Source organism: Carassius carassius, chromosome 22 (assembly GCF_963082965.1).
Source record: "Carassius carassius chromosome 22, fCarCar2.1, whole genome shotgun sequence".
Classification (NCBI taxonomy): Eukaryota; Metazoa; Chordata; class Actinopteri; order Cypriniformes; family Cyprinidae; genus Carassius; species Carassius carassius.
The window spans coordinates 27,917,929-28,062,107 of record NC_081776.1 but is presented as its reverse complement, the minus strand read 5'-3'; the positions used below and the strand labels follow the sequence as shown (position 1 = coordinate 28,062,107).

At 39.7% G+C, this 144,179-nt stretch overlaps 1 protein-coding gene across 1 annotated transcript; it reads right to left on the bottom strand.

Moving 5' to 3' along the window:
* Positions 1-37,023: 37,023 nt before the first annotated feature.
* Positions 37,024-121,371, bottom strand: LOC132099191 (NACHT, LRR and PYD domains-containing protein 12-like). Its single transcript, XM_059505642.1, has 9 exons — positions 121,265-121,371; positions 78,087-78,284; positions 73,497-75,353; positions 52,970-53,143; positions 51,175-51,348; positions 47,670-47,843; positions 40,641-40,814; positions 38,019-38,065; positions 37,024-37,937 (listed from the first exon to the last, which is right to left on the bottom strand). The coding sequence occupies exons 2-9, from the start codon at positions 78,239-78,241 to the stop codon at positions 37,369-37,371; spliced, it is 3,324 nt and encodes a 1,107-aa protein (XP_059361625.1). The 5' UTR covers positions 78,242-78,284; positions 121,265-121,371; the 3' UTR covers positions 37,024-37,368.
* Positions 121,372-144,179: the final 22,808 nt, after the last annotated feature.

Sequence of the window (144,179 nt, the reverse complement as noted above, 5' to 3'; positions counted from 1 at the left end):
TATCACCATTAATAATAACCTTAATAAGTAGCATGATTAACATATAGTGCTTTCTTAAATATATTTCCAGTAACGACAACAAATATAATATTACAACTTACATTATTTTCTCAGATATGGACAAGGGAAAGAAGAGAAGAGCCATCACTGACTTTTTTGAAGGGGAAGCCTGTTTATTATTATTATTTTAATTTCAAGATTCTTCTGGATTTTTATTTTAATGTCTGCTCTTTAAAAGTAACTTGGTGTGTCCCAGGCTTAAGACACTTAATCAGACAAAAATATGTAAGGAAAACACTTTGAAACATCAGATTGGTATTTAATATTTATTTCTTGTAGCATACAGCCTAAGAGGAGCCTCATCAGTAAAATGCTTAACCAGGACACTCAAACAGCACAGCACTTACATTTATCACCCAGGCTACAAGAAAAACTAACAGACCTACCCCAATCCAGGACAAACCCCAATACAGACAGACCAGCCCCAATCAGAGCAGACCAGACAGACCAGCTCCAATCCAGGACAACATTAGTCAGCACATCCACAACAAACTGTGCACATCCAGCCCAGTCCATGAGCACAGCTTTGTCCCTGCTTACTAGTACAGACAGGGTTATACACTTCAGCAAGCAACAGCTTGAGGCATGGACACAGCAGTACTACCCTTGGCTATACTTAAATGGAAATAAAGTAGGATGCACATTCTGCAATTATGCCAAGCGCCTTTTTGGAGTCCAAAAATGAGTAGAGGTGGCAGAGGAGTGGGCTTCTGGAGAGTTCACAGCAAAAGATGTCAGGGCCATGAGAAAGAAAATCTACAGAGACACCTTGTCTCTGACTAAAAACCGACTCTTGTCACATATCTGATCACTCTTGCATTAATATAATAACACACATTGCCAATAAAATGACAACAATTAAAAGTGCTGGTTCTTGGATCTGTCTTACAGTAGATGAAAGCACTGCATTTGGGAGAAACTACCTCATCATATACCTCAGAGTATATGTGACAGGAGGTGAGACAGAAAACATTTTTTTGGTTTTGATTGAGCTGGAGGAAGGAACAACTGCTGATGCCGTATACAAAGCTCTCAAAAAGAGTCTCCTGGAAGCTGACCTGGCTGATGCATACCTCAAGTCACATCTGATTTGCATAACAACAGATGGGCCATCTCTGATAACTGGAAGACAGAGTGGTCTTATCACAAGGCTGAAAAAAAGACTATCCTTTGCTGGAGAGTATCCACGGTCTTGCTCACAGGCTTGAGTTATCAGCAAGTGATGCACTAAATTCAGTCATAGGTTGCAATCACTTTGATATATTTATTTCAAAGCTGTATACACTGTACGATCGATCCCCAAAGAATGCCAGACAACTTTCAGAGGCAGCTTCTCAAGTTAACATCTGCCTACTTAAGATTGGTCAAATTTTTACCATCCGCTGGGTAGCAAGTAGTTTTGTGACTTTCAAGCTGTTTGGAGAGACTTCCCTGCTCTGGTTTTATAAATGAAAAAAGGAGCTGAAGATGGATCTCGCCCTGATATAGAAAGAAAAAAATTCAGTGGCCTTCTGAATGGCCTCACATGCACTAGTTTTGTTAATGACCTGGCAACCATTAAAGATGTGCTACGTGAACTTCAGAGTCTATCCCTAAAACTTCAGGTAGGTACAGTGTTTTTCTTCAGATTTAGTGTGAACAAGACCATTACATTGAGGAATCTATCTATCTATCTATCTATCTATCTATCTATCTATCTATCTATCAAAATACTTTGAACTTTTTCAAGCCAACTTCAAAGTTTTTCTAGTTTAGATTAGTATTTTTTAATTTTTTAGAACAGAAGCACTTCTCTTATGGAGGCCACACAAGAAATAAAGATGACAATTGAGGTGTTGAAGGCTTTCAAGATCACCCCAGGGAAGTCAATGGAGAAAGCAGAGGAAGCTGTTAAAGTAGGAGAATTCAAACAAGTGCCCTTGCGTTCAAGCAAGGAAAATGTAAATAGATTGCAATTCATCTAAGCCATCTTCGACAGTCTCTCTTCACGAATGCCTGACACAAATCTTACAAAGATTATAACACCACTGGATCCCCTCAGCTGGCCAAAATCCAGAGAGTCTCTTATTCTCTTTGGGGAGAAAGAGATCCACGACCTGGCAAAGATGCTTGAAGTACCAAGTAGGGAGGCAGTTGAGGACTTCAGAAATTGGAAGCTCAACAATGATCAGAATGGGAAGGTCCTCAAAAAGTTTTCGACTGCTAGCAAAACATACCTGGCAAGTAGGGCTGGGACAACGCGTCGAGGTCATCGATGACGTCGACGCAAAAAATACGTCGACGCAAAATATGCGCATCGATTCGTCGACCTGTTTTTATTTCTCTAAAAAACATTTGCAAAACGTTTACCTTATGTGCGCTTAATATACGCGATGGCCGGATCAACATTCTGTCCAACGTTATATAACCAATCCAGGGGTTTTTCTGCATTGATCTTTTTTTTTGGCGGCTGTCAAAGCCTTATTTGATCGGTGAGCGAATGACTGCTGCGCCTGACAGGGCGCGTACGAGCGAGAGCCCCGGCTGTGCGCGCGCACTCATAGTCTTTAAACAACACGAGCGCTTCTTGCTCTCTCTCTCCTTTGTGCATATTAATCAAAATCATTAAACACGATAGAAAAAGGGCGAAACACCCAAGTTTCACGCGCGCTCGCACACTCACAGTCTTCAAATTACACGAGCGCTGTCTTTCTCTCTCCCTCTCCCTCTCCCTTGTGCATATTAACCATAGACTATATAAAAATAGATATTAACCAAAATCATTAGACACGATAGAAAAAGGGCGGAACGCCAAAGTTTCACATGGAGCATTCAGAGATTTTTTTTTCTCCATGACAGGCTGCTGGCTCCCACTATTTTTATTTTTTATTTTTTGGAAAAGCACTCTCTGTATAGCTTAAAGCCCTAAAGTTTACATTGGTTACTGTATTCTTTCAATTGCTCTAAACAAGTATTTTGGGTGAACTTTTTTATTGAATGCTAGACATCAAGTTGTTATTATTTTCATCTGAAAGAAGAACTTTTTTCAGTAAGCTAGGCCCTATGTGTTCAGTAAGCTTGTTTCAGTAAGCTATGTGTTTTCAAGGCTTCAAGGTTTTATTGAATGCTATCTCTATACAAGTGCAAAGTAATGCATTCTTAGTCAGTCTTTTATTTTGTAATTTTAAGAGCAATAAACATATATTGCAATGTTAAGGAATTCATGTTTTTTTTCATTCAGATATGTAAATCAACATGTATAAATTGTTAGTAGTCAATTAATGGGGAGATAATCGAAATCGAATCGGTCTGGAAAAATTAATCGTTAGATTAATCGATGCATCGAAAAAAATAATCGCTAGATTAATCGTTTAAAAAAAAATCGTTTATCCCAGCCCTACTGGCAAGTTCTTCTGAATGTGAAAGAGGCTTCTCTCTCCTCAATGCCACTGCCACAGATGCAAGGAATCGCCTTCAAGTCAGGAGCCTCTCTGCAGTACTTTCATTGACAATGGCCCCCCTCTCAAGATGTTTGACGCTTACCCGTATATTCAGTCTTGGCTTAGGGAGAAACATTGTCTGTCAACTGCCAGTAAAACAGGGAGATAAGACAAATCTGCTGAGAAAAATCAGGCCACTGTGGGTTGTTCTAAACAACAGTGAATGAAGCAATGCTGGCACTTTCTTTTAAAGTAATGCTGTGCTTACCATTGTTTTTGTTTGTGATTACATCTTGTTGTTACAGATTTTTATTTAATTTTACATATAATAAATGCTCAGCTGCAAAATCGTGTTCTGAAACACACAAAGTAAATGAAATTCACAAGTAAATGAAAATATATAATTCTATGAAATTAATAGATTCAAATGTATATTAATAGGTCGTTTTTGTTTGTGGGGGGGGGGGGTGGGGTTCAAGAGCTCAAGACACAATTCGAACACTGTGTACATGTATTTCAGGATGTGGTGCATCCCTGAGAACAATAACTTTGCATCTGAAATAAATTGTTTCAGAAATATAGCTATTGGGGAAAAAAGTTGGTCTGGTGGCACAACTTGCACCTGGTAAGTTGCGCCTTTGGGGAGAATATATTGGGGTAAATTGTGCCAGTGAGCTTCTGGCCTGACGGTGGAAACACAGCGCTCATTTGGCCTCTGTGCTACAGGTCCGAGTCCATTTAAAGCACTGGCTCGCACTGGCCTGACAGTGGAAAAGCGGCTATTGTCTTCAAGATCAATAGAAAGCTACAGGCAGGTGTTTGATTAGGGTTGGAGCTGAACTCTGCAGGACAGTGGCCCTCCATGACTGAAGTTGACTAGTTCTGGTTTAGGTAATTAATGGTGAAACTGTCATGACCAACTTGTTGTATCTTCATATTCTCATTTAAATGCACATTCAGTTCTTTACCTTCTATGTTTTACAAATTTTACAAAGGTTGCATAAAGCACCTTAAGTTTTTACCTTAAGTATGAGCCTTAAGCAGTGATTTACCCTTACCCTCAAGTATTTCATGACAGCGACCCATGTTTTGTCTTGAAGAAAATTGACTGTCGCCATGGTCACGTTATTTGTTAATCCAGATAGTGGTATAAGTTTTCACAGAAAACAATATAACATGGATAAGGAAAACAAACAAGGAAACCAAATATGAAAGAGAATGACCAGATGAGAGGGAAACTCAAATCAATAATTCACTCAAAACAGACAATTCTGAAATAATAGTTTACTCACCCTCATGTCAATTCAAACCCATAAGACTTTTATTCATTTCTGGTAAACGATTAAATATCTCTAATCATCTTTGTCAATGAAGAGGTTTTCAGTATGTGAGAGAAAGGGTGTGAATAAATATATATTTAATGGCAAAGAGACAAGATAGTGTATGCATGACATTTTATTCGTAACCAAAATGATGTGAATATTAAAGCGCTAAACTCTCGATCAGTGTGTGTTTCATTCATACTCGAAGCCGGGGGGCGCTCTCACACTGAACATCGAAACTGGACTCATAGAAGTAGCCTATCTTATAAGCTAAATAAAAAGCAGAAACATAAACACAATAAACAAAAGATTGTACCAATATATGGTTAATGTGTTTATTCAAGTCATCTCCAGGTAATATGTATGAGAATACAATAATAAAATATTATGGAATATAAATTTACTCTCGAGTTTGACGCACTGACATTTGAGGTAATTATGAGCCATATGTAAGTTAATCATTGTTTATATGTGAATAATTGCATAAATTAAAATCTGTTTAACATATAATGCAGCCGATCATGACTTGTAATAGACTTGTGTAACACTTAAGGTGACATTTTACAACCTTTATGTTATCCTTAGAAAAATGACAGTTAAGGGGCTTTAGGCAACACTTATTAGGTTTTAAGGGATCCTTAAGAGAAATTCTAAGGTTTTATGACGTTTCAACTAAAGAAACCCTTAAGTGACACTTAAGGGTAATTTTCAGCAACACCCTGAAGTTTAAGGGAATCTTAAGGGCAAACTTAAAGGAAAATTACACTTAAGGTGTTTTATGCATTCCTTGTTTTTTTTTTTTTGGTGCGGAACTGAAGCTCTGGCAAGCAAATGATGCAAATGAAAAAGACGGTTCCCTTTTGGATGTTACAAAAGAGCTTAAAACTGAAATCCTGAACAATCTTGCAGAATCCATACCCATCACAGGAACAAATTGAAAGGGTTTCAGAAGCCGTTTAACATTGCTGCCTTATGTCCGCATTAATTCATTCTTTTGACAGTTGAGACACCATCCTGTTAAATGGGCTTATAGCACAATATGGCTGTGCATCAGCGCTGTTAAAATGGCTGAAAAGCTAAATTTGATATGTATATATATATATATATATATATTTTTTTTTTTTGTAAATATTAGCAAAATTCGAATGATATTCGAATTCTAAAGACAATTCTTAATGTTAGAGGAAAAAACTTACTGTATTATCTGCTATGCCCACAAGAGGGCGCAATTATAAACCAAATCAAGTATTGCATTTTTTATTAAAATGAAATTACATTAACTTTTTCAAACAATTGATCTTAAAATATAATTTCCTTAATGTACATGAAATGTATGTAATAACTCAGATAATACCTTCTCCTGTACTTGTTTTCGGTGTTCCTCTGACAAATGGTTTAGACGGTGGAATCGTGGGTCGTGGGTAGCTTGCTGTTAGTAACACTGCCACTTCCCTCAATATGAATGAATAGAGCACGTTGATTAATCTCATAAGAATTCCCACTTCCCTCAGTATGAATGAATAGAGCGCGTTGATTAATCTCGAAAGAAATCCCACTTCCCTCAGTATGAATGAATAGAGCGCGTTGATTAATCTCGTAAGAATTCCCACTTCCCTCAGTATGAATGAATAGAGCGTGTTGATAAATCTCATAAGAATTCCCACTTCCCTCAATATGAATGAATAGAGCGTGTTGATTAATCTCATAAGAATTCCCACTTCCCTCAATATGAATGAATAGAGCGTGTTGATTAATCTCATAAGAATTCCCACTTCCCTCAATATGAATGAATAGAGCGTGTTGATTAATCTCATAAGAATTCCCACTTCCCTCAATATGAATGAATAGAGCGTGTTGATTAATCTCATAAGAATTCCCACTTCCCTCAATATGAATGAATAGAGCGTGTTGATTAATCTCATAAGAATTCCCACTTCCCTCAATATGAATGAATAGAGCGTGTTGATAAATCTCGTAAGAATTGCCACTTCCCTCAATATGAATGAACAGAGCGTGTTGATTAATCTCGTAAGAATTGCCACTTCCCTCAATATGAATGAACAGAGCGTGTTGATTAATCTCGAAAGAAATCCCACTTCCCTCAATATGAATGAATAGAGCGTGTTGATTAATCTCATAAGAATTCCCACTTCCCTCAGTATGAATAAATAGAGCGCGTTGATAAATCTCATAAGAATTCCCACTTCCCTCAGTATGAATGAATAGAGCGTGTTGATTAATCTCATAAGAAATCCCACTTCCCTCAATATGAATGAATAGAGCGTGTTGATTAATCTCGTAAGAATTGCCACTTCCCTCAGTATGAATGAATAGAGTGCGTTGATTAATCTCATAAGAATTCCCACTTCCCTCAATATGAATGAATAGAGTGCGTTGATTAATCTCGTAAGAATTGCCACTTCCCTCAGTATGAATGAATAGAGCGCGTTGATTAATCTCGTAAGAATTGCCACTTCCCTCAGTATGAATAAATAGAGCGTGTTGATTAATCTCGTAAGAATTCCCACTTCCCTCAATATGAATGAATAGAGCGCGTTGATTAATCTCATAGACCTCTCGTTGCCAGGAGTCAATCACGATGGTTGTCACTGCATGGAGTTGTACCTCAAATCAATCGACACCAAGACAGTCAAGCTTGTCTCTCCACTGCATCTTTCATGGTCCCGGCCCACAAAGGAATGCATGGCAATCATTTTGTTTATTCAGTGGATCTACCAATCATATTGTACTGCTGGCTCATTAGTAACATTGAACACACCTGTAAAAGAGACTTGCAGATACACATGCACATCTGGTAGACATTAACCCACCCTCACAGGTTGTCCAGCAGTCAATGTTCTTTTCCTGTTACATACACACACACTAACACTGCCCTAACACAATCCTAAATTTGAGCACTTTCACTGTACCAGTCATATTTTTTATGAACCATTAGACTTGGTGTATCAGGGCTGTGCAGTGCAACGTGTTGCACGTGCTATGAAAAAACTGGTCTGTGCACATGAATACATTAGCCACTGTAGCACGTGTGCGATGCAGTTTTGCATGTTCATAACACAGCCAGATGACTAAAATGTCTCCACTGTCTGTTTTTGAAGAGATACTTTAGTATTGTGCTACATTCTATCAGATGCAGTTCTGGTGCCTCTGTCTCAATATACTTCACAATGTGACATGCATTCATGTGTACTTCACAAGTTTATCAAATGTTAACTCTGCAGTAGAGTCTTGTTTTGCAGTATGCTAGTTCTGGACTCCATTCACTTGATCTGAATAGAATATATAAATATTAATTTAAATGCATATGGAAGAGTCAAATGTTTGAGACTTCTCGATGTTAAATACTATGGAGCAATGAATTGAAATTCTATCATGTTGTTAATCTTTAGATTGTTGCTGAATTTAGCCGCCAGTTGTCTGGTTACCGTATGAGGTCCTTCTATGGGGGCCTAGATGAACTCCCCCGAGGTTTGTGGAGCTGTACAAAAACATGGACCATGTCAGTGCACTGCTGAATAAAATCCTTCAATGGCTAGCGTAACAATAACAATAACATAACAATAACAATCCAACCTCACTCCTTACCTATCCAAAAACAGCAGAAAAGGGTAATGGCTGAATAGCATGTGGTTCACAAACAAACACTGAAACGTTGGGGTTCAAGTCATAAAACTCTCCAAGCACATGTGGCTAACAGAACTCTGTTAACGACTTAAGATCTAACAGGATTTTCACTACTGCTTCACACACAGGAGCCAGCATGTCCAGTCAAAGAGAGATAGAAACAAACACACACACACACACACACACAAGCCCTTTCACACTGCCATCCCGGCAAATACACGGGTAAAGTGGCAATTGTTCCTGGGTCGCTAGATTTTGCACTTTCACACTGCTAGTGATGACCCGGGATATGTGCGTGCTTTCACACACAACCCGTGAAGATCCCGTAACGGCACGTGACATCAGGGCGTGATGTGTAATGTGCGAGTCGAAAACGTTAGACACGTTATACTTTCACTGAAGCAAGCGAACGATCTCGGTGTCAGCGCGGAAAATGAGGAACTAACTGATCTCTGCTTCATTACAGTTAGCACATATTTTTTTGCCGCAAACGTTGATCTTCCTTCAAAACAGCCAGTAAAAGAGTTGCGTGATAACGTGCGTCATCACTTCGACACGGCATTAGATCTGGCTTTTGTTCACACAGCGCTCGGAATCAATCTCGGGATGTGTTTGCTTTCATACAGAAGGCGACCCGACAATGTTCTGGCAATTTGCCGGGTCCGACGTGCAGTGTGAAAGGGGCTACAGATATATACATTACTTTTATTTTATTTTACTTTTTAACGTTTTTTCTTTTTTTTTAGATGGGGTTTATTATGTAAAGTCTATATGTAATTAGTTTATTTGTTAATCATACATTTTTAGTTTAAAGAGCAGAAACAACAGACCCCAGTGGTGTATACAAACAACTGCATTTACGCCTGTCTGAACTTGTGCCTATAAAGTTACCATCACCACATTACTAGAAAGAAAATATTAATTATTATTTGTTACAATGAAACATCGACTTGATTTCACACAGTTTCTTTAAACTATTTAGAATAATGCCGCCATTTAGCATTGTAATTTACACTCACAGTTTGTGGTGATGTTGTCTGAGGACGTGTGTCATTGTCTTCTACAAATGTCTCCAGTTCATATCTGTGTAGAAAACATGTCAAATCATATATTTTCAGAGGAAAATGTTCCTTTAAATGTGTGACATTGATTTGTGAGCCCAGATGGCTTACAAAATGGTAACCGCAAGAATCAATTTTATTGCAATATTTCTATTGACTAATTACTCTTCAGTTTCTGACACTGAAGCAGATGAGTCTTTACTTACTTTATCTTCAGTGAGGTCCACTACTGTGCTGCAAGTCCTAAATCAATAATTAAACTAAATTTACATTTTATCTAAATAAATTTGTTGCTTTGGCAAAAAAACTAAGCATTCTGCATCCGTTTCTTAATTTTGATAAAACATACCTTGAACAATTGTTGATATGTTCTTCCAGTTTGTGAACATCCACATGTTTCAGGCACGACCTGCACATCTCAACAGCTACCTCCTCCTCCTCCACCATCACAGGTCAAAGTTTTTAAACTGTATTCACATTTTACAGTATGAAGTGCAATTACACAAGAACTTCTGTAACAAACCTTAACTTCAGGCTCTTCTGGTTCTAGATACTGTAAAAAGCTTGCTGCACTGGCACAATATTAGCCAAAGCTTTGTTGAGACTTCTCTCACTTTGAAGAAATTTCACAATGTAGCCAGAATTTGGCTCTGGCATCTGAGTCAATGCCCGGCTCTTTCTACATCTTATTATTTTAAAGCCTCCTGTGTCAGCGAAGGATAAGCACTGAACAGTTGTTCACTTAACTTGGTGTATGAAGAGCTGTTATTATTGGGGAAAGTGATTTTCTGTTTTCCCAGCCTAACACTTAACAACACACTACGCTCTTCTGTTAAAGGTGCCATTTCAGCCTTGAGGTCAGCTAGACAAAGAAAAATGATAAGACCAGGGTGTTTCATACACTCTGAAGGACTGAGTAGAGCGCCTTGCTGCTGGCTGTCGATAAAGCTGGAAAAGTCTTGAAAGATTAGTCTGCACAAAATCTGTTCTGGAGGTTGATGGCTGAGGGAAATTAATGGAATTTCATCATTGATGAGATTCATTTGTTCTCACTGCCAGATATAGACCTTATTTGGCCTGTGTTCTCTTCACATGTGTTATGTTCAGTCGTTGCTGCAGTGTCAGGGTTTGAGTGTCTGGGTGTCTGGTTATTCAGTAAAAGCTGAACAGCCTCCTGGTTAAGCCAGGAAGCTTGCAGATTTGTGTCACTTGTGCTGAAAAAAGAAAAACAAGAAAAAAGTTGTGACATTACATTAGTAAATCAGATTAAATTAAACCTACATGACATATACAGATTTTTTATAAATATAATAAAAAGATTATTGTGATCAGATGAACAGCAATTCACAACAGACTATGCATGTACAAAAACAGACTGCCACAGAAGCACATTTTCACATGAATTTCTTCATGTGCTCAAGTTATTAATAGTTTCTAGTTTCTATAATTAATTGGCTAGCTATTGTCCAAACGCTAACAGTACCAACTGTTGCCAGCAAGATCATACTGTGCAAAAAAAAAAAATATATATATATATATACAGCAACTAGTGATTCATGGGGAAAAAAAGTAACAAATGGAAATGAAATGATTCATCTGGTAATTGTGCAGCCAAAGTGATAATTTATGTTATGTTGTGTTTATGTAAATATTTAATATTTATATTGAGTCATGAGTTGAGTATGGCAGATTAAGTTACATAAACTACTTGAGCAAATTGAGTGATCATAATTTGTGAAACATAACCCGTCAAATTGCCCTGGATTTGACATCATTATACCCCCATCAGTTATCGTTCACCTTTAATATAATATAAATATAACTTAAATATATTTACTTTGATCTCAAAGAGATGCAATTTTCCAATACTAACCAGCAGCAGAATCGCAGAACCATCTCAAAACAGCGCCAGTCCATCAGTCTGAGACCAGAAGTGGGTGGAGTAGAAAGACCAGGAAAAAGACCAGGTCTTTCTTTATGAGTGTTTGGACAAAAATAGTCTGGGAATTAATTGCATATTTATGGAGATTTTTTTATTTTTTTAACTTGTCATGTACTGCTGTTGGTCAATTTATTGTCTTTGGTTTGATTTTGTGAAAGCAAAGCACAGTTAATATAATGACTTTGCTACTTAAGGAGAAAAGTTCATTTTATTAAAATTACATATGTAACACTAATGAGTGGATGGTATTCAACCATCTGTTCCATATTAATGAATCCTGACTCTAACACATTCTGCATTCAAAGACCAGAACTTGAGTAAAAAAAACAAGGACTTTCGTTTTACAACATCTTCCAACATCACTCACCACTTGGGTAACGCAATGTCGACAGCATCCTATGGCAGGGTGACAGTTATTACACCTTAAAGACAGTCCAGAAATACTCGCTTGAGTCTCAAAGGAAAGACAAACACCCGCCTTTTTCACTCCCGGCATGACGACAAATACACACACACACACAAACTTTTCTTTACACTCTTTATGTAAGTCCTTACTAAGATGTGTTTGATAGGTTGACTAGCCAGTTATGCGATAGTTATGATTTTCTGAGTTGTAACTTGGAAATGTTTTTGGAATTAATGTTCTCAAATAGAGTCATGAGTTTGTAACCCTACACCTGACCAGGTCATAAAACTTCATGACCCAACTGGGAGCAACAGGAAAGCCCGGCTCGCTGCAATTCTTGTAAGAAAAGAGAAAAGTACCTTTTAAAAATGTATTCTAAATATATTTACTGTATTGCCTTTTTGTGCTTTGATGTCTTCCCATATCAAATTGGAGTATCTGCAATTTTATCGTGTGTTAATCAAACTTTAAATGTGTGTAATTCTGCATATGAATGTAACTTCATGTTTCTAAATGAAAGTGAAAGTGACGTGACATTCAGCCAAGTATGGTGACCCATCCAAAGTGCACACACACAGAGCAGTGATAACACACACACACACACTGTGAACACACACCCGGAGCAGTGGGCAGCCATTTATGCTGCGGCGCCCAGGGAGCAGTTGGGGGTTCGGTGCCTTGCTCAAGGACACCTAAGTCGTGGTATTGACGGTGGAGAGAGAACTGTACATGCACTCCCCCCACCTACAATTCCTGCCGGCCCGAGACTCGAACTCACAACCTTTCGATTGAGAGTCCGACTCTCTAACCATTAGCCCACGACTTCCCCATAGACTTCCCCATTAGGCCACGAATTCCCCCATATTCTATAATTTATACTTGTCATTCTTGTTATCTGTTTAACCGTAATATATATATATTAATCAAATTCCTGATTATTAAAATTCCCTATATATCATTTGAGATAACTTTAATCTACTACCCAGTGTGGCTACACATAAATCGCTTTTGTGTTTTGTTTTTGGGTTTGATAAAACTGAATTTGCTTGTTTCATGCAATTCAGTATAGAACTGTGTAATGTGTATTATGTACTATGAAAAAGGCTCATTCTGAAATGCTTGAGTAAAAAAAAAAAAAAAAAATTATGAGCATTATAACACAATAAAAAAATTCTTACACAAAAATGATAAACTTTACTAGGTGAAGTTATTGCACCATCAAAGTATTTGAAAAGAAACATGAGGAGAGTCAATTGCTGTGTGAGGAAAGGGAGTCACTGGCTGAGGAGAGTCAGTGGTCTGCTGCATTAGGAAAGTGAGTCGCCGCCTTGTGAGTTGAGTGTATATAGAGATGCACCACTGGCCTATCAGTGGTAAACTCAGTGTATAGTGAATTCCTGCGACAAGTCAGCAGCCATATTTTTGGATCCTCTGGCCCGCCATAGTTGTCCAGAAGACAATCATTGACATCCTTCACAGGGAGGGTAAGCAACAAACATTCATTGCCAAAGAAGCTGGCAGTTCACAGAGGGCAGTATCCAAGTAATTTAACAGAAAGTTGAGTGAAAGGAAAAATTGTGGAAGAAAAAGCTGCACAACCAACTGAGAGAACTGCAGCCTTATGAGGATTGTCAAGCAAAATCGATTCAAGAATTTGAGTGAACTTCTCAAGGAGTGGACTGAAGCTGAGGTCAAGGCATCAAGAGCCACCACACACAGAAGGGTCAAGGAATTTGGCTACAGTTGTTATATTCCTCCTGTTAAGCCACTTTTGAACCACAGACGTCAGAGAACGAGAAGAAGAACTGGACTGTTGTCCAGTGGTCCAAAGTCCTCTTTTCAGATGAGAGCAAGATTTATATTTAATTTGTAAACCAAGGTCCTAGAGTCTGGAGGAAGGTTGGAGAAGCTCATAGCCCAAGTTGCCAAGTCCAGTGTTAAGTTTTTACAGTCTGTGACTATTTGGGGTGCAATGTCATCTGCCGGTGTTGGTCCATTGTGTTTTTTGAAAACCAAAGTCTTGACCCGTTTACCAAGAAATGTTGGAGCACTTCATGCTTCCTTCTGCTGAGCAGCTTTTTGAAGATGCTGATTTCATTTTCCAGCAGGATTTGGCACCTGCCCACACTGCCAAAAGCACCAAAAGTTGGTTAAATGACCATGGTGTTGGTGTGCTTGACTGGCCAGCAAACTCACCAGACCTGAACCCCAGAGAGAATCTATGGGTTATTGTTAAGAGGAAGATGAGAAACAAGAGACCAAACAATGCAGATGAGCTGAAGGTCACTGTCAAAGAAACCTGGGCTTCCAGACCACCTCAGCAGTAACACAAACTGATCATCTCCACGCCACGCTGAACTGAGGCAGTAATTAAAGCAAAAGGAGCCCCTACCAAGTATTGAGTACATGTACAGTAAATTAACTTTTCCACACAATTCTAATTTATAGAGATGCACCTGCATTATATATTGGATGTAATCATTATCTCTAAAAGTGACTGCACCTAATTTAGCTACTAGATGCTGTAGATGTTAATCCAGGAAAATTAATGAAAGAAAATCACTCACTCTCAGTCAAGAGATACCAGATACAATTCATATATATATATATATATATATAATAATTTTTTATTACTAGTAGGTGCAGGACATTATAATTCATTAATGTAAGTATATAAAGTGAAAAGTTACATATTATACCCAAAAATTATTAATACAGTGGACTACTAATGAAATTGATAAAAACAACAAAAATAATAATAAAAATAAAATAAAATTGGCTCTTTGTATTGTGCTATTTTTTTTTAAATGGGTGGGGAGGGGTATGCTGTTGGTCTGTTGAGGAGCTATATGTGACCGAGTGAATAAGGATTCAGGGGTGGGGCGTGTATATTTCACTCTATAAATAGCGCCAAGGTTCGTAGATGGCGTAACTTCGTGACGCTTTGACCTTCTCCATCTCCTTCCGGCATTTGTTAAAATGTAACAAGACGTTTAGTTTATTTACATTGTTGATTCTGTGTTAAACCCAGGGAGGAAATCCTCAATGCAAGATCGTGTGGGCGATTTAATGTGGTTAGTGCGAGTGTTGGATGCCATGTTTAAACTATAGCAACGAGCTGTTTCACCCAGTCTATATTTCACTTTTGGATGACGGCAGAGGTATGTGTGTGTGTGTGTGTGTTAGATTGTTAGGTTTGTCTCATTGTTAACATATTATGTGTAATATTGGATTATCTAACAATTCTGTAGTTGAATGTTTGTGATGTATGGCATTTGCGTTATAAGTGGTTTATTTGGATTTGTATTTTAGATACTGATATGGTTTGTTTGGTATTTATGTTTGTTTTGTTTTTATTTGGCAGATCTTTCTTTGTGGAGTCCTATACATATGGACCTCTGACATCCAGGCCCTGCTGTTTTGTTTATGATTTATTTTTGTTATATAAATCTTAAGTTTATGGCTATATATTGATTGTTTTGTTTGCTTGTTTTGACTTGTTAATATCTTTTTGATAATTTATTTTATTATTTGAATTTGGTTTAGACCAACCGCTGGGGTTTATGTGATGTGTAAAAAGTTTTAATTCATATCTTTTGTGTCTTAGGAGCCAGTCTGTGTGGGAGTTCTTCCCTCCGGGGTCATGGCCCTTTCCTTCACTGCATGTGGCGTGAGATTTCCTGCACTGCATGTGTATTGATTTGGGAGTGTGGATTGGTTTGTATTAATCACTACACTTTTCTTTAAATGTGGTATTGTTAATCTTCTTGAAAACTGTGCATTGCTAGTGATTATTTTAGTTTGCTAAGCTGTTTGGTTTTGATTTCTGTTGCTTTGGGTCCACCTTTGTTGCTCACTCCATTGGCTCTTCTTTATGGACTTTTGTCCCTCTGGTTCAACAGGTCCCTCATTATTCAGACTCTGCTCTGGTCTGAGATCCCCCTCACTCCACAACAGACTTCCAGGCCTACCGCTATGTCTGCACCGTCCAATAATTCAGCTTCACCAGGGACCTTCATCCCTCAGCTGCACCATCATCTTCATTCCCACCATCTTCACCTTGTCCCACACATCTTCCGTCTCCGCTTGGTCGTCTAGTCCACTGGTATCACACTGGTTCTCCAACCCTCTGGCTCCATCAAGGAAACCCACTCTGTCATTCTTACTGAAAAACATCTTTAAAATGACTTTATTTGCGCATATTTAGTATTTATAATTGCTGTTTTGCATATATTAGAAATTTGCATACTATTTATTTAACATCCTATAAAATTTTGTTTTACTGTGTTCTAGGACTATGAAGACAATACACATCATGTGTCACCTTCTAGTTAAAACAACAGACTCTGCCTGCACTCTTCAATCATCTGGCTCCTGTAGTCCATCCCTCCAGCTTCACCATGTTTGTCACTCCCACCAGCTCTACCTCAATCTGTAGATCTTCTACATCCGCCTTGGCCCTCCAGTAAAGTGGTATCACCTTGGTTCTCCAGCCTTCCTGACTTCTTCTTGGTCTTCCGTATGATCTGAACTGGTCTGTACCACTTCCACCATGAGCCTCTATTCCTGCACCTCCATCAAGGCATCCCACTATGCCATTTCTGCCATGGCAAGCTTAATTGTTTTTGCATTAGTCTTTCCTCCACTGCACATCCATGGGCTCTTCCACTAGTTGTGTGGTGTCTTCCTCGGTCTTCTCCACCTTAGTCTCTTCTCCCCACCATCATACTGCTGTTGTGATATTGTATTTATGAAAGAAGAGCTGCTTTTTGTAATTGTCATGTTCTGTTTCTGTTCTAGAACTCGTATTTTGATTTAAAAAAAATAAATATAAATAGTTTCTGAGTTCATACTTATGTTTAAACCTATGTTATGTTTTTCTGAGGTGCCTATGTTTCTAGTGTGTTCTCATTTGTTTCATTGGTTGCCTATTATGCACACCTGTGTCTGGTGAATGCGTTGTAATGTTATGCATTTTTACTCATTTGGATTGATAATACAAATGTATGGATTTTCAGTATTAAATTGACTTAAATACAGAAATTCTACTTATTGTCAATACATACAAATAATTCTGTCATTATATTTATTATAATTTATGAAATGGTTGGTTCTCTTACGAGAGCTCTCTCGTACTGTGTCTTAGCTAAGACGCTACGGGAAAAGTCTCTTTTCACGAAATACTGAAGCAAAAAATTATCCTTAATTTTGTATTTTTGTAAAGCGCATTTGCAGCAGTACACAGCCATAGGTGAGACGGCTCGTTCACCTTTGGGTCCACCTTTGGACCCAAAGGTGGACCCAAAGGTGGACCCAAAGTTCTTGCCACTTCCCGCCGAAACGGGTGTGGCCCAACCTATAAAAGGAGCTCGAGAAGGCTGACTCACCTGATTTATTTCATCGCCGAAGCGAACCAGTGAATCGTACGCACGGCAGAGAACGCAGTACTTGTTCGCTCTTCTAGAGAGAACCGAGGTTACGTTTAGTAACCGAGTACGTTCTCTTACGAGAGCTCTCTCGTACTGCGTCTTAGCTAAGACGCTACGGGAACCCAATGTAAAACGCCGTGCACGCAGGGATCACACACCAATAAACCTGAAGCAACGCCCAGGATTTACAGTGCACAGTCACCTGAGGGACTCCCAGAGAGTCCAGGACAGAAAGGGGGAAAGCCCTCCGTCCCATATCTAGCAGCATCTGTAGATGCGGCAATATGACATCACACAACCGAGGCAAGGCCTGACCAATGTGGCAATGCGGGTCTTACGCAATACTGCCCATATAACAGTCGGCAGCGCATAGCGCTCGTGAACTCAGAATTCCCCTCAGGGCCCTGATTCGACTATACCGACAGCAGCCTTGCTTGTAAGGCGGGAACCTCCAGGTTATAGAACCTGATAAATGTAGACGGCGAGGCCCAACCTGCCGCCATACATATATCCTGCAAGGAGATCCCAGTAGACCACGCCCACGACGAGGCGATGTCTCTTGTGGAGTGTGCTCTGACGCCCAATGGGCACTGAAGGCCCCTGGAAGCGTAAGCTAACGCTATGGCGTCAACTATCCATCTGGATAGAGTCTGTTCTCGAAACAGCCATTCCCTTGGAACGTCCACCGAACTACATCAGAACACATCACATGATACATAAGACCACTCTGTTATACTTTGGCTTCTATTTCAACAGTTTGATGTTATTCGCCCAAAGACTGAAATTATGAGCAAGAACATTTGGGACATTTTATTTAAATCTCCTTTTTTTGGTCTGACAAAGAAATGTATGACATAGGACAAGGGTGAGTAAATTATAATTGAAATGTGAACTATACCTTTAAAGAAAAGCATTTAACTCACTGTAAAAGTAAATATTTTGTTGTAAAAAGAAGTCAGTCTTACTGGAAAACAGGTTGCGATTCCTGACTTCCATGTTGATCTCATTGGGCTGAGGCAGGGCTCTGTCTATCAAAATGAATACGCATAAATGGGACAGCACATGAATAAATGACAGTACAAGCATACAAAAAAAATCATATCTGATCTGTAGTTCATGCTACCCATGTGTCTCTAGTGAGGGCACAATTCACTTTGAATGATGAACAATTTAACTCATGAAGTATAGAGAGTTTGAGTATATTGAAAAGTTATTTACAAATATATACAAATGAATATATATGAAAATATATCAATTTTATTTATATCAAAAAAATATATCAATTTGATCAATATGACATGAAACAAACACACACACACACACACACACACACATATATATATATATATATATATATATATATATATATATATATATAACGTTGTGTGAATGTGTGTGGAAAAATCAAGGCATGCACAGCATATTCATATCATTATTAAATAATATTATTTTATGAAATACATAACGTTACAGCAAATGAAGTAAAACACTTACTTTCAGAGTTTTCCTTGTTAAACTCAACTTCCTCATCTGCTCCGCTTAGAGTGAAAGAATCTAACGTTATCTCTCTGAGGAAAGTGTAGGAGCGCACAACATATTAATGTCGCTATAAATCATTATGATGTTATACAATACATATTTTAAATGAGGTAAAATCCTTACTTCTGGTCTCTCTCTTCTCTAAGTAACCCGAGAAGTGAGTAACCCGCGTCTGCACTGCATAGCAGTTCAAATCTGTGAGGAACGGTTAGGCTCATTTAGGCGCGCACAGCATTTAAATATCATAAGTAAAATCATCTTATAAAATACATGTAAGTTAAACTAGGTAAAACACTTACTTATGGTGTTTTCGTTTGATAAAACCAAATTCACCGTCTTCTCCCCATCGTGTGAGTGAAAGAAAATATCTCTCTTGAGAAAAAGTTTTGAAATAAACGGCACATAAATACAGGTCCTTCTCAAAAAAATAGCATATTGTGATAAAAGTTCATTATTTTCCATAATGTAATGATAAAAATTAAACTTTCATATATTTTAGATTCATTGCACACCAACTGAAATATTTCAGGTCTTTTATTGTTTTAATACTGATGATTTTGGCATACAGCTCATGAAAACCCAAAATTCCTATCTCAAAAAATTAGCATATCATGAAAAGGTTCTCTAAACGAGCTATTAACCTAATCATCTGAATCAACTAATTAACTCTAAACACCTGCAAAAGATTCTTGAGGCTTTTAAAAACTCCCAGCCTGGTTCATTACTCAAAACCGCAATCATGGGTAAGACTGCCGACCTGACTGCTGACCAGAAGGCCATCATTGACACCCTCAAGCGAGAGGGTAAGAAACAGAAAGAAATTTCTGAACGAACAGGCTGTTCCCAGAGTCAAGGCACCTCAGTGGGAAGTCTGTGGGAAGGAAAAATGTGTGGCAAAAAACGCTGCACAATGAGAAGAGGTGACCGGACCCTGAGGAAGATTGTGGAGAAGGACCGATTCCAGACCTTGGGGGACCTGCGGAAGCAGTGGATGGAGTCTGGAGTAGAAACATCCAGAGTCACCATGCACAGGCGTGTGCAGGAAATGGGCTACAGGTGCCGCATTCCCCAGGTCAAGCCACTTTTGAACCAGAAACAGCGGCACTGGACTGTTGCTCAGTGGTCCAAAGTACTTTTTTCGGATGAAAGCAAATTTTGCATGTCATTCGGAAATCAAGGTGCCAGAGTCTGGAGGAAGACTGGGGAGAAGGAAATGCCAAAATGCCTGAAGTCCAGTGTCAAGTACCCACAGTCAGTGATGGTCTGGGGTGCCATGTCAGCTGCTGGTGTTGGTCCACTGTGTTTTATCAAGGGCAGGGTCAATGCAGCTAGTTATCAGGAGATTTGGAGCACTTCATGCTTCCATCTGCTGAAAAGCTTTATGGAGATGAAGATTTCATTTTTCAGCACGACCTGGCACCTGCTCACAGTGCCAAAACAACCGGTTAATGGTTAACTGACCATGGTATTACTGTGCTCAATTGGCCTGCCAACTCTCCTGACCTGAACCCCATAGAGAATCTGTGGGATATTGTGAAGAGAAAGTTGAGAGACGCAAGACCCAACACTCTGGATGAGCTTAAGGCCGCTATCGAAGCATCCTGGGCCTCCATAACACCTCAGCAGTGCCACAGGCTGATTGTCACAGTGTCTGGGTTGTGTTCCCTGGGTTTCCACTAGGTGTCCTCAGTTCCCACGGTGTTTATCATATTATCATTTCCTGTCTCCTTATTTGGTCACCTTCCTCCTTGTTTAGTTAATTGATTGTTCCCCACCTGTCTCCTGTTTCCCCATTATCCTTTTGTGTATTTATACCTGGTCTGTCTGAGTCTTAGTCACGGAGTCCTTGTTGTATGTGAGATACAGTTCATGTCTATTGTTTTTCCGTAGTCTTGATCTTGCCTTGTGTTTTGTCTGTTCCTTGTCTATTGGATATTCTGGTTTTGACCCTGCCTGGACTGTTTACCCCTTTGGATTACCCCTTAATAAATATCATACCCACACTTGGATCTCTCCATGTTTCTTGTATCACCACACGTGACAGAAGGACTCCGTCAAAGCGAAGATCCAGCGGTATGTCTGCTTATGTCTCCTCCCCAGCCACAGAGCGGGAGAGGAACGGATTTAAGGGAAGAGGAAGCGCACGTCCGCCACGGAGGCGCCACTGCCCATGATTGCCGCGAGTCCAGCGCCACGGTGCAAAATGGCCGCCAGCTCAGACAGCTTCGCTACGCTGTCCAAGATCCTAGAGATTCCCAAGACGGTTAACGTCATGGCTGCTGAGCCAGCGCCTCAGCATAAGATGGCCGCCAGCCCAGCGCCACAGCACGAGATGGCTGCCAGCCCAGAGCCACAGCACAAGATGGCTGCCAGCCCAGAGCCACAGCACAAGATGGCCACCAGCCCAGCGCCACAGCACAAGATGGCCGCCAGCTTGGAGCCACAGCACAAGATGGCCGACTCAACGCCTGAGTCTCCAGACAAGGTTTCACCGACTCGCCATCATAGAGGGCGGAGGAGGAGAAGACAGGCGTCTACCGTTCCTCAAAGCCCAGAGGACGTTCCCAAGGCGGTGCCCGATGCTGTTCCGGAGGCCGAGGCGGTGCCCGATGCTGTTCCGGAGGCCGAGGCGGTGCCTGATGCCGAGGCGGTGCCCGATGCTGTTCCGGAGGCCGAGGCGGTGCCCGATGCTGTTCCGGAGGCCGAGGCGGTGCCCGGTGCTGTTCCGGAGGCCGAGGCGGTACCCGATGCTGTTCCGGAGGCCGAGGCGGTGCCCGATGCTGTTCCGGAGGCCGAGGCGGTGCCCGATGCTGTGCGGTGCCCGATGCTGTTCCGGAGGCCGAGGCGGTACCCGATGCTGTTCCGGAGGCCGAGGCGGTGCCCGATGCTGTTCCGGAGGCCGAGGCGGTGCCCGTTCCCGATGCGGTGCCCGAGGCCGCTCCCGATGTGGTGCCCGAGACCGGTCTAGAGTCAGGGCTAGTTCCTGTTGACCTTCCAGAGTCGAGTCAGGTTCCAGTTGACCCTCCAGAGTCGAGTCAGATGTTTGTGGACCCTCCAGAGTCAGGGTTAGTTACCATTGACCCTCTAGAGTTAGGGCTAGCTCCTGTTGATCATCCAGAATCGAGTCAATTTCCTGTTGACCTTCCAGAGTCGAGTCAGGTGACTGTTGAATTTTCAGAGTTGAGTGAGGTTCCGGTTGACCTTCCAGAGGCTAGTCAGGTGCTTGTGGACCCTCCAGATTCAGGGTTAGTCACCGTTGACCTTCCAGAGTCAGGGCTAATCACCGATGACCATCCAGAGTCAGGGCCAGTCACTGATGACCTTCCAGAGCCATGGCTAGGTACCATGGACTTTCCAGAGACAAGGCTAGTCATCGTGGACCTTTCAGAGTCAGGTCAAGTCACTGGGTGGCCTTCTGCTCCGCCCTGTTGGACTCCGGCATCGACCACAGGGGCGTGGTGGTCATCTGCTCCACCCTGGGGGGCTTCCGCTCTGACCACACGGACATGGTGGTCTTCTGCTCCGCCCTGGGGGGCGCTTGCCCTGACTACACGGTTGTGGTGGTCTTCCGCTCCGCCCTCGGGGACTCTGGCGTCGACCACGAGGACGTGGTGGTCCTCTGCTCCGCCCTGGGGGGCTTCCGCTCTGACCACGCGGACGTGGTGGTCCTCTGCTCCGCCCTGGGGGGCTTCCGCTCTGACCACATGGACATGGTGGTCTTCTGCTCCGCCCTGGGGGGCGCTTGCCCTGACTACACGGTTGTGGTGGTCTTCCGCTCCGCCCTGGAGGACTCTGGCCTTGACCACAAGGGTGTGGTGGTCTTCTGCTCCGCCCTGGGGGGCTTCATGTTGTTTTTTCCTTTTGTTTTTGTGTTAATGTCTGTCCCTGTTCCTTTCTGTTAGTCTTTTCCGTAGTCTTGATCTTGCCTTGTGTTTTATCTGTTCCTTGTCTATTGGATATTCTGGTTTTGACCCTGCCTGGACTGTTTACCCCTTTGGATTACCCCTTAATAAATATCATACCCGCACTTGGATCTCTCCGTGTTTCTTGTATCACCACACGTGACACTGATTGCCTCCATGCCACGCCGCATTGAAGCAGTCATTTCTGCAAAAGGATTCCCGACCAAGTATTGAGTGCATAACTGAACATAATTATTTGAAGGTTGACTTTTTTTGTATTAAAACACTTTTCTTTTATTGGTCGGATGAAATATGCTAATTTTTTGAGATAGGAATTTTGGGTTTTCATGAGCTGTATGCCAAAATCATCAGTATTAAAACAATAAAAGACCTGAAATATTTCAGTTGGTGTGCAATGAATCTAAAATATACGAAAGTTTAATTTTTATCATTACATTATGGTGTATGGAAACCCCTCCTTGAACTGCCACCTTAACGTGGTGGAGGGGTTTGAGTACCCGAATGACCCTAGGAGCTATGTTGTCCGGGGCTATATGCCCCTGGTAGGGTCTCCCAAGGCAAACAGGTCCTAGGCGACGGGTCAGACTAAGAGCAGTTCAAAACCCCTTATGAGAAGGAACAATCAAAGGACCGTGACGTCGCCCGGTATGGCGCAGCCGGGGCCCCACCCTGGAGCCAGGCCCGGGGTTGGGGCTCGTATGCGAGCGCCTGGTGGCCGGGCCTCCCCCCACGGGGTCCGGCCGGGCTCAGCCCGAAGGAGCGACGTGGGGCCGCCTTCCCGTGGGCTCACCACCTACAGGAGGGACCGTAAGGGGCCGGTGCTTAGACAATCGGGTGGCAGTCGAAGGCGGGGGCCTCGACAGCCCGATCCCTGGACACGGAAACTAGCTCTAGGGACGTGGAACGTCACCTCACTGGCGGGGAAGGAGCCCGAGATTGTGCGTGAGGTAGAGAGGTTCCGACTAGCGATAGTCGGACTCACCTCTACGCACAGCTTGGGCTCTGGTACCACGCTCCTCGAGAGAGGATGGACTCTTCACCACTCTGGAGTTGCCCAAGGTGAGAGGCGGCGGGCTGGTGTGGGTTTGCTTATAGCCCCCCAGCTCAGCTGCCATGTGTTGGAGTTTACCCCGGTGAACGAGAGGGTCGCTTCCCTGCGCCTTCGGGTCGGGGATAGGTCTCTCACTGTCGTTTGTGCCTACGGGCCGAACGTCAATGCAGAGTACCCAGCCTTCTTGGAGTCTCTGGGAGGGGTGCTGGAAAGTGCTTCGACTGGGGACTCCGTCGTTTTACTGGGGGACTTCAACGCCCACGTGGGCAACGACAGTGACACCTGGAGGGGCGTGATTGGGAGGAACGGCCCCCCTGATCTGAACCCGAGCGGTGTTCAGTTATTGGACTTCTGTGCTAGTTACAGCTTGTCCATAACGAACACCATGTTCAAGCATAAGGGTGTCCATCAGTACACGTGGCACCAGGACACCCTAGGCCGTAGGTCGATGATTGACTTTGTGGTCGTTTCATCCGACCTCCGGCCGTATGTCTTGGACACTCGGGTGAAGAGAGGGGCGGAGCTGTCAACCGATCACCACCTGGTGGTGAGTTGGATCCGATGGCGGGGGAGGAAGCTGGACAGACTCGGCAGACCCAAACGTACTGTGAGGGTCTGCTGGGAACGTTTGGCCGAGTCTCCTGTCAGAGAGATCTTCAACTCCCACCTCCGGCAGAGCTTCGACCGGATCCCGAGGGAGGCTGGAGATATTGAGTCCGAGTGGACCATGTTCTCCACCTCCATTGTCGAAGCGGCCGCTCGGAGCTGTGGCCGTAAGGTTTCCGGTGCCTGTCGAGGCGGCAATCCCCGAACCCGGTGGTGGACACCGGAAGTAAGGGATGCCGTCAAGCTGAAGAAGGAGTCCTATCGGGCCTGGTTGGCTTGTGGGACTCCAGAGGCAGCTGACAGGTACCGGCAGGCCAAGCGGACTACAGCCCGGGTGGTTGTGGAGGCAAAAACTCGGGCCTGGGAGGAGTTCGGTGAGGCCATGGAGAAGGACTATCGGTCAGCCTCGAAGAGATTCTGGCAAACCGTCCGGCGCCTCAGGAGAGGGAAGCAGTGCCCTACCAACGCTGTTTACAGTAGAGGTGGGGAGCTGTTGACCTCAACTGGGGATGTCGTTGGACGGTGGAAGGAATACTTCGAGGATCTCCTCAATCCCGCTGTCACGTCTTCCATTGAGGAAGCAGAGGCTGAGGGCTCAGATGTGGACTCGTCCATAACCCAAGCTGAAGTCACCGAGGTAGTCAAGAAACTCCTCGGTGGCAAGGCACCGGGGGTGGATGAGATCCGCCCTGAGTACCTCAAGTCTCTGGATGTTGTGGGGCTGTCTTGGCTGACACGCCTCTGCAGCATCGCGTGGCAGTCGGGGACGGTGCCTCTGGGATGGCAGACCGGGGTGGTGGTCCATCTTTTTAAGAAGGGGGACCGGAGGGTGTGTTCCAACTACAGGGGGATCACACTTCTCAGCCTCCCTGGGAAAGTCTATGCCAGGGTACTGGAGAGGAGAATCCGGCCGATAGTAGAACCTCGGATTCAGGAGGAACAGTGTGGTTTTCGTCCAGGCCGTGGAACACTGGACCAGCTCTATACCCTCTACAGGGTGCTGGAGGGTTCATGGGAGTATGCCCAACCAGTCCACATGTGCTTTGTGGATTTGGAGAAGGCATTCGACTGTGTCCCTCGCGGCGGCCTGTGGAGGGTTCTCCGGGAGTATGGGGTCCGGGGCCCTTTGATAAGGGCTATCCGGTCCCTGTACGAACGGAGCAGGAGCTTGGTTCGTATTGCCAGCTGTAAGTCAGACTTGTTCCCGGTGCGTGTTGGACTCCGGCAGGGCTGCCCTTTGTCGCCGGTTCTGTTCATGATTTTTATGGACAGAATTTCTAGGCGCAGCCAGGGGCCGGAGGGGGTCAGGTTTGGTGACAACACGATTTCGTCTCTGCTCTTTGCGGATGATGTTGTCGTGTTGGCCTCATCAGGCCAGGACCTTCAGCATGCACTGGGACGGTTTGCAGCCGAGTGTGAAGCGGCTGGGATGAGAATCAGCACCTCCAAATCCGAGGCCATGGTCCTCAGTCGGAAAAGGGTGGCTTGCCCACTTCAGGTTGGTGGAGAGTTCCTGCCTCAAGTGGAGGAGTTTAAGTATCTTGGGGTCTTGTTCACGAGTGAGGGAAGGATGGAACGGGAGATTGACAGACGGATCGGTGCAGCTTCTGCAGTAATGCGGTCGATGTACCGGTCTGTCGTGGTGAAGAAAGAGCTGAGCCGCAAGGCGAAGCTCTCGATTTACCGGTCAATCTACGTTCCTACTCTCACCTATGGTCATGAGCTTTGGGTCATGACCGAAAGGACAAGATCCCGGATACAGGCGGCCGAAATGTGCTTTCTCCGCAGGGTGGCTGGGCGATCCCTTAGAGATAGGGTGAGAAGCTCAGTCACCCGGGAGGAGCTCAGAGTAGAGCCGCTGCTCCTCCACATCGAGAGGGGTCAGCTGAGGTGGCTCGGGCATCTGTTCCGGATGCCTCCTGGACGCCTTCCCGGGAAGGTGTTCCGGGCACATCCCACTGGGAGGAGACCCCGGGGGAGACCTAGGACACGCTGGAGAGACTATGTCTCCCGGCTGGCCTGGGAACGCCTCGGTGTCCCCCCAGAAGAGCTGGAGGAAGTGTCTAGGGAGAGGGAAGTCTGGGGTTCTCTGCTTAGACTGCTGCCCCCGCGACCCGGCCCCGGATAAGCGGTAGAAGATGGATGGATGGATGGACATTATGGAAAATAATTAACTTTTATCACAATATGGAAAATTTGAGAAGGACCTGTATAGCCATAATTCAATATAATGTTATTAAACACATATTTTAAAAGAGATAAAAAGACTTTAACGTAACTTAAAGCAAATAACTACAACTATGGTGACAAAATTGTTTTACATAGAATCTGTCAAATGCTGAAAATTTAAAAACTTTAAATAAAATAAACCTGATTCTTCAAGTAGAAACGATTAAATATATTGCTGTCGATCTGAAATTAATATAACATTTTATTATTTTCAAGAAAATATACATTTTCTATACAATACTATAACATTATATATTTTTATATTAATAACATAAGATAAGCATTATCACTTGAACAAGAATGGTGGTTTTATTAAATATAAGCTGTTTGATTGAATGATTCAATGACTTGCTCGTTAAAAAATTCTACTACCAACTGGCAGTTTATATGAAAGGACAGTATAGTATAATATATATTTTTTACAACTTTATTTGGCATTGATGCATACTGAAAAAAAAAAATTAGCAAAATTAGGAGTTAAACAAACATTGTAAGTAGAATCAGACCAACTGCAACAATCAAAGTCAAAAGATGATTTTAGGCAAAATGGCAGAAAATTATAAATAGTCACTACTAATGATTTATGGTATATCACTTTTGACCAATAGGTGTTGCTGTTCTGAAATTAATGTGATGTGGTTAGAGTACGGTGACCTTGACATAAACAATTTGGTGTCAATATGTATTGCAGACATAAAGCTGGAAAAGTCATTTTGGCATCATGCCTCAACTTTGCTGCTGTGCTATACGAAAACGGTTTTGCATATCGACACAAAATCCATAACTATTAGTTGGCTCAGTCGGGAGATGATGATTCGATTTTGGTGAAAATCAGACAAACGGTCTAAGAGGAGTTCGAAAAAGTAGGTTTAGAATCAAAATCAAGATGGCGGACAGGAAGTTCGGCCAAAAAAGGAAAAGTTGGTATCTATGTTCTCGCCTTGACCCAAGGAATCTATTAAGACCAGCGTCATTTCAATAGCCAGATTTATTCAAAAGTTATTAGCCTTTTTGGAAATTTTCGAATTATTTTGAGTACCTTCAGGGGATGGTGTTGTTGGCACATTCTGAGTTTCGTAATATTACACCAATGCATTTGTTTAGTGTAGCATTTTATTTCACAAAACTGTATTGAAGTCAATGGGAATTTTATGTTTTGTTTTATTATTGCGCCGCCAAGAGGCTGTCACTCTTTTTTTTTATGTTTCCTCAGAGTGAGCCCATACATATGTGTGTCAATTTTGGTGAAATTATCTCAATTCACTTCAGAGTTATAGACATTTGCATGAAAAAACACATAAAAAATGACTGACACATGACTTTGATTGAATTTTACTACCCCTTACTATCAATATTTTCGCATTTGGGCATTGACATATAGCTATCGACCTATGTTTACGAACTTCTGATGGTGGTTTCGTCTCGATCAGACAAGCGGTTTGGAAGATATAGCCAAATAGTTTTTAAGCTCTAAATCACAACGCTACACAAACCGTAAGGCAAAACCTAGCATGTTTGGTATCGTAGGAGTCTGTAAGGTTACAGGAGTCCAATTAGATGAGTCTCGTGAAAATAAGTCGACCACACCCAAAGTTATAAGCATTTAAAAAAAGAAGATCACCACTAGGTGGCGCTGTTTCAAAACTTCTCACGCTCCTTCAGGACATTGTGCTGATGACCCATACCATGTTTCGTAACAATCTGTTGATACATTCAAAATGGCGGCCATATTTCTATGACGGAAAATGACATCATAGGATGCAATCAAATCGTCATGAGCTCAGGAATCAGAAGAAAAAAGAAGTTTGTTGATTGGCCTTACGGTTAAAAAGTTATTAATAAAATATAAGTGAAATATTAGACAGTTGGTGGCGCTAGAGGGAATGACTTAGACACACCAGAATTGGTGTACTTAATGTTGGCACTGTTCTCTATCAGAATGTCAAACCATAACAACTTTCCCGCAATCGGTTCTATGGGCTGCCATAGACTCCTAGTCGGAAAAAGGAAGTATAATAATAAATATAGCTGCAAGCAGCAATTACGGGACCAAGCACTCCAACGGCAAATTTAGGAGGTAAGCATGGCATGGAGGACCACATCAAATGCAACAGTGAGCAGCAATTTAAGTATGATTGTATTTGAAATGGCTGAAAAATAATAAATACAACCACTAGTAAGAAGATTAAATGGCCAATCACGTTTGACCAACACAGTTCTGTGTGAGATGACAATAACACACAAAAAGTTTTGTTTCAATATGCTAAAGCATTGCAGAGATATTGCCTGAAGTGTCATTTTGGCATGATCCCTCAATTTCGTCGCGGCGGTATGCAAAAATGGTTTTGTGTATCGATACAAACTCCATAACATTTTGTCAGCACAGTCTAAAGATCATCTGATTCAATTTTGGTGAAAATCAGAATAACGGTTGATGAGGAGTTCGAAAAAGTAGGTTTTCAACATATATCAAAATGGTGGACAGGAAGTTCGGCTTACTTTGGCATATTTGGTATCTATGTTGTCGGCATAAGCCAGGGAATATTTTGAGACCAGTTTCATTGCAATAGGCTAATGCGTTAAAAAGTTATTAGCATTTTTATATGTGTAATTATTCATGAATAATTAATGGTTTATTACTCTTGACCAATAGGTGGCGCTGTTACCAAATTTATGTGGCATGGTCAGTGTGATGTGCCGATGACACATACAAAGTTTGGTGCAAATATGTCAAAGCTTTGCAGAGATACAGCCTCAAATGCATTTTGGCACCCTTCCAGCAAATTCGTTGATGCGCTAAATAAAAACCGTTTCGTGTATCGACACGAAATCCATTAAATTTTTTTCCAGCATTGTCTGAAGATGATCCACGTCAAATTTGGTGAAAATCGGACTTACGGTCTAGGAGGAGTTTGGAAAAGTAGGTTTTCAACATTAATCAAAATGGCGGACAGGAAGTATGGACAATTTTTGCATAATTGGTATCGATACTCTAGTCATGTCCCACAGAATATAGGGAGACCATTTTCATTTCAATAATCTAATTTATTCAAAAGTTATTAGCATTTTTGTGATATTTCATTATAACTCTTGACCACAAGGTGGCGCTGCCACCAAACTTTTTGAGTACCTTCAGGGCATGAAGACGAATATTTTGTAATTATTTTCATAAAGATACGATGCTGCGTTCAAAAAATACAGCATTTCAAAGCATAATTCAAAATGGCCGACGCCTAAAATGGCTGACATGTGAATATCAGCTATCATTCGGATATCATTCGACTCGATATGTCTTGCTGAATCTAAAGAGACCAGTTTTGTAATTTTTGGCCAAACCATTCAGAAGTTATAAGCCAAAATATGCATTTTTCATATCTCCTGACCACTAGGTAGCGCTGCGTCAAAACAGTGCAGGTAGTCTCAGGTCATGGTTATTATAACACACACCAAGTTTGGTCTCAATATGCCAAACCGTTGCCGAGATATAGCCTCATGTGCACTGAGCCAATTTTCGTGAAAATCGGACTAACCGTCTAGGACGAGTTCGAAAAAGTAGGTTTTTCGAAAAATTTAAAATAGCGAAAAAACTAAACCTTGCGATTTTTGGGGTTCTTTCGACTTGGCTTGAGCCAAGGATTCAGAGGAAAAAAGAAATTTCATTTTCTGGCTTACGGTTCAAAAGTTATTAGCATAAAAATATTGAAAGTTTGGACAAGTGGTGGCGCTAGAGAGTTGGAGTTAGAGACTTCAAATTTGCTATAGTTAATGTTGGGACTGTCCTCTATCAGTGTGCCAAATTATACAACTTTCCTGCAATCGGTTCTATGGGCTGCCATAGACTTGCGGCGGAAGAAGAAGAAGAAGAATAAAAAAAAAGAAAAAAGAAGATAAAAAAAGAATAATAAAAAAAGAAGAATAACGCCATCGATTACAATAGGTGCCTACGCACCTTCGGTGCTTGGCCCCTAATAAGAACGGGAACAAATACAATAGGTGCCTACGCACCTTCGGTGCTTGGCCCCTAATAATAAGAACGCCAACAAAAACAATAGGTGCCTCGCACCTTCGGTGCTTGGCCCCTAATAAAAATTGGAAGTAGGTGGAGTAAGAATATATATATTGTATATAGAGCAAATAAGACAGTTACAACTATATAGTTTCACTTGTACCTGGACAAGACCATTTGGGGAATTTCTATTTGAAAATAGAAAACTCACTGAAATCTTTTGAAACCAATTACTATACGTAAGTCCAACAGAAGATCTAAATTGATAATGATAAAAATGACATCCAATGGGACAAACAATTGAACCGCAAAGAGTAAGAATGAGACAGAAGCCGGAGGATTTCTGATTCCCTAAAATCTCTGGTACTGGATTCCAGGTTAGTGTTTATATTTTATGGATGCTTTTACAAGGAATTAATAGAAATTTCTGGTGGCTGTATTTTTTTATCAGTTTTACAAATTGTAAGAATAGTGTTAATAGGAAGAATAAGCAAGATGATTTATGTTTGTGCTCTGATGATCTTATCAATAGGATGGCAAAAATTGCTAGGATATCAGGGAACATTTGCTTTAACTGTAACAAGTATATTAAAACTTGGTATTGATGTTACGTCTGTTATGATACATGAAGATGAGTTTGTCTTCTGGGTAGGGGTGTAACGGTACGTGTATTCGTACCGGACCGTTTCGGTACAGGGCTTTCGGTACGGTGCACGTGTGTACCGAATGACGGAATGCAATATTTTGTGCGCAGAACATAAGTACATTTTCGTGTTTACAAACAAACATATTAAGTGGCGAAAGTCTCCGCGTTCAGCTCAAATCCCGCCCTTCAGCTGATTCTAAGGCCGGCGAGTTGACACACTGGATGCGTGGCGCAAGCGTCTCAGCTGCGTGGCGTGTCCATTTTTAATTCGGCTCCCATGTTAACAGGTTAGAGCTTGCAGACTGCCTGCGTGAGACGCGCATCTCCGCGTGGAAAACGCATGCATGCTAGAAATAGAACCGACGCCTATTTTTCACGCGACGCGCAAGCGTGTTGGAAGCATTTCCAGGCAAAATAGAATAGGAAAATATGTTTATATGTCATTTTGTACACAAATACATATTAATTCATGACACTTTGATGATTGTAAGTCTATAGGTTAACATAAATTCAGATATAAATGTGATTTAAAAAATAAATTAATAATTATCGATTTTGCACCTGTCAAACATAGTCTATTTTGCCGTCAATACTGTTGACGGTGTCCTTTATCAGTAGGCTTTATATTTATGCTCAACATGAAGTATAGATATTGTTGTCATGAAGACAAGAGCCTGGTCTGTCAGCGGTCTCCCTTTCACCTACAGCAGCAGGCACAGTTCTGGTGAAGCAGGCCTACAAGCTGGGATTGGTAATGCTGCACTGTAATCATAGTTATTTATTTATATTTTTCATTATATTTTATTATATGATATTGGTTTGAGACTGAGAGTATTTTATTTAATGGATAACTTTGCAGCAGTATTTTATTTCTTATTATTTTTTTATTTTATATATATTTTATTAAAAAGTATTTTTTAAAAAAAGTGTATAGTAATAAACAACCTGCAGTTTAATGTTTGCATTTCTTTTCCTTACTGTATCGAAAATGAACCGAACCGTGACTTTAAAACCGAGGTACATACCGAACTGTGATTTTTGCATACCGTTACACCCCTACTTCTGGGGTGAAATATGTATTATCATAACAAGCGCAATGTACTTAATTGGATTGTTGATATTTAAATATGGTAGAGAAGCAATGTTATGGACAGTTATAGGATTTTTGACATCGAGTGTGTTTATGTTAGGATTTTTTCTGAAAAATTATGATATTGTATTATTGGGAATAATGATTGTGATGAACAGGTGGGACAAAATGAAAAAGGCCTTGAAAAAGTGTAAAACATGTTTAAAGCAAACTATAACATTAAACTCAGAATAACTAACTACCTCTAAAAGAAAAAAAAAAATAGAAAAACAAATTTGAAAAAAAAAAAAACCTTTTTGAAAGATTACAAATTAATTACATGACTATGGGGAATTGAGAGTACAGAGCAGTTTGTGTATTAGTGTTTTGATTGGCATGAATCTCTTCCAGGGCTCGGCAGTGATGATCAAGGAAGCCAGTGGCCCACTGGTTGGAATGAGTTTCGGACGGTTCCTAGAGCTGGCGAAAAGCTGGCCGAGAACTGTAGGGAAACTTTGAATCCTGAGGGCTTTTGTGGAAAGAGACTGAATTGACAAGTGCCTAATGCACGAACTGCCTAGAAATCAAGATCCATATTCTAAGTGGGAAATGAGAGAATTGGTAGAAGTAACACTGATCAGAAATAGGAGCAATGTTTTTGATGTGTTTATTGTGAAAAAATATAGAAGTGAGAAAGTAGGGACTATCTTGGTGAAATGAATTAAAGATAGAATCCCAAAGGAAAATAATTAAACAAGAGGGATATTGTTGATAGTGCGACCCCAAGAGGGGATGTTTGATAGCTTCCCAATTTAGGAATTGGGTCCCCCAATCACAATATTCCCAATCGTGTCTCACTGGGTAACTGTGATAATGAACCAGGAAAATTAAAGATTGATTTTGATGATCTACTGGTTGAAGGCCTCCAAACTGACTGGAGCAAGAAGGTCAAATGACAAAAGAAGAAAGACAAACATCGAGAGAAGCAGAAGGGGAGATCAACTGATGGAGCAGCAGGGAATTGTTTTTAGGATAAGAAGAATAATTCAACAGATACGAAAACGAGAAGACATGAACAAGAATATGATGAGGATGATGAGAGAAATGATTGAGTTGGTTAATTTTAATTTGGAGTTGCAGTCTCTTGCAAATGATATCAGAGCCATGAGATTGCAAACCTCTGTTACAAAACCAGAAAAGCCTTAAAAGGGAACAGTGAGATATACAATTTGTTAGACAGAAACCTTAAAAGGCAGTAATAAGAAATGTATGATGTTAACATTTGCTCAACAGTTGAAACTGTCACGTATACTTGCTTTTTGCTAATAGAAGGATGATTGTGCAAGGAAGTGCATCTTGCAACAACGTTGCAAGATGGACCTTCTTTCTAAAAAGTTGTATCAAAGAAGAGAGGGGTTGCCAAAAAAGGAAATGTCATATTCCTACATCCATAGCAACCTGATTGTGTGTGCGTGCATGCGGATGTTTTTTTTCTTTAGAAAAAGGCATCCGGAAGAAAGGACGTATTGTTTTTGAGACTATATAATGTTATGGTCTGGACACATCCCCTGCCCCATCTCAGGGTTAAGACTTACGCTTTTACTTTTTGTTTTTATTTTGCTTAATTTTGTAGTTATTGTTTAAAATAAAGCGAAACCATGTACAATGGTGATGCGTTTAAATCTTTTAAACAAGTCTCTGAGTAATATATTATGAGTAAAGTTATTATTTTACTTTGTTCCTGATGCTGTATTACGAAGCTCTGCAGAGGCAAAGACTCAACTGAGCTGATCTGGTTCTGGTGGGAGGAAGTGCAGAACTCTCTATTGCCACAGAGAAGACATCAAAGGGAAGAACAATGGTTTAAATTACCTTTACTGGTTGGAAACAAAGACGAGAGTATAGAGAGTATATGTATATTTCCTTAGATAAAAATTACACAACAATATATATATATATACATATATATATACATATATAACGTTCGTATATTAGGGGTAGCATAGATTAATCAATTATTCGACTTTAATGCTCTGCCATTTTGCTTTAAGCTTGAGGTCGACTACTAAACGGTCCTATAGAGGGCGCAACAGGATAATAAATCTTTAAAGGACTTCCACATTTATGCACCATTTCCAAACAGTTAAAATGACAAATAAATGTATACTCCGAAAGGTATACAAGACATGTGTGATTATATTACTGGATGCTCGAAATTGAACGGGGGAGAATGCACATTACACATTACACAAGCTTATTACACATGTAAGTTAATTATTGCTCTAATCTAATGCGCTGATGCACTGTAATGCACACACATAGGCTATAGACAGTAGCTTGTACGTCATTTGCAGATCACATGCTCGCGCATATAATCATTCAGCGCAGAAATGTACTGTCAACACTGTTCTGTGATTTCTCAAAAAAATAGCTTAGAAACATATATTTGTTAATAACTAAATCCCACAGTGTCACTACTAATACAGAGATGCTGCCATGTAGAAATAATGCATTCATATAAAGGTAATCTTTACTGTGCTACTTTATCTGTATCTGATTTAGAACAAGCAGAAATCTGTGAGAAATAAAATGAACCAAGGCAAAAGAACTGATAAAAAAATTAGCTGTTATGGGAGCAATAGCCATACACGCATAGCTGTGCACAAGGTTGTTTGTTCATTAATGACGTCATCAGCGACTAGTCGACTTCGGCTCAACTTTCATCACATAAATGTCAACTTTAAAAAATCAGAAGTCGTTCAACCCCTAATGTATATGTATGTATGTAGGCCTATGTATATGTGAATATGTATGTAGCCTATTTGTGTGTGTGTGTCGTTTGTTCTGTTTATTGAAGGCTATCCATCCATCCATCCATCCATCCATCTTCTTCTGCTTATCCGGGGCTGGGTCCCGGGGGCAGAAGTCTAAGCAGAGATGCCCAGACTTCGTCCTCCCTAGACACTTCTTTCAGCTCTTCTGAAGGGGACACCGAGGCGTTCCCAGGCCAGCCGAGAGACGTAGTCCCTCCAGCGTGTCCTCAGTCTTCCCCGGGGCCTCCCCCTGGTGGGACATGCCCGGACGCCTCCCCAGGAAGGGGAGCAGATGCTCAAGCCACCTCAGCTGGCTCCTCTCGATGTGAAGGAGCAGCGGCAGAGCTCCTTACACTATCTCTAAGGGAGCGCCCAGCCACCCTATGGAGAAAGCTCATTTAGGCTTCCTGTATAAAGGATCTTGTCCTTTTGGTCATGATCCACATGATCCATGACCATAGGTGAGATTAGGAGTGTAGATTCACCGGTAAATAAAGAGCTTAGCCTTGCAGCCACCTCCTTCTTTACCACGACAGATAGGTACATCGACTAGATCACTGCAGAAGCTGCACCTATCCGCCTGTCAGTCTCCTGCTCCATCCTTTCCTCACTTGTGAACAAGATCCCAAAATACTTTAACTCCTCCACCAACCTTAAGGGTACAAGCCACCCTTTTCCAGCTGAGAACCATGGCCTAGGACTTTGAGGTGCTGATTCATTCATTGATTTATTGAATGCAATTTTAATTATAGTTCATATACTTATTTACAGGTGAAAGAATATGACATCTGGATGCATTTTGCTTAAAAGTGAACTCCTTTAATAAAAATGTGTTTTTCTCATTTGTTTTGTCCAAAATTTTTATCTTCTCAAGTCTTATCTTCAACACATGAAAATAGAATACAATAGTTTTTTTTTGTTTAAAGCAGAGGCTCAGTTCTGTATTTTTATATAAAATATGTTCATATATTCATAGCAGAAAATATTCTGAGGGCCATCAAATTTAGTTGAAAATCATCAAAATGCTGTCAGTGGCAGGTAACTTAAAAAAAATGAATTAGTTAATACAACAGATGTGTCAAATGTTCTTCCACAAAATTAATGTGATGACCACATAATAAGAATAAAACAGAGATGAAAATTTACATATAAAGTCCACTGTGAATATCATTATCAAAGTTCGCACAGATCATTTCTGCCTTGGTGAGACACAATAAGTTGTATTAATCACGTAGAGTTAATGATCAGTGGGTAAACTCATGTCATGACAATGAATTTACAGTAGCTAGCTACTCTGCAGATGTCACATAAAATGTGCGATTGGATTGGTGAATAAATAAAAAACAAAGCTGTAAAATAATGACAAAAGCACTGCTATATAAATATATAGGCTAATCTGTTTGTTTTGCATGTCTCTCTGTGAATGAGTGGCGTTGTCATGTACTACATACACAAGTATGCTCCAGCTTTGCTTAAAGTGCCAGGTTTAACAGAGTCTGCTGTCTCACTATCTGAGGACGTGAACACAAACACTGAGAGCCTCACTGAGAGAACAATTAATTATCTTTTCTTCATTTTATTTGAGAAAACCACTGTCAAAAACAAATACATTGACACTCAAAGCTCTCCAATACCACCCATCCAAATAAAAGTATGCTTTTTAACTCGAAGAAATTGACAGAAATTACAACTGTACTATAATGTAGCCTACTTCTAAAAGAATAACAATAATACTTTACATAAACATTAGGGAATATAATTTTTACCCTCATTTTAATTTAGTAAATCTCTGTTGTGCAGCCCTTTGCGAAAACATAAAATAAAGGTTTTAAAACAAATTAAATTGTTTTTGTATGCATTTTCATTACCACCATTTTTGATAGTATATTTGTATTGAACCATAAAAGTACAGAATCCAGAAAAATTAAGTCAAACCAGAATATGAATTTGTATGAATTATTAATGATAAATATAAATTATTAAACTAATAAATAATCAATGGTAAAAAAAAAATGTTTTTGATTAATGTAATCAAACAGCAAATAATATTTTTAAAACAGCTGATTTCTTGAAATATTAAAAAAATATAGTTCTTGGAAGATTAATCACCAAAGATGATCAGGTTTACAAATTTACTTGGGTACATATGCAGGTGTGTGTGTGTGTGTGTGTGTGTGTGTCAAAGATATACTAATATATATTTCAGTCAGGTGTGAGCAACATCTCATTTTTGTTCACAGGTTTTTTAATCTCACACAGAGACACGGAGGAACCATAAACCCCAAACCCAGCAAAGACAGACTCTGTGAATGTGGAGGTGAATGTGTATAAGTGTGTCAGTGTCTGTGGGTCAGAGATGCAGTAGAAAGACAGAGTGCTGGCCAATACATCCACATACACTCCTACTTTCTTAGAGAAGCCTGAAGAGATAAAGATATCAGTTCTCTTATTATTGTGAAAGACAGCAAATCGGTTATCAGAGCACTCCAGACTCCAGGACTTCTCACTAGATTCAAACCGACAGTCAAATCTTCCTTTTCTGCATATTCCTTTGTGTGTCACTGATATAACTCCACATCCACTCCATTCAGCCTCCCAGTAACAGCGGTTAGACAGACTCTCTCGACACAAAACCTGAAGACACTCATCAAATCTGTCTGGATGATCAGGATATGACTGATACTCTTCCACAAGTGTCGCCTTTCTGTTATTCTCAGACAGAATGAGACGAGTGTTTACGGTGTTTGGATCCAGTGTGAGAAAGCAGGCATCTGAACACAAGAAGAATTACATTTTTAATACAACAACAAATCTCTAAAGGGGTGTGTGGGGGTGTATGTGTGTAGACATACATTTGTGTAGACCTGCTGCAATCCGAAACTCTCCTCCATGATCCACACTATAAAAAAAAAAATTGTTTCACATTTTGCACATTTAACATTATTATGAGTAAAATATAAACAAAGAAATAAAAACAACAAAATTTTCTCTCATGCACAGTTACACACATTCATGACTAAGTGTTAATCATAGTACAATTTCACCCTACAAAATCCACCAGACTTTAATTTTTTTTTTTTGGTTAAAGCTGCCTGATAAATTTTTATGTGATGTTAAAATTAAAAAAGAGAAATTCACTTAAATCTTGAAGTCTGTTGTAACAAATAGAAACAGTACAAACAGTAAGCTTACACTGAATTCTACTGAATAAGAAAATAATTTGTCAAAAATGTGACTACAAGAAGAGCTTACAAAACTTTAACAAACTAGACAATAATTATTTTATAATTTTATTTACAATTATTCTATTACTTATAGCTTGAAAGTACCTAAAACAACTGATGTTAATTTGATGCATTTAGGAATCTTTTTTTTATTTTTATTATTATTATCATGCTATTGTGGGATTACAAATTTGTACTATGTTAAATCTAGTTTCTAATATTATAGTATGTACATTGGGTTCTACATTTTTATGTTAAGGTTATGACATTCTGAGATGATCAAGTCAAGGAGCCCAGGTTTCTGAGACATTAATATTTTGTCTTCATGCATTTCCTGACTATACAGCAAGGTCCCAAGATAAAGGTGCCTGCTAAACTCAAGGCACAGCTGTCCCTTTTGTCTATGATAATGTGAAGGTATGGGTGATACTATCGGGCACCTCTTCATTTGAATGACACTATTATGCTGATAAGATCAAAGCTGGGAGTTTTCCAGTGTTGGGCTGATCCCTGTATTGCATTTGCATGCTTTGTTTAGATTGTCTCCACCTCTATTTATCCCTCCCACTTGAAATTTATATAAACTATAATGTATTAATGACTAGTTAGATATTTATTGACTACAGTGCCACGCAGAGCGTTCTCAATAAAGAACTCTGCTGAAAATTACCCAAGAGTCTCCTGGTCTTCGCTTTTGAGTTTCCAACACTATGTACAGGACTATTTATTATTACAACTTGTTTGTCCAATTATGTCAGAAAGCCCCTAGCATACAACTGGAGATTCAGCTGGCTTTTTATCAAGGAAGTCAGCAGTTACATTTCATCTGTCAACATGCCACTTTATGGGTAAGCCTCGCTAAGGATGAGCTGTTTTGTTGTATCTGGCTGACTGGAGTCTCTTTACCCGCAAGGTTTTAAACTGCTGTGTTGGCATGTGCTTTCTGTAATCAAGCGTGTTGTGAGATTAATGGAGCCACTTTGCCTGCTAGGGTGAACGCTAGGATAACGGTGACTTCACCTAGCAGTGGTACAGGGAATAATGAAGGCTTTGGAGGTTACACCGTTTCAACCACTTGTCAGCCGTTATCTGAAGGAGGCTCATAGACTGTGTCCATCTCGAGCTCGGATAATTACATTATGGGATCTGGGTATTGTCTTGAAAGCTTTGACTGCATTTTTCTGTCTGTTTCTTCAGTTAGAGGGTGAGTGAAATTCATGCCTTCTCTGTGCACCCTGCGCGTTTAAGATTATTTAATTTTTTCTCTTCTTTCAAACCCATAATTTCTGCCAAAAGTTCTGCCCCATTCCTATGTTTCCTGGCCCTTGGTGCCAGAACCTTTCCATCCAGTTCCTCACATATCAGCGGAATCAGCCAGACTCCATCTAATCTGTCCAGTCAGGGAACTGAGAAGATACACTTCTTAAACACAAGAGTTAAGGCATACCGGTCAGCTGTTTGTCTCTTATGGGCAACTCTGTGCAAAGTCATGCAGTGTCCAAGCAGAGGCTGGCAAATTGGGTAGTCTGATAGAGCTAGCCTATCACAGCGCAGGGATGCCTCCCCCAAATGGAGTGGTATTCCACTCTACAAGAGGAGTGAAATAGTTTATAGGGGCCTCTCTGGAGGAAGTTTGTGTGGCAGCTGGTTGGTTATCATCTATGGCATTTATCATATTCTATCATCTGAATGTTGCTACGACAGTCTCGTTGCAAACTGTCCTGCAAACACCAGAAAAGACATGATCTGATGAACCCACTGATTTAACTTTAAATGACAGGAAAATGAATAAATGTTAGCTTGAATTGGTTTCTTTTATTGCTCCACTTGGGTTTTTCTCCCCTCCTGAGCTTATCTGGTACACAGTTGACCCATACTGTGGCGTGTTGACAGATGAAATAGAACGAGTGGTTACGTAGTTAACCTAGTTTTGTGAATGAAGTCAACATGCCACACAACGTAGTCACTCGAGGAGCACTTGTCACTAGTCGACTAAAGAGAAAGCGTTGGCTACTTCGCAGATGTATTTATAGACTGTGATTGCAAGTGGGGCGTGGTTAATTTAATATACTCCTGACAGCTTATAAATAGCGAGACTTACCCATACTGTGGTGTGCCGGCCTTTTTCACAGAACTAGGTTGCCTACGTAACCCCTCGGTTTACAAGGTGCACATGACAAACCATTTATCTCTCTCTCTCTATCACACACAAACACACAACATTGTAATGATGACTCCTGCTCAACATACTTGAGTGCATTCAATGAGCAGTTTGGATCCTCCAGTCTTTCAAAGAGTTGCTTGACTCCTGAAACTCCTAGGTGATTGTAGCTCAGATCCAGCTCCTTTAGGTGTGAGGGGTTTGAAGTCAGAGCTGAAGACACATAACGACAGCCTTCCTCTGTCACCATACAGCCAGACAATCTACAAACACACACAGCAACAGTTCAGATTACATTACTTTGTGAATCAATAAGTATCACAGAGTGATACAGTAGTTTATATTTGCAGCTGTTATTTTCTGCAGCGTCAATCACAGAAGATAATATGTTGTCAGAATACATCAGAGAAAATAATCCATTTTATTTTCAAAAGTTCACAAGAACATTAATGTCCTGTTTTCATCTAGATGCATTAACCTCTTAGCCTGCAGCCCGACGCGGGCATCCTCAACTCCCCTCAACTCGCACATGTCAATGTTTGTGAATAGATTAAATGAAACGGGACAAATTCAATCTTGACAAACAATATATCATTATAAAGATCTAAGCCTCCAGCGTCGACAACAGATCGCTGTTTTTCAATGGAAAGCTTATAAAGAAAGTATTTGCTACAGTACACATCAGCAGTACACATCAAAACATGAAGAATGAAAACGCAGTGCATACCAGATTCGTCGTAATAACGAGTCATAAACACATCCACAGCTGTAAATCCCGGTTTAATTAGAAAGGTAAGGGTCCACTGAACGACATCTCATGGAGCACGTTTAGTCCAATGAAGCAATATCATTGTAATATGGATCATAATTCCTTTGTTTACATTTCAGTTCTTCAGGGACAGAACTGTTTGTATCCGTAATGGAATAACTCACACTCAAAAACTGCATCTTGGTAGTAAAAAGCGGCATGGTTTTGTAGCGTACAGTGTCACAAACAGAATGAGATGATCCACAAATAAAAAGTGAAAGACAGGTGGAGATTGTTTATATGAATTCTGGCGCTCTCTCGTGACGGCTCGTGATGTTCGCTCTGAGGCACCTTTCATCTGATGCGGGCCGCATTTGAATTTGTGACGGGCCGCGGGTTGAGAACCACTGCTCTAAAATGTCCCGTGAACCAATGTTCTGTATGTGTTTTATGTCCTTATTCAAGTGATTCAAATTTTTCTGTTTTTCACTAACCACGCATAAACATTTTCTCAAAAACACAACCATGTACATATATGCTGCTCACATATTATTATAGCCCAGTTTGTGCTGATTACAGTGATATTAGAATTTAATTGGACAACATTAAATATATGTAAAAATTAAAATTTTGATTATTCATTATTCAGCTATAGGCAAGGCCAGGCAAGTTTAATTATATAGCAAATTTCGTACACAATGGTAAATCAAAGTGCTTTACATAAAAAAAAGTAAAATAATGAAGAAAAATAATAACAAGAATAAAACAAGCAATTTTAAAACTATTAAAATTCGTAAAAATGTACTTATTTAAAATGAATTTAAAACAGTTAGAAAATGATTTTACATAAAAAAAACAGTGAAAATATAGTGTAATCAATTCGGACATTGCACAGTGTTCATTCAATAAATGCACAGCTAAACAGATGAGTTTTAAGTCTAGATTTAAATGTGACTAGTGTGTTGGCACATCTGATCTCTTCTGGAAGCTGATTCCAACTGCGGGTGGCATAGTGACTAAAGGCGGACTCCCCTTGCTTTGTGTGAACCCTTGGTATTTCTAACTGACTCGATCCTAATGATCTGAGTGGTCTGTTAGACTTATATTCAGTGATCATATCTGAAATATATTTCGGTCCTAGGTCACTTAGTGACTTATATACGAGTAAAAGTACTTTAAAATCAATCCTAAATGTAACTGGAAGCCAGTGTAAGGACCTGAGGACTGGTGTGATATGCTCAGATTTTCTGGTTCTAGTCAGAATCCTGGCAGCAGCGTTCTGGAAGAGCTGCAGCTGTCTAATTGTCTTTTTGGGAAGGCCGGTGAGGAGCCCATTACAATAGTCCACCCTGCTGGTGATGAAGGCATGAACAAGTTTCTCCAAATCTTGGCTGGAAACAAAACATCTAATTCTTGCAATGTTTTTTAAATGATAGTATGCTGATTTAGTTACTGCTTTGACATGACTACTGAAACTAAGGTCTGTCTCCAGAATCACACCAAGATTCCTAACTTGATTTTTAGTTGTTTGACCCCTAGAGTCAAGGTATGCATTCACCTTGAAAACTTAATCTTTGTTTCCAAATTCAATGACTTCAGTTTTTTCCTTGTTTGACTGAAGAAAGTTCTGGCACATCCAACTATTAATTTCATCAATGCATTGGCAGAGGGAGTCAATGGGGCTGTAGTCATTTGGAGATAAGGCTAGGTAGATTTAGGTATCATCAGCATAGCTTTCTTTCTCATTATTTGACTTATTGGGAGCATATACAGGCTAAACAGGAGCGGTGCAAGAATTGACCCTTGTGGGACTCCGCATGTCATGGATGTCCACTTAAGACTCTCCTAGACTCACATAATGGCCTCTCCCTTCTAAGTATGACCTGAACCATTTGAGTACCATCCCAGAAAGCCCGACCCAGTTTTCTAGTCTCTCTAGTAGAATGTTATGATTGACAGTGTCAAACGCAGCACTGAGATCTAGCAATACCAGCACCGATATTTTGCCAGAGTCACAATTTAAGCTAATATAATTTATTATCTTAATGAGTGCTGTCTCTGTGCTGTGATGTGGTCGAAAACCAGATTGAAAAATGTCCAGGTATCCATTTGAGTTTAAGTATTTGTTCAGCTGATTAAAAACTACCTTTATTATAATTTTGCCTATAAAAGAAGATTAGATATTGGTCTAAAATTGCTCAAAATGGTGTTATCAAGATTGCTCTTTTTCAGGAGGGGCTTAACAATTGCAGTTTTCAGGGAGTTTGGAAATGTCCCAGAAAGAAGTGAGGCATTCACCACTTCTAAGAGATCTGTTTCTAAGCAGTTAAGCACACTTTTGAAAAAAGATGTGGGAAGTGTGTCAAGATAGCAGGTTGATAATTTTAGGTGCTGCACTATGTCTTTCAGAATTTTGCTATCAATTGCTTCAAAAATAGACATAGTATCTTTTTGATATTGTGGCCTAATCTGTCTGACCTCTGCATTACTTGAGGATGTGCTAATCGCCTTCCTGATATTGATGCTCTTCTCAGAAAAGACGGATGCAAACTCATTGCATTTGCTCTCTGAGAGCATTTCACTGGGAATCTGATTTGGGGGGGGTTTGTCAGTCTCTCAACAGAGGCAAAAAGAGTATGAGTGTTATTTAAGTTACTGTTTATAAGGTTTGAGAAGAAATTCTGTCTAGCTGTGGCTAGTTTCACATTAAAAGCATGAAAGCTGGCTTTATAGATGCTATAGTGAATTTCAAGTTTTGTCTTCCGCCACATCCACTCTGCTTTTTTGCATTGTCTTTTCATAGTCTGAACTGCTGTTGATCTTCTCCAAACTGTTTTCTGTCTGTTTTCTTACTGACTATTATTGGAGCAATATCATCAATAACATTTTTAACTTTTGAGTTGAAGGAATCAAGGAGAATATCAACAGAGTCTGCAGAAATGCTTGGTGTTAAAGATATAGCCTCCATAAATAGTACACTTGTGTTCTCGTTTATGCATCTCCTTCTGACAGAGACAGATCTAGATTCAGTTGTAGCAGAGATCTAAATATCAAAGAAAATACAGAAGTGATCAGATAGTGCTACGTCCTTAATAACAGTGGATGAAATGTTTAGACCCCTACTGATGATTAAGTCTAGAGTGTGTCCACCTTTGTGTGTGGGTCCATGCACATGCTGAGTCAAGTCAAAAGTGTTTAGGACCGTTATCATTTCTTTTGTAGTTTTGTTTTTTGAATTGTTTTTCTATTGCAGGGGGATTTTAATATTCACATAAACAGTCAAACTCTGAGAAAATCATTGATAACATTTCTGTGACCTCTTCAACAAAGGCTGGAGAGTATTTTGGAGGCCTGTAAATAATAATGAACAGAATGTGTGGAGCACATTTCAGCACAATCCCTAGATATTCAAAAGACAGGTACTGACCAAATGACACTTGCTTGCGTTGATAGACATCTTTAAATAGAGAAGCTACACCTCCACCTCTCCTAACAGTCCTGCAGACACTCATGTAAGTGAAGTTAGGAGGGGCTGCTTCATTGAGGACTGTTGCATTGCAGCTGTCTTCTGGCCCTGTTTCGTTTAGCAACATAAAATCCAGATTGTTTGTGGTTATAAAGTCATTGATTAGAAGTTATTTATTTTTAAAGTGATAGAATGTTTAAAGAGTCTAACTTGATGGCTGTGCTTTGTGTCTTTACATCAATCTTAGTTTGATGCATAATAGGCCGCAGATTAGATGAGTTTGTTCTTCGGCTTGAGATGGCCTTATACTTTCTATCACATGATAAAACTGAAATAGAGACTATAGTTTTATGTATTTCTTAAATAATACTTCTTGTACTACTCCAGAGCCTCTACAGCAACAAATGCATTTGATTGTGCTAATGTAGCATTTCTCAATCCATTTTTGATGTCTCCCCTTTCTGATACACCCATTTGAGAACCAGGGTTGAGAAACAGTGTGCTAACTCACTGAAAACACTTGAACTTGAACTTGAACTTGCTTCTCTTGTTTCTGTGCTTCTGTATAAAGCACCTGAGAGGTTAACATTGGCCAGAATGTACACAAGTTTGAAAGTTAACTTAAAATTATATTCATACCAGTAAAATAGACGGCACAATGATCAATTACTGAGAAGAGACATGGTGAGATCAGCTTTGGAAATAGCTCAAAAACAAGTTTGTCAACTCTAGATCTGATTTTCAAAGATCCATAATTATTAATGGAGAAATGTTTAGGTATGGAGACATTGTAAACGGAAGGTGCATGTATAATAGATTATATATATATATATATATATATATATATATATATATATATATATATATATATATATATATATACATACAGTATTGTTCAAAATAATAGCAGTACAATGTGACTAACCAGAATAATCCAGATTTTTAGTACCGTATTTTTCGGACTATAAATTGCACCTGAGTATAAGTCGCATCAGTCCAAAAATACGTCAGGGTGAGGAAAAAACATTTATAAGTCACACTGGACTATAAGTCGCATTTATTTAGAACCAAGAACCAAGAGAAAACATTACCATCTACAGCCACGAGAGGGCGCTCTATGCCTTCAGTGTAGACTACATGAGAACTGAGCAGCATAGAGCACCCTCTTGCGCCTGGAGACGGTAATGTTTTCTATTGGTTAATTTCTCTCGGTTCATGTCAAATTAATTTTGATAAATAAGTCGTACCTGACTATAAGTCACAGGACCAGCCAAACTATGAAAAAAAGTGTCACTTATGTTCCGGAAAATACGGTATATTTATTATTGCAACGTGGCAAACAGTAGGTGCAGTAGATTCTCAGAAAACAAACAAGACCCAGCATTCATGATATGCACACTGTGCGATTGGGCAATTAGTTGAAAGGGGTGTGTCCAAAAAAAAGCAGTGTCTGCCATTGACTGTACAAACTCAAAACTATTTTGTACAGACGTTTTTGTTTCTAGGATTTAGCAATCCTGTGAATCACTAAACTGAAATTTAGTTGTATGACCACAGTTTTTTAAAACTGCTTCACATCTGTGTAGCATGGAGTCAACCAAATGGTGGCACTTCTCAGCTGTTATTCAGAAATAGAATTTTTTCAGAAACAGCATTTTTTATATCACCCCACACGTTCTCGATTGGATTAAGGTCCGGGGATTGGGCTGGCCACTCCATAACATTAATTTTGTTGGTTTGGAACCAAGACTTTGCTCGTTTACTAGTGTGTTTGGGGTCATTGTCTTGTTGATCCAACCATTTCAAGGGCATGTCTATTTCAGCATGAGCCAACATGACCTCAAGTATTTTGATATATGCAAACTGATCCATGATCCCTGGTATGCGATAAATAAGCCCACACCATAGTAGGAGAAACATGGCCATATCATGATGCTTGCACCACCATGCTTCACTGTCTTCACTGTGTACTGTGGCTTGAATTCAGAGTTTGTGGGTCGTCTCACAAACTGTCTGTGGCCCATGACCAAAAAAGAACAATTTTAATCTCATCAGTCCACAATATGTTCCTCCATTTCTCTTTAGGCCAGTTGTGTTCTTTGGCAAATTGTAACTTGTCTTCTGCACATGCCTTTTTTTTAACAGAGGGACTTTGCGGGGGGGTTCTTGAAAATAGATTAGCTTCGCACATGTCTTCTAACTGTCACAGTACTTACAGGTAACTCCAGACTGTCTTTGATCATCCTGGAGCTGATCATTGGCTGAGCCTTTGCCATTCTGGTTATTCTTCGATCCATTTTGATGGTTGTCTTCCGTTTTCTTCCACGTCTCTCTGATTTTGCTCTCCATTTTAAGGCATTGGAGCTAATTTTAGCTGAACAGCCTATAATTTTTTGGACCTCTTTATAGGTTTTCCCCTCTCCAATCAACTTTTTAATTCAAAGTACACTGTTCTTCGGAACAATGTCTTGAACGAACCATTTTCCTCAGGCTTTCAAATGCATGTTCAACAAGTGCTAGCTTCATCCTTAAATAGGGGCCACCTGATTCACACCTGTTTTTTTTTCCACAAAATTGATGACCTCAGTGATTGAATGCCACACTGCATTTTATTTGAACACACCCCTTTCAACTAATTGCCCAACTGCACAGCCTTAAGAGCGTGCATTTCATGAATGCTGGGTCTTGTTTGTTTTCTGAGAATCTACTGCACCTACTGGTAACTTGTTTGCCACGTAGTAATAAAAAATATACTAAAAACCTGGATTATTCTGGTTAGTCACATTGTACTGCTATTTTTTTACAAAACTGTATGTGGCAGAACATTCATTGCCTTTTTATCTTGCGGTTTCATGTCATGTATAGGTGAAAAAATTTCTTATTTTTTTCTGTGTTCATAAATACCTCAGTATATTTAGTTGACAGTAAGATTTCTTCAGTCCAACAGAGAGCAGCTTCACTCCAGAATCCTTCAGGTCATTGTTACTCAGGTCCAGCTCTCTCAGGCAGGAGTTTGATGACTGTAGAGCTGAAGACAAACCTTCACAGCACTGACCAGTGAGATTACAGATGACTGATCTACACAGAACAACAAAGCGGTATTTAACTCTTTTCATCGAAATGTTCTGACTGACATGATCACTTCTGCTTTAGGATTAGTTTGAATCATTTGAAGATTGTGAGTCATTATTGATAACATATATGTGTGAGTTTCAATTATGACAACTCTCAAAAGTAGTTTAGCATGGTAATGGTGGGAAGTCGTGGCCTAATGGTTAGAGAGTCGGACTCCCAATCGAAAGGTTGTGAGTTCGAGTCCCGGGCTGGCAGGAATTGTGGGTGGGGGGAGTGCATGTACAGTTCTCTCTCCACCTTCAATACCACGACTTAGGTGTCCTTGAGCAAGGCATCAAACCCCCAACTGCTCCCCGGGCGCCGCAGCATAAATGGCTGCCCACTGCTCCGGGTGTGTGCTCACAGTGTGTGTGTGTGTGTTCACTGCTCTGTGTGTGTGCATTTCGGATGGGTTAAATGCAGAGCACAAATTCTGAGTATGGGTCACCATACTTGGCTGAATGACACTGATAATGTATTTGGTCTTGGCAGAAGAGATCTACAACACTGCTGCCGCTGTTGCAGTATTAGTACAGAGAAACTTGTTATATATATCAACAGACAAGCTGCTTTGATCATGCAAGACATACATCCCCAAACATGGAATGGCAGTAGAAATGACAGGACAACACAGCCTGCCCAACACAAGCAGATCTACAGCCAAGACATATGTACTGCTGCTGTTCCAAAGTGTTTGCCCTGGATCAACAATTGACATTTGACTTGCCAATGCAATCTAGACCTTGTCCAGGGTCCAGAAGGCTGCAAGCCTATTGCTGACAACACTCCAGCCTGTCTTGGACGCATTTTAGACCAGGGGCCCATTTTACTAAGGAGGTTCAACCAACTCTGAGTTTAAACTTGAACTATGCGTGCACCACAACTATAAAAAGCCATTATCAATGGAGCACTGATATTATGATTCACCATGGCAACAGCTCCCGCCAAAGAGCCGTCTGCATAAGAAGTGAAGTGAAGTGAAGTGAAGTGACATTCGGCCAAGTATGGTGACCCATACTCAGAATTTGTGCTCTGCATTTAACCCATCCGAAGTGCACACACACAGAGCAGTGAACACACACACACACTGTGAACACACACCCGGAGCAGTGGGCAGCCATTTTTTATGCTGCGGCGCCCGGGGAGTAGTTGGGGGTTCGATGCCTTGCTCAAGGGCACCTAAGTCGTGGTATTGAAGGTGGAGAGAGAACTGTACATGCACTCCCCCAACCCACAATTCCTGCCGGCCCGGGACTCGAACCCACAACCCTTCGATTGGGAGTCCGATTCTCTAACCACCAGGCCACGACTTCCCCACAAGTTACTTCAGACTCGATACAAATGTAATTCTTCTCAGTGTTATAATATCACAGGTAAAAACTGGCAGAACGTTAGATTAATGAACTAATAGTTAATCAAACATTTTACAATTGTAAACATTTTAAAATACAATACGTACACAGAACAATATTGAAACATAATATCCATAATAAAATCACAAGCCTCCATTACCACTCTTTTTATGATGCCATTACCGGTTATAAAAACAGTTCTTTGCCCATTAGTAATGACCCCCCCCCCTTTTTTTTGCATGCTTTGATGACAAGAATAATAGAATTGGAGTTCTGACTCTTGTTATTATGAAGTGCTTCAAGAGACTCGTACTGTTGCACATCAAATCTATCATACTCAAGAATCTGGACAATCACCAATTTGACTATCAGGGAAACAGATCTACTGATGATGCTGTCTCAGTTGCACTTCATATAGATTTAACATGTTAGCCTCGTAACATGCACCCCACGGGCGTCCTGAACTCCCCTTGTTTGCACTTGTCAATGTTTATGAATAGATGAAATGAAACTGGACAAAAGTAATCTTGACAAACTTTATATCATTATAAGTATCTAAGCCTCACCCATCGACAACAGATCGCTGTTTTTCAAAGGAAAGCTTATAAAGAATGTATTTGCTAAATTTGTGTAAGCAGTACACATCAAAACATTAAGAATAAAAACACAGTACATACCAGATGCATCGTAATAACGAGTCATGAACACATTCACAGCAGTAAATACCAGTTTAGTTAGGAAGGTAAGGGTCCACTGAACGACATCTCATGGAGCATGTTTGGTCCAACAAAGCAATAATGTTGTAAGATGGATGATAAGATGGATGATGGATGATTATATTTCAGTTCTTCAGGGACAGTATTGTTTGTGTCCGTTATGGAATAACTCGTGCTCAGAAACTGCATCTTGGTAGTAAAAAAACGGCATTGTTTTGTAGCCTACAGTGTCTCAAACAGAATGAGATGATCCACCATAAAAAAGGTCAAAGATAGGTGGAAAATTGTTTATTTGAATTCTGGCGCTCTTTCATGACGGCCTGTGACACGGGCTCTGACGCACCTGTCATCTGATGGAGGCAGAACTTTGCGATTGCCTTTTTCTTTATTTTTTTTCTTTTTCAAATTTTTTTATATATGTGTGAGTGTGTTTTATGTTGAGTGTGCCTGTATCTGCATGATTACCATCTGTTTGAGGGCAAATCAGCTCGCTATTACTATGTAATCACGGCTATCAATGTGAATGCCATTTATATGAATAGAGTGTGATTTATTGACTTTATGGCACATTTATATGATTATCTCTATAACTGGCCATCAGCACACCAGGTGGTTGCAGGAATCTCTTTTTTCATGGTATCTTTGTCAATTTGAATTAGAAACTCATGAGACATGTGACTTTCAACCCATTACTTTTCAACCCATCGCTCCAGGACGTATTTCATATATTTTTATATCAAATAAAAAAAAATTCAGAGTGGTACAATTTTTTCAAGGCACTTCTATGTCTATATCTCTTAATCTTTTAAACATTTGAACTTTGGTTGATGAAAAGTAAAGCCCAAAGGGTCTTCTTTTCCAAAGACACCAAGATTATGTGTGTAATACACTGAAGTAAGAAACTGTTGCAATTTTATTTATGTAGGGTATTTTCAGTTGTGAGTCCCATAATGAGGGGGGGGGGGGGGGGGGGTTCTGGTTAACAGGTTAAAAGATAAAGATAAGGATATAGTACCTAAATATTATTTTGGCACACTACTAACTTTAAACTCTAGAATTGGTAAAATGTTGATATAGATGTCATTATGTTTTGCGTTCTGATTGGAACCAAGCAGTCTACAATAATGGCATGTGGCCCTTCCAACAGGTAGTTGTTAATTTGTATTATTTTCATCAACTACAAAACACATATGCTTACACAGTTTATCATAATGTATAATATCATACCTCAGTATGTTCAGTTGACAGTGAGAATTCTTTAATCCATTAGAAAGCAACTTCATTCCTGAATCCTGCAGGTCATTGTTACTCAGGTCCAGCTCTCTCAGATGGTTGTTAGATGATTGTAAAACTGATGACAAACTTTCACAGCACTGACCAGTGAATCTACAACCTACCAGTCTACATAAAACAAAGGATTTGTTAGATTGTTGTGATGCATCAGAAAAAATGATCTCATTAGCTAATCCTACCATTAGACACCAGTTTTCTCTGGCACCCAAAGCCAGTTCAAGTTTTGTCTGATACCTAAAACCAGTTAACAGCATGTCTTGCCTGAAAACTGCCTTCTATTAGCCCAAGTGACAGACAAAGGCATGGGGATAGCAGTTAGCAGTTTAATGAACAATCTTGGTTGCTTTTGTTTGAATTCTCAGACTTTGTCTGAATAGCAGAAGTTTAACAAGTGTTATTAGAGCTGTCAAAATAATGTGATAATAATGCCTCACGAAATATCACTTTAATGCAGTTAAAACAATGTAGTGCTATTAACGCAGGTTCTGTTTGACCCAATAAATTGCAAATAGGTCAAGCAAGTGTGAAGGTATTCAAGGCAGACTGGAAGTGGGGTTGTGACAATGCAATTCTATCTTTTAATAAGCATGAAATAAATTAGATTATAAGTGAATTTGTGTATATAATAATAATAGTTCATATTGAGATGGATGGCACAGTTCGAAAGATGTATTATACAGGGAAAAAACTGCCATAACAAAGATCGTGTCTATGTTGGTCCAGTCTGGGAATACCGGATGCAAGATGATGTACGGGATTCCATGAGCTGAAAAGAGCAATGGCAGGGAGGATGAAATTAAGGTAGTTACTTTGAAGTCTCATCTCTACTGAGCAGTTTTCATTTGTTTTTTTCGATGTAAAGTTGATTGTCGACAAATGGATATTTAATCTGCATAATGATTCTACTATGAATTCACCTGTGTATAAAATATACTCCCTTTGTTGTGTTTTTGCAGTGTATATGGAATTCCACTTATCGTAAATGGAGACTACTGGAATTAAGCAATCCTTTCCAGAGGTATTATTAGAAGTTGTTTGAAGAAGGAGCTGACTGTTAACTTGTGTAAAAGCAGTGGAGCGTGAGTAACAGGATATCAATTATCAAGCGCAGTTAATTGTGGGAACTAGCTGACTTTTTTTCTTTACTTCTTCATCGAAAAACTGTGGAAGTAACAGAATCGGGAGAAATATCAGGTGCCATTATTGATGGAATTAATTGACTTTGTTTCCCTTATTACTTCTTTGAACAACATTTCAAGTTTAAGACTATTTAAAAGCTCTGCTGTTGCTATGCTGTTGTCTTTTGTGTGTTTATGTGTAATGAAGGGTGATGTGTGATAGAATTGGTGCACTGTTATTTTGAATACACTGAAATTTGCGTTCTTGAGTCGTAGAAGATTTTTTTCCCTCTCTGCTTTACTCTTACAAACCTTTGGATTTATGTTATGTGACAATTATTAAGGTAATGAATACATGTCTCATTTGTTCACTCTCCTTCTGACTTGATTACTGACTATGTTGAATGAAATTTTGGAAGATTATAAATCTTTCTGGCACTCCAGCATAAATTTAAAGAGGGAAAGTATTACAGGGTGATTCCATCAAATGTGTTTCACATATGAATAGGTTTTATTTACCTCTGTAGCTTTAAAGCAGTAATAACCAGTTCGGTTGACTACCTACTGTATTCATTACACATATCTGAACATTGTGAATGTGAATTTCAAACCTCAGTATGTTCAGTTGACAGTGTGAACTCTTCAGTCCAACAGAGAGCAGCTCCACTCCTGAGTCCTGGAGGTCATTGTTACTTAGGTCCAGCTCTCTCAGATGGGAGTTTGATGATTGTAAAGCTAAAGCCACAACTTTACAGTGCTGATCAGAGAGGCGACATGCAGCAAATCTATATCAGAGGATGACATAGTACAATGAGGAGGAAATGGATGATTAAAGTCATGTTTTCTGTATCCTTTTTAAGACACTGAAATAGATAATATGTTGAGTGACACTCAGCAGAAGCACACGAAGTGAAATATAAATATGGAGGTGAACTGAAATTGTAAAATGAACCACAGCTAGAAACTTCTGATCCTCATCATTGTTGCCATTAAACTGGCACAACACAACAAAGAGGTAAGCAATGTTTCAGACTCACTTAAACTGCTGTCATGCACCCCATCAAAGATGTTATCCATTTTCAACATACTTCCACTCCAACAGCATCAACCAAACAATCAGTTATTCAGACATCACTTCATCATGTTCACATGTTGTTTACTCAGTTAACCCTATGGCACAACACTTACGTTATGAATAATAGTATGTCATTTAATTTTATATATATATATATATATATATTTTGCCTCTCCAATCTTTATATCTTTTTGATCTTACAGATAGTAATCAACCAGAATTAGCTTTTTACTTTTGTGGGTACTGCCGCATCTACAAAATGCATTTGCAGGTTTTGAATCTTTAAACTGAATTTGAGAAGTTATCAGGCGAATGTATTAAAGAGCATTTTCATGAGTAGCAGTTAACGTTGCCTTGTCAGTGGGCTATTAGTATACTTAGTCTAAAATGGCATGTTAACTATCTAGTCTAAATGAAAGCAAGGAAATTATGGTGTAACAATAAATCAATGTGTTTTAGAACTACAGAATACACACACATCTCTGCATTAAAACACACACACACACACACACACACACACACACACACACACACACACACACACGTTTGAACCTGTGTCATTGTCATTGTTAACCCTCTGAGGTCTAAGGGTATTTTTGGGGCCTGGAGAAGTTTTGTCATGACCTGACATTTGTGCTTTTTTCAGTTGCTTATAAACATCTAAATGGCTAAAGTCTAATCTCACTGTAATCAGCACAAACTTGGCTATAATAATATGTGAAATGCATGTATGTACATGATTGTGTTTTTGAGGGAAAAAAAGTTATGCGTGGTTATTGAAAAACTAAAAATGTTAAATCACTTGAATAAGGCAATAAAACACATAAAGAACAATGGTTCCCGGGATTTTTGAGAACTGGAGCTTGTAGCCTAGTATTTTTCTTTCTAAATGATGTGAAAATCATCTTGTTTACTCACTCACAGAAAACAATATATTGATTTAAATTTTATAAGACACTTTTAGTTTGTAAAAGTCATATGCGAGTCATGAATATCATTGGTATTTACACCTGAAAAGACAAAAAGTCCCGCATAATGAGCTGATAATGAGCCTTTCAGTCAGCTGTGTCACTGAGAGGGAAGAGTTACAATAAAGAATGTAAGGACAAAATAAATAGGTAACACTTTAGAATAGGTAACACCTATTAGTTGCTTATTAGCATGCATATTACTAGATTATAAGCCATGTATTAGTGCTAATTAAGAACATATTAATGCCTAACATAAATATAACAACTACCTTACTAACTGTTAATAAGCAGCAATTTAAGAATTTATTAAGAGAAATGTCGTAGTTAATAGTTAACAAGTGTTACCTATTCTAAAGTGTTACCAATAAATATAAATAATTTTATGATTGTAGTTTATTTAGAATATATTTAATTATCCCACAACATAATTTAATATCCACTTGGGGGAGCAGTTAAACAGTTTATTAGAAACAAAGCTGACTTTCAAACTGAATTTTTTTCATCATTACTCCAGTCACACAATCCTTCAGAAATCCTTTTAACAATCTTATTTTCTAAAAAAAAAACATTTATTGTTATTATTATCATTATTATTATTAATAATAATGTTGAAAAGAGCTGAGAAATTTTTTTTTCAGGGTTTTTTGGGATAAATTGAAAGAACAGCATTTTTTGTTAAATTTACATTTATTTAATTACATCATTTACAGTTACATTTATATTATTTACATCAAGCTTTTGAATAGTATAGTAGTGTATATTGTTATTGAAACTTCATTTCACTTTATTATAGCCTACATTTAGTCAGGAATTATAGTTTATAAAAAGTCTAACTAGTAAAATGGTTACAAGTTATGTGAAAACTAGTTCAAGTATATAAATAAATAAAAAGAGACTTACTCATGTGTATGATCTCCGTTGAATAAAGTGCTTCATTCTTTTTTTCTGAGGAAATCCAAATCTCAAAACCTGAGGTAATCCACATCACGTCCTTTTGGGGTGAATTATGTCTTATTCCTCTCATCGCGAAGCAAACCGTTAAATAAAAAGAACTTGAAGAACAGTCTCGCTGCATTATTTTCTTTTGTGTGGGAGTATTCAAGCCGCGCGCTTAGAATGTGAATAGGGCATTCAGCGCGGGGGTGTGGTCACATTAGAAGATAATGAAGGGAGACGTGACATCGCGTTGTATTCATATTGATTACTTTATCATAGAATATTTGTTTTCAGTATCACCTGTTTAGTTTAAAAGTAGACATGTCAAGCTTTCTATAGATATCTTTCTCATGTCTCTTCGTTGAGTATTACAGTTCATTTTAATGATGAATTTGTAAATGAAGATCACCGCAGACCAAGGCTGCAGACAGCACACTTTGTTATCTTTATTATATAAATGCCAAAGTTTTGTTGTTATTATGTCGGTATACAAAAAAAGTAGACCCTTTACAGATTTGATTGATGTATTGCTCTTATCTGTACGATCAAAACAAAGTGTAATTTAAGTTCTTTTCCGAGTTATAAGGAGAAAATACCTCATAACGCGTATACGTGTTAACCTCTTAGCCAGCAACCCGACGCCCTCGTCCTGAAAACCCCTAAACTCGCACATGTCAGTGTTTATGAATAGATTAAATGAAACGGGACAAATTTAATCTTGACAAACTATGTATCATTATAAAGATCTAAGCCTCAAGCATCGACGACAGATCGCTGTTTTTCAATGGAAAGCTTATAAAGACTGTATTTGCTACATTTGTGTTAGCAGCACACATACAAACATGAGCAATGGAAACGCTGTACATACCAGATCCGTCGTAATAACGAGTCATAAACACATCCACAGCTGTAAATCCCGGTTTAGTTAGAAAGGTAAGGGTCCACTGAACGACATCTCATGGAGCACATTTGGTCCAACAAAGCAATAATGTTGTAATATGGATCATAATTCCTATGTTTACGTTTCAGTTCTTCAACGACAGAACTGTTTGCGTCCGTTATAGAATAACTCACGGTCAGAAACTGCGTCTTGGTAGTAAAAAAACAGCATGGTTTTGCAGCGTACAGTGTCACAAACAGAATGAGACGATCCACCAGGAAAAAAAGAATGAATGAAAGACAGGCGAAAGATAGTTTATTTGAATTTTGCCGCTCCCTCGTGACGCGCTCTGACGCACCTGTCAGCTGATGGAGGCGGAACTTATAGCGATCGCCCTTTTCTTTGTTTGTTTCATTTTTCAACAGTTTTTATATATGTAAGAGTGTGTTGAATGTGAATGTATCTGCATGATTACCATCTGTTCGAGTGAAAATCAGCCCAAATCAGCTCGCTATTACTGTATGATCACAGCTATCAAAGTGAACGCGTCTATCTGAATAGAGAGAGTGGATTATTTACTTTATGGCACATTTGTGTTATTACCATCTGTTTAAGTGGCCATCAGCACTCATTTTCATTGTAATTCATTGTAAATGCTGCATTTCTAGCAATCTCAATCTAGCAAATCAGACCCTGATTTCCAAAGTAATCATGCAAAATGCAAAATGCAAAAGAAATGCAAAATTTAGTTTCATCAGAGAACATAACTTTGGACTACTCAACAGCAGTCCAGTCCTGATACTCAACAGCACTCCAGTCCTCAAGATGCTTCTGAGGCTGTCTGTTGTTCAAGAGTGGCTTGACACAAGGAATGTGATCACTGAAACCCATGTCTTGCATATGTCTGTGTGTAGTGGTTCTTGAAGCACTGACTCCAGCTGCAGTCCACTCTTTGTGAATATCTCCCACATTTTTTAATGGGTTTTGTTTCACAATCCTCTCCAGGGTGCGGTTATCCCTATTGCTTGTTCACTTTTTTTCTACCACATCTTTTCCTTCCCTTCACATCTCTATTAATGTGCTTGGACACAGAGCTCTGTGAACAGCCAGCCTCTTTTGCAATAACCTTTTGTGTCTTGCCCTCCTTGTGCAAGGTGTCAATTGTCGTCTTTTGGACAACTGTCAATTCAGCAATCTTCCCCGTGATTGTGTAGCCTACAGAACAAGACTTAGAGACCATTAAAAGGCTTTGCAGGTGTTTTGAGTTAATTAACTGTTTAGAGTGTGGCACCAGGTGTCTTCAATATTTAACCTTTTCACAATATTCTAATTTTCTGAGATACTGAATTAGGGATCAATAAATATAATATACAAGTTTCACTTTTTGAATGGAATTTGTGAAATAAATAAACTTTTTGATGATATTCTAATTATATGACCAGCACCTGTATATTCTAAATAAACTACAAACATAAAAATATATAAATTTATTTTGTCCTCACATTCTTTCTTTTAACTCTTCCCTCTCAGTCACAAACCTGACTGAAAGGCTCATTATGCAGCTCATTATGTGGGCCTTTGTCGTATAAGGTGTAATTAAGGATATTCATGATAGTTGACGTCTATTTACATATGCCCTTTCGAAAAAAAGTGTCGTAGAAAATGTATCTATTTTTGTATTTTTTTGTGATAAATTTTTTATGTATTTTTATACATACAACAAACATAACAAAACATCAAAGCAACAACAACAGACATCATTCACACACTTGGGGCCCTATAATACACCCACCACAATGCGACGCAAGGCGCAGCGCAAGTGTGTTTGCTAGTTTCAGTCCGACACACAAACATGACAAATATTAAAAATTAAAGGATTGCAATGCATAATTTTTTTTTGTAAGCTAATTATATAACAACATTTCTAAAGAATGCTTTCAGCACCTTGTTGAATCAAGAATTACTAGTAACCCCATACTAATACTGTGTTTTACCCCCTTTCGCCTTCAGAACTGCCTTAATTCTATGTGGCATTGATTCAACAAGGTGCTGAAAGCATTCTTTAGAAATGTTGGCCCATATTGATAGGATAGCATCTTGCAGTTGATGGAGATTTGTGGGATGCACATCCAGGGCACTAAGCTACCATTCCACCACATCCCAAAGATGCTCTATTGGGTTGAGATCTGGTGACTGTGGGGGACATTTTAGTAAAGTGAACTCATTGTCATGTTCAAGAAACCAATTTGAAATGATTCGAGCTTTGTTGACATGGTGCATTATCCTGCAGGAAGTAGCCATCAGAGGATGGGTACATGGTGGTCATAAAGGGATGGACATGGTCAGAAACAATGCTCAGGTAGGCCGTGGCATTTAAACGATGCCAGATGGCACTAAGGGGCCTAAAGTGTGCCAAGAAAACAACCCCACACCATTACACCACCACCACCAGCCTGCACGGTGATAACAAGCCATGATGGATCCATATTCTCATTCTGTTTACGCCAAATTCTGAATCTACAATTTTAATGTCTCAACAGAAATGGAGACTCATCAGACCAGGCAAAATTTTTCCAGTCTTCAACTGTCAAATTTTGGTGAGCTCATGCAAATTGTAGCCTCTTTTTCCTATTTGTAGTGGAGATGAGTGGTACCCGGTGGGGTCTTCTGCTGTTGTAGCCCATCCACCTCAAGGTTGTGGGTGTTGTGGCTTCACAAATGCTTTGCTGCATTCCTCGGTTGTAACGAGTGGTTATTTCAGTCAAAGTTGCTCTTCTATCAGCTTGAATCAGTCGGCCCATTCTCCTCTGACCTCTAGCATCAACAAGGCATTTTTCGCCCACAGGACTGCAGAATATTACTGGATGTTTTTCCCTTTTCACACCATTCTTTGTAAACCCTAGAAATGGTTGTGCGTGAAAATCCCAGTAACTGAGCAGATTGTGAAATACTCAGACCGGCCCGTCTGGCACCGACAACCATGCCACGCTCAAAATTGCTTAAATCACCTTTCTTTCCCATTCTGACATTCAGTTTGGAGTTCAGGAGATTGTCTTGACCAGGATCACACCCCTAATTGCATTGAAGCAACTGCCATGTGATTGGTTGATTAGATAATTGCATTAATGAGAAATTGAACAGGTGTTCCTAATAATCCGTTAGTTGAGTGTATACGGTGCACAGATAATGGCTTCAAAAATGAATAACTGACAAATAAATTCAGAATAATTCTGCCTGAATACTCGGCTGAAGCTGGCACAGTCCGAAGTTTGTTAGATAACAGTTGAGTCAGGGGGTCAGCGTAATATACAACAGACATCTAAAGTCACGAGTGTGAAGTGAATGAATGTAAACTTTGAGTGAAAAGAGCGCAAATCAAACACCGCATTGCTGTTGTCTCTCCATGCATCTCTCAGAAATCAGAGCTTTGCAAGAGTAATATCACCTATAATAATACATCATACACGTTTTATTATTTGTATATGTTTAAAAGGCAATGATTTAAACCTTAGACTACGATATGATTACGAGAGGTCAGTTAATTCTCAGCACATAGAGACTCTTTCACCTAGATATCACACTATAGAGACTGTGTCTGTTCCCCGAACTAGAAAATACAAAAAATGTCCAAACCAAGTTAAGATTAACAATTTAATTGAGGTTCAACAAATAAAAAACAGATGCAATATGGATAAACAAATGATAAAGCTTGGCTTATTGAATATCAGATCCCTTTCTACGAAAACACTTTTGTAAATAATATGATCACTGATCATAATATAGATGTACTCTGTTTGACAGAAACCTGGCTAAAACCTGATGATTACATAATTTTAAATGAGTCCACCCCCCAAGATCACTGTTATAAACATGAGCCGCGTCTAAAAGGCAAAGGGGGAGGTGTTGCTTCAATTTATAACAACGTTTTCAGGATTTCTCAGAGGGCAGGCTTCAAGTATAACTCGTTTGAAGTAATGGTGCTTCATAAAACATTATCCAGAGAAACAAATGTTAATGATAAATCCCCTGTTATGTTTGTACTGGCTACTGTATACAGGCCACCAGGGCACCATACAGACTTTATTAAAGAGTTTGGTGATTTTACATCCGAGTTAGTTCTGGCTGCAGATAAAGTTTTAATAGTTGGTGATTTTAATATCCATGTTAATAATGAAAAAGATGCATTGGGATCAGCATTTATAGACATTCTGAATGAGATTTAATACTGTCACATGGAATTGATGTTGATAGTGTTGAAATTATTCAGCCAAGTGATGATTTCTCAGATCATTATTTAGTTCTGTGCAAACTTCATATAGCCAAAATTGTAAATTCTACTTCTTGTTACAAGTATGGAAGAACCATCACTTCTACCACAAAAGACTGCTTTTTAAGTTATCTTCCTGATGTATCCAAATTCCTTAGCATATTCAAAACCTCAGAACAACTTGATGATGTAACAAAAACTATGGACTCTCTCTTTTCTAGCACTTTGAATACAGTTGCTCCTTTACGCTTAAGGAAGGTTAAAGAAAACAGTTTGACACCATGGTATAATGACCATACTGGCACCCTAAAGAGACCAGCCCGAAAAATGGAGCGCAGCTGGAGGAAAACAAAACTAGAGGTATTTCGTATTGCTTGGCGGGAAAGTAACCTATCCTACAGAAAAGCATTAAAAACTGCTTGATCCGATTACTTTTCTTCTCTTTTAGAAGAAAACAAACATAACCCTAGGTATTTATTCAATACAGTGGCTAAATTAACGAAAACAAGTGTTGACATTTCCCAACACCACAGCATTAATGACTTTATGAACTACTTTACTTCTAAAATCGATACTATTAGAGAAAATATTGCAACCATTAAGCCGTCAGCTACAGTATCACATCAGACAGTGCACTATAGACCCCCTGAGGAACAGTTCCACTCATTCTCTACTATAGGAGAGGAAGAACTGTATAAACTTGTTAAATCATCTAAACCAACAACATGTATGTTAGACCCTATACCATCTAAGCTCCTAAAAGAGGTGCTTCCAGAAGTCATAGATCCTCTTCTGACTATTATTAATTCCTCATTGTCATTAGGATATGTCCCCAAAACCTTCAAACTGGCTGTTATTAATCCTCTCATCAAAAAACCACAACTTGACCCCAAAGAACTAGTTAATTATAGACCAATCTCGAATCTCCCTTTTCTGTCCAAGATACTAGAAAAGGTGGTATCCTCACAATTATATTCCTTCTTAGAGAAAAATGGTATATGTGAGGATTTCCAGTCAGGATTTAGACCGTATCATAGTACTGACACTGCTCTCCTTAGAGTTACAAATGATCTGCTCTTATCATCTGATCGTGGGTGTATCTCTCTATTAGTTTTATTGGATCTTAGTGCTGCGTTTGACACAATTGACCACAACATTCTTTTGCATAGACTTGCACACTTTGTTGGCATCAATGGAAGTGCATTAGCATGGTTTAAATCATACTTATATGACCGCCATCAGTTCGTAGCAGTGAATGAAGATCATATCGATCACAAGTGCAGTATGAAGTACCTCAAGGCTCAGTACTAGGGCCGCAACTCTTCACGCTTTATATGTTACCCTTGGGAGATAACATCAGGAAACATGGTGTTAGCTTTCACTGTTATGCTGATGATACTCAGCTCTACACTAAGTAGACATCGAAAATGCCTCTTTTACCGCCGCAGGTACCGCGGCGGCGGCAGTATAAAGTGCATTTGCAGCCTTTGACCGCTGAGTGGCGCTTTAACCACAAGTTATCAAACAAGCGCATCAAAGCACATTTTCGCAAAGAGACGTCAGTTTTGCCTCGCTGATGTGTTACATTTGACTACTTCAGTCACGGAAAATGAAAGAAAAACACTATAATTTAAATATTTAATATATTTAATATTTAATATTCACAGATGAAAGTTTGGTATTTATGAAGTTATGTGCATTTTTTAGAACGAATTCAAGCATGATATGTCAAGCATGTGCCTTAGTCTGTGCTTATATTTTCTAAGCTACATGGTATTAAACCATATTTTAGATTGGACACATTTAAAAGGTGTGCAGTATTATTTATATTATATTAATTATGCGTTATATTATTCAAAAGAAATTGTGGTTTACTTTGCATCCCAGCATTAAAAGTGGTAGCCTATTTTAGGGGGGTAGGCTACATGGATTAATATGCAAAATGTCAATATTTTAATATATTATGCCTATATTTTAATTTATATTTTAAATATAAATATATTTTTTCCTTTAATAAAACAACATGCATTTTTGTTATTCGTTACCTGTCCTTTATTTTGACATAACTTATGGAGAAAAAGACATTTGTCTGTAAACTGATTAAGAAATTGTTGCATGTTTAAATGTGAAGCACTGTATAATTTCGTTCCCATTATTTATGCCTAATTTGCCTAAAACAAGAAACGAATAAAATTAAACCGGCACGATTAAATCTTTGAAACTCTAAAGAATTAATAAAACTTCCTCACGATTAAACTCAAGTTCTCTCATTATAATCAACAACATTCGCACGATGTAAAAAAAGCTTTAGTAATTGACAACTAAAGTGATTTTAAAGGGAACCTTCTTTACTTGTTTTTAAAGTAGGGTAATATCATATGGCCTCAAAAAAAAATCCCTGTTTTTTTTTTTTTATTTTAGAAATAAAATCTGATTTATGATTTAAACCGATTTTTAAATCAATATTCAAATGACGACGAAATTTTACAAAACAAGTTTTAATATAGTTCTTTATCATTCATTTAGCAGTCAAATTTATAACTGCAACAAGATGATTAAAAAAACAGTACTGTTATTACCTTAATGCTGGAAAGATGCTATTTTTTTTAATAGCCCATCATGCATTTAACCATCCACTCAGCTTTAAGAGCTGTTCAGATTAAAACTGCCAGCTCCGCAGTGAGTCAGTGTCATGGACGGAGGACCTGTTAATATTTTTTCTAGTTTATATTTCCATCTTGTTATGCCACTGGTTTAGATTTTTTTTTTCTTATAGAACTTATTTGTAAATAGAGCAGTCACTCTCTGTGTCTACACCGGACGCGTCACGCAAGAGTTGTCATCTGTGCCCCACAGCGAAAAGTGTGTCTAAACTTGATGACATCACACTATAGTGTAAAATCATCTGAACACAGTGTCAGAACATTTCATCATAAACAGAATCAGTTCACTGATGGGGATCGAGTCCAGTGTATCCATCACTGTGTTCTGTTGTCTTTTGTTGGATCGTTCCACTCGTGTCCAGTGTAGACCTGGCATGCGTTTTTTATTGTTTTATTTTACAGCCCTGCTTGTTTTGATGTTTTTATTAAATATCTGTATTGACTGCATGGTCATATCATCGAATTATTTACTGCCATGCGACCTACAAAAGTAAAGCTTGGCGAGTCGATGAACGAGCATTGCTGCAGGTTGATTTTCGGCGGATGTGCTGTGCTTGTGTTCCCGTGGTCGTCTTCATTTCGTCGGGTGAAACATCTCTCTCACTCGCAGCAGAGTCTGTGAGAAGCAACAACTTCCTCTCCACGCGCACTGATACCAGAAACACGCTTCACCTTCACTCCGTTAATAAAGTATTTCAGTATGTTTGAAATGTTATGTTCATAACATAGCATATAAAATAATAATAATAAAAAAATAACAGGAGAGTTTCAAAGTGGCTTAAGCTATTTTGTGTAAACTTTTTTCCCTAAAGCCTATCACATGTCAAACTAATAACATTGTAAGCATTACATCTTTAATTGCTGCTATCTGCTGTGAAAATTTAGTTTGTGATGAAAATAACAGTATATTTTTGTCAGTTTTTTTATCTAAACAGATCGATTAACTTCAAGATTTCAAAATCAGATAGCATGCTGATTATGTAGCACTGTAAGATTACATTTGTTTGAACGCATTATTGCAAAAGCGATTGAGTGTGAATCTGTTTATATCATGCTTTAACCCGAAAATAATCAGTAAAAGAAACAGACAAACTCTTAACATCCCGCTGTACTCTTGCAGTCAACCTTCTGATCAAGCTAAATATGTTGGCTGTTGGCATGAATTTTACTCGTGATAAGAAGCTCATATTCAAGTGTTTGTGCAAAAATTATTAATGTGCATTAATGACAGGGAGGCGCCGTCTCATCACTTTAATTTTTCATGATAATGAATGTATAATTTTTTAATTAACATAATATCGTGGTATCTCACATGGGTACATTAAAAATATATCTACAGAAAGCTTAAAATGTTTTTAGACGAAAAGAAATAGTGTAATGTGTGAATGTTGCATTTCTCTCGTCGGAGAGAGCCAGCACTGTGAATATAATCAAAACAACAGTCGTATATAAACCGGTTCAGCAAGTGAAAGCCTCATAAGACACTATCCATATGAAAGAGCACATCTCGACCCCCACAATCCATGAATAACTACCCAAAACCCAACCCCCTCCAGCTGAACAGAATTCGGTCTGTGTTTTGGCTCTGAGGAACGGTGTGTTACTGGGCTGAAACATGCTTGCACTCAGCAGTAGGCTACTCTTTGTATTCATAATTTTCTCGCAGCCCATATTATTATTTTCACAAGACCATAATGATAATAACAAATCATCAATTAATAATTAATCATTATTTTAAGAAAATCATTGTTATTTGTGATCGTGGATGTTTGCGGGAGGCTTTAAGACCAAGCGGAATCCTCTGTTCCCACCTCACAGCGCACGGGTCTCGAGGCTGCACTGTCTGCGGTTTGACTTTACTGAATCAGATTGAGGCCAATACAACTTATTGATCATGAGCCCAGGGCCAGCGCAAGCTCAAATGCCGCTCTAGGCAGAGCACGATCGTGCCGCCCCCCTCACATTCACAATTAGGGATCCTTAAAATGCATGTAAAAAAATTTTTTTAATCTATGAAATTACACTAAAATAAAAATGTGCAAGCATGTTTTCAGAGTTTTTTATTTTTTAATTCTGCAAAAAGGTGAAAAGGGTAGCCTACACAATGCAACAGCTAAGTATAAATTCTGTTTTATAGGCTAATAGATAGTGTACAGAATAAAACTAAACATATGCACACATTTTTTTAGCTCACAAAACTGGAGTTTTCGATTGTTTTCTTGACTGATACACACATTCACACACCTACATTTCAGAAGCGTGCGCGTCGGGCTTTCGCAGCGGCAAACGCTTTGATTGCGTCCTCGAGTTTAACTTGTATTTCGGAGATCATTTTTATCAGTTTAAGCTTTGAGAAACTGCGTTCTCCATAGCTCACAGTGACAGGGAGAGTGAGAAGCACTCTCAATGCTACAAAAACATTTGGAAAATTGTTTTCCATCCCTTTTTCACAGATGAATTTAAGCGCATCCAGTGGTTTAGATCCAGCAACCAGGCGTCTGCCCAAAGCAGTCAGCTCTTCAAACAATTCATGCCCATCAACATCCGCGAATCTCCATGTGTCAGGGCCTTTTCCAGTCCTAAGCAATCCTGAAGGCTATTCTAGCTATTCTCCTTTTCTTTGAGAGATGCGATGTCATCTAAAAATCCAAATACGGGCCCATGGTCTCTAAGCAGCGAAAAGCGCTCTTCCAGGGAGGCGATTACTCATGACCAGATAAATTTATTCGGTTTGACATTTTTGAATATACATTCAAGTATTTTGCATGCATATAGACCTACTAATAGGGCGCTGCCGTGCGGGAATTTTTATTCGAAATGTAAAGTTTTTTTATTTATAGCTTTTATTTTATTTATACCTAATGTGAAACAAACAAATTAATTAATAATTCTCTCTCTCTCTCTCTCTCTCTCTCTCTCTCTCGCCTTCTCTCTCTATCGCCTTCTCTCTCTCTCGCCTTCTCTCTTGCCGCCCTGGCTGAGCTGCCGCCCTGGGCTGCTGCCTAGTTCGCCTATAGGCACGCGAACTAGGCAGCATAATATTTTATATTATTATAAAATAATATTTTAGTTCACAACTTTAAGTTCCGTTGTTTAAAAAAATGCTTTATTGGCTAATGTTTCATAAACTTTCAGTTGTTATGCTCTAAAATCCATGCCATTATTAATTTCACAGTATTTTTACCACCTAAATGACTAATCTTTAAAGTCACAATTCTATAATGGTCAAAATTACTCAGGCCAATGGTATTTTTATTGACATTGTTTTATTATTATTATTATTATTATTATTATTATTAGTATTATTTGAATAATTGTAGCTTACATAAATAGGTAAAGCAAAACAAATATTCGGATTGTACCTTATTTTTTCCCTTGTATTCCTAAAGAATAAACACATATTTTTTTACAAGAATAAACATGATAACATATTATTAATTAATAAAAATAATTTAAGCAATTAAAACCTTTTTTTTTAACTTGAATTTAAATACTATTATTCAGCATGTGGTGCTAGCCGCATTTGAATTCGTGACGGGCTGCGGGTTGAGAACCACTGCTTTATTTCAAACATTTTTAAATCGTCCACAGCTGAGTTTTGCGGGAGGCTGATCTGCGCCAGATCGCGTGAAGTGAATGTAATGAACAAAGTCATTTTCAGATGCAATGAAAAAAAAAAAAAAACATGGATAACCTAGATTAGTCCCAGGCTCTGTTCTGAAGTAAAATAATTATAATTACTGTTAACCAAGAGTAACACATTTTAACGGATTAATCGCTTATTTTCATTTGCTGAATGTTTTCTTTATTTTTTATTTTTTAAACACGCTAAAAAATAAATTAAGTTTGTCAGAGGAAAAAAATATAGGCTATGAGTCGTGTATAGGTTTCATTTTAACGGATCAATCACCTATTTTCGTTTGCTGCATGTTTTTTTTTAAACACGCTAAAAAATAATTCAGAGTTTGTGAGAGGAAAAAAATAGGCTATTAGAAAATATTTTACAACAAATCCTTTAAATTTAACAAATTTATCAGAACAGAACAATAATTAAAAATATATAATTCTAATGGATAAATATAATTGCAGTGTATAATAATATAGGCTTAGTAATAAATAAAAAAAAACAATAATAATTTAAGGCTAAGCATAAGGTAAGGTTTGGCTTTCTCAATCGGGAGAAATCAAACGTTTCCATATTTGTGATGTTGCCCATTTGAAGCTTAACTATTATTCATGAGGTAAATAGGCTGTGTGCATTTCAGTATCGATGAAAAAAAAATCATAATTAACAATATGTCAAAGTGCTTACGCCGAATGTCTGGTGAACGACTGCTGTTTCCAGTGAATATGTGCGCGAGGCACCAGCATGCTCAAACAGCTGAAACAAATAATACTTAATTTTTGGTCACACATAAGGCATAATTCAAAAATGCTGGTAGTTTGAAAAATCAAGAATAATAACAGAGTTAATACTAATTATTGCTAAATGCTGGACCGTTCCCATTTCGCTCTGCATATGGAACCTGAAGAATTTTTTAAACCAAGAATGAACCGAAATGAAAATTAAATTAAAACATTTAGCTTATATATATATATACTGTTTTATATACTGTTTTATATATACTGGCCTTATATTTATTTACTGTTTAAAAATAAAAATAGCATGCCTATGATCCTTTGTGTTAAGGTCTTCTTTTAATTTTTGTTTAGTAGACTGTAGCCTAAGACTATCCTACATTTTAAAAATTAACAAATTGTAAAAAAAAATGTTTTTTTTTTTTTAAATGTTACAATGTTATATCATAAAGTTATTGTTGTTTTACTTCCTTCTTTTATCTCATTTTACAATTACATTCATTTCGCAATCCGTCCCTTTGCACCACCTGGCGGTAGTTTCGCGAATGATTTTAACACACGACTGAATTACAGTTACCAGCGCGGCGGTAAGCCCCAGATAGGATGGCCACCTACTGTATATTTCTTCGCGGCTCGGTGATACACACCAATTTGAAAAACGAATGGAATGCATAGTTGATATAAAAAAACTGGATGACGAGTAATTTCTTACTGCTAAATTCTGAAAAAACAGGTGTTAATTATAGGACCTAAAAACTCTGCTTGTAATAACCTAGAACACTGTCTAAGACTTGATGGTTGCTCTGTCAATTCTTCGTCATCAGTTAGGAACCTAGGTGCGCTATTTGATCGCAATCTTTCCTTAGAAAGCCACGTTTCTAGCATTTGTAAAAGTGCATTTTTCCATCTCAAAAATATATCTAAATTACGGCCTATGCTCTCAATGTCAAATGCAGAAATGTTAATCCATGCATTTATGACCTCAAGGTTAGATTATTGTAATGCTTTTTTGGGTGGTTGTTCTGCACGCTTAGTAAACAAACTACAGCTATTCCAAAATGCAGCAGCAAGAGTTCTTACTAGAACCAGGAAGTATGACCATATTAGCCCGGTCCTGTCAACACTGCACTGGCTCCCTATCAAACATCGTATAGATTTTAAAATATTGCTTATTACTTATAAAGCCCTGAATGGTTTTGCACCTCAGTATTTGAATGAGCTCCTTTTACATTATAATCATCTACGTCCGCTACGTTCTCAAAACTCAGGCATTTTGATAATACCTAGAATATCAAAATCAACTGCGGGCGGCAGATCCTTTTCCTATTTGGTGCCTAAACTCTGGAATAACCTACCTAACATTGTTCGGGAGGCAGACACACTCTTGCAGTTTAAATCTAGATTAAAGACCCATCTCTTTAACCTGGCTTACACATAACATACTAATATGCTTTTAACATCCAAATCCGTTAAAGGATTTTTAGGCTGCATTAATTAGGTAAACCGGAAGCGGAAACACTTCCCATAACACCCTATGTACTTGCTACATCATTAGAAGAATGGCATCTACGCTAATATTTGTCTGTTTCTCTCTTATTCCGAGGTCACCGTAGCCACCAGATCCAGTCTGTATCCAGATCAGAGGGTCACTGCAGTCACCCGGATTCAGTACGTATCCAGACCAGATGGTGGATCAGCACCTAGAAAGGACCTCTACTGCTCTGAAAGACAGCCGAGACCAGGACAACTAGAGCCCCAGATACAGATCCCCTGTAAAGACCTTGTCTCAGAGGACCACCAGGACAAGACCACAGGAAACAGATGATTCTTCTGCACAATCTGACTTTGCTGCAGCCTGGAATTGAACTACTGGTTTCGTCTAGAGGAGAACTGGCCCCCCAACTGAGCCTGGTTTCTCCCAAGGTTTTTTTCTCCATTCTGTCACCGATGTAGTTTCGGTTCCTTGTCGCTGTTGCCTCTGGCTTGCTTAGTTGGGGTAACTTCATCTAGAGCGATATCGTTGACTTGATTGCAAATAAATGCACAGACACTATTTAACTGAACAGAGATGACATCACTGAATTCAATGATGAACTGCCTTTAACTATCATTTTGCATTATTGACACACTGTTTTCCTAATGAATGTTGTTCAATTGCTTTGACGCAATGTATTTTGTTTAAAGCGCTATATAAATAAAGGTGACTTGACTTGAATTGATGATACGAATGAATGTATTATGCACAGCTCGCGCTCACCAAACAGCCGCGCTGCACATCTCAGTCTCTCAAAAACCAAACCAGTTCTATCTCAAGAGTAGGGTAATAATCAGCTTAGATACGGATACATTTTCTACTTGTCCTACGTGTTTGCATCTTTACCTTTTGCTGGTTTGCGCAACACACACACATTTGTTTAGTTAAGTTCACTAAACATTAAGACTCGCTTAAAGTGTTCTGCGTAATGAAAATGTGCGCATTGAATTGATTCAGTCGTGTTCAGACGATCACTAAACATTGGTCATTACATCTCTCTGCTTGCATGATAAATGGTATTTTAGAAATCAATAATTATTTTAGTTTAACTTGACATACTTGTTCAGTGATAACTATGAAAAAAAAGATAGACATAACGGTCTCTTCCACATTGTAGCCGAATGCAGATACGAAAAAATTTGATTGTTGCAGACACAAATACTGGCTCCTACATGAACATTTCAATATGTAATGACATAATTATAAAACTTTGACAATTTACATATGTAATTGTTGCATACGGCTACAAATTAATAAATGTTTATTGCTAAAAAAACGATTTAATGTCTTTTCATTTAAAGTAGCATGAACCACAAGTAGTTGATTAACAAAATCGACTAGTAGAAATCAGTAGTCGTGCAACCCCTAATACCCCTTATATACATATACATACACATACATTATATATATATATATATATATATATATATATATATATATATATACACACATACATACATATATGTATATGTATTAGGGCTTGCATAGACTAGTCGAGTAGTCGAGTGATCGACTACTTCAACCACTAGTTGGCGCTGTCGGAAACAATCAACTACTCGAGCATGTATTAACCATAATGCGTACAAAGAGTTTGCAAGTATGACGTGAATTTTAGGATTACAATATTGCGTTTAACGTTTAACATTTGTCATGACATCTCTCGGCCTGCATGATAAATATTCTTTTAGAAATTAATAATTATTTTAGTTTAACACAGCATACTTGTTCAGTGATAACTATGAAAAAAAAGATAGCCATAACGGTCTTATAAAGTACAGTACGACGTTGTATCCGAATGCAGATACAAAAATTTTTGTGATTGTTACAGACACAAATACAAATACTGGCTGTTTCATGAAAATTTAAATATGTAATGTCATAATAGTTAATTATATATGTAATTGTTGCATAAGGCTATGAATTAATAAGCGTTTATTGATAAAAAATGTTTTATGTCTTTTCATTTACAGTAGCATGAACAATGAGTAGTCGAGTAACTAGAGTATTTAAAAAAAAAAACGACTAGTAGAAATCAGTAGTCATGCAACCCCTAATATATATATATATATATATATATATATATATAAATACACACACACACACATATATTTATATATATATATATATATAGTATATATGCACATACACATATAGATAGAATGGATCATACTCACTCACCATGCTTCCCGCATTGTAGCCCCACTCAAGAGGTGACTCCAGAGAAGCCTTTAGTCTGGACCCTGTAAGGTGGTCACTATGAAGCCATAGATCCAACCACAACATCATATGTTCAACACAGGAGACTGTAATGCAGGAAGTTCCCACCTTACCTCGGTCAGGTGGAGAGCTGGTGGTTATATAGGAATTAGGAAGGGAAAGATAAGGGAAGATGTAAAAACCCCCAAAGGGAATGAGTAGATACTCAAGTATCACTTCTCAAGGATCTGGACGAAAGCGCTGACGCCTTGTCTGGATCACATCCCTTAGACCTTGCCTAACTCTCTTTGACCCGCTATTCCTCCTACCCCTACCCGCAGGTGGGGGAGGAGCGTGGGCCGCGACACTATCCTTCTGTGCCCATCTCTGATCCTCATACCAAGACAGACCACAACCCCTATGTTGTTTGAGCTCAGACCTGGACCTTCATGGAATGAAGGATTTGAAAGTCGCTGAGCAGGCCTTCATTTCCCTGATCTTCTCGACCACCATCTCAATGGAAGTACCGAAGTTTGGAAGGCGAAACCGGAGCATCGAGAAGAAAACCCCTTTTTTTCTTCCCAATACTTGCCAAGTTCACCCACAGATGTTTCTCCGTTACTACTATGGCCACCAAGGTGGAGGCGGCCTGCTTCATAGCACGGAGAGCGAGATCTGTGGTGCGGCACAACTCAGCTACCTCATCAGGAGAAAGACCATCGCCTTTTTCCATGTCCTTCAGTAGATCAACCTGAGCACCACCATCGTGTGCATGAAGCCACAGCCTGACCTTGAGCTGCAAATGCCCTGCCATTTAAGCGACATGTATCCTGAAGGGGCTTTAGATGGCAAGGAGGGAGTATTAAGAGAGGACGTCTCACCCATAGAGAGATAGCCAACCAGTTTCTCTCAAGCGGCATCCTCTCATAGCCATTTTCACGCATCACCTCGATGTTGGCATCAACTTGTATGCTGGAATCAATCAATGCGTGAAGAAAACTGCCTCTTGCATTCCTTCTTGATCTCTGTATGGAGGAAAGCCCCTCCCTAAACTCATCAGTCAGATCCACCTGTGATCCCCATGAGGTCATTCTCCACAATGCCTCAGCAGCAGCGGGTCTTGAACCACGGAAAGCAGATGGCTGCTCCTCTTTCCTCGAAAAGATAGACAAAGGAGAGCGGAGCTTTTTCATCGGAAAATGCTCACAATACACGCAAATTGCTCCCTCAAGGACATTTTGTGCATGCTCTTTGCCCAAACAAATAACGCAGTAATCGTGTGTGTCATCAGGTGTCAAATAACGATGACACAGACGCAGACATCCTCTAAACGTTTTGCTAGTCCTCACCATGAATAGAATAAAGATTGGTCTTACCACGTTCACAATGAACGCTTCAATCAAAACAGTTAGTGAACATGAAGAAGGGGATGATGTGTTCTCCCCGCACCTATTTATACTAGTCGCACCGGTAGTGACATCATGGTCGCTTCAGACACGGCTGTATGCTTCAGACATGGGTCAAGAGGCGTCTCCCCATAGCGACCCCTAGAGGATGCAGTTTGAAGTTCCCTTGAAAGGGGACTAGACTAGGCCTATATCATTACATAATTTTCACACATAATCATCATTTTCTAATGCTTTATTTATTTTATGGCACAATGAACACCTCTTTAAATGTACAATAATCTGAAATACTGACTAATATGGTTTAAAAATATTAAGCACACTTCAAACCCTGTCGTCATTTCAATATTTCCAATGTAACAGTACTCAAGACTCTTAATGCATAATGTTACAGCTATTTGTGATGAATAATTATCAAGATTAAATTTTATAATGCTTTATTGTTATTGTTACACAATACTTATTTCATTATTTTATCTTCATTCCCAAGTGAAAGTCACAATTCCAGCTTTATTGAGCAATGATACAGAGCATCTCTTTCTGACTTTAGTAATGACTATGTTCGGAATTCCCTTTTTTTTATTTTTTTTTTATTTTTATTTTATTTTACAGTGTTCAGTTAATTAAAAGAATACTGACTCTCTCTAATGTTTTGACGAGGAATGAGCTCATGGAAAGATAACTGTATTTGGAAACTTGGCTTTAAGTCAGCAAAGTAAAAAAAAAAACAATTAAAATAATCTATTATTATTATAAAATGTTGTGTTTGTGTTATCTTGATAAAAACAAGGTGATGAAATAAATCTGTTTATTGATGTGTATATTTCAAGTAAAAACATTACTTTACTCACAGAGCTTTTCTGCAGTTGATCACAGCTGGTATCAGTCGTCTTCTACCCACATATGATGTGTTGTATTTCATTGGGTCTAACTCATCCAGCACCTCCTCTGACATCTGAAGCATGTAGGCGATTGCTGAGCAGTGAGCAGGAGAAATATCTAAATTTTTGTCTGATTTCACAAAGTCCTGAATCTCTCTGGAAAGTGTCTGATCATTCACTTCTAGCAGACAGAGAAACAGATTGATGGATCTGTCAGCGGAAAGACTTTCACTTCTCTTGATCTTCTCTTTAATGTTCTGTGAGGTTTTCTTGATGCTCTCTGAGCTGTTCTCTGTGTGTGTCAGTAGATCCTGTAAGAGTCTCTGACTGGACTCCAGTGAGATGCCCATCAGAAACCGCAGGAACAGATCTAGATGTCCATTTTGTCTTTGAAGAGTTTTATTAACCGCTGATGCTAGTAACTCACACAGAGAGTTTCCCTCAGACCTGCCCAATTTATATTTATAGCATTCATATTCCTCATCCAGAAGCAACTGAAATGGTTCCATGTTTTTCATTAGATGAGAGTAAAAAACATAGAAAGCAGCCATAAACTCCTGAAAGCTCAGATGAATGAAGCTGTAGACTTTCCTCTGATGAATCACAGATTCCTTCTTAAAGATTTCAGTGCAAATCCCAGAATACAGTGAGGCATCAGTGAGGTCTATGCCGCTCTCAATCAGGTCCTCCTCATAGAACATCACATTGCCCTTCATCAGCTGTTTGAAAGCCACTTCAGCAAGTTTCACAATCACTTCTCTGTTGGACTGCAGGAGTTTCTCTGGATCTCTCTCTTCATACTTCTGCTTCCTTATGTTGATCTGAATCAGCAGGAAGTGGATGTACATTTCAGTCAGAGTTTGAGGGATTTCTGCACTCAGATCTTCTTCCAGGAGCTTCTGAAGCACAGTGGATGAGATCCAACAGAAGACGGGGATGTGGCACATGATGTGGAGGCTTCTTGCTCTTCTTATGTGTGAGATGATTCTGCTGGCTTGATGCTCGTCAATGATTCTCTTCCTGAAATATTCCTCCTTTTGAGGCTCATTGAATCCCTGTATTTCTGTCAGACGGTGGATATATTTGGAGGGGATCTGATTGGCTGCTGCTGGTCTGGAGGTGATCCAGATAAGTGCAGAGGGAAGCAGCTTTCCTTTCATCAGGTTTGATATCAACACACCCACTGATGAAGTCTCAGTCACATCACAAACTTCCTGATCATCTGAAAACATCAGTGTGATTCTGCTTTCATCCAAACCATCAAAGATGAACACAAATTTACACTTCTCATAAATCTTTGAGTCCAGATCTTGAAGTTCAGGATGAAAGTCCAGCAGAAGTCTGTGAAGACTGTACTGATGATCTCGAATCAAGTTCAGCTCTCGAAATGGAAGCACAAACATGAAATCTATATCCTGATTTTCTTTTCCCTCGGCCCAATCCAGAATGAACTTCTGCACAGAGACGGTTTTTCCGATTCCAGCAATGCCTTTAGTAAGAACAGTCTTGATCTGCTCCTCACATCCTGGTTCAGATGAGGCTTTAAAGATGTCATTGCAGTAGATTGGAGTGTCTTGAGAGTGTTGTGTTCTGGCTGTTTTCTCCATCTGTAAAACCTCATGTTCTTTATTCACTCCTTCACCTTCTCCCTCTATGATGTAGAGCTGTGTGTAGATTCTGTTCAGGAAAATTTGATTCCCTTGTAGTTTGATTCCCTCAAATATGGTCTCAAACTTGTTCTTCATACAAATTTTGTGCTGTTTTTTGACTTGCTGTAGTTCATTATCTACTGGTTGATGAAAAGCCAGGTCTCCAGTCTGATCATCTCTACCCACACAGCAGAAACAAGAACCACACAAATAATGAATCTTTTCATGAAGTTATGAGTGTCATTTTCAAACTAACTGCAACACAATAAATACAATAAAACACAATAAAAGCTTTGATACATGTTGGAGACTTTTTGACCTCATCTCACCTTTAGTTGAATGATCTGAACTGCAGATGTTACAAAAGAAATACAAAAAGCAAGCTAAACTGTCATTTTTTTATTGTTGTAATAATAATAATAATTATTATTATAAGTCTAAACATAAATCTAACTACAAACCCTGGGAATGGTACACTGCCAGGCCAAAAAAAAAAAAACATCTGGATTTTAATTAAACAAATATAGAATTTATGTATATTGATATTAATGTGTTTTTGGAAGGTTAAAAGCAAATACTTAAGATTATTTAATATTCTTTACAGTGATTAATATGTTTGTGGCATGTTACATTTTGATTCAATTCTTTTTAACCCTAATTGAAGCTCTGCTTCGCTTTTTGTTTCTTAAACAACCATGTTGAAAGACGCGCCCGTGTCTATTTTCTAGGATGACAAATCCAAGATTCATTGGGCCCAAACTGTTTTGTCATCCTGGAATATGGTCATGGGTGTCTTCCAACATGGCTGCTTAAAAATTAAAAAGTGCACTGCATTAGATATGGTTAAAAGAATTGCTGTGTATAAAATGCCAAAAACATATCACTGTATAAATTATTAAGTAATCTTAAGTATTTGCTTATTTAAATCAAAACAGCCAAGTAGTGTATATGAGCCTTTGAGTTATACTTTACAGCCATCTAGTCCAAATTTAATATTAATGTAATTTAAACCCTTAAACGCATACCTAGGGTCTTTATTGACCCAGGACGTCATTCACAACCCTCACCATAATTAAATTTTGAAGTTCTTAGTATTCCTTAATCTATTCATTATCAATGACAAAATAAGAATAAACACAAAAACATACATTAAAAAACAATGTTGGTTTTCTGATTCATTTATTGTAAAAAGTGCATAGTGACCTAAGGTATGCAATAGTGTATATTTTTCCTGCACAACAGTAATTAAAGATCTGATGACTCAATAAGTGCAATTCACCTTTATTCCTCAAGGCGACACAGTTTGATACACAATAATGGTGTGATGTTTCATTTATAATTATCGCAGACACACAAAAAAGCATATCATCAGCAAACCTTGAAATGGTTAAGCGATTTACAGAAGAGCAAGTATACTAAAGGGGCTTCTCAATTAATTAGAATGTCATGAAAAAGTTAATTTTGTTTCAGTAATTCAACTCAAATTGTGAAACTCGGGTATTAAATAAAATCAATGCACACAGACTGAAGTAATTTAAGTATTTGGTTCTTTTAATTGTGATGATATGGCTCACATTTAACAAAAACCCACCAATTCACTATCTCAACAAATTAGAATATGGTGACATGTCAATCAGCTAATCTACTCAAAACACCTGCAAAGGTTTCCTGAACCTTCAAAATGGTCTCTCAGTTTGGTTCACTAGGCTACACAATCATGGGAAATACTGCTGATCTGACAGTTGTCCAGAAGACAATCATTGACACCCTTCACGAGGAGGGTAACATTGCCAAAGAAGCTGGCTGTTCACAGAGTGCTGTATCGAAACACGTTAACAGAAAGTTGAGTGGAAGGAAAAAGTGTGGAAAAAAAAGATGCACAACCAACCGAGAGAACCACAGCATTATGAGGATTGTCAAGCAAAATCAATTCAAGAATTTGAGTGAACTTGACAAGGAATGGACTGAGGCTGGGGTCAAGGCATTAAGAGCCACCACACACAGACGTGTCAAGGACTTTGGCTACAGTTGTCATATTCCTCTTGTTGAGCCACTCCTGAGGCGTCTTATCTGGGCTAAGGAGAAGAAGAACTGGACTGTTGCCCATTGGCCCAAAGTCCTCTTTTCAGATGAGAGCAGATGAGAGAGTTTTTTATTTCATTTGGAAACCAAGGCCCTAGAGTTTGGAGGAAGGGTGGAGAAGCTCATAGCACAAGTTACTTGAAGTCCAGTGTTAAGTTTCCACAGTCTGTGATGATTTGGGGTGCAATAACATCTGCTGGTGTTGGTGTGAAATGTTAGCCTTAATCATCACAATGGAAAGAACCAAAGACTTAAACTACATTAGTCTGTGAGCACTGAATTTAATAGAAGAGTTTCACAATTTGAGTTGAATTACTAAAATAAATGAACTTTATCACGACATTCTAATTCACTGAGAAATACCTGTATATGCAATCAAATATTAGTGTAAATGGAACTTGATAGTGTATTTGGTGAATAAGCTGCCAGCGATGAATGAATTCTGACGAAGACAGTGATAATGGTAAAAGTATCTGCTCAAACTGATCCGTTACAAGTTTCAAAAGATAACAATCGGGTAAATATTCATGCATTCATGATTAAAAGTTATATGATTTTTGTGTTTTAAAATTGGCTGTAAAATCATGCATTCCATTTTTTCCCCCTTGTGTGCGCTCCTCATGCCACTCCCGTCAAGATGCCATCCTGGGTGGTTTCCCATGCCTAAATCTGCCACTGAAGATACTTATAATGGACAGTGTGCTCATTGAAGAAGAAGTGTAGCAGACATATTTGTGACAACAAGGCCAAAAGAATTGAAGAAACTGTGCCTTCTGTTTGTGTAAGTTAAAATTCTTTTTCTTGTCTCAAATGATACTTATTCTCTCACCTGGGGTTAAAGGTCACTGCTTCATCACTAAAGAGAATGGGTGCTCCCATGGATTGTTCACTCTTCATAGACACACAGCTGGGCTTTGGAGAGGCTGCTCTCTGGTTCTGGTAGGGAACAGCATCTCCCTCCTCTCTCTCTTCATAGAGGTTCATTTTAGAGGCAGTGCTCTTCTACGTCTGAATAAAAGTTTCAGTTCTGTATTTGGAAACAGAAATTGCAATGATTTACACAATGTTCCTTGCGCCCTACTCTGTTGATGTTTACCTCACTTTGGAACATTCATTCACGGATTTGCATTGTGCAACATCTTCACACACGGACATTTAAATTTATGTCTCGCAGCAGAGTATGTGAGCGGAGTGGAGAGGCAACCATTTCCCCTCCGCGCTCCAAGCATTCAAAAATCACTGCTCCTGGTTCGCCATTTCCCACTCCTCGCTCCACTGATCAGAAACACAGCTCCACAACTAAATTATTTCACTATGCTTGAAAAACTATTTTGTTCAGAAATTATATTAAATGAAAAATACATTCATAATACTAAAATAATAGTTTTAACATGGTTTTAATGATTAAAGGGATAGTTCACCCAAAAATTTTAATTCTATCATCGTTACTCACCTTCAAGTTGTTCCAAACCTGTATGAGTTTCTTTGCTCTGCTGAACACAAAGGAAGATATTTGGAAGAATGTTTGTAACCAAACAGATCTCGGTCCCCACTGACTACCATAGTATATATTTTTTCCTACTATGGAAGTCAATGGGGACCGAGATCTGTTTGATTCTGTCATTCTTCCAAATATCTTCCTTTGTGTTCAGCAGAGCAAAGAAACTCATACAGGTTTGGAACAACTTGAGGGTGAGTAAACGATGATAGAATTAAAATTTTTGGGTGAACTATCCCTTTAATGACTGCTCTCAAAAATGTCTCTCTATATGGCAAAGCTGAGGGTATCACTTCAGAAACAGAGAGAATATGCTTTAACTTTTCAGTTTTTCTACATTCCTGAATGTATGTGCGCAATGTGTAGGCTACATTTATGTGCAAGCTTGGAGGGTCCATGTGTAGCAATGTAGCAGCAAATTAGTTTTGAGCGGAGTTTAACAAACTGTACAACTTGCAACATGCTTTAACCTAACACACTCGTCCCTAATTATGTTTAATGTGTGAGTTGGCATAATTTGTGCTCGTGATGGAGCTGTAGTGGAGTGTTCTCAGAGCAAGTGGAAACCTCAACGCTCCGACTTTCAAAAAATCTGCTCATAGGTCCAGACAAAATCACATCGCTCTGCTCACATACACGGTCTCGCACACTTCAATGCACTTTGAATGGAACATATAGCCTACAGCACGTTCGCTTTGAACTGGAATCATGTTCTGAAAGTCAAAAAAAAAGTGAAAGTGACGTGACATTCAGCCAAGTATGGTGACCCATACTCAGAATTCGTGCTCTGCATTTAACCCCTTCCAAAGTGCACACACACAGAGCAGTGAACACACACACACACTGTGAACACACACCCGGAGCAGTGGGCAGCCATTTATGCTGCGGCGCCCGGGGAGCAGTTGGGGGTTCGATGCCTTGCTCAAGGGCACCTAAGTCGTGGTATTGAAGGTGGAGAGAGAATTGTACATGCACTCCCCCCACCCACAATTCCTGCCGGCCCGAGACTCGAACTCACAACCCTTCGATAGGGAGTCCGACTCTCTAACCATTAGGCCACGACTTCCCCACTTTTTTTTTTTCTTTTTTTTTTTTATTAAGCCTCTTATTAAGAAACCAAAACTAGATCCTAGTGAACTGGCAAATTATAGGCCTATTTCAAATCTTCCATTCATGTCTAAAATTTAAGAAATAGTTGTGTCTGCTCAATTGAGCTCCTTCATGCAAAAAAATTACCTGTATGAAGAATTACAGTCAGGTTTCAGGCCTCACCATAGCACATAATCTGCACTTGTTAAAATTACAAATGACCTGCTTCTTGCGTGAGATCAAGGCTGCATCTCATTTCTAGTCTTACTTGATCTTAGTGCTGCATTTGACACCATAGATCATGACATACACATAGATCAATTACAAAACTATACAGGTATTCAAGGGCAGGCTCTAAGATGGTTTGGATCCTACCAGTCTGATCGCTACCATTTCGTTTATTTAAATTGGGTGTCATCTCATTTATCACCACTAAAATATGGAGTGCCACAAGGATCCGTTCTAGGTCCCCTTCTATTTTCAATATAAATGTTGCTCCTTGTTAATATTATTAGAAAATACGGAATTAGCTTCCACTTGTAACAGCCAGAGTGTAGCGGAGCATTACCAGTTGACGCCACACGGTGGTGCCTCCTTTTTGTTTTTGTCACTGAGTATCACCTTTAACCCCCGCTCGGCTTCCTTGACTCGAGTAATGTGGACGCTGGTGAAAGCTATAGGTCACGAACATTTCTGTCCGGTTATTATTTCTGGTGAATGTAATAGTTTATATGCCATGAGACCTGGCTTGTATGGTCTGTATCTGAGAAATAAATATGCAGTGTGGAAATCCCTCCACTTCGTCTCCTGCCTTGCTACTTTATTTCATGCTGGAGCTATGCTAATAGTCTCGTGGATTAGCTTCCCTCCAACTCCACGTTACAACCCGAACATTATTACCTGGACCTCGCGTGGGCACGCGAAGAAGGACTAGACCGGACTGCTTTGAACTTTTCTCCACCGTGGGTGTCCGCGTGAGTGTGTATTTCGCCATCCTCTTCGACGCACGTGTCCCCTTCTGCTAGAGCTAAAGCTACCGTGATTACAGCCGTGAGAACTGATAACTGTGTGAACTTCACGTTGCCTCCCTGCCTGCCGAGTGCATTGGATATGTGTCTGCTGACGGCCTGATAAACACTCGCGAACATAATTTTCTCTCGGGGAGTTGGACTCTGTGAGTTGGACTCTGTGAGTATTTTGGAGAACCGTGACTATCAAAAAAAAAAAAAAAAAAAAAATTTAGTTAAATGTATTTGAAGTTTTGAGTTGCCAATTGTGCTACTGTAGTATCACATTTTCAGTGATTTTCTCATATTGCCATGCTTTTTGGTATTTAATATGTTTGGTGCACGTGTTGTTCATATGCAGTGCTAAGTGTATTCTAGTAGAGCTTTTGTTATTAAGCCTAAGGTCGGGCAGTTATATTACTCTTGATCCTTGACAGCGTTAAAGTGGATTTCATTGTGGGTATTTGACTTTATAACTGCAGATAATGGCAACTCGCCCAAAAACACAAGCTGGTGATTCTGCGTTTGACCCAGACATGGACCTTATATGTTTGACTGGGTACACTGTCCCCCAACGCACTACTGCGGACCTCGAAAACCAAGTTCAGGATCTGCAGTCGGAGGTTGAAAAGCTACGTGAGTGTCTGAACGACTCGCTGGAACTACAGCGAGGCTTACTTAAACGGTGGGATGAAATCCACTCTGCCAGTCCTGGTACTCAGCAACTGAAACCAACCCCCATGGCCACTTCAACCCCATTCACACCTGCTGTTACCAAATCGGGCCCCACATCAGATTCTGGTGCTCAAGGTAATCACTCAGGCTATTTTCTGCAGCCCCCGTCAGTCGAGCTGAGCAACACATCTAGAGTGATCGCTGCTGCATTACATCATGCAAAGCTAGAGCCCCTTGTGTTTGCTGGTGATGGTAAAGTGCCCCCTGAAGACTGGTTGCAGGCTGTCAACACCTACAGAGCTTCACTAAATTTGACAGACATGCAGATACTATACGAGCTGCCACGTTTCCTTGCAAAAGAGCCAGGTAAATGGTTTAAAGCTCTCAGTTCACATGTCACCACATGGGCCAAATTCTGCCAGCTGTTTAAAACTGTTTTTCTGCCATCTGACCGCCAAGAACGTGTCCTGAGAGGCATTCTCGACCGTGTCCAAGCACTGCATGAGCCCCTCCCAACATTGTAGCTCACATGCTGGGGGAGTTTAATAAATTAAGGAGCCCACCACCTGAACAAGAGCAGATTGAACTGATAAGTAAACACTCTTTGGAAAAATATAGAGTTGCACTGTATGGAGCCCCTATCCCTTCAGTGATGGACTTGTTACTGCGTGCACATGAACTCCATGCGGTCCTGGGGCCAAGTGGACACCAGAGTACTCCCCCACAGATGAGGAGAAACCAGAATAGTGAACCCCATTGCTATAAATGCTCCCGCCCTGGGTTCACGTCTCGCACCTGCCCAACCTGCAACACTGCATCTCAGGTGTCACCACTTCCTGGGTCACAGCCTGTACTGAATTCCTCAACCCCATCACCTGTGTCTACAGATGTTGGTGTGCAGCGCGTCGAGACAGACAGCTTGTCTTTTGACACACCACCTCCATACAGGCAGTCGGGAAACTTCAGAGGAGGGAGGACATTTCGCAGAGGCAATCCTCCCTCCAGACGCTGACTGAGCCTCATCCACTTGCCTCAATCCCACAAGAACAACACGTCCTATGTCACGTTGAGGACACTGACTCCAAGGCTCCCTGGAATACACCACTGAGAACTAAAGTGAACTTTAATGCTGTGCCTGTGGATGCAACCTTAGACACAGGCGCTTCACTATCTGCGGTGCGCGCAGATCTCATCTGTGTTAATGACTCTTATCCAAGGAAAACGCATCAATGGATAGGTCCAACAGTGAGACTTCCCAATAATGATTCATGTACACCTGACGGTGTGACTTGGCTATCTATTGGCTTCATGGGGAAACGCTTCTACCAACGTTTTGCCATAATCCCTAATCTGTCATCCCCTTTCATCCTAGGCATGGATTTCATGATTCGAGCCTCCCTGACCATCCACGTCCCATCCAGAACCGTCTTAATGGAGGATATCCCTTGCCCTGTGGTGGACGAAGATGAGGACTGTATCGATGAATCATTCGCTGCAGGGGGAGCCATCATGTCACTGGACGCCTTGCAAACCAGTCTCGGGTCCAAAGTCGCTGAGGCGAGCCTTGAGGATGGATAGAAAGCAGCGATGCTCCATATCCTCACCCAGTTCGACGACATGTTTGATGGTCATCTGGGGCGCACTTCAATGGCTGAACACCAAATTGACACTGGGGACGCAAAGCCCATAAACCTCCCTCCTTATCGCACCTCTCCAACAAAGAAAAGAATAATTGAAGAACAGGTTGAGCAGATGTTACAAGACATCATTATTGAGCCTTCCACTGGCCCGTGGGCCGCACCTGTCGTTATTGTTAACAGGCCTGGCTCTGACCCAAGATTCTGTGTAGACTATAGAGGCGTCAACCAAGTCACACAAAAAGACTCATACCCCTTACCACGTATTGACGACTCACTTGATTTTCTGGCGAGGGGGCAGTTCATCACAACACTGGACTTAGCACGAGGATACTGGCAGGTGGCAGTTGCAGAAGAGTCACGATCAAAGACAGCCTTTATTTCACACTGTGGTCTCTTTCAATTTCGTGTACTTCCTTTTGGTCTCTGCAATGCCCCAACTACGTTTCAGAGGCTAATGAACACTGTACTGGCTGGTCTCATTTACAAAACATGTGCGGTGTATCTTGATGATATTGTCGTTGCTTCCCCCACCTTCGAGCAGCACCTGAAGGACCTGAAAGAGGTACTTGAAAGACTCAAAACCGCTGGTCTCTCATTGAAGCTAAAGAAATGTCAGTTCTGTCTGAGTGAACTCACATTCCTCGGCTACCGCATCACACCCTCTGGCATAAAACCTGATGAGGACAAAATACAAGCTGTGACAAAGTTCCAGGCCCCATCCACCATGAAAAATGTCCGACAGTTCCTCGGACTGACCGGATACTATCGGCGGTTTGTCCCGAACTACGCTCGCCATGCAGAGCCCCTCCATGTACTCACGAGGAAAGATGCTGTCTTCCGCTGGGATGACAAATGTCAAGAATCCATGGAAACTTTGAAAAAGTTCATCACATCTGCATCCGTCCTGAGATTCCCCGACTTCACAAGATCTTTTTTCATTCACACTGACGCTTGTGACCTTGGGCTTGGAGCTGCTCTGATGCAGAAAGACTCGAGAGGTCGAGAGGTCGAGAGGTCGCTGTGGCTTATGCAAGTCGCTCTCTGCACAAAGCAGAAAGGCCATACTCCACCCCAGAAAAAGAGTGTTTGGCTGTGATTTGGGCTCTTGAACATTTTAGACCTTACGTGGAAGGCCTCCATGTAACCATTTTCACCGACCACAACAGCCTCAGGTGGCTCATGTCCCGCCAAAAACCCCTCGGGCCGGCTGGCTCGCTGGTCACTGAGACTCCAAGACTTTGATTTCTCAATAGTGCACAAGCCCAGCACTCGCAACACTGTGCCAGATGCGCTATCACGCAACCCCCTGCCCCTGCCCCTGACTGACGACGCTCCCATAGACCTGTTGCCTGACTACGCTGTTATCGGCAGTTTGGACCTCCGCGCTCTACCCCCAGTGCTCTTGGCAGATCGCTCGCATTTGAAACAGCTACAGAATGATGACCCAGACATTGGCCAGCTTCTCAGAAATCTAGAGGTGAATCCGCACACTGGCTCAGACATAAACAGCCCCCCACAGTTTGTTGTTCATGATAGTCTGCTTTTCTACTCTGACCCGAAAGCCAGATGTGGTTTGCATCCTCTGAAAGAACTGAAGCTTTACGCGCCTACATCAATCCGTGGCACTTTGCTGTCCTATTATCATGACCACCCTACTGCAGGTCATCTCAGTTTTTCAAAGACATTAGCAAGGCTGCGATTAAGATTTTTTTGGCCCAAGATAGCAGCAGATGTCAAGCGAAATGTCATGTCCTGCTCAGTGTGTCAGCTCACTAAACCAAGCCAGAAGAGACCGGCTGGTCTCATGGTTCCCATCTCTCCCCAAAAGCCCTGGCAGTACACAGGCGTGGATTTCATTGGACCATTCCCCCGGACGGCATCTGGTAACTCCCACTTGCTGGTTTTTGTTGACTATTTCTCTAAGTGGATTGAAGTGTGTGCAGTTAAGGAAGCAACAGTGCAGGTGGCAGCAGGAAAATTTGTCAGTGAGGTGTTTGCAAGACATGGTGCCCCAACCTACCTGATCTCCGACAGAGGTTCACCCTTTGTCAGTGAGTTGTTTGAACATGTTGTTTCCACTCTGGGATCTGTACACAGGCTCACCACTGCCTACCACCCTCAAACAAATGCGACTGAACGCGTTAACAGGACTCTCAAAACTGCCATACGTGCCTATGTTGGGGATAAACACACTACATGGGATAAATACCTGTCACAAATCTGCTTTGCTCTGCGTACAGCCCCGCATGACAGCACAAGCCTCAGCCCCTCCATGATGCTTTATGGTCGGGAGCTGGACACCCCACTTGACCTCATAACAAACCCATCCAGTGACGGTGTGGATGATCCTGGTGTGCCGTACCCAGAGACGCTCAGAGCCTCTCTACAGGAAGCTCATGACCACGCAAGAGCGGCTCTTGACCACAGTCACAAAAGACAAAAACACTATTATGACTTGAGACGCCTTCAGGCCTCATATGCTGTTGGTGACCTTGTTAGGGTTAAGACACATCTCAGATCTGACTCACAGTCCAACTTTACTGCTAAACTGGCATCGCTGTTCACAAGCCCACTCCGTGTTAGTCAAAAACTGGGAGAGGTTAACTACAGACTGACTAAGCTGGACACCGGTGTGGATGCTGGGGTCTTTCATGTAGTTAACTTGCAACCTTTCCACACTTGGGACTCTGTTTCCCCCGGCAGGCGTACTGCGGCTGAAGAGCAAACTGAAACTTGGGCTCAGGATGACGATGAGCCCATCACCCAGATTGACAGCCAGGCTCACCTCCCTGCTGCAGACATGTGTTTTGACTCGTATGGTAACACTGACTCTGGTCCAGCGCCAGTCATGGACTTTGACTCTGTGGACCGTTCAGCTATGAGTGTGTCTGACTCAAACCCTGGTAGCACTGACCGTTATGACCTCAGACCGAGACGTCGCCCCAGAATCACGTCTGGTTGGTCAGCCAGCAGATGGACAAACGCTTACCATACTGACAGACTTGACCTGTAATAAGCAAGGGTTTGTTATGCAACGCATGTGTTAAAGATTGAAATGCAATGCACCTTTCACAGTTCAGAGTTATTGTACTATTTTTTTTTGCATACCTTGTGTTTACATTGTGTATCCTACTTTGGTGGTATAGGTTTTGCTAAAGTTCAAATTTCCTTGCAGAGTGTTTCTGAAGTCTTTATCTCCTCATTTTTGCTGTGTGGTTCAGGCTTTTATAGGCCACCATTAAAAGTTTTTTTTTGATTTTGCTAAAAACTATAAAATTGGGATATTGCACTGTACTCATTCACCTGATATGTTTACTAGGTATTTCTCTGTTTTAATTGTACACTCTGTTCATTGATATGTATATCTGTAGGCTAGTCATTGTGTCCTTCTCTGTGTGTAACGGCTAACTTTTCATCAAGTTCATGTATAATGAGGTGTTAAGCGTAGCTTGGCTGCTTCTTCATTTGTGTACGGCTGAGGACAGCCTTGTTATTACCAGGGGGGAATATGTAACAGCCAGAGTGTAGCGGAGCATTACCAGTTGACGCCACACGGTGGTGCCTCCTTTTTGTTTTTGTCACTGAGTATCACCTTTAACCCCCGCTCGGCTTCCTTGACTCGAGTAATGTGGACGCTGGTGAAAGCTATAGGTCACGAACATTTCTGTCCGGTTATTATTTCTGGTGAATGTAATAGTTTATATGCCGTGAGACCTGGCTTGTATGGTCTGTATCTGAGAAATAAATATGCAGTGTGGAAATCCCTCCACTTTGTCTCCTGCCTTGCTACTTTATTTCATGCTGGAGCCATGCTAATAGTCTCGTGGATTAGCTTCCCTCCAACTCCACGTTACACACTGTTACGCTGATGATACTCAGCAATATATCTCAATGAGACCAGATTCAACTTCTAAATTATCTAAGCTAACAGAGTGTGTTAAAAATGTAAAAGATTGGATGACCAATCATTTTCACCTATTAAATTTGGATAATAGAGATATTAATTATTGGACCAAAAAACAGTACACAGAATCTTGTAGATTACAATTTGCAACTAGACGGATGTACTGTTACTTCCTCTACAGTCAATTTTATATTAGTTATATTAGACAGCAACTTGTCTTTTAAAAATCATATCTCTCATGTTACAAAAACTGCATTCTTCCGTCTTAGAAACATTGCCAAGCTACGAAACATCTGTTTCTGATGCAGAAAAGCTAGTACATGCATTCATGATCTCTAGACTCGACTATTGTAATGCACTTCTAGGTGGTTGTCCTGCTTCTTCAATAAACAAGCCACAGGTAGTCCAAAATGCAGCAGCTAGAGTCCTTACCAGGTCAAGAAAATATGATCATATTACCCCAATTTTACAGTCTCTGCACTGGCTACCTATTAAGTTCCGTATCAGTTACAAATTACCATTACTTACCTATAAGGCCCTAAATGGTTTAGCTCCTGTGTACTTAACTAGCCTTCTACCACGTTACAATCCATCACGCTCCCTAAGGTCACAAAACGGTGGACTTTTGGTAGTTCCTAGGATAGCAAAGTCCACTAAAGGAGGTAGATCTTTTTCACATTTGGCTCCCAAACTCTGGAATAGCTTTCCTGATAATGTTTGGGGTTCAGACACACTCTCTCTGTTTAAATCTAGAGTAAAAATCTATCGCCAAGCATATGAATAATGTATCTCTTAAATTGTGAATGTAGTTGCATCTGATCAAATGCGCATTCTTATTCTTTAGCTTGGGTTAAACTAACTAATTTAACTTTGTTGGAACAGCAGCTATGCTAATGATGTCTCTATTTGTTTCTCTGTTTCTGCTGGGATTTACATCCCGTGGTAACTAGGATTTACACAAACTGCAGTCTGGATCCAGAACTCCTGAGAAGAGATGATGCTTACCCTCAGAGGACCTCAGATGATGCTAACCCTGAATCAACAAACAGAACTAACAAATATTGCTACAAGTGTGACTGCATATAATAATTGCTGTTAATAATATTCGTCTGGCTGACTACGTCTTGTATTAATTTCTCTGAACAATCCTGTCATACGTGCACAAACTGACAGTCACCACTTATAAGCTATTACTAAATATTGTAGAAACTGAATTTTCTGTAAAGTTGCTTTGTAACTATTTGTATTGTAAAAAGCACTATACAAATAAAATTGAATTGAATTAAATAATTAAAAGATGAAACGGTAATACTAACCGCGGGGAATTTAATCATGATTTATCGTCAAACCAATAATCATAATCATAACCGATAATCGCGCATAACAGAAGATAACAGACCTCTGAAAAACATCTAATTCCTCTGCAAATGTTTTCAAGTTAGAGGCAGAAAGACTATCTGGCATAGCTGCATTTGTGATGTCAAGATATTTAAAAACCAAACAATGTTCCATATGTGGCCAAGGTACAGAATCATCACTATTAAAGGGATAGTTCACCCCAAAATTTTAATTCTGTCATAATTTAGCCTCAAGTTAAAATATAAGCCAGAAGTTAATAGGGACCAGAAACTTTTCTCACATTTCTATCACTTCCTCACCATGATACAACCATAGTAGTCAGTAACCTAAATATAGACCCACAAGACTCATGTAAAAGTATTGACTTTGATAGGCCATTGGGGGACATCAGACTGAAACCACATCTCTTTCACAGTCATGAAGCATATGTCCTGATATTAGTAAGAGGCCAATGAATTAATCAGGAGATTGTCCATTGCATTGAACAGAATAATTCACTCTAAGGCAAATTTTCTACAGTAGGTGTTGGTAGCGAGCTGATTTGGGCTGATTTGCACTCAAACAGATGGTAATCATGCAGATATAAAAACTGTTGAAAAATAAAACAAACAAAGAAAAAAGCAATCGCTATAAGTTCCGCCTCCATCAGCTGACAGGTGCGTCAGAGCAGAGCACATCACGAGGGAGCGCCAAAATTCAAATATACTATCTTTTGCCTATCTTTCATTCATTCTTTTTTCCGGTGGATTGTCTCTTTCTGTTTGTGACACTGTACGCTGCAAAACCATGCCATTTATTTACTACCAAGAAGCAGATTCTGACCGTGAGCTATTCCATAACGGACGCAAACAGTTCTGTCGCTGAAGAACTGAAACGTAAACAAAGGAATTATGATCCATATTACAACATTATTGCTTCGTTGGACTAAACGTGCTCCATGAAATGTCGTTCAGTGGACCCTTACCTTCCTAACTAAACCGGGATTGAAAAGGTCTAAGACTCCTAAATAGATATTTTACCAATCTTTTTTTGTTAAAAATTATGTAGGAAAAGTAATAGATTAATTTGTGGAAAGAGTGCACCCCAAAAACCTACATCATAAAGGGAGTTCCCTTTCGAGGGAACTTCGAACTGCGTCCTCTAGGGGCCGCTATGGGGGACACACCTCGTCGTGACCCGTGGCTGAAGCATACATTGAAAAAACACCAATTTGTTGGCCGGCGACAGCCTCCGACGTCACTACCGGTGTGACTATAAATCAGCACCGGGAGAGCACGTCACTATCTTCTTCATCTTCACAGACTGTTTTGTTTGAAGCGTGCATCTGAAAGAACTGGTAAGGGCGATCTTTCTCTGTTTATCATGGTGACAACTAGCAAGCGTTTAGATGATGTGTGCATCCGTGTCTGCGTTATTTGACACCCCATGCACTCGTGAACTTTGCGTCATTTGTTTGGGTGAAGAGCACGCATGCGATGTCTTTGAGGAGGCAATCTGCGTGCATTGTGAGCGTTTTTTCAATGGAAAAAGCTCCGCTCTCGTTCGTCTCTCTTCTGAAAAAAAAAGGCAGCCATCTGCTTCCCGCGGTTCATGACATGTCTGTGTTGAGCTCGTGAGAATACAGGTGGATCTGTCTGAATGGTTTAAAGAGGGACTTTCCCTTTCGCGCTCGTAAAAAAACAAAACCAAAAAAAAAAAAAAAGGGCGGCGGACGAGAGAGAGCCCGAACCCTCCAGCTTAGGTGAGCCTTTTATTTCTGCATGATCTCCATACAGAGATTAAAGAGAAATGAAAGATCCCGTTTTCTTCTCGCATCCATCGGTTTCGGCATGAATGTAATCTGCTGACATTGAGGTGATGCGCCAAACGGCTATGAGGCAATGCCCCCTGTAGAAAGAGCAAAAGTTTTTATAAATATATAAAAATATATAAATATATATCTGTGAAAGTTTTTTTCTTTCTGCAGGGGAAACATCCTCTCTTAATCTCCCTCCTTGCCATTTAAGCCCCTTCAGAAAATCATCTCGCTTAAATGGAAAGGCATACGCAGTAGCAGGTCAGGCTGTGGCTTTATTAACACAATGCTGGTGCTTCAAGCATATCAGACTGATCTGCTAAGAGACCTGGATAGAGGCAGGGGCCTTTTTCTGATCTGGTAGCTGAGCTGCGCCGCACCACGTATCTCTCTCCGTGCTACCAAGCAGGCCGCCTCCGCCATGGGCAGGACTATGGCGGCCATGGTGGCAGCGGAGAGACATCTGTGGATGAACCTGGCAGACATCGGGAGGAAAGAAAAATGCTTTCTTCTTGATGTTCAGGTTTCGCCTTCTGAGCTTTTCGGTATTTCCGTTGAGATGGCGATTTGAGAAGTTCAGGGAGACGAAGGCGCACTCTGCTGCTTTCAGATCCTTCGTTCCACGAAGGTCCAGGTCTGAGCCTGAACAACATAGGGGTCCTGGCCTGTCTCGATCTGAGGATCAAAGACGAGCACAGAAGGCTAGTGTCGCAACTCTCGCTCCTCGCCCACCTGCGGGCAGGGGTTAGAGGAATCGCTGGTCACGAGGAGGTAAGCAGAACCTGAGGGGTATGATCTAGACGAGGCAGCGTTCTCGTCCGAATCAGAGTGATACCGGGGTATCTACTCATTCCCTTTGGTGATTTTTTAACCGTCTGGAGTCTAAGAGGTTATCAGGAGAAAATAGCCTCATAACGCGTATATGCGTTAATCGACTTCAGAGGGTTAACTTCTGATTTTATCCTCCCCTTCCTAATTCCCCTGTAACAACCAGCTCTCCAACTGATTGAGGTTAGGTGGAAACCTCTCGCATAAGTCTCCTATGCTGGACCTATAAAGTTTTTCTGGTTCTATGTTCATAGCAACCACCTGACTGATGGTCCAGACTAAAAGGAGGCGCCCCTTGAGCGGGGCTCCGGCGCAGGAGGGTGGGTGAGTAAATGTAACCCTCTCTGTATATACTTATGTGTATTTAATTGCTGGTGGTTACGTGTCTACTAATAAACTCTGTGAGTTTCCTTTGCAGTGCTCAGTTACAGTGTTTACTAAACACTCGCCAGCACCAGCCATCCGGCTTCATGTTCCGGTATTAGGCGGCTGAGATCACAGGTTTCTCAAGGAGCCTCCTTGATCATCAGAACTGGCACAGCACTGCAGGGAATTTCATGGATGTCCGGCCAGGTCACCCCGAGGGGTTTCTTGGCCGCTTAGGGGTGCTGTCGCATCTAGCGGGAAGTGGAGGTGGCAATTACAGAAGTCTTCTTGTATATGCTGCCTCAGGTGACGCTCCCCTCGCCCGAGGTGTGTAAAATTGAGCTTGCTTCTCCCGTGAGATTCAGCGCCTCTGCGATGCTTAGGAACCTCTAAGTACACACGTTAAGCTTTGTGTACTTTCTCAAAACCACATGGTGGTAAGTTTGCAAGCAAAACTCTGCAAACTTTCTGAAATCTTGTACGATAAGGGTTACGCGCTCCGCTTCGTTCCCTTTCTTGAGATGATTAGACCTGGGTTCCTTGGGCTCCATTCAAGCATCGCTTCCCTCACCATGAGGGGCTATTTGGGTGATTCTCGTGGTAATTTAGCAGTGCTCCCCATTTTCCAAAAAAGAGTGGCCTATGAGCGCACTACTCTGAGTTCTGAGTTCTTCTCTCATATGAGACTGAGTATTCTGTTTTCCCCCCAGAGCGCTCCAGTATTGTTTCCATAGATCGAGTTGATGACTCTCAATCATACGGTTTTGAGATGCAACATTCCATCTATGAGCTGCTCTATCAGAGAGCCACGAGAGCCCCTCCTTAGAACAGTATTTGAAAATCCATGCTATGGTAAGTGTGCACGTGAAGTCTTTGCACACTTTCTGAAATCGACACTGTGGTAAGTTTGCACGCTAGTATTCTGCATTCTTTCTAAAATCCTATATGGTGAGGGTTTCGCGTGGTTGCTTTGTGCCCTTTCTTGAGTTGGTTAAAGACCCGTTCATCCTGGGCGCCACTCCACCTATGTATCCTCGGATACCTATCTAAACAGGGTGTTGCTACTAGAGAACTGTCGAGACAGCTCTTTCAGCAAGCTTATGCGTAAGCTAGCGGTAGCCCCTGTGTGACAGTCAAGACTTGGTAGAAATGCTAGATTCTTAGCCTTATCCCTTTAAAGGAATCTTTCCTGATTCCAAGCCTTCAGCTCTACCCTGGGCCGAGGCCCTAACAATTAAGTTGGGTATGTAGCTTAGGCCTTTTGGCCGTAAGGGGTACTGTCACAGACAGCCGTCTAAACTTCCCAGGGGCAACTCCCATGGAAATGGTAGAGTTGGTACTAAGTGTTCGCCATGATTCTGGCCTGCTCTCCCCTCAGCATGGTGGCGTGGGTATACTGTTCCCCATAGCGGGCCCTAGAGGACGCAGTTCGAAGTTCCCTCGAAAGGGAACTGTCTCAGGTTACGTATGTAACCATAGTTCCCTACGTCCTCTAGCTCCCTGCCATGCTTCGGACGCAAGCTTCAGATGAAGAAGATAGTGACGTGCTCTCCCGGTGCTGATTTATAGTCGCGCCGGTAGTGACGTCAGAGGCTGTCGCGGGCCAACAAGTTGGTGTTTTTTCAATGTATGCTTCAGACACGGGTCACGACGAGGTGTTCCCCATAGCGACACCTAGAAGACGCAGTGTCTCGTTCTCTACTCAGGGAACTATGATTACATACCTAACCTGAGACAGTTTTGACCTTTGTTGAAAAAAAAGTTTTTTGCCTTTTTCTCTTGAAAACATAAAATCTCAAAATTCATCCTTTGAAACCCATTTTAAATTGCATTGCATTACCATGAAAATGGTACATCAAAATCATGTTACAAAATGTTTTCAGTCATGAATTCTAAGAATTTAGGTTTGGATCATGCAATTTCCAGTCTATGTTCAAAAATGTGAGTGACCGTTAACAAGTAAAAAATATGTTATTATGACTTTTTCATCCTATAACTTTTTACAGTGTTTCTTCTTTTTTAAATCTATTATTTGGTTGCATAAGATCTCTTTGCAGAGGTTTTAGTTTTTTTTAATTAGGTGCTACTGGCTACGTTTACATGAACCCTTTTTGGTTCAATCGGACTGAATTCATTATGACTGATGAATCTGATTATAGCGTTTACATGAACGCTAAATAAAGTGATCTGGTTGATGTGCGTGTTTATATGTCACAAGCTTCAAATTGGAATATATTTACACATTTATGGATAAATATACATAAAACCGCTGTGCTGTGCTGATCATAATTATCACAAAAAAAGCCCCTCCCAGGACCCAAACCGGGTTGCCTGTGGATGAGTATCCAACACAAGGTTGTCTTGCGCCACTTCACAGTTGCCGAGTGAAAAGAAAGTTTTATAATGACAGGACACGCATTTATACAACACAAGGAAGAGCCGATCATTCTATCCGATCGAAATTTCATTCCAATCGAACTCAATCGGATTGATTAAGGTGTTTATATGAACGTTTTTTTAAGCTGTCGATTAAGCTGTCAATCCGATTACAAATGGATTATTTGGGTGTATGTAAATGTAGCCACTGTCAGGGGAGTCAAAAGATAATTACATCCTCATTAAGGTTGCCAGTTAACAGAAACGGCAAATAGGGGCTAATTGTGATTTTTTTTCTCTTTTATTAAGAAAATTGTTTTTTCTTGTAGAAAATAAGTGTTTATTCTTGAAGAAAATTAGTGTTTATTATTTAAGAAAAATAAGAACAGAATAAGGGACAATGCAAATATTTGTAATGTACAATAATGAAGGCAATTATCTGCCTGCAGTTAAAAAGTTATCAGAAATAATCATATTTGTTTTGCTTCACCCATTTAAGTACAATTATTCTAAAAATATATTTTTTTATGTCATACAAAAAAATGCAATCGGCCTGAGTAAATCATTATATCATTATAAATCATTATAAATTGTGACTTTACAAGGGTAGTAATTTAGGAGGTGAAAAAAAAGCATTTTTTTTTAATGGCACTTTTGGGGGGTGCTCTATGGCGGAAAAGCAGTAAGATGTGTTTGGCAGGGCTCCTGGCTCCGGACATTGACTGTGAACCGGGTTTCCCTTAGCCTGCATACTTTTCAGGTTGTATTGTCACAATTGTTGTATATCCCGAAATATGTACATTGTATACAGAAAACGTTTTTTAGGGGATGGTAGTAGACTACTTTGTTTACAACTAACTAATTTTGGAGGGTCAAGATTTACATTTATATTATTTTCATTGAGAATACTACTTCAATTTTTTTTTTAGATTTCTTTTCTAATTATATCTGGGAGCTAGTCGGGAGCCCTAGCAGTTAGAGTTATGTTCTTCAATACAAGCACTATAATGTGTGGATCTTTTTGTTGAGAGGTTTTATTTTCTCCTGTTTCTTATAGAAGAAGGGGGTGGGATTATACTGGATTTGTATACCATGGGGTTGTTTCTTGTCAGGATCTTATGGGTTATCCTTTGCATATATATCATTGTTCACAGTTTTAACATGCCTAACAGAAAAGGTACTAGGCATTCTTCTGAATACACAGTTAACTGTGTGAGTTGGAATGTGAAATCCCTCAACAGTCCCTTAAAATCTAGGTATAGTGCATTTAAAACAGCTTGATACAGACATTGCATTTTTACAGGAGACCCATGTGTGATTAGCGGATAGTCTACGTCTAGGTAAAAAATGGTCTGGTCAGGTGTTTCAATCAAATTTTCAATCTAGATCAAGAGGAGTGGCCATCATGATCGGTAAACACATACAATTCACTGCTTCTATTGTACATACTGACTCTGCTGGGCGATATGCTCTCGTGGTAGGGAAACTGTACACACTTCCAGTTGTCGTAGTCTCGGTTTGTGCACCAAACTGGGATGATTATACCTTTTTAACACATTATTTTCAAATATGCCAGATATGTCAACACACAGTCTCATAATTGGTGGAGATACTAATTGTGCGCTCTCATCTTTAGATCGGAGTGCAGCCGGAAAAACAACCCTTACTAAGTCTGCTCAGTCGATCAAATCATTTCTGGAAACGCATGGTGTGGCTGATGTGTGGCGCTTTCGCAATCCTACCTCGAGGACATATTCATTCTTCTCCTCTGTTCATAAGACGTACTCTCGAATTGATTGTTTTTTCATCGACAATCGAATTCTACACTTGGTGAGAGAATGTGACTATGGCGCCATAGTCATTTCAGACCATGGTCCCCTCAGTATGAAATTGTGTTTTTCAGATTCAAAATCAATATACTGCCCATGGCGGTTTAACAATTTACTACTTTCAGATGTGAATTTTGTCAGTTTTTTAAGGGCAGAAATTAAATTCTTCCTTGAAGTTAATCAAACTCAAGGGAATGCCATTTTCTACGGTCTGGGAGTCCTTAAAGGCCTATTTAAGGGGTCAGATAATTTCATATTGTGCTAATAAGAAGAGAAGAAGCTCTGAATTGTTAAGATTGTTGACAGACGAGATATTATTTGTGGACAGGGAATATAGTCATTCCCCTTCGCCAGATTTTGTCAAGAAACGTATGTCACTTCAAACTGAATTTATTACTGTCTACCCAAAAGGCCGAGTACCTGATTTCTAAGTCGAGGCATGGGTACTATGAACATGGTGAGAAGGCGGGGCGTCTGCTCGCACATCAGCTACGCCAGAGATCAGTTACTCAAAATATTTCAGCTATAATCAATGACCAAGGTAATTAATGTTCAGACAATGAGAAAATTAACTCATGTTTAAGTCAGTTCTACCAGTCACTGTACTCTTCTGAATCATCCTCTAATCAGTCTGATTTGGAGACCTTCTTTGAAGGTATAAACGCTCCCTCCGTAAGTCCGGATCTGGCCGATGAATTGGAAAAAGATATTTCAGTAACTGAGATAGTTTTTGCAATTAGAGACATGCAAAGTGGCAAGTTCCCGGGACCGGATGGCTTTCCGGCCGAATTTTACATGAAATTTTCAGAACCGCTGTCTCCCTTATTACTATCAGTTTTTAATGAGTCTTCTGTAACCTTGTCACTTCCAGTATCTATGCATCAAGCTATCATTTCTTTACTACTTAAAAAGGATAAAAACCCTCTAAATTGTAGTTCATACCGGCCTGTGTCGCTTCTGAATGCGGATGCCAAGATCTTCACAAAGGTCCTGGCAAAGCGCCTTGAGAGGGTAGTTCCCACTGTTGTTTCACCTGACCAGACAGGGTTTGTGAAAAATCGCCAATCCTTTTTTAACATTAGACGACTGTTTGGTGTGTTGTATACTCCCACTCCCCCCAGCCACAAAGACGATGAGGTGATACTTTCTCTTGATGCTGAAAAAGCATTTGACCGGGTTGAGTGGGGTTATCTCTTTAAGACTTTAGAAATATTTAAATTCGGCCCTTAATTTATATCATGGATAAAATTGCTTTATTCTTCGCCAATGGCAGCGGTACGTACCAATAATAATATATACAGCTATTTTGAATTACAACGAGGTACACGGCAGGGATGCCCGCTCTCGCCCCTCTTATTTGCGATTGAAACTTTGGCCATTGCCGTAAGGCAGAGCTTAGTCATTAAAGATGAGGCTTTGTGCATAAGGTCTCTCTTTATGCCGATGACACGTTTTTGTTTATTTCGGACCCTCAGTATAGTATCCTAGAGTTACTAGTATCCTAGAGTCTAGAGTTATTGATTTTACTTGGTAAATTTTGGAGAATTTCTGTATATAAGGTTAATGTTCAGAAAAGCGAGATGATGCCTGTGACCTCTCTTGAAGGGAAACTAACTGGCACAGTCCCATTTAAAGTTAAATATTAAAATTAAATATCTGGGTATTTGGATAACACGCAATTTTAAGAATCTTTATTAGGCTAATTATCATCCTTTGCTGGCAAACCTTAAACAAGACATTGCTCGTTGGGAATCCTTGCCTCTTTCCCTGGGGGGAAGGATTCATTTAGTCAAAATGATTATCCTACCTAAATTTCTTTACTTGTTCAAACCTTGCCATTTTTTCTTTTCTAAATCATTCTTTTCCAATGTAATTAGCCAGCTATCATCCTTTGTTTGGAATAAAAAGCATCCAAGGATCAACAAAAAGATATTTCAACTGCCCCGTAATTTGGGGGGCATGGCACTTCCTAATTTCATGTACTATTACTGAGCAGCTAATATTAGAGCCTGGTTGTATTGGTTGAGAAGGGACACTTCTCTACCAAGCTGGGTGACTTTGGAGAGGGCCTCAATTACATCCAGCTCTCCTACAGCATAGCTCTGCTCTCAGTTACCCTTTAAACAATCCATTTCAACATACTCTTCTAAACCAGTTGTTGTCCACACAGTTAAGATTTGGAATCAATGTAGACTGTCTTTTGGTTTTACCGGGTTATTGTTTGCTGCCCCTGTGCCAAATAACCACATGTTTATCCCTTCAGTAACTGATGAGGCTTTTAATAGTTGGGCTTTGAACGGACTGTGTTCACTTTATAATCTGTACATTGATAATAGGTTTGCCTCATTTGAACAACTGGTAGAGAAATTTAAAATAAAAAAAAATCACAGTTTTTTTTGCAATTGAGATATTTGCAATTGATAAACTTCCAATTCTGAAACGGCCAATTCTGATTGTTTTCATCAATGTCCAGCTCAGTCCCTTGTGGATAAGATATTTGACTGTAGGATAGACACTAAACAGGTCTTGAGCAGGATTTACACATTGCTCAGTTCATACCATGAGACCAGTCTGGACATTCTGAAACACAGATGGGAATCTGACTCGGATGAAGACATATCGGACTTGGTCTGGCGAAAGGTCATATAGAACATTCACTCATCTTCGGTGTGTCTGAGACATGCTGTTATTCAGTTTAAAGTGGTACACCGTCTGCATTGGTCCAAAGACAAACTATCCAAGATAAAGTTGGACTTGGATCCTACATGTGATTGTTTCAAACAATCCCCTGCTACACTTCTTCACGTTTTGGACTTGGAAAAACTATTCACCCATGCCCTTTGACTGCATTATTTGGGGTGATCAAGGTGGATGCTTCTTTTAGCAGGTACCAGTTGAATATGATCACTGTTTGTTCTTTGCTACCTAAAAGACTTATTTTGTGTAGGTGGAAGGATTCATGCCCACCAACATATGGACACTGGATTAGAGAGTAGAGACCTGCGCGGGACACAATTTTCAGTCCCGCTCCCGCCCGCTCCCGCAGTGTTTAGTACCGCTCCCGCAAAGATTTGTCATTTTTAGTCCCGCTCCCGCCCGCATCTGTGATATTATGTCCCGCTCCCGCCCGCAAACGCCCGCAAGACGGCAGGCAGGATCAGGGGCGGCGCTAGGACGTTTTTAGCCCCGAATAATTTTGTTAAATTGTGTCTCTCATAGAGCAAAACAATTAATCAGAAAAAGAAATGTGAATAAGATTACAGCAGCCGTGATTACCTAATCATGTGCATATTACAGTTTTATTTATATTTTTCCATTTTGCATTAAAGCGATGTGCTTTTTTGCAGCGTTGAGCAGCGCTGCGCACTTGATATTCTTGATGCTGCTCTGATGCACTACATTACGCAATGCTCTGTTTGTTGTTAGGATGACTAAAAGTTCAGCGGTCTAGCTCATCAATGTCAAAATGATTAAAGAAGCGAACGAATGCCTGGTAAAATGCAAGTAGATAAAAATGTAATATTTGACTGTTTTACAATAGAAATGATCAACTACCGACAGTAGCCTATCCGGTGACGCAAATTACTCAACTTTTTAATTTATTTATTAAATTTAGCTTTTTTTAATTGAAAATATGCTATAATTTCCTTGATTCACAAGTTTAGATTGCTTAAAACGTTTTTATTGCTGACAAACAGAATCTCTCTCACAAGTACAAATTATGAATGCTACTTTAACCATTTATATATTTTACTTTAATATTTAATTTGCGGGAGTGCAGCGTATCATCCCTCCCGCCCGCACCCGCAAGTGCACCGGATCATCCCGCCTGCGCCCGCAATGACCTTTCAAAATTTGTCCCGCGCCGCACTGTTTTGCGTCGCGACCCGCGGGTCCCGCGGGACTCCCGCGGGAGTGCAGACCTCTATTAGAGAGGTCACGTGTCATATACATTTGGAAAAGATTTGATATAGTGTAAAAGGGTCGGTTGAGAAGTTTTATAACATGTGGATGCCATTTATGTCTTACTTCGAAAGTGTGTCAACTGTCAATTTTGTATAACTGCTTACACAAACCTGTGTTAAGAATTGTATGATGTTACCTAGAGGCCTGACTACTGTTTACATCTCTTATTGATCCAGTATGGGGTGGGGGGAGGGGTGTTCTTTGTTGCTGTGTTAATTTAAATGTGAAACTGAAAGTAAAACAATTAAAAGACTTTGCTCAAAAAAACCAAACAAATGACACTTTTGGACTAAAATATTATTTCAACCATTATAGCCTGTGAATAAATAAAATTCATACTTGTCAATGAAAGAACACTTAGAGAGCGTACAGTCGTGGCCAAAAGTTTTGAGAATTACATAAATATTAGTTTTCAAAAAGTCTGCTGCGAAACTGCTTTTAGATCTTTGTTTCAGTTGTTTCTGTGATGTACTGAAATATAATTACAAGCACTTCATACGTTTCAAAGGCTTTTATCGACAATTGCATGACATTTTTGCAAAGAGTCATTATTTGCAGTGTTGGCCCTTCTTTTTCAGGTTCTCAATGGGATTAAGATCTGGGGAGTTTCCAGGCCATGGACCCAAAATTTCAACATTCTGGTCCCCGAGCCACTTAGTTATCACTTTTGCCTTATGGCACGTTGCTCCATCGTGCTGGAAAATGCATTGTTCTTCACCAAACTGTTGTTGGATTGTTGGAAGAAGTTGCTGTTGGAGGGTGTTTTGGTACCATTCTTTATTCATGGCTGTGTTTTTGGGCAGAATTGTGAGTGAGCCCACTCCCTTGGATGAGAAGCAACCCCACACATGAATGGTGTCAGGATGCTTTACTGTTGGCATGACACAGGACTGATGGTAGCGCTCACCTTTTCTTCTCTGGACAAGCCTTGTTCCAGATGCCCCAAACAATCGGAAAGGGGCTTCATCTGAGAATATGACTTTGCCCCAGTCCTCAGCAGTCCATTCTCTATATTTTCTGCAGAAGATCAATCTGCCCCTGATGTTTTTTTTTTTGGAGAGAAGTGGCTTCTTTGCTGCCCTTCTTGACACCAGGCCTGCCTGCTGCCATTCCTGAGCAAGCTCTGCACTGGTGGCACTCCGATCCCGCAGCTGAATCCTCTTTAGGAGACGATCCTGGCGCTTGCTGGACTTTCTTGGACGCCCTGAAGCCTTCTTTACAAGAATTGAACCTCTTTCCTTGAAGTTCTTGATGATCCTATAAATTGTTGATTTAGGTGCAGTCTTAGTAGCCACAATATCCTTGCCTGTGAAGCCATTTTTATGCAACGCAATGATGGCTGCACAAGTTTCTTTGCAGGTCACCATGGTTAACAATGGAAGAACAATGATTTCAAGCATCACCCTCCTTTTAACATGTCAAGTCTGCCATTCTAACCCAATCAGCCTGACATAATGATCTCCAGCATTGTGCTCGTCAACTTTCTCACCTGAGTTAACAAGACGATTACTGAAATGATCTCAGCAGGTCCTTTAATGACAGCAATGAAATGCAGTGGAAAGGTTTTTTTGGGATTAAGTTAATTTTCATGGCAAATAAGGACTATGCAATTCATCTGATCACTCTTCATAACATTCTGGAGTATATGCAAATTGCTATTATAAAAACGTAAGAAGCAACTTTTCCAATTTCCAATATTTATGTAATTCTCAAAATTTTTGGTCACGACTGTAGGTTGCTTCCGGTGTTTTGGATTTGTACTTTAATTTAATGAGGTCCAAGTTTCAGTATAACATACACTAGTTGTTTTTTTTTGTTGTTGTTGTTTTTATTCCCTATTTAACAGCATCAACTCACAATGAAAAAGCAGTCTTTCTTCAGGTAGTCTGAATGTTTTCCTGCTTTGCTAAATGTGGGGCTCATGATCAATAAGTTACATTCGACCAAACTGATTTTGTCAAATCAAAATGCTGACAGAAGATTTGGTAAAGGACTGTTTCTGGAGTGGTCTTAATGCTTATTAGCTTAAATTTACCAGAGGAAGACCCTAGCTGGACCCTGGCACAGTTTAGTGACTTTGTTTTGCAGTTTTGTGGATCTCCCTTTACAGTTGAGGAGGTCACTATTCTGAGGTGTCCCGCTCCTTTCCGTTCTGAGGTCCAGGATTGATCTTCCAGAGTCAAGTCAGGCCCCTGTTGATCTTCCAGAGTCAGGTCCGGTCCCCATTGATCTTCCAGAGTCAGGTCCAGTCCCCATTGATCTTCCAGAGTCAGGTCAAGTCACCGCTGACTGTCCAGAGTCAGATCAAGTCACCACTGACCTTCCAGAGTCAGGTCAAGGCCCAATCCCAATTCTATCCCTTATATTTTAATATATTAAGCCTATATTTTAATTTATATTTTAAATATAAATATATTTTTTCCTTTAATAAAACAACATGCATTTTTGTTATTCGTTACCTGTCCTTTATTTTGACATAACTTATTGGGAAAAAGACATTTGTCTGTAAACTGATTAAGAAATTGTTGTATGTTTAAATGTGAAGTACTGTATAATTTTGTTCCCATTATTTAGGCCTAATTTGCCTAAAACAAAAAACGAATAAAATTAAACCAGCACGATTAAATCTTTGAAACTCTAAAGAATTAATAAAACGTCCTCACGATTAAACTCAAGTTCTCTCATTATAATCAACAACATTCACACGATGTAAAAAAAAAAGCTTTAATAATTGACAACTAAAGTAATTTTAAAGGGAACCTTCTTTACTTGTTTTTAAAGTAGGGTAATATCATATGGCCTAAAAAAAAATCCCTGTTTTTTTTTTTTTTTAGAAAAAAAAAATCTGATTTATGATTTAAACCGATTTTTAAATCAATATTCAAATGATGAAGAAATTTTACAAAACAAGTTTTAATATAGTTCTTTATCATTCATTTAGCAGTCAAATTTATAACTGCAACAAGATGATTAAAAAAAAACAGTACTTTTATTACCTTAATGCTGGAAAGATGCTATTTTTTTTTAATAGCCCATCATGCATTTAACCATCCACTCAGCTTTAAGAGCTGTTCAGATTAAAACTGCAGCTCCGCAGTGAGTCATGGACGGAGGACCTGTTAATATTTTTTCTAGCTTATATTTCCATCTCGTTATGCCACTGGTTTAGATTTTTTTATTTTTATTTTTTTTTTCTAATAGAACTTAATTGTAAATAGAGCAGTCACTGTCTGTGTCTACACCGGACGCGAGAGTTGTCATCTGTGCCCCACAGCGAAAAGTGTGTCTAAACTTGATGACATCACACTATAGTGTCAAATCATCTGAACGCAGTGTCAGAACATTTCATCATAAACAGAACGAGCATCAGTTCACTGATGGGGATCGTGTCCAGTGTATCCATCACTGGGTTCTGTTGTCTTTTGTTGGATCATTCCACTTGTGTCCGGTGTAGACCTGGCGTGCGTTTTTTATTGTTTTATTTTACAGCCTTGCTTGTTTTAATGTTTTTATTAAATATCTGTATTGACTGCATGGTCATATTATCTAATTATTTACTGCCATGCGACCTACAAAAGTAAAGCTTGGCGAGTCGATGAACAAGCATTGCTGCAGGTTGATTTTTGGCGGATGTGCTGTGCTTGTGTTCGCGCGGTAGTCTTCATTTCGTCGGGTGAAACATCTCTCTCTTTTGCAGCAGAGTCTGTGAGCAGCAACAACTTCCCCTCCACGCGCTCTGATACCAGATACATAACATAGCATATAAAATAATAATAATAATAAAAAAAATAACAGGAGAGTTTCAAAGTGGCTTAAGCTATTTTGTGTAAACTTTTTTCCCTATATCACATGCCAAACTAATAACATTGTAAGCATTACATCTTTAATTGCTGCTTTCTGCTGTGAACATTTTGTTTGTGATGAAAATAACAGTATATTTTTGTCAGTTATTTTATCTAAAATAATAAAATTATTTTATCGATTAACTTCAAGATTTCAAAATCAGATAGCATGCTGATAATGTAGCACTGTAAGATTACATTTGTTTGAACGCATTATTGCGAAAGCGATTGAGTGTGAGTCTGTTTAAATCATGCTTTAACCCGAAAATAATCAGTAAAAGAAACAGACAAACTCTTAACATCCCGCTCGACTCTTGCAGTCAACCTTCTGATCAAGCTAAATATGTTGGCTGTTGGCATGAATTTTACTCGTGATAAGAAGCTCATATTCAAGTGTTTGTGCAAAAATTATTAATTTGCATTAATGACAGGGAGGCGCCGTCTCATCACTTTAATTTTTCATGATAATGAATGTATAATTTTTTAATTAACATAATATCGTGGTGTCTCACATAGGTACATTAAAAATATATCTACAGAAAGCTTGAAATGTTTTTAGACGAAAAGGAATAGTGTAATGTGTGAATGTTGCATTTCTCTCGTCGGAGAGAGCCAGCACTGTGAATATAATCAAAACAACAGTCCTATATAAACCGGTTCAGCAACTTTGAAAGCCTCATAAGACACTGTCCATATGAAAGAGCAATTCACACTTTTATCTCGACCCCCACAAGCCATGAATAACTATTCAAAACCCAACCCCCTCCAACTGAACAGAATTCGGTCTGTGTTTTGGCTCTGAGGAACGGTGTGTTACTGGGCTGAAACATGCCTGCACTCAGCAGCACTACTCTTTGTATTCATAATTTTCTCGCAGCCCATATTATTATTTTCACAAGACCATAATGATAATAACAAATCATCAATTAATAATTAATCATTATTTTAAGAAAATCATTGTTATTTGTGATCGTGGATGTTTGCGGGAGGATTTAAGACCAAGCGGAATCCTCTGTTCCCACCTCACAGCGCACGGGTCTCGAGGCTTCACTGTCTGCGGTTTGACTTTACTGAATCAGATTGAGGCCAATACAACTTATTGATCATGAGCCCAGGGGCAGCGCAAGCTCAAATGCCGCTCTAGGCAGAGCACGATCGTGCCGCCCCCCTCACATTCACAATTAGGGATCCTTAAGATGCATGTAAACATTTTTTTTAATCTATGAAATTACACTAAAATAAAAACGTGCAAGCATGTTTTCAGAGTTTTTTATTTTTTAATTCTGCAAAAAGGTGAAAAGGGTACACAATGCAACAGCTCTTCAAACAATTCATGCCCATCAACATCTCGCGAGTCTCCATGAGTCAGGGCCTTTTCCAGTCCTAAGCAATCCTGAAGGCTATTCTATTCTCCTTTTCTTTGAGAGATGCGATGTCATATAAAAATCCAAATACGCGCCCATGGTCTCTAAGCAGCGAAAAGTGCTCTTCCACGGAGGCGATTACTCATGACCAGATACATTTATTTGGTTTGACATTTTTGAATATACATTCAAGTATTTTGCATGCATATAGACCTACTAATAGGGCGCTGCCGTGCGGGAATTTTTATTCGAAATGTAAAGTTTTTTTTAATTATTTATAGCTTTTATTTTATTTATACCTAATGTGAAACAAACACATAAATTAATAATTCTCTCTCTCTCTCTCTCTCTCTTTCTCTCTCTCGCCTTCTCTCTCGCCTTCTCTCTCTCCGCCCTAGGCGGCTGCCTAGTTCGCCTATAGGCACGCGCTGGCCCTGCATGAGCCCAACATTTAGCAAGGCAGGAAAATTCTAACGGAAGGAAGACGTATATCATTGAGCTAATGCTGTTAAACAGAGAGAGAGAAACGAGTCTAGGGCTATTCTTAAACTTGGAGCTCATTATATTGAAGTACAAATCCAAACACCAGAAACATTATGCATTTTATGAATAATGAAATGTTATGAAAATTATGCAGTTTATTTATTCACATGCTGTATGGTTGAAATAATATTTTAGTTCACAACTTTAAGTTCCGTTGTTTAAAAAAATGCTTTATTGGCTAATGTTTCATAAACCTTCAGTTGTTATGCTCTAAAATCCATGCCATTATTAATTTCACAGTATTTTACCACCTAAATGACTAATCTTTAAAGTCACAATTCTATAATGGTCAAAATTACTCAGGCCAATGGTATTTTTTAATGACATTATTTTATTATTATTATTATTATTATTATTATTTGAATAATTGTAGCTTACATAAATAGCTAAAGCAAAATAAATATTCGGATTGTCCCTTATTTTTCCCCTTGTTTTCCTAAAGAATAAACACGTATTCTTTACAAGAATAAACATAACATATTATTAATTAATAAAAATAATTTAAGCAATTAAAACCTTTTTTTAAACTTAAATTTAAATAATATTAAACTAACTTTAAATTCTCAAGGAGTTTATAAGTAAAAACAAAAGTTCTAAATGAACTTGTGTTAACAATATAATTAGAACTAACAATATAATTCGATTTTTTAAAATGAACAATTCCTGTATAAAATGGGACAGCAACCTTTATATCAGTGGTTCTCAACCTTTTTTTCCAGCGGGCCGCACTATGGTCTAAGTGCAAGTCTACGCATATAATTTACATATTACGTCAGCAATACAAACCAACCTGATTTATAATATTATAGCCTAACTATTATGATATATAATCTATCACATTCATTGAAATAAACAATTCTACTACCCATAAATAAAACACCTGATGCTGTCGGGAGCTGACCAATTTTGTGAGATTCAGCTTGAAAGCAATAACACAAAGAAGTTGCGATTGTAACGCCTGTGTTATACTTTCCGCATGAGCAATCCGGACGCAGACACGGCCAGCGCGGACGCAGACTTCATCAATTTATACTTCTGAATGCGCAGGCTGATGATCCGCTCTGCAATTGCCCAGAATTATTGCACATCTGACTGTCTTTATATTCTTTTACTGACGGATTGCACAGGTTCGAGTAGCAATGAGCTTCTTCACTCTGCCTGTACATGTGCAATTGTGATTTTGAAGCCTACTGACCACGCGCACCTGTCCGCGCAGTCGTCTGCTCATGAGCCTCGGCACACACTCTCCAATGACGATACAGATTGTTACATAGTGTATGGTGTTTCCATTTATCTGAACTTTTTCAAGTGAGTTGCGGGGCAAAAAAAAACCTAAAATCCAGCACTTCTCCTTCAATACTGATACTGCGACTATTCACAGTTTGTACATGTTCGTTCGCTGGCATTTTTTGAATTTCTTTTTTTTCTCCCTTAAAAAACAAATGTGTCCATTCTGATGCGCAATTTTACCTTAAAGGCAATTTACCTAATGGCTGTTGATGACTATTTGAATTGAATTCTGCCAAAGTGCGCGCTTGTATGTGTTCGTTAAATGCTTATGCCAGTGCTCATGTCTGAAAATAATATATGAAGAAAAAAAAAATCACATAAAAACATTAGGATATAGCTTATATTTCATTAGTAGCATAATTTTTTTTTAACTGATGTAAACAATAAAATTTTAGAAAATGATAAAAAAAAAATATTTTTTTAATTCAGCATGTGGTGCGGGCCGCATTTGAATTCGTGACGGGTTGCGGGTTGAGAACCACTGCTTTATTTCAAACATTTTTAAATCGTCCACAGCTGAGTTTTGTGGGAGGCTGATCTGCGCCAGATCGAGTGAAGTGAATGTAATGAACAAAGTCATTTTCAGATGCAATGAAAAAAAAAAAACCATGTATAACCTAGATTAGTCCCAGGCTCTGTTCTGAAGTAAAATAATTATAATTACTGTTAACCAAGAGTAACACATTTTTAACACATTTTAACGGATTAATCGCCTATTTTCATTTGCTGAATGTTTTCTTTATTTTTTATTTTTTAAACACGCTAAAAAATACATTAAGTTTGTCAGAGGAAAAAAATATATGAGTTGTGTATAGGTTTCATTTTAACGGATTAATCACCTATTTTCGTTTGCTGCATGTTTTTTTTTAAACACGCTAAAAAATAAATCAGTTTGTGAGAGGAAACAATAGGCTATAAGAAAATATTTTACAACAAATCATTTAAATTTAACAAATTTATCAGAACAAAACCATAATTAAAAATATATAATTCTAATGGATAAATATAATTGCAATATATAATAATATAGGCTTAGTAATAAAACAAAAAAACAAAAAATAATAGTAATTTAAAGCTAAGCATAAGGCAAGGTTTGGCTTTCTCAATCGGGAGAAATCAAACGTTTCCATATTTGTGATGTCGCCCATTTGAAGCAAATAATACTTAATTTTTGGTCACACATAAGGCATAATTAAAAAATGCTGGTAGTTTGAAAAATCAAGAATGATAACAGAGTTAATATACTAATTATTGCTAAATGCTGGACCGTTCCCATTTCGCTCTGCATATGGAACCTGAAGATTTTTTTAAACCAAGAATGAACCGAAATGAAAATGAAATTAAAACATTTAGCTTATATATATATATATATATATATATATACACATATATATATATATATATATATATATATATATATATATATATATATATATTAGGGGTGTAACGATACGCGTATTCGTATTGAACCGTTTCGTTCGACTAATTAATTATATTTGGAAAATAAAAAAAAATTGTGAAATATAATGATATGCGTTCAACAAGGTAGCCCAATAACCAAAACGACGTAACAGGCAACGCCCCTGACACCCCCGAAGAAGAAAAAAACAACAACTTATATGTTTATGTTAGGCTACTCAGTCAGGCGCTCGCTCACTCAGTACGCGCTGAAGGCTCGTTGCAAAATGGCCAATCCAAAGTGCACCGAAACACCAGACCTGTTGGTTATTGGAGGATCTTCTATTTCTGGTCTGTTAAACGCATTAGCCATTTTGCAACGAGCCTTCAGCGCGTACTGAGTGAGCGAGTGCCTTTATGGGCCTTTCACACAGGCCGCGGTCAAAGTTCAAAATAGTTCAACTTTTGCCACTGCGCTCTGTGACGATTACCAGCGCGACCAATAGGATCCAAAACAAGCACGGAAATCAAAAGGAATGAACGGCTACTGCTTTGTTCCAAAAAACATTAGCCCTATAGAGAACCAACTGAGTAAAAACACACTCAATATAAGGAGTTATAGAGTTCCATATAAAAAGTTACATCTTTGTATTTGTTCATACCTACTACAATGTCAATGTCAATGTCACCTTTATTTATATAGCGCTTTAAACAAAATACATTGCGTCAAAGCAACTGAACAACATTCATTAGGAAAACAGTGTCAATAATGCAAAAATGAGAGTTAAAGGCAGTTCATCATTGGATTCAGTTATGTCATCTCTGTTCAGTTAAATAGTGTCTGTGCATTTATTTGCAATCAAGTCAACGATATCGCTGTAGATGAAGTGTCCCCAACTAAGCAAGCCAGAGGCGACAGCGGCAAGGAACCGAAACTCCATCGGTGACAGAATGGAGAAAAAAACCTTGGGAGAAACCAGGCTCAGTTGGGGGGCCAGTTCTCCTCTGACCAGACGAAACCAGTAGTTCAATTCCAGACTGCAGCAAAGTCAGATTGTGCAGAAGAATCATCTGTTTCCTGTGGTCTATTGTATTGTTATATTACAATAATATAACATTTTCATTTTTTTATAAGGAGCTGTTTTTGTTTTATACAGTATGCTGCTAAGAAAACACCATAGAAGATGGGTAAAGAATAGCTCCATCATTGTTCAATGTAAAAAAAACCATACTTTGTTAGTTTTAATAAATAAAACATTTTTTAAAAATCAAGGAAATTTTTTCTTTTTGCTGTATCTAAAACGTACCGAACCGAACCGTGACACCAGTGTATCGTATCGAACCGAACCGTGAATTTTGTGAACCGTTACACCCCTAATATATATATATATATATATATATATACATACACGCCTTATATTTATTTACTGTTTAATAAAAAAAAATGCATATGATCCTTTGTGTTAAGGTCTTCTTTTAATTTTTGTTTAGTAGACTGTAGCCTAAGACTATCCTACATTTTAAAAATTAACAAATTGTAAAAAAATTATGTTTTTTTTTAAATGTTACAATGTTATATCATAATGTTATTGTTGTTTTACTTCCTTCTTTTATCTCATTTTACAATTACATTCATTTTGCAATCCGTCCCTTTGCGCCACCTGGCGGTAGTTTCGCGAATGATTTTAACAAGCGATTGAATTACAGTTACCACTGCGGCACCAGATAGGCTGGCCACCTACTGTATGTCTGATCAGAGGCGATAACTGCCGTAAACATTGATGGGGCCTAATCCCCCCAATAATTAGAAATCGCTTAACCATTTTCTCAAACATTGCATATTCGAGAGAGAGAGAGAGAGAGAGAGGGAAATCGTGTGTATTCGCGTCTGTGCGTTTATCTTTTTAAAGTGAGTTTACTTAAAAACAGTGATTTGTATCCTCTCGTCACTGGAAAATATAATGTAGCGATTCAGTATTTAAACGGTTTTTAATAAAAGTCGTGGGGCAGCGTTTACAAGTTTATTTTCTCCTGGATGCATAAGCTGCGCGATTTCCGATATGTGTGTGTCAGTAAGCAGAGCATTAATACAGAACGATAATTAAAGCCTCTAATGCACACCAGTATATGTGTGTATTGTAAGAGCTAGACGACGAATGATGGCGTGTGACGTCATGGTAGTGGTGTCCCAATCCTTAGGGGAAAATGTAAAAATGAAAGTGTGTAATTTGTATGTTCGTTCTGTTTATTTGTTTGTGCTGTTTACACAGTGTTTAAGTTTTTTCAAGTTTGTAAGTGTCCAGGTACAGAAACCGAATAATTAAATGTAAAATAGCACTGTAAAAATTAAACATACAGTCAAACCAAAATTTATTCAGACCCGTTCAACATTTCTCACATTATCAGTTTATTTGCTATAGTTTAGAAAATGGTAATAAAATATGACAAGAACTCAGAGTTAAACTGTCAGAACAAATTCATCTTGATAATTTCAGATAACTTTGATTGTAATCCATTACATATCTTTCTATCAAACAAAACTTTAGACAACAGTCAATACTTTGTTGGCCAATTACCAAGCAATGATTAATTGTGTTCAGTCTGTGGTGTGAAAAGGTTGCATTAGCAATTCCGCAAAGGAGATCTCAGCTCAGTGTTCTCTCTCCACGTGCGCACCGAGCACAGCGCGAGTAACCAGCTGCTCAGTTCAGCTATTCCGCGTCTTGTGTTTGAATGCTTAAAGTATTTTGAATGGTTAAATTGGCAAGTGGCAAGGCTTAATAACACGTGAAAATGATACGCTTTCATGACGACACGCAGCAGCATTCTGTCAACTGTCCTGAGCGTCTTTTTAGACTGGCCTCAGCCAGACGGTTGAGATCGACTAGTAAAGGTGGGATATTTTTCCAATTGAAAGCGCGATCTGACATCATAGCTCACTATCAGAAGTTATTTTTTCTATGTTCGTAACATTTCTTATAGATTATTGCTCGGTGTACGAGATAAATAAAGATCAGATAAAGTTAAATTGGCACAAGTACCAGTACAAGTGATTGCGTGTGTGAATTAGTCATACTGTCTCTATATTATTGTGAAGCTGTGGGTTGTAAATAACCTAGTTCCTTCAAAAGTAGAAAAATATGCTATAAAAAGTTTTGAGATTCTAAGCTACTTTAGTAATAAATCACAGAACAGCGCTGACAACTAGTTTTTGTGTTCCTCTGTGCGCGCAATCTTCACAGCTACTGTTTATATGAGTTTTCATGCCACAATGCAGCTGCGCTTACATGGGAGCTCGAAATAATAAGAAAAATCTGACCGTCTAATCGCTTGAATGTCCAAACCATAAAACAAATACAACTGACAAAGTTTAGTGAAGACGCAAGGCTCACAGCTCGCGTGCCATCACTGTGTGTTGAACCGGCGTTTATCTCGGTGTTTTGCTTTTATGCCACTGACTGGACGGGGCAGAGTCATGTGGCTACACACACGGTAGTATGCTTTTAAGGGGGAAGTATTAACAGGTTGTGATTCTGACTGGAGCGAGGATCGAGTCTGACACAGAGACGTGCTGCCGAGCAGAGTATGAGCAGAGCGGAGTGATTCTGACTGGAGCGAGGAGCGAGTCTGACACAGAGACGTGCTGCCGAGCAGAGTAGGAGCGGAGCGGAGTGATTCTGACTGGAGCGAGGATCGAGTCTGACATAGAGACATGCTGCCGAGCAGAGTATGAGAGGAGCGGTGTGATTCTGACTGGAGCGAGGAGCGAGTCTGACACAGAGACATGCTGCCGAGCAGAGTATGAGAGGAGCGGTGTGATTCTGACTGGAGCGAGGATCGAGTCTGACACAGAGACGTGTTGCCGAGCAAAGTATGAGCTTAGCGTAGTGATTCTGACTGGAGCGAGGAGTGAGTCTGACAGAGACGTGCAGCCGAGCAGAGTATGAGCGGACAACTAGTTTTTGCGTTCCTCTGTGCGCGCAATCTTCACAGCTACTGTTTATATGAGTTTTCATGCCACAATGCAGCTGCGCTTACATGGGAGCTCGAAATAATAATAAAAATCCGACCGTCTAATCGCTTGAATGTCCAAACCATAAAACAAATACAACTGACAAAGTTTAGTGAAGACGCAAGGCTCACAGCTCGCGTGCCATCACTGTGTGTTGAACCGGCATTTATCTCGGTGTTTTGCTTTTATGCCACTGACTGGACGGGGCAGAGTCATGTGGCTACACACGCGGTAGTATGCTTTTAAGGGGGAAGTATTAACAGGTTTAAAAAACCGAAATAACCGACATGGGAAAATTAAGTCGGTTAGAGGTTCTGAATTTCGGTTTCGATTACTTTTCGATTAATCATCCAGCCCTAGCGGAGCGTGTGATTCTGACTGGAGCGAGGAGAAAGTCTGACTCAGAGACGTGCTGCCGAGCAGAGTATGAGCGGAGCATAGTTATTCTGACTGGAGCGAGTCTGACACAGAGACATGCTGCCGAGCAGTGTATGAGCGGATCAGAGTGATTCTGACTGAAGCGAGGAGCGAGTCTGACACAGAGACGTGCTGCCGAGCAGAATATGAGCGCAGCGGAGTGATTCATACTGGAGCGAGGAGCGCATCTGACAGAGAGATGTGCTGCCGAGCAGGGTATGAGCGGAGCGTAGTGATTCTGACTGGAGCGAGGAGTGAGTCTGACAGAGACATGCAGCCGAGACGAGTATGAGCGGAGCGGTCTGATTCTGACTGGAGCGAGTAGTGAGTCTGACACAGAGACATGCTGCCGAGCAGAGTATGAGCAGAGCGGAGTGATTCTGACTGGAGCGAGTCTGACACAGAGACATACTGCCGAGCAGAGTATGAGAGGAGCGGTGTGATTCTGACTGGAGCGAGGAGCGAGTCTGACACAGAGACATGCTGCCGAGCAGAGTAGGAGCGGAGCGGAGTGATTCTGACTGGAGCGAGGATCGAGTCTGACACAGAGACGTGCTGCCGAGCAGAGTATGAGCAGAGCGGAGTGATTCTGACTGGAGCGAGGAGCGAGTCTGACACAGAGACATGCTTCCGAGCAGAGTATGAGAGGAGCGGTGTGATTCTGACTGGAGCGAGGAGCGAGTCTGACACAGAGACATGCTGCCGAGCAGAGTATGAGAGGAGCGGTGTGATTCTGACTGGAGCGAGGATCGAGTCTGACACAGAGACGTGTTGCCGAGCAAAGTATGAGCTTAGCGTAGTGATTCTGACTGGAGCGAGGAGTGAGTCTGACAGAGACGTGCAGCCGAGCAGAGTATGAACGGAGCGGTCTGATTCTGACTGGAGCGAGTCTGACAGAGACATGCAGCCGAGCAGAGTATGAGCGGAGCAGTCTGATTCTGACTGGAGCGAGGAGCGAGTCTGACACAGAGACGTGCTGCCGAGCAGAGTATGAGTGGTGCAGAGTGATTCTGACTGGAGCGAGAAGTGAGTCTGACACAGAGACATGCTGTCGAGCAGAGTATGAGTGGTGCAGTGATTCTGACTGGAGCGAGAAGTGAGTCTGACACAGAGACACGCTGCCGAGCAGAGTATGAGCTTAGCATAGTGATTCTGACTGGAGCGAGGAGTGAGTCTGACAGAGAGACATGCTGCCGAGCAGAGTATGAGAGGAGTGGTGTGATTCTGACTGGACCAAGGAGCGAGTCTGACACAGAGACATGCTGCCGAGCAGAGTATGAGCGGATCAGAGTGATTATGACTGAAGCGAGGAGCGAGTCTGACACAGAGACGTGCTGCCGAGCAGAGTATGAGCGCAGCGTAGTGATTCTGACTGGAGCGAGGAGCGCGTCTGACAGAGAGATGTGCTGCCGAGCAGGGTATGAGAGGAGCGGTGTGATTCTGACTGGAGCGAGGAGTGAATCTGACAGAGACATGCAGCCGAGCAGAGTATGAGCGGAGCGGTCTGATTCTGACTGGAGCGAGTCTGACAGAGACATGCAGCCGAGCAGAGTATGAGCGGAGCGTAGTGATTCTGACTGGAGCGAGAAGTGAGTCTGACAGAGACATGCTGCCGAGCAGAGTATGAGCAGAGCGGAGTGATTCTGATTGGAGCGAGGAGCGAGTCTGACACTGAGTCGTGCTGCCGAGCAGAGTATGAGCGGATCAGAGTGATTCTAACTGAAGCGAGGAGCGAGTCTGTCACAGAGACGTGCTGCCGAGCAGAGTATGAGCGCAGCGGAGTGATTCTGACTGGAGCGAGGAGCGCGTCTGACAGAGAGATGTGCTGCCGAGCAGGTATGAGCAGGGCGTAGTGATTCTGATTGGAGCGAGGAGCGAGTCTGTCACAGAGACATGCAGCCGAGCAGAGTATGAGCGGAGCGGTCTGATTCTGACTGGAGAGAGTCTGAAAGAGACATGCAGCCGAGCAGAGTATGAGCGGAGCGTAGTGATTCTGACTGGAGCATGGAGCGAGTCTGACAGAGAGACGTGCTGTCGAGCATAGTATGAGTGGTGCAGAGTGATTCTGACTGGAGCGAGAAGTGAGTCTGACACAGAGACATGCTGCCGAGCAGAGTATGAGCAGAGCGGAGTGATTCTGACTGGAGTGAGGATCGAGTCTGACACAGAGACGTGCTGCAGAGCAGAGTATGAGAGGAGCGGTGTGATTCTGACTGGAGCGAGGATCGAGTCTGACACAGAGACGTGCTGCCGAGCAGAGTATGAGTGGTGCAGAGTGATTCTGACTGGAGCGAGAAGTGAGTCTGACACGGAGACATGCTGCCGAGCAGAGTATGAGAGGAGCGGTGTGATTCTGACTGGAGCGAGGATCGAGTCTGACACAGAGACGTGCTGCCGAGCAGAGTATGAGTGGTGCAGAGTGATTCTGACTGGAGCGAGAAGTGAGTCTGACACAGAGACATGCTGCCGAGCAGAGTATGAGAGAAGCGGTGTGATTCTGACTGGAGCGAGGAGCGAGTCTGACACAGAGACATGCTGCCGAGCAGAGTATGAGTGGAGCGTAGTGATTCTGACTGGAGCGAGGAGTGAGTCTGACACAGAGACATGCTGCTAAGCAGAGTATGAGCGGAGCGTAGTGATTCTGACTGGAGCGAGGAGTGAGTCTGACACAGAGACATGCTGCTGAGCAGAGTATGAGAGGAGCGTAGTGATTCTGACTGGAGCGAGGAGTGAGTCTGACAGAGACATGCAGCCGAGCAGAGTATGAGCGGAGCGGTCTGATTCTGACTGGAGCGAGGAGCGAGTCTGACACAGAGACGTGCTGCCGAGCAGAGTATGAGTGGTGCAGAGTGATTCTGACTGGAGCGAGAAGTGAGTCTGACACAGAGACATGCTGTCAAGCAGAGTATGAGTGGTGCAGTGATTCTGACTGGAGCGAGAAGTGAGTCTGACACAGAGACATGCTGCCGAGCAGAGTATGAGCGGAGCGTAGTGATTCTGACTGGAGCGAGGAGTGAGTCTGACACAGAGACATGCTGCTGAGCAGAGTATGAGCGGAGCGTAGCGATTCTGACTGGAGCGAGGAGCGAGTCTGACACAGAGACATGCTGCCGAGCAGAGTATGAGCGGAGCGTAGCGATTCTGACTGGAGCGAGGAGCGAGTCTGACACAGAGACATGCTGCCGAGCAGAGTATGAGCGGAGCGTAGCGATTCTGACTGGAACGAGGAGCGAGTCTGACACAGAGACGTGTTGCCGAGCAGAGTATGAACGGAGCGTAGCGATTCTGACTGGAGTGAGGAGCGAGTCTGACACAGAGACATGCTGCCGAGCAGAGTATGAGCGGAGCGTAGCGATTCTGACTGGAACGAGGAGCGAGTCTGACACAGAGACGTGCTGCCGAGCAGAGTATGAACGGAGCGTAGCGATTCTGACTGGAGTGAGGAGCGAGTCTGACACAGAGACATGCAGCCGGGCAGAGTATGAGAGCAGCGGAGTGATTCTGACTGGAGCGAGGAGAGGATTTTATTAAGAGTCTGAGCATCATGGTTTTCACTCGCTCCAAGAGCCTCCATCACGAGTATAATTCATGACAACAGCCCGTAATATAACTGCATATTCAGCAAGAATTTATGTTATCTGATTTTGATAACATAAGAATAATCAGTATCTGATTTTGAAATCTTGAAGAAATTCATCGATCTGTTTAGATAAAATAACTTGACGAAAATATACTGTTATTTTCATCACAAACAAAATTTGCACAGCAGAAAGCAGAAATTGTAGATTTAATGCTTACAATGTTATTAGTTTGGCATGTGATAGGGAAAAAAGTTTACACAGAATAGCCTAAGCCACTTTGAAACTCTCCTGTTATTTTATTTTTTTATATCAGTATAGTCTATGTTATGAACTTAACATTTCAAACATACTGAAATACTTTATCCACGGAGTGAAGGCGGAGCGTGTTTCTGGTATCAGTGAGCATGGAGCTGATGCTCTGAGTGCAGAGGAAAAGTTCTTACTGCTCACAGACTCTGCTGCGAGTGATAGAGATGTTTCACCCAACGAAATGAAGAAGACCGCCAGCACAAGCACAGCATATCCGCCAAAAAGCAACCTGCAGCAATGCTCGTTGCTCGGCTCGCCAAGCTTTACTTTTGTAGGTCGCATGGCACTAAATCATACGATGGTATGATCATGCAGTCAATACAGATATTTAATAAAAACATTAAAAACAAGCAGGGCTGTAACATTACCCATTAAAAATGCATGCCAGTGTGGCAAGGAGGGCCGTGGTTTAGCGAACCCTGCAGCGGGGGAGAGCGTCGGGAGACGCGCGGTGAGTGAGTGGGTTAAGCGCAAATAACGAACACCTGTCTCTTGTTGCAGTAATTTGCGTGGAGAGAGTACAAAACACCAGGAGAAACAGAGAAAAGGACTGCTGGCTGCTACATTTCGACTGAGTTTATGTTGATTGTTTTGTCTTTTGTTGGTGCCTGTTTTGCCCACTTTTTGGTTTTGAATTTATAAATAAAGCAGTCAGTAGTCACAGCCGACCCTGCCGTCTTCCTTCCTACCCAACGAACATTGTTACAGCCAGGTCTACACCGGACACAAATGGAGCGATCCAACAAAAGACAACAGAACCCAGTGATGGATACACTGGACACGATCCCCATCAGTGAACTGATGCTCGTTCTGTTTATGATGAAATGTTCTGGCACTGTGTTCAGATGATTTGACACTGTAGTGTGATGTCATCAAGTTTAGACACACTTTTAGCGCAGTGGGACACGGATGACTCTCGCGTCCGGTGTAGACACAGACAGTGACTGCTCTATTTACTAATAAGTTATATAAGAAAAATTCTTAACCAGCGGGATGGAAATATAGACTAGAAAATATATTTACACTTGCTCTGTCCTCCGTCCATCACACTAACTCACTGCGGAGCTGCTAGTTTGAATCTGAACAGCTCTTAACGCAGAGTGGATGGTTAGATGCATGCTGGGCTAGAATAAACAAAAAAATAAAAAATAAAATAAAAATAAAGGTCTTTCCAACATTAAGGTAATAACATTACTGTTATTATTAAGAGATTGAGCAGCTAGCTGTCTGGTGCAGTCTTAACAACCTGGAGCTGAACACAGGAACAGTGGAGATGATAGTGGACTTCAGGAGAAACCCCCCTGCACTACACCCCCCCTCCCCTTTCCATACATTTTAAGACCTCATTGTCAATCTCATTTTTAACCGGTTACATTGGTGACACTTTAACTTACATTTACATTATATATTGATTGTAAGTTAGCACAACTAAACAGACTTACTTTGTGATAACTCCTTATCAATACAACATGATTCAGAAGAGAGGAACAAAGCACAAGAGAATTGAGAGACTAGCCAATGCAACCCAAGAAACAAGAATTAGACCAATAAAAAAACTGACAAACTGGGGCTGAACGATTTTGAAAATGATTCTAATTGGATTTTTTTTAATATTTTTTTTTTACCAATATTGCGATTGCAATTTGATATGCAATTATTTTTAAAGCTCTTTATGTTCTGTATTATTCAACAAAGATGAGCTTAGAATCATTGTATAGTATGACCAACACAATATTAGATGTATTAAACAGAAATGATATTTTCTGTAGGCCAGGCCTTTGTTACAATGAAATTAGGTGATCCATGAATTTATATGAATTACATTTTTATTAAACAACTACAATCACAGAAGTATATTAACTGATTTGTTGAACCTCTAACCTTGTAAGCATGTAATAATTATAACAGCATAAAGCACTGACAAATAAGCCTGGAGTAAACATTAATATACAAATCACACAAACTGAATAAGATTGCAAAAATATAAAAACAAATATTACCACACTACTTTAGGTAATTCAAAGTCACTGTAATAAACATATGTAAACACGTGGACTGCTCTTTTTAAACACTCTCTTAACTTTAGACCAGTGGTTCTCAAACTTTTTTGGTTGTGTCAAATTATTTCACTAAATATTATGAACAATTAAAGTTTTTTTATTGAAAAAAAAAACCTACAGTGAAAAAATACCTGCATCACTTGAAACACTGAAAAATAAAAGATGTGCCATTTTTAAGTAGGCTACGTTCATTCATATTATATTTGCTTTCAAACATTTCAGGGCGTAGTGTGTCAGGGTTGCCAGATTTTCTAAATAAAAACCCACCCAATTGCTACTCAAAACTAGACTAATCGCGTTTCGAGGGGGGTCCACCGGTAAAATAGATGTTTTATGGAGGTGTTCCCCAAACAGCGAACACTTGATGTTCCTCTGAAGACTGCGGTTAGATGTGTTCGACTTGAAGCAGCGCTGATTCGATTGATCGGTGTGTGACATCAAAGTACTGCAAGAGCTATAAGAGAACAGACATCTCCTTTTGCTTTCTCTCGTCGTACTTTGATGTCATACACCAATCAATCTTCAAGTCCACTCAAACACACTTCTTTAGTCTCGCATGTCACATGACCGAGTTTAATCGCAGCCTCTGCGATCGAAAAATCACGTTTTTTTTTATATTGTGATATTATCGCAAATGCAATTAATCGTTCATTCCTACATATTAAATAAAAGGAAATCAAATAAATCTCTCCGAACTAACAGAGCAATGGGTTCACACAGCATATTAAAAAAATTTATTTGTCACATCAACTCTTATAACTGTCTGCAAACCATAGCTTTTTTATGGAACACTTTTTTTATGGTAAACATCTGACTAATCAGACAGTTAGGCTGTGATTACGGAGTACTTGATTTGATGCAGACTTGACAGAGTGTCAGTAATACTGCACCTGATCATCTCTGAATGATCATGGAAGGTAAAATAATGATCGCAACTATTATATCATTTTAACTGTGCATGCCCAAAAATAAAAGCATGCGGTAAAAGTCTGAAATTCAGCGAGAACCTGAGCGCTATCATGCAGCAGCGGAGTCAGTCAGATGGCATCAATCTTGCAGGATTCCATAAATAAACTACACAGAACCCCACACTATTCAGGACAAATATATACATAATGAAAAGATGATACAAATTGAATACCTTGAAAATTGGCATTTAAGACTTTGAAATACTTTTTAAGGGCCTTAATTTTCTCTAAATTGATTTATCAAATTTTAATTATTTTTAAGATTTGAAATTTGAAGATCCCGCAGACACCCTGTAGACAGCACTGTGGCTGCAGTGGAGTCATTCAGATTCCTGGGAACCACCATCTCTCAGGACCTGAAGTGGGACATTCACATTGACTCCATTGTGAAAAAGGCCCAGCAAAGGTTGTACTTCCTTCGCCAGCTGAGGAAGTTTAACCTGCCACAGGAGCTGCTGAAACAGTTCTACTCAGCTGTCATTGAGTCTGTACTGTGTACTTCAATAACTGTCTGGTTTGGTTCAGCTACAAAATCAGATATCAGAAGACTACAGAGAACTGTTCGGACTGCTGAAAGGATTATTGGTGCTCCCCTGCCCACCCTCCAAGAACTGTACACACCCAGAGTGAGGAAAAGGGCTCAGAAAATCACTCTGGATCCCTCACATCCAAGTCACCCCATCTTTGAACTTTTGCCATCTGGCCGGCGCCTCAGAGCCGCAAATACAAGAACAGTCAGGCACAAGAACAGTTTCTTCCCCCAGGCAATCTACCTCATGAACAGTTAAATATTCCCCACTTATGCTTATGGAATAAATGTGCAATAACCATATATTTAATTGTTACTCCTCCAACCTAGTACATCCATTCATCTTACTCTATTCTATTCCATTATAATTAATAGCACAACTGTTCATATAATTTATTTATTTTTCAATTTATTTTTAAATATTTGTCTATTTATATTTACATATGTGTATTTTTGTCTGCGTGTACTGGAAGCTTTTTCACTAAAACAATTTTTTTCTGATTCTAATATTAAATGTATTAATGACACACTCGTGCCACTTCTTTATAATTTATTAATAGTTTTTATGTAAAATATGCAATACAAAATATAAAATGATTTTGTATTGCTAGTGGCATAGAGGGAAAAACAAAGTTCTTCTTGAAAAAGACAAAGATATAAAGATGAGAGTATTTTTTTCTGTCAATGTTAAGTTTCATTTTAAATGTTTGTGATTCTACCATTTAATCTAAGAGAAGCATATGTTTTTGACACTTGCTTGAGCAAATATAAACATTAGAGGAATTAAATAATACGTAAATTGATACGTTTATAACGTGAATACTATATTCTTATGTACAAAGAGAATAATACTACCGTAAAAAAAGCTTTTTCATTGATTTGAAATCAATATAATGGATTCATTAGAAATAGCTGTGTATGTGGTACCAAACCCTGTATCAGTAGCACACTGCGAAAGCGTCTTCTGTGAAAGCACAATGAGCCCGTGCTGCGTCCACATTCCTACTGCACACTGACTGCAAATAGAGCATATATCGCTGCCAGTTTTCCTGTCTCTCAGTGTACTGCGTGTGGTGTCGTGTGCATAACCTAATAAATGTTGATCTTGATGTGAATGCGGAAGAAAGAAATCAGTAACCCAGAACAATTCTAATCTGCGAAAAATATTATATGATAATCACTAGATATTCATTAGCGAAAGAAAGTATCATTAATTTTGTAAAAGTGTCATTCTTACTCCTAGTATTCATTGCAGTAAACGGATCGAGTTTGATCATAAAATAGGCCTATAGTCTACAAAGAAATACAAAAACACACTTCAAGATATCATCCAATTTATGATAAAGACGTTACTGGACTTACCATCAAATATGTTGGAACTCAAAATCTTTGGTTTACAGCAGTCTGAAATGGCGTTCAATGACACGCTGAATTAAACTTTTTACTTTCGATTTCTGTGAACGATCACGTGAGACGCGTCATAACGACTGCGACACCATGGGCGTTTCTCAATACCGGGGTTGCGTCCGAAATCGCATACTTCCATACTATATAGTAGGCGAAAATCAGTATGCGAAGCCAGTAGTATGTCCGAATTCTTAGTATTCGAAAAACAGTAGGCGAAAGGTACCCGGATGGCCTACTACTTCCGCCCGAATTCCGTAGTATGCATAGGATGGGCACTACTCTATCCCATGAGGCCACGGGAGAGGACTCGTCATACTCATATTCGAAAATAACGGAAAATCGTGACGCTGCTGTTTTGAAGTGTAAGTACCTTATGGATAAACGCTGTTCATTGTGGTTAAAGTGTAACGTTACTTATTTAACATAATCCAAGTAAACGACTGACTTGTTAAAGTTTTACACATTGTAAACTGATGAGACTATTTTGTAAATTGAGTTTAAAAATATGTTTAATAATCATTATCGATCAGAGGCTGTGCCTCAGCTTGTTAAGGCTGCTTTCTACAAACGGCTCGTTAAGTAATTTAATGAGATAAAGTTAAAAAAATTTAACGAGTTAATTTACATTTTACTAGTGTTGATAAAAATTGTTGGATACCTTAACTTAACTTAATAGGTGCCTCAGTTTGATCATAAATCATCAGTAATGTGTAAATCCTGTTCTGATGTTACAGAGACTGATGAAACCCTACTCACTGGAAAGCATAATTCAGTAAGTATATAAATTAAATTTAATCTTAACTACACACACTCTTTAAATGTATTTATGTTAGGATCATCACTGATTTATGCTGTTTTTTTTATTATAATATGAATTTCCAGGTATTTCCAGTTGCTATTTTGTCAGTTGCAGAGTGCTTAATAGCAAATATCTTTTGTAGCAGTTGTGTGCACACTGATTTTGCAGCAGTTTCCAGTTGTTTTAAAACAAGCAACATCTTAACATCTGAAGAATGTTGTCTTGAGAATGGGTGCCACACTTTAGAGAAATACCCATACACCAAGTCACATTTAAAATTATTCTCTCTATTTATTTATTTTTCATTTCTACATGGATAAGAGCACAAAGCTTCAGACAAAACCACATTAACATTTTCATAAAGTAGTATAATGGAGCTTAAAGCAACACCAAAAGGGAATTTCTTAAGACGTTTCTATAATAATGTCAGGAAAATAAACTTCAGCAGCTTCAGTTCAGTAACTGTATGTGTACAAGATGAGGACTTTACATTTGGGTATCAAAAATGAGTGAAAAACAGTGGAAATCTAAAATTTACCCCAGGGATACAGTAATACATTTGGAAAATTAAACTTGTAAATATGTTGGTATGATATGTTATGTGATATGTTGCTAGATTTTTAAATAACGAATATTAATTCCCAGTTATGAGTGTAATATATTTATGTGTATATATAAATACACACACGTTTAAATTTAACTATTTACATGTGTATTTATACATATTTACGTGATTTTATAGTATATATGTATGTATATTTCTTAAATAACTAATATATGTATATCTCGATTTGACAGTCTTAAAATTACCTTCATAACTTACAGAAGCTTAAACAATAGCACTATGAGAACATGAAGTGATTTGCAGAGTCTTAACCTGTTCAATTGTCCTACAGGTAATCCTGCTCTTGAAGAGCTGCACACGTTCATCTGGTGTGACACAGCTGTGCTCAGATTGTCCCACACATGCTCTCCTGTGCTGGCTTCTGTGTTTTGAGGTTCCAGTGTATCATCGTCATGATCCTCTACAATTTGTGGATCCGCAATGTCCTCATTCAGAAGACGGAGGTTGTGGAGCACTGCACAGCATGCAACAACATCTGCACAAACACAGGACTCACTTCCAGGGCCTTGAAGAAGAAGAAGATGGAGCACAGCTTGTCTTCATCATCCTGAAGGCTCTCTCAACAATGTTCTGTGCATGAGCATCATTGGTGTTGAATCAAAGCTGTGCAGGATTCTGTTCAGGCTCTCTGTATGGAGTGATGAGGCAGATGTGTGCACTCAAACAAGGACACACACCATCTCCCAGGATGTGTTTTCCTGCAGGTGGATACAGGCCTCCAGTGTAAATAGAGCTGTTCTGCAGCACCCTGGCATCATACACAGACCCGGGATACTCAACAAACATATCAAGGTACTTCCCCTGGTGGTGACCTGCAACTGAACAGAATGAAACTGCTTCCTGTTGAAATAACATTGGGCTTCACTTGCTGGAGGTTCAATTTGTATGTGACAGCCATCTATTGTGCCAGCTACCAGAAGAAAAGCTGCTTCCACTGCCTGTCATCTGTGGTGGAGAAGGCAATCAGCCTCTTCAAAATCCCCATGACTGACTTGCTCATTCTGTGCACAATGTTATGCAGCTCTTGGATGTCAAAGGCCATTGACAGCAGCCTGTATGATGCTGTTCGCAGTCTGTAAATATGTAGTTTTTGTTTTTTAGAATAAAATTTCAATAGGTTACACATTTTTGCTGATATATCTATATATAATATATATATATATATATATATATATATGTGTGTGTGTGTGTGTGTGTGTGTGTATATTGTCTATAATGTATATATTATGTATGTATTTATGTATATATTGTGATGTGTGTATATATATGTGTGTGTGTGTTTCTGTGTATATTTCTATAATGTATTTATGTGTATATATGTGTGTGTGTATTTGTCTAAGCATTCTTTCAAGTTTATTAATTAATTTATGTTCATTTTGTTTCTTTTGTGTAATTTTATTTGTATTTATTTATTACAATAAATTACTTTATATCCTTACATAAAATCAGGCTGTCATTCTGTTCACAGATGTAGCTGCTGTTATTCTGAGGTAGAAAATACAAAGCTAAATTTATATTTAGTAAAGGATTTACAAGCTGTCAACGAAGGCATGGTCTGAATTGTTAATTCAAACGACGTAAAAACGCAGACGAAAGCGGTAAGAATAACGAAAAACATAACCGATTTTATATCATGTTCACTCAGTAGATTGGGCTCTTTAAATTTACGCGCTGTTGTGACGACATATGTCACGTGACAATGTCAACATGGCGGATGTCGTACGTCCGAATTCCATTCATACTACCCACATTCACACTATATAGAACGTACTTTTCTAACGGTCGAGTAGTACGTTCAAATTCAAATGTAGTACCCAGTACGCAGTATGCGATTTCGGACGCAACAAGTTCGCAAAGTCTGGACATCCGTCCTTCCGAGTTTGGACTTGCCAAGTTCGACTCAGAAGAATGAACTCTCTGACGCGAGTCCAGTCATTCTGAAAATGGAACGGCAGCATACTTGATAGCGTCACGCAGCATGCAACAGGCCTGCATGCTTTACTTGAATTAACTTATTTTTTATTGTCAATATATTCAATATATTAGTATTAAAAAAACTAATATTTACCTACTCTGATTATTTTCACTTTATATTTTTAATGAAATTGAAAATATTGTTAAACTGCCTCTTTTTTATTTTAAAAACTATTAAACATATGTGGTTCAGGTAACATTACTATTGTTATTATATTTACGTCATTTAAAATAAAATATGTGGAAACAGCTGCCTCTTTTCATTAAGAACAATCTAACAATAAACCCACTCAGCTACAATTTAAATTAAAGAAGCGGGAGGACGGTTGAAAGGAGTAAATCAATTCTAAATCAAAATGGAACATCTATTCTTTATCAAGATGCTGAAGAGGAGGCTGCCAAATGGAGGAGACAAATCCTTCAAAGAAAAGCCAGGATGCAGCGGAGGATGGTGAAGAGATGTGCCATATTAGCATGTCTCGCCAGCTTTGTACATTTTTCTAATTATTCTTTCTTCATAAAATGCCCATATACTTATGTGGACTTAGTTAGGTATATCCAAATGAAAAGTAATAATAAAAATGTATTATAATGTATCATATAGACACCTTATCAACAGACTACAAAGTACTAACTCACAAAAAGTTATGTGAACTATTGCAGGGATGCCATGGGACTACATTAGATTTTTCAGTGTACCAAATATACTGACAAGTACAATAGGTCTGACAGTTGATAACATTTAAATTAACTAGCTTACACTTCACACACCTTTTATTTGTCTTTGTGGTGCTCAAATAAGTTGATAGTTTGTTTACCATCTTTATATAGTTAGGTGCACATCATATTACTGCATTAACACAAACAGGACAATTTAATGTCTATAATAATCATTGAGGCTACAACTTTTAGACTCTGGGATGAATGTTGTGCTAGAGTTTATCAATAAATGAATGAAACCGAAATTCAGTATAAAGAAATACTTCATGAAAAGAGCAAATGTTAGAGGTAGTGTTGGGCAGTTTGACCAAAAATTTATGTCACGTTTTTTTGTCAAAATTATGCCGGTTTTCTGGTTTATGACATTATGCCGTAATTTTACCAGCTGTTTTGAAGGAAGATCATTTTACTGCACAATTGAGTCCAAAACAACTTTGAGTAATTACAATTTAAAAAATATGTTCAGTGGTTTCAATATCAATATCACAGAATTGACAAGAGTTTTCTCCAATATCAAGTTCTTTAGATGGGTATATATAATTTATTATTTTAAAATTAAGTTCTTTCACTTTAGGGAGACTTGGAAAGTTAAGATAATTAATTCTCATTTCCTTCACCTCTTTAGGGTTAAATTCTTTGAAAACATAATATCGTTTAATTTTATTTGGATGAAGTTTATTAATGAAGACACTTCTAATATATTTGTTATTACATTTATGATCTCTAATAAACTCTTTAATATTCTCTCTCCCATCTCCTTGTCTGGGTGAATTGTTTATTAGAGATCCTGAAGACCAGAGGTGGCGGAGGGAGAGAGGTTGTCGCCCAGGGTCTGGCTCATGTCTTAGGCTGTGGCATGGAGTGAAGGACATATGGAAAGATTGCGTCCTGGGTAAACCGGGCCTGTGCAGAGAAACACACGGAGAAGACGTGGTGGCGACTGTTAGCAGCACGCTGTATACTTACCTCGGACTTATGAGCATCAACCCCTGACTGTTTCCAGCATGGCTCTCCGTTCTCTCAGCTGGGCCTGCTTCTCAACAAGGTCATGGATCTGCTTCTCCACAGCCTCCAGCTCCTTATTAGAAATAAACAAACTAGAGAATAGGGAAAATGCAGAAAAGAAAAATAGTAAAATGGAAAACACAAAAAAAATCTTAAGATTTTTAGATTTTACAGATGCATGATGATATATTGTAAAAAAAAAATTAAAGTCATTTAATAAGCTTTCTCGAATCACCTGTGTTTTCTATCTCTGTCAGCAGCTTCGATTGGAAATTTTCTTTGAACTTCCCCTCTGTTTTAGAGTGTTTTTAAGGCACTCCTGAAATCACAGTACAATTTTAATCAATATTTGTTTACAATGAAAAATCAATCGTCACTGATAGACTACAGTGCAGACTTTTAGGTTTAATTAATTAGCTTCCATTTATCTATTAAAAATCATCAAAAACATTTACAAAGCTATCATAACCGCTCCTTTACGCATAAGATGTGATTAAAAGCCCAAACTTTCAATAATAAGCGCTCAAATCTATTATGCTATACTTATGCTTCTATGCTAGCGTAATACTTGCTAGCAGACATTTCAGATAATTAAGGAAAGCTACCATAATCACAGAGGTATAAATATTAACAAAAGTACTTACAGTAGACTGTGGATAATATAAACATATGTTACTTAACCATTCTGTCGCAGTTGTTGAACTTTTCTTTGGTATAACTGACGAGAAACAGAAAATGTAAGACGAGTCCTCTCCTCTCCAGCAGCACGGTTGCCATGGTAACTCTCAACGGCTAGTAAGCTAATAAAAACAATAATATTAGAAAGGGCTTTTAGCGTCTTTACGGAATTCAAGACTTTTGTTTTTACTTTGTTTTATTAATTTTATCAACCTATTTATTTATTATAAGTTGTGAAAAGTGCCTCAAACAAACGCGCTTTCCTTCTGATACTGTATCTGCGGCAGATGAGATGGTGTAGCCAGTCTGTCATTATTTCACATTCATAACTCCTTATGAAATAGAAAGTTTCACAACTCCGAAAAATGTATTTCCTTTCTTGCCAATATTGTGCGCGCGGTGCGTCAGTTGTGGAAGCGCACGCTGTATGCCACGTCACTATATATTAAAAGCATATCCATATTCTGACTTGATCAAAAGAAACACATTTTATCTTTAAGGCACGTTTAATCTTGTGTCTGAAGTTTAATGACACTTTTTAAATAGCACTATACTCAGAGAGCATATAAAGAACGTACAAAAATTATGGTAATAAAATTACGTGCATACGACGTTGTAGTTACGTTGCCAGTAAGTCATGAAGTTACAAATATATTACGAATAGAGGACCTATCTGGGACGTTCTTGGTTATCTTGTTACGTTGGAAGGACGTACTGACGACGTATTGAGTTGGTAATGTGATGGTAATAAAATTACGGGCATGCTACGTCGTAGTTACGTTGTCAGTTGGTAAGTCATGGAACTACCAAAAATTACCAATACGTTACGTAACTGTTACGTCGTGTGTTAGTAGGGTAATTCTATTTGGATGAAGTTTATTAATGAAGACACTTCTAATATATTTGTTACTACATTTATGATCTCTAATAAACAATTCACCCAGACAGGGAGATGGGAGAGAGAATGTTACAGAGTAAAGCCCCGCATTTCAGCCCGAGCCCGACGGGCCCCGACTTATTTATGCCCCTAGGGCCGGGCTTCAGGCCAAATTTTCACGTTATAGCTCACATGCAGGCGGGGCCTCTGGCCTTTTTTGGGTTAGCCTTCTATTTATATTTTTAGGCATTAATAAAAAATATTAAAAAAATGAGAAGTTGACGTCGACGATAGAAAAACAAACATAGAAAGACATTTCATAACCTCATAACTTTCATAATCTGATAATTCAACCCGTTATAATTACACTGACATAGCTACTGACATGACAGTCTCACGCACGCACGCTTCTCCGTCAGCGCGACCCACGATTATACTTCACTTATATCCACTTATTGTAGTAGTAGCTATTATAGGCCTCTGTATTAATCATAGCCTAGTTGGCCAACTAATAATTATAAAATGATGATTCATGCAGCGGCGAGCATTTCTGTGTCTGCACCTGTTGTTGCGGACCACGCAGCAAAGAAGAGAGCGCTGGCCGAGTTTGAAAACATTGTGGAGCAGGACGAGGATGACGACGATGAAGTACAGCAATACATGCGCCTCAATCACAACATGGAAGGTGATGGACGAGATGTGCTGCTATGGTGAAAACAGCACGAGACCCTGCTACCGCAACTGTCAAGACTGGCTCGCTCTGTGTTTAGTGTCCCGCCAGCAGCAGCAGCAGCAGCAGCAGCAGCGAACGTGTCTTCAGCGCAGCGGGAAGAGTGATAGAAGAGAGGAGTGGGTTTAAACCTTCCACTCTGGATGCTATTCTTTTTCTCCACGATGCTCTGTAAGAGACTGTTCTAACTTTTCATTTGACTGGACTTTATTTTCGCTTAACTGTTGGAAACTAATGGAAAAAGAATGGACATGTTCTGTGGTGCATTTTTGAGGTAAGATAACCTGCAAGTTTGTTTTTAATTAATTTAATTTGTTTAGATTGTAGGCTATTTCTCATTTCGTTTGCGAGCGCTGTTGCGAGCCTGCCTCAATATTTCATTTTTTTTTATTTTACTCACTGTGGTTTAATAAATAAACATATATTGAACTAACTGTCTGTGTGATATGCTTGAAGAGTTTTATATCTATGGATTTTATTGTAGCCAAGTGAAGTATTAGCGTTAATTTGAGAGGCTTAATTGATTAAATATGTTTTAGGCTACTCGCTGTCGGCTCGGCTGATTAACGTTAATCGTCATTTAAAAAAAAAATGCTCCAAACATTTTTCTAAATTAACTTGATAAAGAAATGAAAAGAAACATAACGCAAAACTGACCCCTTTTTTAATTGTTGCAAATAGGGCAGGCTTCTGCTGTGTAATAAAATAAATAAATAAATAAATAAATAAAAAAGCGGGCTTGTGTCGGACTCGGGCTGATAATTCTTATGAGCTGTCGGACACGGGTCGGGCTCGGGCCTAAAATGCATGAATAATATGTTGTTTATATTTACTGAGATTAAATCATGTCTATGATTATGAAAGATTGTTACCGTTCTGTGATAAAAGAGTCATAATGCTGAAAAGGATTTTTTTTTTTTTACATGATTTGAAATCTAAATAATGAACAAATGTTGTGTTTTGTGGCTTACACAGCCGTGGATCAGTAGCGGACTGCAAACGCGTCCTGTGTGAAAGCACAATGAGTTCCTGCTGCTTCTGCACCGCACACGTATCGCACGCGGACTGCAGACGCACTGCAGACGGATGATGTGTGGCTGCTGAGGCAAGATTGTAGAAAGACAGAGCATAAGTGGGAAAAGGACAATCTACACATCTCATTTCAGTTGATAAAGACAGTTTATTAGTTTATCAGAGAGCCACCTATTTTTCTAATTTAATACTACATAATCAGTCGAGACCTAAAGTCTTGTTTTGTGTTATCAATTCTGTTGTTAATCCCCGGGCAATATTATGTCTGTTGCCTCTGTTGCACTTTGTGAAAGCTTCTTGAGGTTTTTTTAAGGAAAAAGTAGTGAAACTAGGACTGGTAACTCATATTCCCCCTATTGAGCTGACTCTCCCCCACAGTTGTCTGCATCTTGGGACGTCTTTGAACCTGTCTCCCTTCAGTCACGCACTGACACTATTGCCAATCTTTGCACTTTCAATCTGGTTTTGAGGCTGCCCACAATACTGAATCTGCTCTTTTGAGAGTGTAAAATTACCTCTTTTTAGACACTGATATGGGTGACTCTGTGGTCCTCGTTCTCTTAGATTTATCAGCTGCTTTTGACACTATTAGCCTTCTGTATTAATCAATAGACTGAAATCTTGGGTGGGTCTCTCTGGCACAGTTCTGAAGTGGTTCCAGTCATTTTTATCTGACAGGAAATATTTGGTTAGGCTAGGAGAATATTAATCTTCCACTGCTTCTCTCCCCTGTGGCCTTCCGCAAGGCTATATTTTGTCCCCCTCCCTTTTCATTATATATTCTACATCTGGGATTTATTTTTAGAAAACATGGAGTATCGTTTCAGTTTTATGCAGATGATAATCAAAACTATTTACCTTTTAGGAAAATGATCCACTGGCCATGACTGCACTTTTATCCTGTCTAGATGAGGTTAAATCATGGTTATCTAAAAATAAAATTATACATAAATAAAGAGAAAACTGAAGTAACTGTTTTTGGTCCTTCAGAAAATATGAAAGCATTTAATTTTGACCCGGGATCCCTATCAGCTTTAAGGTCTTCACAGGTACGGAATTAGGGGGTTATTTCAGATGACTCTTAAAATTTTTTTAGATGACTTGCAAAAATTAAACATTTCCTCACTAAAACAGTACTAGCTTTTATTACATCACGTCTCGATTACTGTAACTCATTTTAGTGTTGCATTTCTAAAGCTCAAATTGCCCGTCTTCAACTTGTCCAAAATGCTTCCTCTAGATAAAAAAAGAAAAGAAAAAATGGATCAGTCCACTCCGCTTTTAAAGGACCTTCATTGGTTGCCTGTTTAATTTAGAATACATTTTAAAATCTTATTGTTTGTTTTTAAATCTTTACACAATTAAGCACTCATCTACCTTTCTGAATTGCTGCATCAATACATTCCCTCTATAATCCTAAAATCTGACCAGAACCTTCTTTTAATTCCACATTCCAGACTTAAGTGTAGAGGTGACTGTGATTGGTTCAGTTGCATGTTAAAATAATTTGCTTAACTAACGCCAGGAGGCGCAAAGGGACGAATTTTGAACTGACTGTAATAAAATGACGGTTTGTAAACTAAGATGAAAGGACAAGTAAAACATCAATAGATCAATTATATTATAACATTTTAACATCCTTAAAAACCATTATAAAATTTAAAGTAAGAGATAATTTAAAAAAGTGGGATAGTCTTAGGCTACAGTAAAAATGTAAAAGAAAGTCTTACTGCATGCTATTGTCATTAAACAGTCATTACTAGGTATATATATATATATATATATATATATATATATATATATATATATATAGGAGCACACACACACACATGGATTAAAAAAAATATATATTTTCATTCTGGTTTGCTCTTAGCAAAAATAAATAAATAAAATCCCTCAAGTTCCATATGAGGAACGAAATGAGAACGGTTCAGCATTAAGACCGCACTAACAGCAATAATTGTTATTAACTGCTATTGTTCTTGATTTTTCAAACTGTCTCCAATTATGCCTTAACTGTGAGCAAAAATTGAGTATGGTATATTTCAACTGTTTTATGCGCTGGTGCCTCACGCGCACATATTCATTGTAAACAGCGAAGTTCAGCATGAGCAGCGGTCTACTGTGGCATATTTTTGCTCTTTATAATATTTTTCCGTCGATACTGAAACACATGTGAACCACAAAGTTTATTTTACCTAATAAATAATAGTTTAGCTGCAAATACGCAACATCACGAATATGGAAACATTTGGATGTGTCCAGAATGAGAGAGGTAAACACAACAGGTAAGCTAAGTGGATATACTGTATATCAATTTATTTTATTTACTTATTTATTTCGTGTTTATCCCATTTTTTTCATTGCATATAAAAAATGTAAGAATAAAAAAATCCTCCTACCTCCCTAAAAATTCTCTTCACATTCACTTGTGCGCTCTTGCACAATACCTTCCTCTCGCGTTGCTCAATTGTGGACGACGTAAAAGTGTTTGATATAAAGGTTGCTGTCCCATTTTGTACATGAATTGTTAATTTTTAAAAAAATTCTTATTAATTTTGTTAGTTTCATGGTAACATGCAATCAAGGTCTTCTGTTATATAGGCTATATTTAATATTTCACCCGTTTAAACTTAAAATTCCATGAGATTTTAAATTCAGTTTAATAGTATTAGAAATTCAGATTTAAACTAGTATAAAAACGCATTAAATTGCTTAAATTATTTCTATAAGTTAAAGTAGCCAACTTTAAAAATGTGTTGTCATGACTTTTTCATCGTATTTTTTTTACAGTCTGATAAGCTGTATTCGTTTTCCCTTTTTTTTTATTATTATTTTTTTTTAGTTTATTGAAAATAAATTGGCTAAAATAGAAGCAGACACGTTTAAATTAAAACAACCACAAAAACATGACTAGTCTTGAGGGAAATATAGGTTTTATTATTTTTATAAATCACAGATCTCACAGACGAAAGTCTTAATATGATCGCACATTAGAAATGTTTGGTGAGATAAAATGTGCAAGATATCATTAAGCAAATCTCTTCCCCATCGTCACTCTTTATTATTAAGCTGGAGTTTACGTACAGTTAATGCGTGTGCGTGCTCCGTGCTCGTTGTGGTGTGTGTGTGTGTGTGTGTGTGTGACTGACAGACAGCCTCCGCGGCGCGCATTAGAGATCTCGCAGATCTCACAGACAAACATCTTAATATAATCGCACATTAGATATATTTGGTGAGGTAAGAGGTGTACGATGACATTATTAAGCAAAAATACATAGTACATAATTTTTTCCCCCTTTTTCCAGTATCGAAAGCAGAACCGATAGCGTCAGATCTTACTGATATGGTCTTTCATAATTTAGCCCCGGGGCCAGTTTAATACCGGGTTTCGGTACACATCCCTACTTATACCTGACTTATATTTTTTCCTCTCACAAAAAAAACATGCAGCAAACAGAGAATAGGTGATGAATCCGTTAAAATGCAACTATAGACGACTTATATATTTTTTCCTCTGACAAACTTAATTTATTTTTTAGCGTGTTTGAAAAATTTAAAATAAAGAAGACATGCAGCAAATGAAAATAGGCGATTAATCCGTTAAAATGTTATACTTCAGAGCAGAGCCCGGGCCTAATAAGGCTATACAGGTTTTTTTTTTTTCATTGCATCCGAAAATGACTTGATCCACCTCCTGCGATGCTCAGCTGTGGACGATTTTTTTAAAATGTTTGATATAAAGGTTGCTGTCCCATTTTATACAGGAATTGTTCATTTAAAAAAAATCGAATTATATTGTTAGTTCTAATTATATTATTAACACAAGTTCATTTAGGCTATTTAACATGCACTGTGACATTTTACCATTTTTAATTTATAAACTCGATACTTGATATTTTAAAGTTAGTTTAATAGTATTTAAATTCAAGTTTAAAAATAGGTTTTAACTGTTAAATACCAACAGCCATAATGCATGTGAATAAATAAAATGCATACTTTTCATAACATTTCATTATTCATAAAATGCATAACATTTCTGGTGTTTGGATTTGTATTTCAATATAATGAGCTCCAAGTTTAAGAATAGCCCTAGACTGGTTCTCTCTCTCTCTCTCTTTCTCTATTTAACAGCATTAGCTCAATGAAATACGTCTTACTTCAGGTAAAATGAATGTTTTCCTGCTTGCTAAATGTTGGGCTCATGATCAATAAGTTGTATTCGCCTCAGTCTGATTGAGTAAAGTCAAACCGCAGAAATTGAAGCCTCGGAGACCTTCCGCAAACATCCACGATCACAAATAACAATGATTTTCGTAAGATGATTTGTTATTATCATTGTAGTCTTGTGAAAATAATAATATGGGATGCGAGAATATAATGAATACAAAGAGTAGTACTGCTGAGTGCAGGCATGTTTCAGCCCAGTAACACACCGTTCCTCAGAGCCAAAACACAGACCAAATTCTGTTCAGCTGGAGGGGGTTGGGTTTTTGGGGTTAGTTATGTGTGGCTTGTGGGGGTCGAGATAAAGGTGTGAATTGCTCTTTCATATGAACAGTGTCTTATGAGGCTTTCAAAGTTGCTGAACCGGTTTATATAGGACTGTTTTTTGGTTAAGACAAAAAAATGGTCTGTTTTTTTTCGAGTTCTAGTCGTTCGAGTTTTTTTCGAGTTCTAGTCTTTTGTCTAGCCGAAAGATTTTTCGAGTTCTAGTCGTTCATTTGTTATATTCAACTAATCAGAGGTTTATATTAAATTTACATAATCAAATCTTAATATATTCCGCGCTCAAGCACATGCATTAAAGGAACACTCCAACTTTTTGGGACTTTAGCTTATTCACAGTATCCCCCAGAGTTAGATAAGTCCATACCTTTTTCATTTCTGTGCGTTCTGTAAGTGTTATTTGACGCACCCACCGCTAGCCTAGCTTAGCACAAAGACTGGATGTAAATGGATAATGGTAGCATAGTAATCCCAATAAGTGACAAAATAATGCAACATTTTCCTATTTACATGTTGTGATCTGTATAGTCACAGCGTGTACGAATAACAAGGCTGTAAGCTATAATGGTGATGGCAAGAGAGTGGTGGATAAAAAAAACAACGATATGTCGCATCTAGGGTACACCAGCGGGAATACAAAAAAAAAACAAAACACCAGCGGGAATACTTGAAACATGTCAACTCATTTACGCCAACATCACCTTAGTGTGTCAGTATCTGGGAAAAGACGAAAAAAGGAGAAACATACACGAAACAAACTATCCCCGCAGCATTTAGACAGACATTTCCAACGGATTCAAACAGGGCAAAAGACATCACCACGGCGATTGGTAGGCTACATTTACGTTATAGCCGCGGATATGAGACCTTACTATTTACCATTCATTCTATCATCACCATTATAGCTTACAGGCAATCCAAAGTGCACCCAAACACCAGACCTGTTGGTTATTGGAGGATCTTCTATTTCTGGTCTGTTAAACGCATTAGCCATTTTGCAACGAGCCTTCAGCGCGTATTGAGTGAGTGAGCCCCGTTACAATATTCCTTCACGAGCCCATTTCAGACAGACCGTAATTCCTGCTTTGTTCCAAAAAACATAAGCCCTATAGAGGACCAATTGAGTAAAAACACACTCAATATAAAGAGTTATAGAGTTCCATATAGAAAGTTACATCTTTGTATTTGTTCATAACTAATATAACATTTTCATTTTTTTTTATAAGGAGCTGTTTTTGTTTTATACAGTATGCTGCTAAGAAAACACCATATAAGATGGGTAAAGAATAGCTCCATCATTGTTCAATGTAAAAAAAACATACTTTGTTAGTTTTAATAAATAAAACATTTTTTAAAAATCAAGGAAATTTATCTCCCAATTTTTTATTTTTGCTGTATCTAAAACGTACCGAACCGTGACACCAGTGTATTGTATCGAACCGAACCGTGAATTTTGTGAACCGCTACACCCCTAATATATATATATATATATATATATATATATATAGGTCCTTTTTATTCCTGTCTCTATAGAAATATGAACTTTTGTCATATAGCTCCGGTTGACTGCTCACTGACAACATCAGTCGTTCCTTCTTGAATGAGTGGAGAAGGGTATTCCTGCACAACCGGAGGCTGCAGGAACATACAGTTGAATGAGTGACTCCTAGCAGGCTCCTGATTGGTTAACGCGGCGCGAATTGACGCCAAAGTTCAAATTTTACAACTCGGGCGGCAGACGCGAATTCGCGTCAAACGCTAAATGCACAAAAAACACCATTCGCGCTTAACGCGCGTTTCGCGTAAAGCGCTCTATTCGCGTCTTCCGCACCGCGCTTAAGACCGGCGACACACTGGATGCGTGGCGCAAGCGTCTCAGCCGCGTGGCGTGTCAGTTTTTAATTCGGCTCCCATGTTAACAGGTTAGAGCTTGCAGAATGCCTGCGTGAGTCGCGCGTCTCAGGCGCGGCTCGAGCCGTGCGGAAAACGCCTGCATGCTAGAAATAGAACCGACGCCTATTTTTACCGCGACACGCGCGCATGTTGGAACCGTTTTCAGGCAAAATATAATAGGAAAATGTGTTTTTATGTCATTTTGTACGCAAATACATATGAATTCATGATATTTTGATATTTGAAAGTCTATAGGTTGACATAAATTCAGATATAAATGTAATTTAAAAAATAAATAAATAATTATCGATTTTCAAATATTGCACCTGTCAAACATAATCTATTTAGCCGTCAATACTTTTGACGGTGTCCTTTATCAGTAGGCGTAGGTGTAGGGGTGTAAAAAAAAGTTGATATTGTTGTCATGAAGACAAGAGCCTGGTCTGTCAACTGTCTCCCTCTACAGCAGCAGCGCGCCAGCGCCGCGCCAGGCACGCTTCTGGTGTGTAAAGACACAGAATCCGCCACGCTTCTGGGACCCTTCAGACACGCGACGCTCACGCCACGCAGCCAGTGTGTCACCGGCCTCACGCCCCATTCGCGCCGCGAGACCCCCAGACGCGCGTAAACGCGCCTTTGCATTGACTTAACATTGAAATCATTCGCGCCAAATGCTCTATTCGCGTTTGGTGTGAACACAGCATTACTCTTGCGCATTACAAACACAAAATATCCTTCATTAATGACACTTAATAGAGCATGCATTACAGTAATACAGTCGGTAACAATTCATTTCAATTCAAGTTTTATATACAATTCTCTGATTTAAACACTAAATAATTAAAATCACACACCTTTCTTCAGCCGACTCACAGACGCGGGAGCTCGCGCAGCTTTATAACGTCAAATCTCTAGAGCAAAATAAAAGTCCTGTTCGTGAATAGAACTAAATGAACTGCAGAGCTGCCAAAAAACCAAAACTGATCTTTATCTCTAAAATAAAGGACTGGAAAGAACTTGTGAATATTTCAAACTCAGAGATTTTGATTCATGGCCTGCTGGTTAAAATCTCAGACGTGTAACCACAAGGTCATGGGTTTGAGTCTCATTATGAGTTTGAGTTGTCGGTAGGTGGTTACTGATTTAACAAAGCCATTGGGTAGAATTTAATCTAGTAGATACGACTGCTGGAAGAGACTTTGGCCACTGCACTGTTTATAATATTTGATTCCTTTAGTCCATCTCTAATCACCAGATGCAGTGAATGAGCAAAGCACTGCAAGCGTTGTTGCTGGCAGCTGGAGAATTGTCTCAATATCAGCAATGTGTGCTTCTTGTAGTTCTTCCAAACCTTCATTGCCATCAGCCTCATTTATGTTAAGGAAACAAACCATGAAGGCCCTTTTTTTATATACGCCTACGCTGCATTATCACACACAATATAATCTATTTCATGTTCAATGCCAAAACAGTCACAGATTAATTCAAGTTTCTCCCATGTGTGATCCAGAGAATCTGTCAATGAGGAGATATTTAATATAAATATTAAAATATCTCTGTCTTAATTAAATTATTTTATTGTAGTTACATTAAATTATTAGTGTTTTGCTGCAGTGACTTCACATGAGCAGGCTCACTATTGGTTGATTCAAAGGTCAAGGTCAGCCATTTTAGGTTTAAGGGTTCATTTCAGTCATACTCAAATATAGAACGTGGTGTTTATATGGGTTTTTTTTTTTTTAATATATACTTTTATCGTAGGCACTTACCCAGATATGTGTTATTAACCAATTTATAGCTCTGTGTGTGTCCATAATCTCCATTTCCATTTCTTATAGAAGATGTCAATATGCTTTACTTAAATTGTGATTAAGTTCCGTATTTGTAACTTTGAGAGAAATGTGAATTATTTGTTGGATTTTAACTAGAGTTGTTCTGATTCCGATACTAGTATCGGAAATATCGCTCTCGAAGACAGCCGCGCCGATCTCGGGCCGGCCGCTTCTCAGCGATCTCCTGCCGACATCCGGCGATCACAGAGAGCAATTTCCAGCGGTTTTCACCGCCCTAAAAGAGCGATTTCTAACACCATTTTAACGGTGGCTACCATGCAGCGCCACAGCTGTGACACATGCAGAGCCCCTCCTCATGACGATGACGGCCATGGTGAGTGCGTCTTCTGCCTGGGTAAAGCCCACGCTGAGGCAGCGCTCACCGTGACTTCATGTTGCTTTTGTGAGAGCATGAGTCTCGCCTCTGTGCGCTCGCGGATCGCTTTCTTTAATGAAATGATCTTGCCCCTCGTGCCCCCCAGTCTTCTTCCTCCCGCGAGCCGGGCAAGGAAGAGACAGCGGGGAAGAGGGGCTCAGCACCCGGATTTGGGTGAGCTCACGCCAGGTCAGCACCCGCGTGCCTCACCTTCTCCAATGAGAGAGCCATCCCCTGTCCTCTTCTCACGCCCAGAGCAGCGTCCCTCGGCTGATGCGAGCGACCTCGTCTCTTTCGGCGGATCGGAGGACGAGCTGTTTGACTCCATGTCTCTCGTGGCTTCTGAAATGGAGGATATGGCCGGTGATTCTGACCCCGCCCACCTCAGCTCTCACCTCAGTAGATGACTCTCATGAGAAAGGCTATGAGCAACTGCCGCCCCTGGAGGAGGCCGTGGCTGCTCACATCTGCCCCCCGCGGCTGTGGGGTGGAAAAGCAAGAGAGCCCTTCCCTCCAAGCCCTGCAGGACGACCTCTGCCATGGCCGGCAGAGCCTACACTTCTGCGGGCCAAGCCGCTTCAGTACTGCACACCATGGCAGGAGGAAAATACTAGTTTACTGGGAAAGTGAGCAAGTAAAAGGACTATATGACGAGTCTCCCCTCTGGTCTGACAGCCATACTGCAGGAGGAAAGACTAGTTTACTGGGAAAGTGAGCAAGTAAAAGGACTATACGACGAGTCTCCCCTCTGGTCTGACAGCCACACTGCAGGAGGAAATACTAGTTTACTGGGAAAGTGAGCAAGTAAAAGGACTATACGACGAGTCTCCCCTCTGGTCTGACAGCTGTGCTGTGGGAGGAAAGACTAGTTTACTGGGAAAGTGAGCAAGTAAAAGGACTATACAACAAGTCTCCCCTCTGGTCTGACAGCTGCGCTGTGGGAGGAAAGACTAGTTTACTGGGAAAGTGAGCAAGTAAAAGGACTATACGACGAGTCTCCCCTCTGGTCTGACAGCTGTGCTGTGGGAGGAAAGACTAGTTTACTGGGAAAGTGAGCAAGTAAAAGGACTATACAACAAGTCTCCCCTCTGGTCTGACAGCCCCACTGTGGGAGGAAATACTAGTTTACTGGGAAAGTGAGCAAGTAAAAGGACTATACGACGAGTCTCCCCTCTGGTCTGACAGCTGCGCTGTGGGAGGAAAGACTAGTTTACTGGGAAAGTGAGCAAGTAAAAGGACTATATGACGAGTCTCCCCTCTGGTCTGACAGCCGTGCTGTGGGAGGAAATACTAGTTTACTGGGAAAGTGAGCAAGTAAAAGGACTATACGACGAGTCTCCCCTCTGGTCTGACAGCTGCGCTGTGGGAGGAAAGACTAGTTTACTGGGAAAGTGAGCAAGTAAAAGGACTATACAACAAGTCTCCCCTCTGGTCTGACAGCCCCACTGTGGGAGGAAATACTAGTTTACTGGGAAAGTGAGCAAGTAAAAGGACTATACGACGAGTCTCCCCTCTGGTCTGACAGCTGCGCTGTGGGAGGAAAGACTAGTTTACTGGGAAAGTGAGCAAGTAAAAGGACTATACGATGAGTCTCCCCTCTGGTCTGACAGCCCTACTGTGGGAGGAAATACTAGTTTACTGGGAAAGTGAGCAAGTAAAAGGACTATATGACGAGTCTCCCCTCTGGTCTGACAGCCCCACTGTGGGAGGAAATACTAGTTTACTGGGAAAGGGAGCAAGTAAAAGGACTATATGACGAGTCTCCCCTCTGGTCTGACAGCCGTGCTGTGGGAGGAAAAGACCAGTTAGCACAGCTTGACAGAGTTCGCTCACACTATATTTTTATAAAAATAATGTACACACTCTTGTGGGCTTTCATCTTCACAGTAAGTCTGTCATGGTGCCATGCCATCGTGCAGACTGTGTTGAAGTGGCGAGTAGCAACCGTTTTTTTTTTTTTTTTTCAAATGAGAAGACACGGAAGCCAATCATCGCATCAATGACCGCATAACACAAGTGCTTGTAGATTATACACAAATCCGCCACGAACTCTATGGGCGCCGCCATCTTGCCTGCCGCCATTACTGCGGGCCTGCGAAGTGTGACAGTGTGACACTTGCCGGTGCCCTCTAATGACATTTCAATGAAAGCGGATCCTGCTCATTAAAGAAAATGTCTGGTGAAAGGGAACATTGGGTAGATGATGTCAGGCAGTGGCCAAAACTTACTGATAAAAGGTCATTCATTAACAACATAATGTAATAATGTAAAAATATGTAATGTAATTAGGAAGTGTATTAAATCATGACAACAATAAAACCAAACGCTGTCATTTTGTGTTGCTAATATGTTCACAAGCTTCACAAGTTTCAAATAACTATTTGGCCAATCCTTAAAAATATTCTTGTTTGCATTAACCCAACGGACCCTGTCAATTTAGGACCGTCCCAATAAAAAAATTTTCTTCCCTTTTAGTCCGACCGACTTGCCGATTGTAAATGCGTCAAGACCAATGGATTTTTTGGACTCTTCAAACAACTAATACAAATGCAATAAAATGTGAGACACACGCAATTGATGCTTTTCACACACTCTCACACCACACATCCATTTTCTTCGACCAGGAACTCTGTGTAATCCATATGGCCATAAACATGGGCAGTCAATGTGTGACAAAGGTTCGTCAATTTCACAAATGGTTTTATTCCAGGCCTGTAGTTTTGCACTGTTGTTAAAACAGCCAACCACACAACACGCTCTTCCCGGCATCACTGGACAGCATACGTACTAAAAAAACGAAATAAAAATAACTTTACTTACCGCTAACATCTGCTACAGCCGCCACGGGACCAACACGCTACTTCTGCTACTTCCATAGCAGCAAGGCACGCAGTAATGGCGGCGCTGCTCTACTTCCGTGTTTCGCCGGATTTGTCTATAGACAAGTTTCCCGGGCACTTCTGGTTTACTTCCTGTTTCTGCCAAGAACCTCCGGCGCAGGCTGAGTAGTGGTGTAAAAATGGCGTTGGAATGGCAACATTCGACCGAAAAGCTTGTTAAAAATGATGTTTTGACCATTCCGCATCCAAGTAAGGTAACATCATGGGCTGACAACATGTCAATATGGCCCAGCATAATTACATCCAAGATTTTTTCTTATTTTATTGATTCCATGGCGGTGGATGGGAATGCAATTAATAACCTGAAAAGCTCTGAGGCGTTTCAGTACCTCCATTCAGACAAAGTGGGCTGTGTACTTTTACAGGATATGGGCAGTTCCAAAGCTGGGCTTTGGAAGGTACGTTAGCCCATCTTATGCTTATATTAAGATGTTTGTATGTAACGTTATCCGTGTGTTAATCTATAACAGAACACGACGAGTAATACAAATAAAAAGTGATCCCCTCTAGCCTGCCTGCTTAGCAATTTAAATGCTCGTTAATCGGCGCTGATAGGAAGAGAGACATTTTGCATACATTGTGTTACTTTTACTTTTAGAGTTACTTTTAAGACAACAGCAAAGTGTTTACAGTGAGCGCAGAATGCGGGGGTGTTTGACAGTGCTTTAACCCTTGTATGTGTGTGTGTGTGTGTGTGTGGTTTATGAGGACACATGTGTATAATGACATGGGTATTACAACGTAAACATGGTTTATGAGGACATCTGTGTTCTCATAAACCAAACGGCTAAAAAACATACTAAATGGTGTTTTTTGAAATTCAAAAAAGGCCACAAGTTTTCTGTGATTGGTAGGTTTAGAGGTAGGATTAGTGTAGGGGGATAGATTATACAGTTTATACATTAGAAAAACCATTACGCCTATGGAGAGTCCCTGCAAACCAAATATCCAAGTGTGTGTGCATGAGTGTGTGTGTCTGTATGTGTGTGTGTGTGTGTGTGCATGAGTGTGTGTGTCTGTATGTGTGTGTGTGTGTGTGTCTTTATGTGTGTGTGTGTGTCTGTATGTGTGTGTGTGTGTGTGTGTGCGTATGCATGTGAGAGAGAGATTGTGTCTAAGTGTGAGAGTGTGAACTACCCCTGCCGTTCCCGCACAAGGTTGCAATTCTTTATATTGACCATAAAAACTGTTTATATTTCTTGTACTTGGGATGAAGTAAACATCTGTTGAGTTTTTTAACATAAATTGTTTATGTTGAATTAAAAACCCAGAAATGCAGCTGGTATTTTCTTTTATTATTCTTTTCATATTTTTCCACATTTTTTTAAATAAGTCTAAATAAACTCAGGCATAAAGGGGTTAAACATTGATGTTAATGGCTGCAGGCCCAGCTCATTAATTGTTTTGAAAAGTAAAAAAAACACTCTACCTTCATCATACCCTTGTTATTTTGATTTACAAAATGTTTTCTCTAAAAGAAGTCAATTGTGCTGTGATGCTCAAACCATTATTTAAAAAGTGTGTGATTTTGTTTCTATCTGTCTGCAGGTAGAAAATGCTGTGAGGCAAGGGAAGACAGGGCTTGCCTGCACTGATGTGCAGAATTGCTGGAATGCCGGGACAAAAAGCAATACTGGGCAGCAAAAAATCAGAGATGTGTCTTTCCGAAGAAACAGCAGAAATAACCTATACCAACCAGCATCACAGGCATCTTCCTCCAGCGTAGTTTCTACACCTAGTCGCAAGGTAAAAGTCCATGAGACACTGGAAGAATGGCAAAATTACTGTCTCTCCACACCAATAGCGGCACTTTTTACTGCACCTGGCAGTGGACTAATGCAGCTCACTTTTAACACCAGCCTCCCTGCTCAGTCTGCCGAGACATCAAAAGCTCCACTGCCCCTACATCATGGTGATCACAACACACAACTTGAATGTGAGAAATGAAGGGCATTCTACACCACATACATTGACATGACCACAACCCAATTTATGTACATTGAGCAGCACACAAAAGAATAGAGCAGGGAACAACTGTGGCTTGACATGCGACGGGTACGGATAACAGCAAGCCCAGCCAAGAATGTGCCAGTTCGGGCTACCACAGCACCAGACAAATTCTTGTCTGAACACCTCCATCCTACCTTTCATGGTAACGCAGCAACCCGGCAAGGAGCAGAGGGTGAAGAGCACGCCAGGCAATACCTGCAAGACCAAGGTCATGACATCGATGTGAAAGGTTTGGTGGTTTGCCAGAGTGAGCCATGGCTTGCTGCGAGTCTGGATGGTGTCATGAACAGAGACACGCTACTGGGGATCAAGTGCCCTGTCTTAGTCAAAAACCAGTCCCTTACTGAAGCACTTGCTGCTAAAAGCAGTGAGATCAAACGCATGCCCACAGGGGAATTCCTTCTGTCCTTCAATGGGCCAAAGGGATATTACATGCAGGTGCAACTGGGCATGCACTGCACAGGGCTACGGCAAGCCTTGTTGGTGATTTGGAGTAACACTGAATGTCTGCAGCTCAACGTGCTCTACGACCAAATCTTTGTTGAGGGACATATGTCAAGGCTACACTCCTTCTATTTCACCCACATGTTGCCAAAAGTTGTCAATGACTTCGATGATGGAAGGCTGGAGTTGTGTTGCAGATACATGGATGTTGTAAAATCAGCATGACCTGCTTATGTGTACTGGGGTGATTAGTCTTCCTTTTTTAACCCCTTGTCCCCTGTTGTCACAAATTTGTGACAAATCCTTTCTAGCTTTTATTTATTTTTATCTGATTTATTTTCTTTTACTTTTATTTATTTTTATATCAGTCACTTATTTCTTTATTTATTAATTTTATTTATTTAATATTTTATTCCAATCTTTTTGTGATATTGTGAGATTTTTTTCCTGTATTTACTTTGTTTTC

Bases quoted from the DNA above. Each gene is read 5' to 3' on its own strand.
- LOC132099191 (XM_059505642.1), bottom strand. From the start codon at position 78,241: ATGAACCTCTATGAAGAGAGAGAGGAGGGAGATGCTGTTCCCTACCAG. The intron at 40,815-47,669 runs GTATTTATGAAC...GTGTGTTTGTAG, and splicing joins TGTCAACTAAATATACTGAG to ATTGTCTGGCTGTATGGTGA. The intron at 38,066-40,640 runs GTATGTTGAGCA...TTTTTTTTATAG, and splicing joins TGCTCATTGAATGCACTCAA to TGTGGATCATGGAGGAGAGT.